The 122,059-nt window shown below is 41.8% G+C and overlaps 4 protein-coding genes across 8 annotated transcripts; 2 read left to right on the top strand and 2 right to left on the bottom strand.

Moving 5' to 3' along the window:
* Positions 1-5,291: 5,291 nt before the first annotated feature.
* Positions 5,292-67,700, bottom strand: LOC308138628 (SH3 and PX domain-containing protein 2A-like). Of its 2 annotated transcripts, XM_080507836.1 has the most exons (14): positions 67,489-67,700; positions 60,118-60,198; positions 54,832-54,907; positions 54,035-54,111; positions 52,827-52,918; positions 45,271-45,302; positions 37,154-37,282; positions 25,336-25,449; positions 22,504-22,587; positions 19,548-19,665; positions 19,129-19,457; positions 8,844-8,893; positions 8,330-8,449; positions 5,292-8,221 (listed from the first exon to the last, which is right to left on the bottom strand). In XM_080507836.1, the coding sequence occupies exons 1-14, from the start codon at positions 67,558-67,560 to the stop codon at positions 6,299-6,301; spliced, it is 3,297 nt and encodes a 1,098-aa protein (XP_080363962.1). In that variant the 5' UTR covers positions 67,561-67,700; the 3' UTR covers positions 5,292-6,298. The 2 variants fall into 2 exon arrangements, with proteins under 2 accessions (XP_080363962.1, XP_080363963.1); XM_080507837.1 differs by lacking the exon at positions 22,504-22,587.
* Positions 64,548-65,480, top strand: LOC308138270 (N-acetyllactosaminide beta-1,3-N-acetylglucosaminyltransferase 3-like; the record flags this gene model as incomplete). The annotated part of the gene is made up of 1 exon (XM_080507352.1): positions 64,548-65,480. One exon carries the CDS (start codon positions 64,548-64,550, stop codon positions 65,478-65,480), a length of 933 nt encoding a protein of 310 aa, XP_080363478.1.
* Positions 67,701-71,462: 3,762 nt separating the features above from the next.
* Positions 71,463-91,825, top strand: slka (STE20-like kinase a). Of its 3 annotated transcripts, none has more exons than XM_080507623.1 (19): positions 71,463-72,045; positions 74,513-74,677; positions 76,866-76,914; positions 77,411-77,560; positions 78,267-78,339; positions 78,656-78,850; positions 79,022-79,103; positions 79,459-79,590; positions 79,988-81,202; positions 81,301-81,431; positions 81,915-82,038; positions 82,380-82,559; positions 84,868-84,939; positions 85,894-86,023; positions 86,818-86,942; positions 87,059-87,253; positions 87,588-87,713; positions 89,352-89,465; positions 89,586-91,825. In XM_080507623.1, the coding sequence occupies exons 1-19, from the start codon at positions 71,896-71,898 to the stop codon at positions 89,730-89,732; spliced, it is 3,555 nt and encodes a 1,184-aa protein (XP_080363749.1). In that variant the 5' UTR covers positions 71,463-71,895; the 3' UTR covers positions 89,733-91,825. The 3 variants fall into 3 exon arrangements, with proteins under 3 accessions (XP_080363749.1, XP_080363748.1, XP_080363750.1); XM_080507622.1 differs by lacking the exon at positions 84,868-84,939 and adding an exon at positions 83,845-83,937; XM_080507624.1 differs by lacking the exon at positions 84,868-84,939.
* Positions 91,826-91,938: 113 nt separating this feature from the next.
* Positions 91,939-116,833, bottom strand: col17a1b (collagen, type XVII, alpha 1b). Of its 2 annotated transcripts, XM_080507620.1 has the most exons (54): positions 116,455-116,833; positions 115,170-115,222; positions 112,353-112,403; positions 112,100-112,210; positions 109,806-110,177; positions 109,609-109,665; positions 109,463-109,498; positions 109,268-109,318; positions 109,131-109,148; positions 106,611-106,742; positions 105,054-105,527; positions 104,499-104,582; positions 104,356-104,418; positions 104,108-104,284; positions 103,491-103,583; positions 103,370-103,417; positions 102,903-103,046; positions 100,639-101,190; positions 100,465-100,515; positions 100,347-100,373; positions 100,202-100,264; positions 100,016-100,120; positions 99,859-99,912; positions 99,171-99,194; positions 98,913-98,957; positions 98,794-98,829; positions 98,658-98,693; positions 98,512-98,574; positions 98,265-98,300; positions 98,038-98,109; positions 97,898-97,924; positions 97,734-97,769; positions 96,887-96,922; positions 96,725-96,805; positions 96,600-96,635; positions 96,426-96,518; positions 96,266-96,346; positions 96,102-96,152; positions 95,818-95,877; positions 95,651-95,728; positions 95,546-95,572; positions 95,418-95,459; positions 95,203-95,328; positions 95,007-95,126; positions 94,808-94,921; positions 94,582-94,725; positions 94,385-94,504; positions 94,091-94,270; positions 93,836-93,985; positions 93,538-93,753; positions 93,225-93,389; positions 93,053-93,133; positions 92,885-92,965; positions 91,939-92,806 (listed from the first exon to the last, which is right to left on the bottom strand). In XM_080507620.1, exons 2-54 carry the CDS (start codon positions 115,210-115,212, stop codon positions 92,754-92,756), a joined length of 5,316 nt encoding a protein of 1,771 aa, XP_080363746.1. In that variant the 5' UTR covers positions 115,213-115,222; positions 116,455-116,833; the 3' UTR covers positions 91,939-92,753. The 2 variants fall into 2 exon arrangements, with proteins under 2 accessions (XP_080363746.1, XP_080363747.1); XM_080507621.1 differs by lacking the exon at positions 109,131-109,148.
* Between the last annotated feature and the right edge of the window lie 5,226 nt (positions 116,834-122,059).

Raw genomic sequence — 122,059 nt, 5'->3', positions numbered from 1 at the left:
TAAAGGAGCTGTGTTGTGTAATAAATGAAGTGCTTTGCTGAATATTTCACCACCTGCTGTGCTTCTGTGAATCTCAGGCAGGGAGAGACTGTGGAAAAGGGTAAAAAAAAAAAAAGTGTGAATACTGTCACCGTGGAAGGTCATGCTTGTGGTGAACGAGGATGTAAATCAGTGAAGAGGCAGCGACGGAGGAAGGAGCAGAGAGGATGTTGTATGTTTGGGAGAGAGACAGGAGGAGGAAGGGACGCCTTTTTGCTGTGTGTCTGTTTTGGTGTAACGAAAGTGTTTGATCCCTCAGACAGACCCGATACATCAAAAGTTTGTATGAAAGCCCGGAAAATGTGGGACTTGCATGGCCGCCCCACGCCCAACCCCACCGTCTTTGGCTGCTCGGTGAAGCCGACTCGATGCTGTAATTGCACAAAGTCGTCCAAATAGACACTGGGGGGGGCAGTGAAATATTCTTTAAATGTTGAAAAATTAGTCTGATGAATCAACTGATTTTTTCCTGCAAGAAACCTATGTACCCATACAAGTTGGAGATGGCTCCGTTTATGTCAGGTTACACACTTTTTCGTATATCAAACTGAAACACGACTATTTTCTTGTATTGGTGACGTATTTTGTCTTCAAGTGGTTAAAAAAAAAACAAAAAAACAAAAAAACGTTCACACGTGGTGCAGTCAGTGACAAGGATGTCGCTTGTTATCGTGGGATATTTAATTTGCATATCAGTTGCTGAGTGCTGCTCGCCGTCGGTAAAAGCTAACTCCAAGGACATTTTCACTTGACTAATCTACTGCATTATGTACTGCTTTGCATTGTTAGGAAATGCAATATATTTATACGTGCTATTTCAGCCTCGGTGAAGCATTACGATTATTTTTAAAGTAGTAAGTGCCGACTTGTTCTCAAGGCTTGTCATCTCGTCACTTTGGAGGCTATATTAGCGGTTGTGTCGTGTAATGTTTGAATGATGGTGAAGTTTTTCTCGTGTGCCTTTAAAAAGACAAGTCAGGACAAGCTCTGGTCTTTTAGCCTCTTAAAAGAGGTCTTTTACCCTCTTTTACCCTGAAAACCAGGAGGAACGCTCGGTTTCATGTTCACCGTAAAGTCCTTGTTGTGTCGCGCACAGGTTCAACGACAACAGTTTACCAAGACAAGCCCACCATGTTCAGCGAGAGAACAAAACAGTGTGCTAAATATCATTATGTGTATTTAATCACTCAAATATCACCTCATCCCCTCTGTCACTTCATTGCATAATACTGGAATTTTGTCGTAAGTGTTGAGAGATTTTCAGCTTTTACATTTCTACCTGATTTTTTTTTTCTTCCTTCCTGACCAAATATGACCAAGCAGAAATAAGACAACATTTCTAAAAGAGGAATATGCTATTGAGGAGTGTAATATTAAATGTACACTATGAGGTTTATTTATTTTTAAATGCTACTCTGAGGAATTATCACTGTTTGTTTCATATGTGTGGCTATATTGTCCAAAATAAATAAATTCGGTGTATATATATATATATATATATATATATATATATATATATATATATCAGCTGATCTTTACTGAAATCATTTATTTGGCATTTTGGGAAATACATAATATGTTTTGGAGAGTGAGATAAGAGAATCAATATGACAGTTAAATACATTCTCAACATGACTTTTGTAGTGTTAAGTGAGAATTTCTGATTTATATTACTTGATATTCTCCCATAAAAGCCATTGACTTGCAACTGCAGCTGCAGTTGCTGCCTAATTTGGGTAGATTGAGATTTTCTAGGAATACATATAAATATATATATTTTTTTAGATCGAGTAAATGAAATCATGCCCTCACCAATAGTTTGCTGGGATTGGCTCCAGCACAAGGATGGATGGATGGATGGATGGATGGATAGATGGATGGATGGATGGATGGATGGATGATGGAAATTATATCCCTACAATTTTAGTTATTGAGTGAATAAAACCAGTCCACTTCACTATTAGTGTGTATTTTTATAGATCGTCTCAGGGAAAGCGTCACCCAAGCTTCTTCAATTAAAAGATAACAATGACATTTAAAAAGAGTTTATGTAGTTTTCTAATTTTGCTTCATTAATGTCAACATGTTTGGAAGCTATTTCTGCCAAACATAATATTGTGCTCTAGATGGATGTTTTATTTCACTACTGTTGCTACTGTCAGGCAAGCTGGGTTTCCTTCATTTAGTCAAGTGAAGTTAAAAAAGAACATGGTATCGCTCTATGATTTCCCAAAGTGCCAAAAATAATTTGCTTCAAAAGGCATATTACTACTAGAGAACTACTAGAGAACACCATATTACTACTAGAGAACCAAAGGTGTAACGTTTGGCTATATCCGGTTGTCCATCTGGAGAGTGTTGTACTCTGTGTGTGTGTGTGTGTGTGTCTATATATATATATATATATATATATATATATATTGTTTTCCACATATTTTCAGTCCAAACAACAAAACCAGCAAGTAAGAAATGGTGGGCATTGTATATTCTGGGAAAGACATTTGTCTCATATCTACGGTTTGATGGGGACTTCTATTAGTCATTAAAACGTTCTTCGTGGTTTATGAATTTGATAATTATGTTCTGTTTATTAAATAAAACTCAAGTCTGAACCACTGGCTTCACTTTGTGTCTGTTATTGATTCTTACTTAGAACTTTTTTGTAAAAAATGAATGTTTTCAGCTCTTCTTCACATATAGTACAAAGTCAAAATTTCACTTCAATTACAATGAAATGTTAAACGTGACAATTTTCATTTCACCACTGTCGCTCTTTTATGTATTATGCACAGCGGGAAGCTGAACTCAATCCGGCCCAGATGGAGAATGAGTGAGCATTAGCGCCATTACCTCCTCCCAAAATACACATGACACAAATGGCCGATGATGGATTTGCTTCTTATGCAAGAATATTCAAATTGGACAACACTTGGAGAATAAAAAGGCAGTGGTAGTCCCAGAGGCCCAACACCAGTAGTATAGATGACTAACATCCCACCATCTACCATAAGAAATAACAAAGGCAAGGGCTTTTAGTAAACGGCCATAACTCACGGGGAAACTGTTTAGAGTGGAGGTATGTAGACCAAGCCAGAATGAACATCATCTGTTATTTACTACCCTGCAGGCCTGGCTCTAATGTCGTGCTGCTTTATGCACCTATCCGAGAGGTACAAACACAGACTGTGACGTCCGGACATGAAACAGGCAGCGGTGGTGGTCGTTCGTGGCCAAGTCTTCTCAGAGGTGAGAGGGAAATACGGCACCGGGGTCTGTGAAAGTGACATGAATACAGTACATCTCGCGGTGTCTTTGTACACGCAGACTTTCCGCTCAGACCTCTTTGTGAACCTGGATGCTGGTCTTCTGAAAGCTTTGGGGCCTTGGCAGATTTGTTTGGGTTGCGTCGTGGTCTCTCAGCTGTTTAGTCACTCACTCACTCAAACACACACACACACACACACACACACACACACACACACACACACACACACACACACACACACACACACACACACACACACACACACACACACACACACACACACACACACACACACACACACACACACACACACACACACACACACACACACACACACACACACACACACACACACACACGCACACACACACACCATCAAATACTGGTATCAAATTTGTATTCCACAGACGCACAGCACCATTGATTTTGAATTTTAACAAGACATCAGACACTTTGAGTTTGAGTTTGTTCTTCTGTTGTAGCTAAGGCTTTAAGCTTTTGGTGTTCGGTCTGATGTAAAATCTTTCTCTCAGTCAGATTTGCAGCATCAAGGGACAGACTGTGGATGCAGTGAAAGAAAAAGTACAACTTTGTTCATAGTCCAAAATATCAAGTGAGAGGCTTTCACCCTCACACACTCTCTAATTACTGAACTGAGGAAGACACAGGTGAAGGTGACTGGAGGCTGTGATCTCATGCTTTGAAGCTGATTGCTGCTGCCCTCCAGTGGCCAGAAACACAAGTAGCATGGTGAGAGTGGGCAAGAAAACCCTTCAGTCCACATGGCATGGTGTTTATAGAGATTTTTTCCCACATCCTTCAAATGTGAAATCAGCGTTGTAGTTTATTCTCTCAGTGTCTCAATTTCTTAGATTTTTGCCCATAGTTGAAGTCAGTTAATCAGTTAATAGTAACTCAAATGGAATATTTTTATTTTTCAAACATCATGCTATAATCAGATATGATGGCATCAAACTATCCATTGAGAGTTGTTGTAACTTGTCCGCCGATTGTGTTGTTTGGATTATTAAAAAATCAAACCCATCAACAACAACAAAAGTAAAAGGGCAGACTAATAAGAAGTGCTCAGAGACAGGACTTCTTTATGGCAGCAAAATGTAACTTTGTTTCTAGAAGAAAAAAAGGAACATTTTATATTTAAACTTTTGTTTAAGACCCTTTTTTGATTCTCCATTACTTAAATACATACATTTGATTGAATACTTTGTTTCTGTGGTTATAAATAATTAATAACTCAAACACTTTAGTACCTCACTCAGATGTGAAACAGTGAAATTCAAGATCATCTTTCAAATGCAGAGTAAGCACAGTAAGCACACAGTAAGCAACACATGACCTTTTAGGCCATGCTTTTTTTTTTCTTTTAGTTTTTTTGTTTGTGTCATGATAAGACCAGTAATAGTGCAATTGTTTAAAGCTTCACAGTGAGAACACCGCTGGTTCAAATCTGTCTTGGTGCTATTCTGCATGTTTTCTGTTTGCGTGTTTATGCTTTCTCTGGTTATTAAGAGCTTGTAGCCACATGATATTACCAACAATTATTGCATCTGATGAATTTTCCATATATCGTTTATTACACGCCACATTAATTTGCAATTAATTCTGATGATAATCACTCCTCTCTTTCGCGTTGTTTGCATGCACAGTAGACAAAAGTGTTTCTTAACACACTTACATAATTGAAGGAATTAGGCAAATTTAATTTTATGGCTTTTAAAATCACGACTTAATTCCAAATATGTCAGTGAAGAAGTAGGAGCAATTCTTTTATCTCTGGCTCTCACTTTTCTGCCGTGGGCTGACAATTCACTCCAAAAAGAGACCAAATCTATGAATAGATTAAAAAAAAAAAGTTTAACTATCATTTCCACACTTAACACAATCAAATTCCCCCCCAAAAATGTGAGTTTGGAAATTGATTTTAAAGAAACTTCATCAGCAATCAAAAAGGATAGTGATCTTTGTTCAAAAGTGCATTTATTAAAGTCTTCTTTTGGCTTTTCACTTATCAATGATCACACAGTTAATATAAAACAACAGTGAGCATCGCATCAGAAAAACAAAGCGTCATGTCAAATTTACTGCCCAGCAGAAATTCTAAATATTATTGTTGTTACAGAGCAGTTCAGCTTAGAAATGTTTAAGCAGTGGTGATTTTATTTTCAATAAAAACAGCAATAATAATAATAAAACCAGTATTAATATAAAATCTAAGTAATGAATAAATATCATTTTCACTGAGGGGAGTTTTCATTTTACACAATTTTTGCTATAAGTGATTGTTTTTAACATTTGGCGTCAGAAAAATACTGTGATGGTTCGAGATGCTCACAAATTGTTTCACCGAGACAATATCAAACAGTTAAATGGTTAAAATAGTTCACATACAGGTGACATACAGTATAAAGAATTATCAAAAAATCATGCAGCACCGAGATAAGACTAAAAGAAAGCAGCTTTGGCAACAACTGAGAATTTCTTCAAGGAAATGAAAAGAAAAAGAAAAAGGCTTAGTTTCAACAACTCAAGGCATCGTCAGTATAATGAATCATTTCAAACATGCAGTAAGCTTTAAAATCTTTTTTTTTTCAAAGTGTTTAAAAATTAGAATATAAACTTACATAAAAGTGTTGAAGGAGAAGAGGCAAAACGACATCTTATTTCAAGTTAAAGGCAACTGCTGGAGGATATCATTCAATCATTCTTCCACTCTCTGCTGTTCTCTTTGGCCATGCCACTAAGTCCCAATATATTGCTCCTAATATAAAGTCTCAGGCACCATATGATGTGGACTCAATTTACCAGATGAGTTGTTTCATTCCAAAGTAAAAATTTGATCTGGCTGCTTCTTTTTTTTTTTGGCAAGGGTACCAGGTACGATTTCAATCTTACGGTTTCTCACAAAATAAATGTCATTTCTTTAGAGTAGTCTTTACACGCTGTCCAGAGTTCTGCCAGCTCTACACGTGAGTGCTAGTGCTTTTTCTCGAGGTAATTTGAGGGAACCCATCCTTTTCGTGGTCGGCCATTGTCCAGAACTTTGCAGTACCACCAGCCGTTGGGGTTTCTATCGAGAACCTCCAGACTCGTCCCCTCAGGAAAACCCATGGTCTCCTCATCGCCATGGTAATCTGCTATCGAGACATACACCTCTCTGAGGTTGTTATGGATGATGTGGGGCTTGGGCTTCACTGTGGATACAGGGAGGAAGTTTTTCTGAGAGCCGAGTCCGAGGGACTCCGAGCTGCCTGTACCAGATCTGTTCCTTTTGGGGAGTGTTATGTTGTTTGGCGCCAGGCTGCGCGGCACAGTGCCAAAGGAGGCATTGCGTCTCACTGTCGGGCTCGAACGTGGGTGGTCCGTTGAGTTGAGAGACTCGTTTCTCCTGAGAGAGCCAACTGGGCTCGCACCGTCTCCGATTGGAGCTGAGATAAAGACAGATTGAGGTCTGACCACCTGCTGCTGTTTAGTGCTGTTCTGCTTTAGCGAGCCGAACAGGCTACTGGGTTTGGAGAGGCCACCTGGTGGCTTGGAAGGGATTGGTGGAGTGACCTTCTTCAGGTTTTGGTTGATGTTGTTCAATGCCCGCACTCTTTGTTCGTTCTTTTCCAGGCTGTTGGACTTGCTCAGGCTTCCAGGTTTGGTCGGGGTGCCATCAGATTCTGACCCTGCTGTGTCATCGTGTTGCCGGACCGGCTCCAGGAAGTAAGTCGGGGCCCAACCTTCGGCATCTCCCCAACGGACAAACCACCAGCCACTCTCCTGCTTCTCCAGCACTTCAACCTCCACTCCGGCAGGAAAGGTGAGCTCAGACTCCTGAACCTTCTCATAGGGATCTGTTGTGCGATACAAGCTGCAGCCTTCCATGTCCGAGTCGCCACGGCTGCCTTTAGAGTAAATGGAGGAAAGATCGGACGTACTCTGAGAGGAGAAAGAGTCCTCGGAGGAAATTACTGACGCTGTCTCTGAGTCCTCGCCTTTAGTTTTGGTGCCATTCTTCAGCTGCCCTGTTGGCCGCAGCTGTCTCCTCAAAGTGCTGATGTCCATCTTCTCTGCACTGGATGTCTTTGCAAGTTGCGGTTTGGGCCTCACCACTGGCCGGAGCTTTGAGGAGGACTTGGTGGAGGAGGAGGCCTTGTTTTCTTCTTCGTCTTTCTTTGGTCTGGATAAATCTAGCATGGACTCATTGGATGCAGATTTAGGACTAGAAGACTCCTCAGGTTTGGTTAAAAATGAGCTTCCATTCAAGTCGATCTTGAGCTTGTTGCCTGCAGGTTTCCATCCGCCTGGTGCTTGGTTTGCGGTCTTGCCCATTTCGGACAAAACATTTGTCTTGGAGGTATTTGAGTCCCTGCTGCACTGCCTGTCCGGAGTCTCCCTGAAGAGACGGAAGCCGTCGTTTTCATAAATACATTCTTCTTCTGCCTCCACTTCTGCCTCGTGGCCATCTTCAAATGACTCACCCATCTTGAAGGAGGCGCTGTGGAGCGATGATGCTGGGGAAGGCTTGGAGGACAGATGAGATCCCTTCTCAGAAGATGTGTCCTCATGCTTTACATCCACCAGAGAACCCTCTCCTCTCAGAAACTCAAATTCAGACTCCAAGTCCAGATCTCCAATGGCTGGGACATCATACTCTGGCTCTTCATACACTGGTCTCCCAGCAGAGATGGGAGATTCAGGAGCCTCAGATCCAGGACTACTGGGAGGCGCGGTCTCAACTGAGTCTTGCTTTTTCACAGGGGGAGCTGGAGGAGGAACTTTTGGACGACAGAGAGTGCTTGTCCTGCGATTGAGGTTGGGCTTCTTGCGTTTATCAATGTAGGAGCAGGGAGCCCAGCCCTCCTTCTCCCCAATCTGGACATACCACCAGCCCCCGGAGTTCTTCTCAAGGACCTAAGAAGAAGTAAAGTCATTATCAGAAAGAATGTTTGCATTGTTTGACTCTCAGGAGTCTATTTATAGAAGGTAACAGTAATGACAAAGCCAAAGAATTGAACTTACCTCTGCTTTCTGTCCTCCATTAAAACTGATGCCATCAGATATACATGACTGAAATTCTGCAATGGTGTAATACTCTGCCTCAACTGTAGGGGGCTCTGGTGGGGATGGTAACTGAAATCCCTTAACACAAAAGAGAAAGACTAACTTAATATCAAGAATGGGAGTTTTATAAAAAGCATTTACTGTGGCACTGTGTTTATACCTAGTTACAGAGGTAAATGGAATGAAAAACAAGCACAACAATATACAGGAACACACTTTATAATCTCTGAATCTGTTGCCCCTTTAAAAAAAATTGCAATAGTTAGAGAAAAGACCATAATGCACTAACAACCCTTTTTTTCTGTTCAACAGCAAATATCATCACAGTGTTACTTCCAATTAGAGGTGAATTCAATGCAGGTTTATTTTTTACTCATATTTACCAGATTCACTTTTTGTGTTCACAATAATAATCAACAAATACAACAATTAAATGAATACAGGAACAGATGGAAATAACATTCGGTCTTACCAAGGTGGCATCTCTCCGAGGAGGAGGTTTTTGCCTGAGCACAGGGGAACCTATTAAAATAAAAGCACATATATGATTGTCAGGGCACTATTAAAAATACATTAGACGGTGTTGGGGTCACTCAACATCATGGAAGGGGGAGGGGAGACCACGTTTTGAGAACAAAGGACCACATGCCTACAACTGAAAAAGTCTGCCATTGGTCACGTGATCACCCCCTGGACCCCCCCCTTCCAAGGTGCAATACTAGAGGCCAACGGCAGGGGGAGCCTGAGAGCTCCCTCACCAGCTGGAAGGTCCAGGGCGGGCCCTCCGTCAGGATTGGTCCACATGACCCAGAGCCGACCGGTAACACGAAACCACAACAAGAGGTATAAAACACCCCCGCCGTGGGATTTCTGCCTCTCCAATGTTGAAACCTGCGTAAAGACGGACGCATCCGTTTCGCACGGAGACGAAGTGCCACGTGTGCCCGCTGACCGGGCCCGGAGTTCCACACCCGGCCGGACGAGCCGAGAACCACCGTGGAACTACGTCTACTTTTCCCTTTTTCCTTTTTTCTTCTTCACCGGAGTCCGAGTGTGCAGCTGCCAGCGCACCGTCCTCCCGCCTGCAGACCTGAAGCCGCTTCTTCTTCCCCCTCCTCAAAAGAAGCGCTTGATCATCCTGGAATCATCTTGTGGACTTTTCCCTGTCCACAGACCATTTTAGCTTGTTTTACCTGGGACGCCAGAGAAAACAAACTCCAGCCGGGAAATCAACGCACTTTCCCGGCCGCCGCAGCACGTTCACCCTCGTCAAACTGAGTAAGGCTTAGAGTCTGGGCAGACAATGAGAATAACGTGACTGTAATATTGCTGTGTGTTTATTATTGTGTTGAAGTCAGGGACGCCGATCCCTGTTTCCACCAATCTGTGTCTGCGCGTTGGATTTACATCCACGCGAACCTCCTCTCTCTCTCTCTCTCGCTCGCTCGCTCTCTCAACCTGTACAGACCATTCCCAGACTGTGTAGTCCAAGACAGTGTGCAGAGCTGAACATATTCTGTCCACTGCCCTTCTCCCTCCCTCCTTTTCATTTTTCCTCTCCTCCTTATAAACGATCGCGTAAAAGCAGCCGCGCGCTGCTGCACCCGCTTCTGTGACCGTGTGTAGTTCACTGTCCCTGGGATTTCTCAGCCACGAGCCCCCAGGCGCGCTCCGAGCAGGCTCACGAGCCGTGCACGAGCACAGTGACGTCACGCTGTCCAGAAAGAGTGCACTAAGCGCCTCTGGTGGCCGCGTTGGTGATTGCAATCTCTTGAAAGACCGCCACTCGGTGGACAAGTCGAGTCATTGCATTCTCCCTCCGTGCGCCGCCGCGCCCCTAGTGGTCGTTCCGGTTACTACCTCGAACTAGACGCCTGCCGCCATCTAGTGTCCGTTCGAGGTCATTACACCCACACACACTGACCCTCCAACGCCTGCCGCCACCTGGTGGACGTTCGTGGTCATTACACCCCACTCAGGCTTCCACACACTCACTCATACACACTCTCACACACATACACACACACACACACACACACACACACCCTCTTTCTTTGTACATAGTGTTTGCTGTTTAATAGATTAGATCTTCGTGTTTGATTGTTTATTACTTAATTGTGTTGTTTTAATAAATAATTTATGAATTATTTTTGAATAAATACTTTTTGTTAATAAACGCATTTTAACTGAATTGATCGATTCTTGGTTATCATTGTGTATTTATTGTTGACAATTCACTGGTTTGTAACAGTCTGTGCTCGAATCTCACACCTTCCTTGTTATTTAATATTGTTATATTTACACAGAAATATTAACTTTACTTAAATAACCCTTTTTGACAAACGAGACTGAAATTTGGTATTAGCTATTTCCAGCTTAGCTGGTGGTGCCCCGATTTAATTATTATTTGATAAATAACCAATTTATGCAAATTAATAATTTTTATTAATAAATTATTTTTGATAATTTATTAACTTTTGAGTAATTACTCAATTACTCTAGGAGTTGCTGATGAGTAACTAACCGTTTACTTCATTAGTAATTCCAATTTTTCCTAAATTACTTTTAGTAATCCATTACTTTCAGTAATCCATTACTTACAGTAATTATTTATGCTAATTACCAACCATAAATCCCAACATAATGGTGCCCCGTGTGAGGCTGTTTTAAAACCAGTATTGTCACAATATCTGCATAATTTATCCAGAATTGTCTGTTTAGTTTTACAACCGATAACTTTGTTTTTCTCAGAACTTAGTTTTTCGAAGAACACGTTACAGCACTGCTAAGCAAAGTCAATTGTGTTTGTGAAGTGGTAAAGCCTTCTTTTTCTTGCATTTTCATGCATTCTTTTATTTCTGTCAGAGATAAATGTACACTAACCCGCTATTGCTCACCCAAGGTGCTAACTCCACCCTGTTAACTTGAGAGAGGTTACAGTTAGAGCAATTAGCAACCTTTAGAGTTGTAAGCTACAGGTGTAACCATCACCTGTGCATTAACAACATTTTGGCACTTTTCAAAACACAGCTTTCGCGTGACTCCTACCATGAGTAGTCAGAGACACTGCGTGCTCGGAGCAGAGACTCCTCGGGAGCCACATGACCCAGCCCTGCAGACTGTGGTCGCTGGTCTCCTATGCCTCTCCACACAGGAGAGAAGAAACCTCAACAGCTACAGCTTAGAGACCTGTGAAGCAGAGATCAGGCAGCTGTTAAGCTATGTGAGGAACCCGGTTGGTCAGGTAGAGCTCACCATTCCGGATGTGTTAGGCCACATTGCACTGCTCTACCAGCGCAAGGCCGAGCTGCAAGCTCTGGAAGCTCAAGAGCAGCTCTCCCAGCTGCAACTTTACAGTTGGCAGCTGAGGATTAACACTGCCCAGCTGAAGCTGGAGAACTCCCGCCTGCGACAGGAGATCCAGGCCAGGGACAATCAGGCTCCTTATACGGAACCTATTGGGTTACTAACCCGAACTTCTGCGAAAGAAGTCAAAACAAACACATCATCTGATGATTCATCAGACGATGAGTCAGGTTATGGCTCTCAGCACAATGAGCCAAACCACACTGGGGTAAAACCTGGTGCAGCTCTCAGCAGAGACGCAGCACATCTCCGCAGTCTGGAAAATGTCCAGTCAGATGGACAAATTACCCCAGTTATGCGCATTCTTGAAGCTGTCCAGTCAGGTGGACAGCCCCCTCCAGGTCTCTACAATCCTGAGGTGGTCCAGTCAGGTGGACCGACCACCACAGGTGAGTGTAGACTTGGAGCTGTCCCGTCAGGGGGACAGACTGCATCAAGCTTCCCCGCAGCCATGGCGAGGGGGGGGCTTGACACACAGCCAGGGGGGCGTGGCATAAGACACCTGCCCAGTGTTGTGGGAGTTGACTGCATCCCACTGAACCGACACCCAGTCCCCCCAGCTTTTCACTTTAAGGACCGCAGGGTCCCGGTGTGCTATGACACACATCCATCGGTGATTAGCCGCACCTCAATGCGCTCTCACAGCTCTTTCACTCCTGTCCAGGAGAATGAAAAGAGTTATTCTGCAGCACCTCACCGTGCTGTCAGCTTTGGTCCTCCACTCACTGGAGACCCTCTTGGTCATCATGACCCTCACTCTCTCCACCGGAGAGAACCAGGGGGGTCCAGCTCAGATGACTCGGACCATTCCGGTCCCCCAAGGGAACGTGGTCTTCGGACCCGCCAGCTTGAGTCCCTTGCAGAGGACATAGAGCAGTTCAACCCAAACAACCGGGAGGTTAGTATAGAGGACTACCTCCGGGAGGTTGAACGCTGCCTCCTCGACCTGCCTCATCCTTCGTCACGTGAGAAGCTGAAGCTTCTCTGGAAGACGACGTCCAGGAGCGTCCATGTTTACATGGAATCCCTCCCACCTGCCGTCAGAGATCATTACTCATCCCTCTGTCATGCACTTAGGGAAGAGTATTCTCTGTACAATGATCCTGCCTCTTCAACCTTTGGTGCACTTGCCATTACTCAGAAGGAGGCGGAGCCTCCCAGAGAGTACTATAGGCGCCTTAGGGCCGCCTACTTCCAAGGCCGCAGCGCACCGGGGTTGGATGAAGACCAGACTTTAAAGTCGCTCTTCATTAACAACCTCCACAACAGTGTGCGGTTTGATGTCGCTCTGTTCTGCAGGACTACAAACCCCACCATGAAAGACCTCCGCAAACACGCGCAGATGGTGTGGGAGCTGCGTCACAGTTCAGGTGAAAACCATGATGGTGACGCAGGCGTCCTGAGAACGCAGGCGACCGGAAACACGAACCTGTCACCTGTAGGTCACGAGGTCCCCTCCCCCACACCTGCTGTGGATGGGGGACCCATTAGATGTCCACAGCCTCGACCACGAGTTGGACAACGGCACAGAGGTAAGAGATCAGGCAGACCGAGACCTCACCACTCCCAGCGGAGAGGTAAGTCTCACGGCCGAGGTCAGACCCAAAACCACTGGGACGCAGACGTCCCACAGTGGATCAAAACCTGCCTCAAGGAGGTGATGCAGGACCTGAACCCGCCTGGTCAGAAGGAACCCGGCTCCCCTGAGGAACCGGACTCCCGGCCCCTGACCGCATGACTAGGCCGGTCGCCTCTCCCCTCCGCACACAAAGTTTGCTTTGTCAGGAGGAGGAGGGGGAGATCATGGAGGTCAAACAGGCCCTCAGAACCAACAGAGGAGCCCCCTTTGACATTCTTGGGTGATCTTGTACGCAATGGCAATGCCAACCGCGTATATACTTCAGTGATGGTAGGGGGTGTAGACACCCTCGCCCTGCTTGATTCTGGGTCAGAAATCACCCTCATGTGTTCAGCCACCTTCACACAGGTTGCTAGAACCATGCGTGCCCTAGGAAAGCCACTTCAGGTGGAAGAGTGTAGCATAACCATCAGAAGCTTCACTCAGGACGTGTCTCCCATCACTAAACGTGTCTGGGTCGACATAACTTTCCAGGACATGTCGGTGACACATCCCATCTATGTCACTGACCTGAACACAGAGGAACTTCTTATTGGTCAGGACCTCTTAAACCGACTGGCCGTGCTGATGGACTGCAACCAATGGCGCCTTTGGTCTCAAGTCACCAGCCCGACTCCCCTTGGCCCTGAACCAGGCCACCAAGCTTTCAACAGCAGAGTCGATGCCATCCAGTCTAGAGGTCCCCTACCAATCCTTGGGTCTCTCCCAGAGTTTGACCCCAGCCAATCCACTTCAGGGCTCCCTGACAGTCAGCATCCGCCGCAGGTGACGAGCCAAGACCCAGTTCAAGCACACCACTCTTTACTCTTGTCACTGAAGGACGTGAGTTCTTCTTTCTACATGAGTACTTCTTTGCACGCCCACCACACCGTGGGGGGTGCACACATGGATGGAACCTCGGTTCCGGAGGCACCTTTGGCGCGCTGGTCCGAGAGATCGGCCACCGACGCCGGCCTGCTCAAAGTTCCGAGCCACCGCTCACTTTCAGCATGGTCACTTCAGAACTTAACCAAGGTCCCTGGTTCATGTGCCTCCTTGACTCGCTGTCCAGATCCCGACCCGGTGATCTGTGACACACCTCTTCTGGAGCTGAACAATCGTCCAGCCAACCCACAGGTCCACAATCTGACACGCGGTCAGATTAAAGTGACCGCATTTCCACCGTTAGAGATGTCAACTGACAGTTCATTTCACAATCTTGAACTGATGGTGCCTCTCACTGACAACCTGCTATCGTCCCCCACCCGTGACGACACGCATGACACCGCTCTCCTCATTCCCACAACCAAAGCCATTACCAGCGCTCACCATGTTAACCTTGAACAGGTTCTCCATGGAATAAAACCGAGCACTGAAGGTGACCTGGTTGTGCAGGCTCCGATGACTCAACCAGAGAATACAGACACTTCAGGTAAACAGACCGCGTCTGAACCAGGAGAACCTTATTCAGGTTTCGAGTCAAAGACCGAGCCACACTCTGCTAAAGCTAGCGCTTTACACAGCAGAAACGAGGAGATGCATTCATTGAGGTCTTCCGCGATTATCACACGATCTGCGCGCGGGTCTCGCACGAAAGGGGGGTCACAGACCTCCCTCCGGCGTGCGTCCCCACTGACCTCGAGGCACCGCCATCTTGTGTACACCAGTACATACTCTTTCTAGCTGTATACGTGGTAAAGCGGTGCTGGACCACGAAGGTGGTCCCCGCTAACCAGTATCAGCTAGTCTCTTCCTTTGGCAACCGCCGGTCCGCCTGGAACCGGTGCCAGTTCGGCTACTTAGACCCACCATCGGTGTCTACCATCCTTCTCCACACCATGATGAGTAACATTGCTGCTCACGGCAATCTCATCTATGTGGATGACTTCCTCATGCGTCACTGTACCTGTGAGGAACATTTAGCCGAGACACGACACGTCCTTTATCAACTTTTGGTAGCGTGAACCAAACTTGCTCTCAGCATAGTTTGGGATGCCGCACCAAAGTTGAATTCATTGGGCTCATAGGTGGCGCTGATGGGACTGAACCCCCAGCAGGGAGAGTTCACGCCAGTCAAAACCTCAGAGCCCGACAAACGTGTCATAACTTGGGAGCCTCCATCTTGACACAGCCATTCCGGCTGCTGCCCTCCTTCTGAACCAAGCGTTCAGCCACTGGAGCTTCCCATCTTTGGTCGACTCAGACAGGCACACATGCCACACGCAGTGTCATGGTTGCCCTGTACGACATTTTGGTAATGGAGGCCAACCTCCATTCACCATACCACTCCTAGTCATTTTCCTCAGGTTGACAGAGTCAACCACAGCACCACACACATACTCCGGTATGGCAACAGCGGTGGTGCAGATGGAGACGTGAGCCTCCAACGGGTGTTGGTGACCAATCGGTCCACCATACACCACTCCACAGGTTCCACTCCCTCCAAAGAATGACTGGTAGAGAAATTACCTTACACTGCACCTTCTGGACCAGCCAGAAGAGGTCAGTGTTGTCACGGCCTGCACTGCAGAGCCACTCAATCAATTTACTCCCTCGGAGTAAGGTCAACTCCTCCCCTAGCGAGGGGGGGGAGAACCTCCATTCCAGGAGCATAACAGATTTTAATCAGTAGGGTTTAGTGCCAGCATGCTCAGCTCCCAGCAGGTGCATGTACTAACCCCTGACACCATCAGAAATCTAACCCTGCCTCCTTAGACAACATGAGCAGTTACAAAGCTTGAGTTGAACCATTCAGGGAAATATAGTCACTGTAAACTCATATCCAGCTCTGTTAACACCACTTAGCATGCCTTAGACCAGTCAAGTATTGTTTAGGAGAAATAACCCCTGTGTATAGTCAGAAATCTCACACGAGATCGAAGGGAGATTAGCTCCTCCGTTAGCAGCTTCAGTACAGGTAGAACCACCTTACTTAGCTCCACTAACCCGGGTTGAGCAATTTCTCAAGACTAACACCACCACGGTTATACAACCTTCACAGATACATCTGACAGTCTCGGCAGTGCTATTTTAACCTCTGTGAAACCACAGAGCCAAGAGTTGTGATTTCTTCAAAACTTAGCCATTATTAACAGAAATAATGTGTACAGTTTTAAGCCTCTGTAGTGAAAGTTGGGTTTTGGAAGGGAACACACACGTGCACCTCCACACACCACACTTCACTCTCACTCCTCACCGGAGCAGGTGCACCAAAAGCCCCAGACGGCTGGTGGCTTTTGGACACTTGCTCACTGGTGCAACCACATCCACAGTTTACAGGTCAGACTCTACTCCTTGTATCCGGTACCTCCGCTTTTGTAAACTTGTCCTCGAGCTGCCTACTAACCCATCTCCCTCCTGTTCTTCAACTTTCCTGCCCTTTCCTACCTCTTTCATTTTCACTGGTGATGCACTTGTAAGAAATGAAATGTATGAATGCTTAGATAGTTAGAACAGGAATAGTAGGTCTGCCCAGACTAGCCTTACCCTGCCCAGACTAGCCTTGCCCTGCTCGGACAATAACCTCATGTATGAACTGTTGGACAGAAAATGACCTTGTGTTCCACAGGACATTGGGACATTCACAGACTCATAGACGTTTCGGCCCAGGTTTGCTCCAAAGCCTGAGATCCGCATCCCACTCTTCGGACCAAAGGGGGGATGTTGGGGTCACTCAACATCATGGAAGGGGGAGGGGAGACCACGTTTTGAGAACAAAGGACCACATGCCTACAACTGAAAAAGTCTGCCATTGGTCACGTGATCACCCCCTGGACCCCCCCTTCCAAGGTGCAATACTAGAGGCCAACGGCAGGGGGAGCCTGAGAGCTCCCTCACCAGCTGGAAGGTCCAGGGCGGGCCCTCCGTCAGGATTGGTCCACATGACCCAGAGCCGACCGGTAACACGAAACCACAACAAGAGGTATAAAACACCCCCGCCGTGGGATTTCTGCCTCTCCAATGTTGAAACCTGCGTAAAGACGGACGCATCCGTTTCGCACGGAGACGAAGTGCCACGTGTGCCCGCTGACCGGGCCCGGAGTTCCACACCCGGCCGGACGAGCCGAGAACCACCGTGGAACTACGTCTACTTTTCCCTTTTTCCTTTTTTCTTCTTCACCGGAGTCCGAGTGTGCAGCTGCCAGCGCACCGTCCTCCCGCCTGCAGACCTGAAGCCGCTTCTTCTTCCCCCTCCTCAAAAGAAGCGCTTGATCATCCTGGAATCATCTTGTGGACTTTTCCCTGTCCACAGACCATTTTAGCTTGTTTTACCTGGGACGCCAGAGAAAACAAACTCCAGCCGGGAAATCAACGCACTTTCCCGGCCGCCGCAGCACGTTCACCCTCGTCAAACTGAGTAAGGCTTAGAGTCTGGGCAGACAATGAGAATAACGTGACTGTAATATTGCTGTGTGTTTATTATTGTGTTGAAGTCAGGGACGCCGATCCCTGTTTCCACCAATCTGTGTCTGCGCGTTGGATTTACATCCACGCGAACCTCCTCTCTCTCTCTCTCTCGCTCGCTCGCTCTCTCAACCTGTACAGACCATTCCCAGACTGTGTAGTCCAAGACAGTGTGCAGAGCTGAACATATTCTGTCCACTGCCCTTCTCCCTCCCTCCTTTTCATTTTTCCTCTCCTCCTTATAAACGATCGCGTAAAAGCAGCCGCGCGCTGCTGCACCCGCTTCTGTGACCGTGTGTAGTTCACTGTCCCTGGGATTTCTCAGCCACGAGCCCCCAGGCGCGCTCCGAGCAGGCTCACGAGCCGTGCACGAGCACAGTGACGTCACGCTGTCCAGAAAGAGTGCACTAAGCGCCTCTGGTGGCCGCGTTGGTGATTGCAATCTCTTGAAAGACCGCCACTCGGTGGACAAGTCGAGTCATTGCATTCTCCCTCCGTGCGCCGCCGCGCCCCTAGTGGTCGTTCCGGTTACTACCTCGAACTAGACGCCTGCCGCCATCTAGTGTCCGTTCGAGGTCATTACACCCACACACACTGACCCTCCAACGCCTGCCGCCACCTGGTGGACGTTCGTGGTCATTACACCCCACTCAGGCTTCCACACACTCACTCATACACACTCTCACACACATACACACACACACACACACACACACACCCTCTTTCTTTGTACATAGTGTTTGCTGTTTAATAGATTAGATCTTCGTGTTTGATTGTTTATTACTTAATTGTGTTGTTTTAATAAATAATTTATGAATTATTTTTGAATAAATACTTTTTGTTAATAAACGCATTTTAACTGAATTGATCGATTCTTGGTTATCATTGTGTATTTATTGTTGACAATTCACTGGTTTGTAACAGTCTGTGCTCGAATCTCACACCTTCCTTGTTATTTAATATTGTTATATTTACACAGAAATATTAACTTTACTTAAATAACCCTTTTTGACAAACGAGACTGAAATTTGGTATTAGCTATTTCCAGCTTAGCTGGTGGTGCCCCGATTTAATTATTATTTGATAAATAACCAATTTATGCAAATTAATAATTTTTATTAATAAATTATTTTTGATAATTTATTAACTTTTGAGTAATTACTCAATTACTCTAGGAGTTGCTGATGAGTAACTAACCGTTTACTTCATTAGTAATTCCAATTTTTCCTAAATTACTTTTAGTAATCCATTACTTTCAGTAATCCATTACTTACAGTAATTATTTATGCTAATTACCAACCATAAATCCCAACAACGGACAATAAACCTTTTTAAAACAATTGATATAAGTTAAGGAGGCTCAACGTACCAATTTCAACTCGATGGGGAGCAATTCGTGCGATAGCTGGTGAAGCAGGCTCTGCTTTGATTTTTCCATCCTGAGGAGCTTGAACAGGACTGGAATCATTGCAGGGAATTGGCAAGCTGATCTCTTTTCTGGCGACCTGGGGACTCTCTGGGACGCCTTCAGTCTGCATGTCCTTCTCACTCGAAGCTTTCTTGTTGAGCAGGTTGCTGATCTCCATGATGTTACCAATTATCTCCACCGGACCTGTGACGTTCTTCTTACGGGGAGAGAGGTCGTCCTTCGCCTTCTTGAGGTAAGAGGCCGGAGCCCAGCCCTCCTTGTCCTGGTACCTTTGCGATGAATTAAAGAAGAAACTCGTGAACTATTTGAGACAAAGCAGTGAGAAAACCTCTCTATGTGCGAGTGAGCGGAGGTGTTACCTGATGAACCACCAGCCTTCCAAGTTCTTCTGAATGACCTCCACAATGGCTCCTTTCTCAAAAGCAATTTCATCTTTGCCCTGGCTCGTGTAAGGCTGCACCGTTACGTACTTCTCCTCTGTAAAAGCACAAAATGACAACAAAGCTAAGCTATGGGGAGCTTTGAGACCTCTGTATATAAAAACATAATAGAAAAGAAAAGAAGAAAGTGATGGATGTTGTATAAATCATCTTTCCAGATTTTATATATTGTTATGATTCGCCTGCAGTGATGAGGGATACGAGAGAACAAGTACTTATGACGCTTTGCAGCAATATAAAATGTTATATCTTCTCATTACACAATATTCAATAATACACACTGTATATGCTTTCTAGAAGTTGTTCGACATGTAAATATTAGTGTAGTGTGTGTTCAAATGTCATTTCGATTAATCAGAGAGAACTATTGTAAATAACTAGTAAATAAACTAGTTAAAGTCAAGACAAAAGTCAAAAAGAATTCCTTCCAACACCACGACCCTGTACAGGATAAGAGGCGCAGAAAATGGAAGGATAGATTCCTTTAGTATTCTACTTTACAATGGTAACACAATTCGTTTTACATACATAGGATTCATTATATACAATTGTTTGTAGTGTACTATAGCCTACAAAAAAATCTCCGGTCAGATATGATCTTGTATGGTTTCCAAATGTATATATTGAGTATAATTTTTTCGAAAAAGATTAGTCTGTTTTTTTTTGTAGCAGAATATCGAGTGCAATTCAGGCTGACTAAATGAAAGACGTTTTGTTGTCACTGCTGGAGACATTTTGATTGTATGACCCGCATTATCTGGTGGTATGTTGTTTCTTCTCTCACACTGCATTGGTGTACTATTTGTATTTGCAGATACTAAGTCATGGCTGTACTCCACTGTAATTATGTCTTGGAGACAAACATATTTTCAACTGTTTCCAACCAGCCAAACCATTATCAAGAAATATTACCTAAGATGTGATTCCACATACTGTGCAATGTAGTCCATCAACTGTGGTGCCAAAAACATATTCTTCAGCCAGGTAGTAATACTGAAGTTTGAGTTAGAAAATACTGATTCGGCTTCTTTACTAAAGTGGAATTGAGAAAAGTATCAACTCTTAGGTGTACTCAGAGAATGACAGCAATAATTGCCCTTTGAGGGACTATCATTTCAGATCTCTCTTTCATTTGCCTAAGAGTTTTTCTTCTCCACCACAGACATCACATTATCTTGCATGTTCAGTTTCTACATTATTCACAAAATGAATCTTCTTGTGAATTGTATTGTCCCAACCAGCTAAGTTGATTGTAGTTTTTGATAATAATAAGAAAAAAAAAACAAACACCAATAGTCTCAAATAAGGTCAAATGGTGTGGTTTTATCAATGTGAAAAAAAGTGAAATATATTTGTGATAATTACCAGAAATAAAACATCACACAAGTATCTTAAAAACCAGTCAAGCAACACATTGTTTGTGATTTGTCACCTTGGAGTATCAATATACATAATTATAAAACTGAAAGGGTAGCAGCCAATAGAAAGCACAGCTCGTGGGTCACACCAATGTCCTCACTGTGTCCTTGGCCTTGTGCACAGAGCATCTTCTAACTCAGCACATAATGAAAACCACAGGCACCACACTGATTTATGCATTCCCATGAGGCCAAGGGGCAGAGCAAAGTCATCATTTCCTGTCATTATGGCAATTCCCGTCTAAACACAGGGAGAACAGTGAGAGGTGTTTTAAAAAAGGCAACTCGCACATGAAAAGTGCTGCTCTGTGTGCTGTCCTAAAGATTCAACACTGTGGTGGCAAATTATTCCATTTTCCTTTTCTCCACCCATTTCCATGCTTGTGTAGGCGCTGAATGGTTGTGGGATAGTGACTTCCTTCATTTTGCACAAACTCCACGGGTAAAGGGATATTTCTGATGTGCTTCCACCCCCATCTTTGCCTGCTTCTTCCGGTCTCTTCGTGTTGGAGCTGGTATATCGGTTTCCTTTCACCAACCTTCTTCAAATAACATCCAGCAGTGCAAAGAAGGGAAATTCTGAATTGGATGGTATGTTAAGCCACAACATGCATCGCCTGCATCAGTGTAATAAATTATTTGTGTGGCGTAAGCAGAATCTCTATGTTTCTTTCCTTGCTCTCTCCCCACTCCTGAGAGCAGTGCAGACTGCCAAGTACAAAGTTTGGGTTGAACTCAAAAGCCTATCTTCATTTCTCTGTCAGTAATCCAAATGTATCCCTCGTGAAAAACCTTTGGCCTTGAAAAAAGGAACATGTGCATGTACTGTGAAAGTAATTTTCTTAAAAAAAAAAAAAAGAAATAGAGATTAGCTCTTTGTTTATCTCAATACTGGTTGCCAACTTCACCACAGCAGAAAACATGTCTATAAACTCGACATTCATTGGTGATCTGCATATGTGCTTCACTTGCTCATAAAAAGCAAAATATGGTTCCAAAATGCATCATAAGATATGCCAGAGTGCATTATGCAACTAATTTGAGATGAGTGGGTAGTTTTTTGTTAGGTTTTTTTTTTTGTTTGTTTGTTTTTTTATGATTCTGAGAAAATTGGATTTGGCACACACTGTATAATTAGAACCAAAACGCTTGCATGCAGCAATTTTCTGACATAATTTGAGCTTCGCATCAATAATTGCTATATATAAAGCTGCTCATTTCACATTTGCTTATTTCATATTAAACAACGGTTAGTGGTTAGTTGTGGAAGATTATGACTCATGATAAATTGATTTTTCTGGAGGACAACACAAAACACAAGACTGAACAAATATATGCACATGAAGAGGGATGAGTCAGGTCAAGTGATACAAAGGAGGTTGAGGACAATCAAAACAAAGGGAGCAAGAGATGGGAGGAGGAGAGGGGACGTGATGCAGCATCTATCTTGAGTTCACCTCGGCTCTGCTGCCGGCTGATGACACCCCCCAACGTCCATCTCCGGTCCAGCCTCTTCAGATGAGCCTTTTGTCGCTTAGTAACTGACACACACACACACACACACACACACACACACACACACACACACACACACACACACACACACACACACACACACACACACACACACACACACACACACACACACACACACACACACACACACACACACACACAACCATAAGATGACCACACGACAACAGATAAACACGGGGACATAAAGACTAAGCACGAAATGTTACACAAACACACAGCAGACAAGTGGCATGAATCCAACAGGGTGAGGCCCATCATGAGCTACAGGAAGGAACATATAACAAAACCACAAAGCAAAACACGGTGGATGGTTACGAGTGAATGGAAGGATGTGACAAAGGATTAGTTCAACAGAGACATCTTCTCCGTGGCTTGTAATTAGCATGTTGTTAGCATGGTTTTCGTATCCTGTTGTGTCAGAGCATCTGGGACGCACATTGCAGACGCCATCGGGTTAATAGAGCAGCTGAGAACACCGCTGGTTGGAGATGGGTGTCACACATGGTCTATACTTATTATTTAGTTGGTAAAACAGCAAGCATTTATTGCCAGATTTTGTGTGGATTGCTGAACTGAACACAAATCGCTTTCATCACTTTGTATTTTGTAATTTCCAGGGATGGAAACACCAGACAGAATCTGACAGACATTTTAAAAAGAAAGCACCCAAGGGGACAATAATCCCACCATACGCAACTCTGACAAAGCTCAGGAAAGGTAAAAGAATCATTTGACATTCGGAAAATAGCATTTTGGAGAGAGAAGATCTCAAGCCTTCACATTGAATATGATGAGCAACTTGTTAATTCAGCAAGATACATAGTGATTTACCATCTTATTAAATAAACACAATTTACAACATTTGCCTCATCGGTACAAAAACAAAGGGTAAAAACAACTGATAGCTGATTTGCAGAGGGATATGTGCTGATCTCTCTGCCAGTTGCCTGGCAACCGGTCGGAGACAGGAAGTAGTCTAACCCACAATCCCTCAAGAGGTGACAAATTGTCATTTTACACTTCAATTTTTGTGCAGATCAAACGAATGAGATGTGAGGGGTTTGAGAATGCAGCCTGATTTGTTGGAGACTCAGGCTAGATGTTTCCACGCTCCTTCCAGTCTTATGTGCTGAGCTAACAAGCTCATCGCAATGACATCAGATTCATCACGCAGGCATTATGCGCCAATATGCGTTGCCTCATCCTGATTCCCTGCCAGTCGGCAAACAATCACATTTTCAAGCAACACATGTTGTATAAAATATGACTGGAGCACAAAGGAGGAGAAAGTATGGAGTTTAGAGGCTTTCTGAGCTTTCAATATGACTAACAGATTTCAGCTTTCAGGAAAAATATGTGCTCTCATTGTGTGACAATGGGATGGCACTGAAGACCGCAGCACTGACAAAAAGGATGTTTTATGAGTTTCATGCCATTCCCATGACTGTGGAGACGCATAAAGACTAATTACACGGACAGTCTGTCCTTCTCAAAACCCCCTGGCGGCTCTCCAAGAATGTCAGTCTCGTCTGTGTGTGGCCAGTCATTTGCTGAATGATCACATGTGGGAATCTTTTGTTGATAAAAAAATGTATTCTGAGCACAAATAAGGAAATCGGTGCATTTTACGTATTGTAAAACGGTAATGATGTTTATCCACATCTACTCTTGAGCTCCCTCCATACTTAAGTCAGAAGATATACAACTCCATCGGTTCCATTGTTACAGAATTATACAGCAAAAGCTGTTTGGCCAGAGTGCTGGAAAAACTTGATGTTTGTTTGGAAGTGTAATATGCAACTTAATTATTTCCGTGCCTCCAGTTTCTTGGCTTTTCACTGTCACATTGTTGCATACAGCTTTATAAAATGCAGTAGTCATGGCACAACCTGACACTCAAAGTCAGAGTATATGAAATGAATTGAAGTCTATTGGTTTGATATTTAAACGTTTTCTCCACTGATACTGAAACGATCGAGACGACCCCGAGCTTCTTGTAGAAGGCTTGATAACCACATTTGACAGCTCTGTTCAAATCCCTGGATGTAAGCTTTATATTTTGGCCAACCTTACACAACATAGGTGTGTTTTCGATCAGGGCTTTGGATCCAGCTCTCACTTCAGCAGTCCTACAAAATTTAACATCAAGTCCAATTAGCAATCTTCACTGATAAGCGGGAGTTGGAACACTGTGAGTCATGTCAGAGCTCACTTTCTTTGAACGATAACTATGATTTGAAGAGCAGGACACATGAAGTATTCTGTTTTATTCAGTGCTGCTGCGAACACATGCCTCTTTCATGAGCTCATTCCATGTGGTGGTCATATCAGTTAATGCCGCACTGTTTCTGTCTTGTACAGTGCATTACTGTACAGGACGTCACTTGAGAGCTTGTGGTCTGGTTTCTCATAGCGACTCGGCCTGCTATTTGCCCAGGTCTGAATCTACACTCTGTCAAAGCCTGCTTATGATGGCAGGCAGACACAGAGAGGTGTTCACGGCAAAGTGGTCTCAGCCGTATGCGTAGGCCGGCAGCGGCGAGGCAGGGCCGAGTTTTCCAGTCTGTGTCACAGATCAAAGACTGACGACTGACGGCATTGGAGGTGTGTGTGTGTGTGTGTGTATGTGCGTGTGTGCGTGTGTGCAGGCATGCGTGCATGTGTCTGGGTACATAAGAGAGTGTGTGAGGCTGCATTTGTGTGCGGTCACGGAGTGTGGGTGGGCAGAGACAGGAACATTTGCAGTGACTTACCTTCTCCAGCTTTCGAGGCGCCCACCTCAGAGTCATCCCTCGTGCCACTGTTGGAGTTGAGGTAAGTAGCGGGGACCCAGCCCTGTTCCTCTGAGGTGCTGACAAACCACCAACCTATGGAAACATACAGAGGATGAACATCACACTCAGTACAGCAAATGTTTTGCACAATGTACCACATAGCAAAGTGTACCATAAATTCTGGGTCTGTGAAAAGTCAAACATGCGGATCATGCATGAAAGATATTCATTTGTGTAAAGGTGCTTTGGAGGTCTAAAGGTTAGTTCTGTTACCAGAGGTTTCCAAATCTGACTACTTAATATCTTTGCCACCTTCAGCTGTTCAAATTGCATCAGGAAGGAACTTTTACCAAATCAAACAAATGGCAACCCCAGAAGGGAGCAACCAAAATATACAATTCACTGTTAAATACCTGGATCATCAAGACATCTATTAACACAACTCAAAAGTGGAGCAGTGTGCTTGTTTGCACAAGGGGTGTCACTGCATAATTTTTTTATTATTGAATTATTCAAACATGACGACATGACGTGTTGAGATTTACAAGCTGATGATACTTAGTAACAACTGTCTTTCGTCCTGAACCCCATTACAACTTCCTTTTCTTTGTGCACAAGTACATTTCTTTTGCGGATCAGTTTGTTTGACTGGTTAACATATCTGTCCTCAATATTGACAACACACAAATGTGCCAATTCTGAAAGTGAAGAGGACATGGCGCTCTGATTGGTCCAAATTTCCCAAAAACAAGTCTTTGATTGATTTTCAGGATGAGCATGAGCACAGTGAATCATAAAGTGTTCATGGGAAACAAATGATTCAGAGTTTTCAACTTTGTTCTTTCAAAAATGGCCTAAGATGACTTCAGAGATATGTAGTATTTGCTGAAATTTTGCAGATGAAAACAGGCCCGTGATAAGACTCCCAGCCCAAAACACACATAGAATAAATCTCATTGAAGACAGAAAAAAAACAGACAAATAACATCCAACGATGTGACCTCCCTCCATCAAATCAGTTAATTTTGTTTCACTGAGCCGTTGTTTGATGAAACATCTGAAATCGTGAAGAACCTCATTGTGCTGCCAAGAGAAATCTATAACCGTGGTCAGAGCCAAACACATCAGAGGAAACACCGCCTGGCTGTGATTTCACTCGTGACGAGATCTTCTTTGACCTGCATTTCATCAAGATCAGCCATCATGTCAGTGAGCTGAGCTGCTGCTACTTGCCAAAATATCACTTTGCAGCATTGACGCTGGCTTCACTCCACTGTTCTGGGAGTGACACCATTAATTCAACAACAGAGGTACAGTATGCCTCAGCAGGAAAGGAGCATGTGTAAGGTCAGGTTTCATCATAAAATTGCAATAAGCTGTAAAACTCAGAAAAGTCAGCTTTTTTTTTTTAATCTTTTGAATACCTTCTCTTAAAACCTTGTTACAAAGGCAGAATGAACAAGAAGCTAAATGAGGTGGCAATTGATATGTTGAGTACATTTTGTCTTCATGTCAACTTTGACAGAGAAGTCACTTCACTGGTTTAGCTTGTTTTTACTCTTTGTGAGAAGTCACACAAGTAACATTCAGAGGATCTAACTAAATCTAATATTTAGGTGTTATAAACATTTCTTAGCATTGCCTCTTTATATCAAGGCAGTGATATAGTATAAATGTTTGATTTTTTCCTATACGAAATCAGTCTCTCTCTCTTAAAACACTGAGAAAGCAAATTGTCTGTGTCCTGACATGAGGGACAAAGCTGGTTGAAACACTATCCTATTTGTGGTATGACACACACACACACACACACACACACACACACACACACACACACACACACACACACACACACACGCACACGCACACGCACACGCACACGCACACGCACACGCACACGCTATTTGTTGTGGTAACGTTTACACAGTATGGCTGACAGCTGTCCGAAGAACCTATAAAGAGGATAGGAGCGTTCCATGACACCTTCACAGCTGGCCCAAACCTCCAGAGAACATCTTTCTATAAAAATGGAGTGTCATCCGGTAGTTTAGAAGACAATTAATAAAAAGAAGCAGGGTACTTTGTGATAGGAACAGAAGGAGGTTGTACAGTCAATTACCGATATGGCAGAGGATAAGACATAATTATAAGAAGGGTAATGTGGTATTACACATGAGAATATTTATTGATTGTTCCTTTGACATGTATAGTCAAGTGTCACAATTAGACGAGAAGCAATCATAGGCCTCTAAAGGCTATCATTTCAAACCTAACACGACAATACATAAGGATATTATTAAATTCTTGAAAGGCATTGATTATTATGTGAGGTCTGAGTAATATTGTATGAAAAATAGACCTGCTGGATCATTGCTGCAACTAATCTCCAATCAAAACAAACCCCAGATACAAGTCTCTGTCAGTGCTGAGTCACTCCTCAGCCAGCTGCTATGGTCAAAAACATCATGGCTTTCACAATAGTTTACTTACTTCTGCAGAGCTGACGACAGGAGTTGGAGTGCAGTCATTTTTGTTCGACAGAATCATCTTTTGCTTGTAAAAACTGATTAATTGTTTTCAGGTCTAAATTCCAGTGACCAACCAAACTGTCGCCAGTGGATTTCCTGGCAATGTGACTATCTGGACATCAAATTGATGCATAATAATCGGGGAGACCTAAAGATGTCCTGCTGACAGTTTAATGCGTGACATTTTTAGTGGAAACAACCACAAAGAAAACTGTTCAAGATCTTCTTCTGTGCCTCACATGCAAAGTCTGTGATTCATGTAAAAGAATGATTTGTTCATTTGACCAACTTCCTGAGCCGTACAATGAAACACATAATCATTCGCAGTCAGGGCAGGTTCAGATAAGAGGATGTTGTTTGGTTTCGGCGCTGGCTGGCTGCTTTCTCTTTGCACCAAAGCTCTGGCTTGAGCCCGACACCAATGAATCAGATAGAGACAGCAAAGCCACAAAAAACACTAAACAACATCAACAACATTCAGAAGGAAAAGAAGACTGATTTTCATTTTCATTCCTCAGTGGCCATGATTGCTTGTGAGAAATCTCAAGTGTAAAACTTCATTTAATTTGATTTTAATTAAAACGACATCCTCATTTCAAATTCAGTTTGGGCTGATGGTTGCGCGGCGCTGGAGATAATCCCAGCTGACGAAGGGTGAAGGCAGAGTAACGCCTCAACAGGGTGCCGGTGCATCACGGTGAGACAGTCTCACACACGCACCCTCACGTTCACATATTCAAAGCTATATTAAATTTAATCAGCCATTATATAGAGAATTCGACTCGAGTCAAGAGTCTGAAGCCTCTCCAGCCCCATCAAAAACTTTTACATTTGCAACTCGCTGTTTTTACACGGACTTTGTAGCTCAGTAAATATGTCATATTCACCTTAGCAAAGTGACACGTTATAAAAGCGAATGCAACTATAAAAATAAAGTGTGTTTTAATTGTGCGCACTTGGCTGTCGGTCAGAAAACACATGACGCAAAGCCGCGGTGCACAAATATATGCTGTAAGTGATGTCAGGGCCGACTTTGCCTGTATTTTTCAACTATTCTCCCCATATGGCAGGTGCTTAGGCTGAGAGCACTGAACCTCAAAAGAAGCAATAAAAGTGCCAGAAAAAATGCACACACATCACGCAAGTGCTGATTTCCTGGCCACTGCAGGTTTTATATCAGACAGGTTGCAATTATATGGAACGCGGGAAACGAAAGTGCTGCCTTACATCTTTCACCGCCTGCTTTCATTCATTCTTTCAATCACAGACTGACAGCTCCGTTCCTGATATATAAAGACAACAATGAAAAAAGAAAATACAGATTTCAGAAACAAGCATTTCCTTGGAATCATTGCATCTCACGCCTCGCATTATGACAATCCTTCTGGGTTATTTCTCCACGAGGGCTGGGACTGGGAGGGGAACGTGAATCTTAACTTTTGGATAAAGTCAACTCTATATGCATTGGGGTTATATGAATTCTTCACAATGATACAAATCTCCAACTGAGGTCATTACAAAAGAAACAGCTGTTTTGTGAGTCTCCTGCTGCCAGGGCAGCAATTTTGTAGAGTTACATAATGCCTAACATTTCGATGAAATCATGGGTCTCTAAAATTTGCTAACCTACAGTTAACTGCTGTATGACTTAGAGGGCTTCAACATTGCCCTGTTGGGTATTAAAATCTCCGTCACTACAGATTTGTTAATACCTAACATGTGTTTAGTCCGTAGGATTGCATGTAAAATCATAAATATGGAATACATTACCAAAGCTCAAAGTAAAACTCCTGAAGATGAGGTGCTGCTGAAAAGTGATATAGCAGATAATGGAAATGAGATTAAGAGAGTATCATGCTCTCTCGTTCTTGCTGTCAATTATCTGTAGAATTAAATTATGTCTGTACAAGTATATTCACAATTGCTTTTGTCGAATCTGATTTGAAGACGTACAGTACATTACAAAGCTAAACCTCCATCTTTAACTGTGTTTGTGTGTCGTCTCTTGTTTTTGATCAGTTCATGTTGCAACCTGTGTTTCTTTGTGTCTCACTGCCACGTTACAAAAAGCCCTAAAAAATCTGCTGCAGCATTTAAACCACAGAGGAAAAAGAAGAACACGGCCAACTGCTGACTGGCAGTACACTTTTCCTAAATGATATTAGCCATTACGATTATAGCTACTTAGTCGACATCCCAAGTAAATCAAAAAAGATTTTAAAGCATTTGAGCAGAGTGTAGTTTTGTAAGCCCCCGACATTTTTGGGGTCAGTGTTTGCACAAGACAAAAAGCAAAACCCACAACCCTCTAGTGGAGATCTCGTATAACACCATCACACTGAAGGATCAAAACCACAGACGTCAGCTTTAAATGTGACAGCCTTGGAAAGGAGGAAACCAAACAGTTTTGTCTTGACAAGAGTGCTGCTGCACAAGGACAACTTTGAAAAAGTGGATTTTTTTTTTCAGCGGAAATCATAATGCAACCCCAATTTACAGTTTACACTGATATGTCTCAAGTGTTCACTTGTTTACTTTTACTAACACCTATGAGTTTAATATTGAGTACATCTCTTTTGTTCCCCCATATGCAACAACCTGTGATTAAATGTGTATTCTGATACGTTCAAACCAGCATTCACCTTTGTAGCAGTTTGAGTTACAAGTAGCCAGTCTGTTGCATCCATATTTCACTCTCCATGTGCATCAATGAGCCCTGACAGCCCTTGACCCTGTCACCAGTTCACCACTTTTCCTTCCTTGTACCACCGTTGAAAGACACTCAGCAATGCAGACTGGGAAAATACCTCAGACGAGATGCAGTTCTGGAGATGCTCTCGTCTGTCCGTGATAATTTGCCCTTCATCAAATCTATAAAAAAATCTTCCTGCCAATTGCTTCGAACACATGATCCAGAGGACATAATGTTCATTTGATGCCTAATAGATACCACAAATTAACAAGTGTTTAAGAAAGATATATTATACAAATTGTATCATGCAGCATTTTTCTCAACATATTGACTGATTCTCAAAAAAGAAATGGATCCATGAGTGTCTTTCAAGTCTGACAGATGTAATAAGATAAAAAGAAAAAAACAGACACAGAATGTAACAGACACATGAGGTCTGAGGACAGATGAAAGGCACCTCCTGAATGTGATGCTCCAGTGATCAGATATTACAATGATCAGATGTGACTGTGATCACATTGAGGAGCAGAACTGAATAATAGAAAAGTTTCACAAGTATCTGCATTTCTACTTCAGTAAAGATTGTGAGTGTTTTTCCACCTCTTCTGCATAATCAGGTTTTTACCCCAGAGGCCGGGCTATGAGGTGAGTGATCATATAAAATGAAATTAAGGACTGTGGAGCGTAGTACTCTTTTGCTGGCATATATCTTTACTGAAGAAACAGATCAATGAAAGCAGCATCAGATATGTAATTTTAACCTTCAGCCATTTCCACATTAAAAAATAACACATTTTAATTAACTCTGATCAAACTACATAATTCGACTGATTGTAGGATAAAAATGTGAAATGTTATCTCCATTGCTCTATTTTCTAAACGGTTCCTGATTCAGGACATTTATGGGGCCATCCTCATAGTCCCACTTAGTCTACTGTATATTTTAACAATTGTGCGTGCTGATGCATCCAGCAGACAGACATATAGTCACAGGAGGCAGTATTTCTGAGCTGTATTTGTCCCTCATACAGCATATGCCATCTGGAATCTCTTTCGGTTTCAAGACCCATGCTTCATTTTTACTGTAATCAACAACAGATTCCCAGCTGCAACAAAGTCACTCGATTTATGCAACTTTACTCACTTCCTATTGCTAGAGGGGAAAATCTGTAAAACAAAATTGTAATCTATGGATGCACTCAATCAAGTCTGACACCTCGGAAAATGGCATACAAGTTTGACTCTGTAATCCACCTTTGGATCCAACTCATAAAATCACCACTGACATTTAAGCTTTAGATTGTCATTTTCTTTTTTAAGTCATCAGTAATTTGCTTTGGAGGAACTTCTCACAAAATATTTCTAGATAGAGTACATAGCATGAATATGAGAAACACAGATTCAGCAGCAGGAGGAAGTTTTTTTTTTTTTTTTTACAACCTGAGATGATGAGGAATGCAGGAGCTCAGCAGTCCTGGAGACATCTGACACCACTGTTGAGCAGAGCAGGAGAGAACCCCATTCATTTCCAGCTTCTGTATTTATTAACAGTAGATCCTGTATCAAAGCACAAGGGGGAAGGTCTCCTGCCCAATACACACATTTCCAGTTTTCACAAAACACTGGGTTTCAATTACCTGGGTGGTACTAGCAGGAGTGGGGGGCGGTAAATACGGCACAAAACGACTTTCAAGAGCTAATGTTGACCTAAGGAATAACCTTCACTCCCTCCCAGTCTCTGAAAGAAACCCCTCATGGGCTAAACGCCACTGTAGCCCACGGCTTGTGTGCTCTCCAGGCTCCACTGATTCAGAGACACAGCAGTCCTTGAGCGTCTGAAAGCCCACCCCCTTCAAATCCTGCTTTAACTCAATGGTCAATTCTTGACTGAGAGAAAGAAAGGACCCTTTTTGGCTCCACAGACTGACGTCTGTACACTATTATTACCACCATTACTGCTGCTTAATTACTGTTATCACTCATCTTTTTCATCTTCGCCTTTGACAGGATGCAAGAAAGTAAAGCAGTAGAAGATGACATTGAAGTATTGAAAACCTCCCATTTGAGTTTCCATATCAGAAAATAAAAAATATGATTTAATTGCTCGAGATGGTGATTAGTACCTTCTTATGCTAGGTTCAAAGAATGTAAGGGATGGGGATTTCTCGGAGTGGATAATGGCTCTTCCATCTGCTGCTGCAAGTTCTGCTTAAAAAAAAAAGAGACATTTAACCTTGGCAGGTTTTCTTGCATGGTGTCTTTGGTGGTTCATTGACAAGAATTATAGGGTTTTTCCTCTATTATACAAGCAAACACAGTCTTGCTGATGCTGCACATACTAAACTGGGAAAATTAAGGTTTGAGGATTCACAGCATTTAAAAGCTCAACATAGACCTTAAATTCTCCAGCATAGCAGAGATAGAAAAAAATGTAAAGATAATGCGCTTGCAGTTAAACGAACCGCGGCTGCAAAGTAATGCAAAGTATTAGCAGTTCTTTCAATGAATTATTTACTTAACAGAAGCAAATCATCTTCAGTCTGCACAGGATGAATATGACATCAAATAAGACGATCCAAGAGCAAAACAATAAACAGTGTAAGATTACTGGGTTGAAATACATTTATCCCCTATACAAATGTCATGTTCACATTGTTTGTTTTTTTTGTATGTATTATATATTTACAGCAGAATTTTTTTTTTCTTGTCTCGCAATTTGAGTCCATGAATTTCTGTTTTAAGGGTCCTTAAACATTAAGTACTTTTTATATTTTTTTAATTTTATTCTTGCCAAGTTGGAATGATTGCAATTGAAATGCTTGGTCATGAGACTTTACACTGAAATCACATGACAATGACACATATTTTCTCAATAAATGAAAATGGAAACATTCACCAAACCAAGCAATACATCTTTACACAAACAAGCAGAAAAAAATTGGGTCAAACTGATGGACTCACCAACAGACCAGTGTTGCCATATTTTGAACCCCCCCAACAGTTTGACTCAAAGTCATTACAGAGACGCTGATAAACCTTTTAAAAGTAACATGAAGCATGTGTTCTTGCTGTGACCTCCAGGAAAAGAAGAAAAGGCTTCTCTGAACATCAAGCTCCTGCTGAGCTGAAGGCTGAGATCATCTTGCTTCCAGCGTGAAAAGAGAGGGCAACACACATTATTCTATAACTACATTTTTCCATGTGAAAATAAAACGGACATCCTGCCCATCCATCATGCCATGCTGAGGGCCAAACTTGTTTAATCTGCCAGCAGTGAGTCTTCGCTGGCTTTCAGCCCAGCAGTTGAACATTACCTGCAGGAATACCCCTGCTAAACTTCTCCACAAATAATTGCATTGAGTCCAAAAAGGATAACTTTATAAAGACTCACTGGCATAGCAGGAAAGGATTCCTGCAATTTCACTGACTCTAGTCTGTTTTTCTCAGCTGCTTGAATAAGGGATGTAAGACATACTACAGATACATCATGGCTTGCATAATGGCCAAGGGAAATTAGAGGGGGCAGTGTTCATGCGAGTTTGTGCATCATTTGACAAACAGTGTTTCATAGATGTGGTCGCGAAGTGGACATATTGAACTGATTCCATAAAAAGACATTTTCATCTGTGAGCAAAGCACATGATGCCTAACACTGCCCTTGAGGTGGAGGCGAGCTGTCTGCAATAAATACAATATTTCCAGGAGTGCCTGAACTTTTTTTTTTTCCTTCCCTACATACAACATTGATGGGGAAAGTTTAAACCACTGAGTACAGAGCATCTATACTGACCAACAAGGATGCTAGCTTAGCTTCGGTTAACATCTCTCCAATAGAGTGTAAACTGAGGAGGCATCCTGGAGGATCCATTAAGCCATTATAATGAACCAACCTCCCTGAACCACTAACTTTGGCAGGAAATTGCTTTTTCCATTTTTTTCCCCCCTGAGTTTCTCCATGCACTTCTTTCTCCTCTTGAGCCAGCATCGAACCCCCCCACCACCACCACCACGACAAACGCTCGTAAAATAGACAAATAAAATAGCTGCAGAAGAAGTGAAGCCAAAGTTAGTAATTAAAAAAAATAAATACATTTTCCAAGGTTTTCATAATGCTCTGTAAAAAAATTTTTTTTTAAAAGAATCGTATTTTGGGGGATTGCGGTGAACTTAACTAACTTCCGTCTTGTAGAACTGAAAGCTACCACAGAACAAGAAGGCACACAGAAAGTGGTATAAACTACTGTACCCGCTGAAACAAAGACCGCGACACACAACTGGCCAGTGCAATGGAAAATACTTGCTTGGCTTGGGAGAGCCGGCTGGAAAAGTGGAGAAAGCTGAGCCTGCTTATAGGTCTGACCTAGATTCATTGCCCTGTCATAGGCATATATTATCTAATCCAAGGTAAGGAAAAGTCGATAACAGCACTGGGAGGCAGCCACAGTCGACATCAATGGTACAGTAACTTTAACAGCAGGAATTATGTGGAAGACTTCTGGAGAATAGCAAGAAGTATATAGTGTTGTGGTTTTCCATTTCGAGATCTGCTACACTTTTTCAAAGTTTTATGCAAAACTCTCACACAAACTGGTCCCACACACAACATCGTAATATGAACTTTGATGACAGTATGATAAAATGCTAATATTTTCCACTCTGTGCATCCCGAGACACTACAGTGGGACACATGGTGGTTTAAATCTACACTGCTTGAAAATCCATACTGCCCTTCTATCATAACAAATGCAGCAGACACTTTTAGTAGCTCTAACTCAGCACATTTGCTGCGTAGCTCTGTAATACACAGATCAATCTGTCAGAGGCCATTAAAGAGTTTGTACTTATCCCGCAAGAGAATGGATGCTAAATTAAATGAGGGCTGAAATCGTCTTTACTCACACCTGGTGTTGTTAGTATTGGCAGAGGGATATTGAGTGATGTCACCGACTCAAATGGAGCAGTTTTAGCTGACTTCCATCGCAGGAGGTGTTGAGATGTCGGCTAAATGCAGGCCGGGCCGCAAGAAACAGTCGCCATAGCAAAATGCAAGAAGGAGAGGGGATATTTACTGTAAAAGTATCGGTGTATATAATAAAAGTGTCAAACAGCCTTAGGTTGCATTTTAAATAGTGTGTAGTCCGCTGCCTTGCTTTTGGATACCAAGGAGGAGCCAATGCAGGACTGAATGAATCAGCTGCAGGATGATTGGTGAAAGCAGTTCAAAAGGAGAATACATCAAAGCAACAACAACATTCAGAAACATGAATGTCATAAGTCTGCAATGAGGCAGGCGTAAGTTCCTCATACATCTCACACATCAACATCTTGAACTTTGCACAGTGGTCAGCTAAAACACCAGGAGAGGAAAGGGGCCTCTACTTAAAAGCACAGGGACGGTGCAGCTAAAATTCATGGAGGAGAAAGCTCATATAAGGCCCCTGATAAAAGGACTTCAAGGTGTTGGAATATCCACCCCACCGTGACTCCCCATCAGGCCGAAATCCTACTGGAGCAGGGAGAGAAAACAAATACACCGACCCAAAGGCAGGACACATGACACTTCAAAGCGATCCTACTCCGCAGACCTTCCTCGAGGCGAGTATGGCACTCACGCCCATCGTGAAACCCAAGTCCCTACTGCCTTCCTGGTCACCGTTTCCTCCTCCATCTCCCTCTGCCCGTCTTCCCTCTAAAGAACACATGAGTCCCATTACTGTTTTACTGTCTCAGCACACCATTAAAGCTGAACGTCAGGCTTTATTAATGGGCCTTTACCTTCTTGGGCACTCATGTGCGTCATATGATGAATTTCCTAGAAGAGAAGTGAATCAGGCCGATGCTCACACCAGAGTGTCAGTGATATGTGTCTTATTAATCTAGGTAGATACTTCTTTTTTGTTTCATTGTTGTTGCCTATCTGTAAAACCAATTGTTATTTGTGACTTTTTCTAAACATTATGGAAACGGGACCCTGAAATCGGTTATATCAGTTTCCTTGAATTTCCTGAAGTTGTGCTTTACATCACTCAATAAATGGTCACTGTTGTTAAACAGAATCACATACACACCAAACACAATCTTGGCCCTGTCTGCGAGCTCTTTCCAGAGGTTAAACAGCTGACTAAGGACTCTCTGCAGCTGGCATTTGTAAATCCGGCATGTCTTGCTGGCTTTCCATTAAAGTGAGGTGGAATAATTAATACGAGTCTGGAAGACATTCCTCTTGCTCGAGGCAACATTCTGGCCTGAAGCCTAAACCAACAGTGAGAAAAAAACAAATCTGACTGCAGGCCAAAGTGAGCCTCCAGATGGGGCTGAGCAACAACCAGAAAGCTTTGGACAATGGAGTTGAAAGGGTTGAGTTAAGGAAAAGGGAAGAGAGTTTGAGGAGCCTTTTTAGGGACACACACACACACACACACACACACACACACACACACACACACACACACACACACACACACACACACACACACACACACACACACACACACACACACACACACACACACACAACATGCAGGCCACTGATTCTAACTTTGCACGTCTTTGTTCTGGATTTGTTTTAGTTACTCACCGCTTTCACTCTTTTCAATGACGTCCACCACTTCTCCCGCTTGAAGACTTATTTCTGCCGGCTCTTGTTTCTCATAACTGGCCACAACCACATACTGCTCCAGGAGCATTGGGTCCGAAGCATCCAGACCTGGAGTTGATGGAAAAAAACACGCTGTCAGCCAGCTGCCGGCCATAGGTCCACGAGGACGACTGGTGGGCACTCGCTGTGCCATCGGTCTGGAGAGCTCAGCCAATCGCAATATTCACAGGGTTCAGTGCATCTTCCCCGGAGTCTAGCCATAGATCTGCATCCCCCTCCAGCCCAACATCAGGGGCGACGGAGATGCTGACAGTCTAGGAAATGAACCTCCCTCCAAACAGTGAAGGCTCAAGCAGTCATATGCAGAAAATCCATTCTGTGTCACAGAAGTGACCTCATCGTCCGACACAGCTGAATCCAGGTCAATACAGGCAAGTAGACACATGAACACAGTTCAAAGGTGGAGCAGCAAATGCAAAAGAACGGAAACTGAGGAGTGACAGAAAAGTGAGCTAAAGCCAGCTGAGGACAGGACACTAGAGTGGGAGAAAGAAATGGTTTCCCTTGGAAAATAAACCATCTGCTAAAAAGCCTCCCTCTCCTCAGTTGGGGCTGGAGCTGGAGGAAGAGTAGGGGGTTGTGTACGCCAATCATAAGAGTCGGCACTAGGGGCCTTAAATAGAACCAGATGAAGGGGCTGGAGCAGCGCTCAGAGGGATGGCCCTCTGTCTCCATGAAACACTAGAGCTCTGACTGCAGCATGCAGAACAGCCAATGGAAATCTTTCTTTTTCTACTTTACTGAGTTTAACTGTTTGAGCACCAGCAGTGGCTAAGTTTTCACACTTTATTTGTACTTGGTTTTTTTTTTTACAGATTCATCACCCGGTTTTAACAGATTTCAGTTGATTAGGTAATTCCATGAATGTGAAAACAGATGTTTTTAATTGTGAAGGTCATTGTTGTCCCACCAACAACCACACACATTTTTCCACTCCGCTAAAGTATCGCTGCATAAACCGAAGCCGACTGAAGTCGTAATCATGAAAAACTCTCTAAACAAGCATAGCTGAAGGAAGTAAAGCAGATCTAACAAGTGTCAGCTGGAAACCAGACAAATACCAGCCCGCATGTAGTTCACACATTAAAAAGAGCTTCTGCTGACCGTCGAGTTCAAAGCAGCAAATAGGACTTCTGTCTGCACACTTCAGATTGTATCAGTTTAAGTATGCACTTTTATGGAGTGTTTGGACAACAAGGAATGATCTGCAAACGCGGTTGAGTTTCCAAGTCTCTATTCATGATAGGAACCCATGCTGCTTTATGTTTACTGCAGGCTGAAGTTATATGTGTGAACTTTTGAATCTCAGTCAGCAAATAGTTGCATTGCAATACTGAAGTTCTTTTTATGAATATCTGGCAAAAACAGTTTATGGAAAGAACAACTCTGTTTCATCTTACAGATGGAAAATGAGAATAATCTTGTCCAATAAATTGTAGGGTTGAGGCTTAGATAAGGAATATTTGTGACGCTTCGGATTAAACTGCCATTTCTGAAAAAGCTAAACTGGCAACCCGTCGTGAGACTAAAGATTCCTATTAGTCCAAAACCGGGAAAAGAAATTGTTTAGAACTCAAGTCGGTAACTCCATTTCAAATGTCAAGGAGCTAATAACTCACAAACATGAACTCAGCACCATTAGCATAAACTGCCAAAGAGTCTGACACCAGATTAGTGTGGTCAGGCTGCGGTTCATGAAACATCACGTTATTCGTGTAAAATGTTTCAACTGACCACAAAGTTGAGTGTTGTAACAATTGAAATTGAATCTGAATCTGAAGGACATCATTCAGATATTGACCTCTTGTTCTTTAATGTAGAACATGACAGTGAGATTCTTTGCTGCAAACCAAATCATTACTTTTGCAATGTGTTGATTTAGTAACTTATGTCATTTGTAAAGTCAAATATCAACAATAAATCTGGTATTTTTTCACTTTTCTGCAGTTTTTATATCAAATACCATGGGTTTTGTAGGTAGTGGAGTCGGTTATGTCAGAAAAACACAGAATCCTTTGTTTCCAGCCATAACTGTCCACATTTGACAGATTTATTTATTACGTCTTAACTTTATTAAGAGTAATTTAAATGTACCTCTCTCAGTATTAACCCATATCCTCAGCATTTATTCTACTGCTTTGCCAACAAAAATCTCATGTTGAGGACACGGTTTAGATAAATAAAATGGTTTATCAGGATAGAAAAAAGAACACACGTACACACCCATGCACATCATTAATATATTATCAAGACTGCGGATATATAACTCAGCAGATCATGATCATAAAAACCCATAATCCATTTTGAATGATGCAAACGTGCCTTTATAAAAAACACAATTAACTACTGCTGTGAGAGAGCAGTAAATCTGAGCACTGAGGTGAGTAAAGACTTTGTCAGCAGAGTCAATAGGCCTGAAAAACAAAAGCTAATATTTCAGCCGCCTTCAGGAAATGAAATGTTTTGCAACAGCAGGAAGACACGACCTGAACAAGGAGAACATGTGTGAGAAATATGAGGTGAAACAGCCATGGATGGGTGTAATTTCAAAAAGACTGTGTACTGACAGATGACTTTAGAGTGTGCCATAAATAACTGTGTTCTAATCAAAGTTTGTGCTTCAGTGAAGTTCCAGTCCTTAATTCAGTCTAAAAACAAAAGTGAGTTTACATGGGATATGTGGTATTTTTATTTAGACGTGAGGAGAGTTAGCGTAACCGACATTCAATAGCTTGCATATTAAAAAGAAAGATCACTAAAATATTAAATGCATGCAACATCCAGCGTGTGTCATGTTAAATCAACAGGCACTTTTGTTTTTTAAAGGTGTAATGGAAACAAATTAATATCATAACATGCAAAAACATTTGCACACGTAGCAGTCACAGGCTGTATATCAATGCCGCTGAGATTTGTAATATAAAAGTTGTAACTGGTATGAGACAATTTATACACTTTTCTGCCCTTGGATCCCAGCTGCCATTGAGAGTTCCGTGGCTCCTCTCAAAGTTTGAGAAGTTCTATGGTAAAAGATTGTTTCCTGAATGCAAACAAGACAATATTGCCTTTGAAAATTGCCACTTTGGTTACCCTTTAAAAAAAGCTCAACATTTCACACATGATATCAAATACATAAAATGAGCTTGCGTGTAATTTTTGTTTGTATCTGAAAGGCCATGCCAGAGAGCATTTATCAGCTTAGAAAAGTATTTTCTTCTTGGCTCCCGTCAGACAGTGCTATTAGCCACTTTCTCTGTTTACCTCTCCTCAACTCAGATTTATACACGTGCTTCCTGCTCCCACCCTTTGCACTCCCAAACGACCTAACTCATCCACCCCCCCCCCCCCCCCACCCCACACTCACCCATCAACGGCTCCATCCAAAGACGATGACAGGAGGGGAACTGTGCAATAATTCATGACCAGGAGGAGAAAGTAAAAGCACGGACTTGAGGTCTACCAGTTTATACCAAATATGTTTTTCAGGATGAAACCTTGCTTTTTGTCCTTTTTTATTTTGTAGATAGCGTTGTTGGCACCGGCCGTTGTGTTTCAGTGCCACATTTTGAACCCCGGGGTAACTTTATGAGAGCAGAACTGCATCACAAGGAGTAGAATTTGGCAAAATGCAATGCCTTTGTTTGGCTCACCAGCAGCAGATGTGCAGTTGGATTAGAAAGGGACACAGAAGTGCTGTTCAATGTAGTACAGATGTACTCATGTCACTGAATCAGTATGTGGCCCTCAGGGAGAAGGGGCAGACCACAAATAAATAGTACAGAAACATTCCCTCAAATTACCTTACAGCTAGGGAACCTTAACACTGCAGTAAAAATAAAAAATAAAAAACTGCTGAATATCTTCATCATCTTTTCATGTACTGTGTATCCCAGAGTAATAAAGAACTACAAAAACAAGTTTATGTCCTTTGAAAAAGTTCCAATAAAGTTGCTTAAAACATATAAAGGTCCAAAATCGACAAATAAAACTTTTGTCAAGATGACCTGTTTCTTACTAAAATGGGTGTTTTCTTCCTAAAAGCATTTGAAGAGCTGGCATCTAAAAGGTTTTTTTTTTTGTTTTTTTTTACATTATTTACATACAGTACCATTGCTTTCTGGGATTGAAGCATTTCTTGATCATCATTTGATCACTGGGAAACATGAAACCTTCTGTAACCTGTATCTTTGTGTGCATGTGGCCAATGATGTGTGACCCACTGAGAGACTCCGCAGGGGTCAGTCACTCGACACAGTACCTTTAACATCAGCAGATACCAAATCAGCTTCTGATATAGCCGGCTTCCGAAAAAAGACTGGAATCAGATTCAAGCCACTAATTCAATGAGTGGGACTTCAAAACAATCCTCCACTTCATCAGGTTTTCCAGCAGAAACTCTGATGCCTTCACTGCTCTATAATTTATAGAGAAGGGAACATAAGTTGCCTGGACTCACTTTTACAAAATCCCAAATAAAAAGATCAATGATATTTATTTGTTGCCTCTTTCCTATACTGAACTATTCGGGCATGAACATTTGTCGTGTTATGGGGGCGAAACCTCGGCTTTGCCTCCAGGGTGGGAGTCCACTGTGACAAATGGTCACTTATGAGAAACAGAGCAGCTTGTATTGGATCTGCTCTGGGCTGGAGGGGGTGGAGCATCAACACAGCCAGCATTCAGTGGCAACTAAGAGGGGGGAAAAAAACCTCTATACTGATGTTAGTGCCCTGTACACGAAGTCCTGTAAAAAAGAAAAGGTAAATGCAATATCTGATTTAAGCTTGGGCTAATCTATTATGTAAATCTTTAGGGAACAGTGAGACTCATCACTGTGCAGCACTCTGGAGGGAGAAGGAGTGTGAAAAGGCTCAATAGCAGTTCATTGAGAAAGAAGCCCCTCAAACAGCGTACGGTTGTTGGAGTGATTTGGCAGAGCTCATTTGCTCTAATGATTTCCGATGCCGGTTTAAAATCGTATACATCTGCAAATGCAAACAAACACAAAGACATCTTGACCCACCCACCAGCAGAGCTCATTAGCAGTTTAACCCCTTGCCTTCCAACGAGTGCGCGCACATGCAGCATGCAAACACCAGCATAGACTCGCGCTTCCTTCTCCGCATGCACGCAAGCACACACCCTTTCGGCCCCCAGAGACCTGCAGCTCAAGCGAAGACAGCAAGTCTGTGCATATAAACACACACACACCCACACACACACACACACACACTCCCTCGGCCTGCACACAACACTGACATGGTTTCCACTTGCCACGTAAACCTCTTCTCTCCAGCTGCTTTTCACATGCATTACACCCCCGAGCGCTCCATTACTTCCTCTCTCCTACTCAATTTCTGACTTCATCTAAGTTTCTTTCTTCTTTTTTTTTTAATGCATACTATTACAGCACTAATGCTTTGAAGACAATCTGGTGATCCTGAACTTTAGCATCCAAAATCATGAGCAACAGTTGATCCTGTTTCCTTTCGGGTTCACTTATGACACATGTCCCTTTGCCAACCACAGCCACCTGACAGAGATTTACCCTGACAAATCAAATATCAGCTTGATTAGATATTAGACAGACAACTCTATTTGAACCATATGCACAGAGCAGCCCGGCTATAATGCTGACTCAATCATGTAAACTGTTTCAACCTCACAGGGCTCTCAAAGTATTAAGAACTAAATGGCATATGGTTCTGTGTCTTACTAAAAACATATAACAGATTAAATCCCCCACTTTATATCAAGCACATTATTTCTATTTTTCACACAAAGGCGAAATAACCAGTCAGCCCAGTCGCAAAGACTGCAAAAACATGATAATAATAAAACAAAAAATGAATGTTCATCTGTGAGAGTGCAGATGTAAAAATGTTGCCAGGTAAACAGAGCTCCTAATCGAACCCCTAACTGCCTGTAGTTTTGTGGTTAGAAAAGCCACATTCTCCTATTTGAGGGCCGGGGCTCAGTAAACTCTTATGGGAGACCCACACCATGTAATTATAGAGCCTATAAGCTGCAACTACAGCACAAATTTACCACAGAATCACTGCACTTTTTTTTCTTTCTTTCTTTTTAAATAGGAAGATTAATCTTTAACCACTAATGTCCAGCATAAGGGGACGGTGATTCGCTAAGAACTGGCATAAAGCATGCTGGATTGCATTCGTTTTAATTTTGCAGGGTGATTTACTAAGAATAACATCACATTCAAACATAAATATTCGTATCGTTAGGCCTTGTTTACATGATCACAATCTGCTGGAAACACTTATATTTGTCTGTTTGAGTTCACTCTGCAGTGATCAGACCCCCACAAGCGCAACAGGAAATGTGACAGAATAGACTGTGCCATGTTGGTGGAGGAAGTTATCAAACATATCAGAGAGTTGCAGCAAATATATTTGGATTTAAGATGAAAAGAAAAAAAGAATCTGAAAAAGATAATGATGATAAAACATAATAATGTCTGCAAATAGAATTTGTGCTGAGCCGGGTGAGGAGATGCCTCTCACCACATTCACAGCAGCAGTTCTAGTACTGAGCCAGTTTACACAAACTTTTCCAAATAATAATTTTAAAAAAGGAGAAAAAAAACCTCATAATCAATGTAAGAATATTCAGATTTGGTATATCCCATTGGATGTTGTACATTAATCTCTTCGCATAAACTCCCCCCAGCGATTTGTGCTATCTGGAGTGTGTTTGGTGCGCCTGACAGATGTGATCCTCAATGCGCCCCGTTAGTAGAATAGCTTTCACGCGATGCATGCAATATCAATTTTGCACAAATCTTCAGTAGATCAGGCCCCGTGAATAGTAACATTATAGTAACACTCATGACACATGAGTGAAAGTGAAGTGTGTGTAATATTATGGTTTTCATTTAAGGCTAAGTGCGGGCACATTGTCGGAGCTTCAGAGTTGATAGCTTATTCAATACCAAATGTAATCATGAAGAAAAGCTAAGGAGAGGCTCCATATACAACTGAATCTTAGCAACCAAAATCAATAAAACTGGGAGAAAATCTAATATCTTACAACGACTGAATAAGGCCACTCAACACACACACAGCTGAAATAATAGAAAATTTTCCATTTCACTATGTCACAGGAATTCCCTCTTACATAAAGCCTCAATACCGTGGAACATATAATGAAATTAGGTTGGACTCTTATTTCGTTTGGTGGCAGCTCCAGCGCAGCATTTACTCCGAGCAGATCGCCCACAGCAAGATTTAACTTTCAGGTCACTAACAGAGACTTCCATAACCCAGCTAATGTCACACGTCACTGCTTCAGGTCGCAGGAGCAACGTGTAATTCAGTAATGTGTGTATTCCGAGAGCGCACGCACAACAGCACAGCTGTTTGCTAAATCCCTCTCATACTTTTCCCGCTGCCTCCTACGCTCTTATCCCCATGCTCAGCTGAGTCACTCGATCACAGACACTCCAACACTGATCCTCCAGCCAACGTTGGCCCATAAGAAAGGCATAAACAGGTGGTCAGTTCCACCTAACATTGTTTTCCAAACCAAACCATAATACATGAGTGTTAGGTCAGGATGTGAGTCTGAAAAACATGTGCTCTTGGAAAGGTATACAACTTTAGTTTAAAACATCATTCGCAAAAAAAAAAAAGTAAAAAATCATAATGGAAGGAAAAAGAAAAAAAGACTAAATCAGTGGATTCTTTTTAGTACTGGATCCCCAGTGAACATCTTTCTTCGTTATTTAATTTGCTGAGGATTTCCTCCAATTAATTACAATTTCTTTAATACAGTCAATCAAAATGTTTGGCAATTCCGCTGTGAAAAAGTGAAATGTAAGAACTGTTCCATTATTTAAAAAAAAAGGCGCAATTTTCAGCCGTGTTCTTAGAGGCTATAAGCCTCCCCAAAAACAGAGTATGATGAGAAAACTGTTGAAAAAAAAATCACATTTTTACCAAAGTAAACATGAAAACACAGATATATTAACAGACTTACTGCATCAAACAGTAACAGAGGTTGAAAGATTTCCTTACCTGACTTACGTTTGCCCGGACCGCCACAGTCTCTGCAAAGGAAACAACACCAGAGCAACATGGTCAGAAATCACAGCATCGATACGACTCTAATGTGACTCGATCAGTCCCCTAACTATAGCTGAATCTCTGCTTGCGACCATCCAGAAGCAGTTGGCACACGAGTACCAGCCAAGCCCTCATGGAGAATGTATCCAGAACTTGACCCACTACCAGAGGGAGGGAGACGAGTGGGACACATATGGGTGAGTCCCACTGTAACTATGTCAAGGACAGTTACACAGCAAACCACCAGCTCTTTTTCTCACTAATATACCACTATGTGTGTGTAAGTAAGTGCGTGTGTGTGTGCGTGTGTGTGTGTGTGTGTGTGTGTGTGTGTGCGTGCGTGCGTGCGTGTGTGTGTCCCTTCCAATGGTAGACATAGTGTGTTTAATGCAGCTGCCTCGATTTAACAGAACTGCATTTATTTACTTAACAGTATCATATCTCCCCACTGAGTCCCATTCATGTTGAGACCTGAAAGAGTTTTTTTGTTCCTCCATTGAAAAGACTGAAAGGGAGAGAGTAAAAGTGTGAATGAACCCGCTCTGTGCTCCGACGCTCATCACGGTCACAGAGCGGCAACCCGCGTTCCACTGACCACGTCGCCTACCTCCATCAGCAGGGAAAAGACATTCTAGGTTTGTTTCTCACCAGGAGAAAGACTCTTAGAATATTATTAGATATTTTTGGGTTAAACCATAATAATGCAGTGGCCTCGGGGGACCAACACACTCAAACCTGAGAAAACACAAGAGAGTCCAAAAAAATTACTCAGAACACAAAAACATCACGTAATACTGAAATGAGATGTCTTAAAGGTTGTCCTGCAAAAATAATGAGCAGAATAGTGGCTGTGACACAAAGCTACAATCTACGATTGAAAATCCATCTCTGCTGTTTATTAGGTGTCATTCATATAAAATAGATGTTGTCAGTCGTCACACATCTGTTTTGTTTTTTTTTTTTCATAAATGCTGCCACTGTTTTGCCAGATTCGTTTGGATGTTTTCTTATTTGCTTGTGATTTGTCTTTCATTTTCTGTGTTTTGATAGAGAATCTGCCATAATTTATACCGGATCATGGATTTGGTTATAGAGGTGGTATCGCACTTAGCAAGAAGATCATCAGTTTGATTGGGCTTTCGGGGACTTTTCTGTGTGCAGTTTACAGGCATGGAATTTCTCTAGATGCCCGGGTTTCTTCTCACAGTCACAAAATCAGGCATTTGAAGTTAATTTGTGATTTTAGGTTTGAGCCTGTGTGAGTTAGACTGTTATGTTGTGTTTGCCCTGTTTGTCCTGCTTTCATCTCAGCTGAATTATTTATTTCTTTTTTTTAACAAATTGTCCTTCATTTAATGAAAGGCAAACTCATTCATGGTGACATCTCAATTCTCAATCAAGTTTGACGGTAGCCTGTTTTAAAGTCATTAGCTATTGAAAGTCGACTGTTTAAGGAGGTGTGTGCAAGCTGTATATCCTCGTTGACTTCGCCGAGCTGTGGAGTCGACGCTGAGAAGAAACTGAAGTTTGACACAGATGCAAACAGACACCTGGCTCTCTGGAGAGGCCGGCAGCAGGACTGGAGCCACGGCTAGTTATGGATATGAGCACATGTTTGGATAAACCTTGTCCAACATTTGCCAGGTTACAGTCTGTTCATGAGCTCTCCGCCTCTCACTGACTCCAACTAACAAGAAGCATTTTATACCCGTATTGCAATATCCCCGAGTAGAGCTGACATTTGGTTTTGCTTTTTTTTGAGGGTAGTACCAAAAAGTTGAAATTCCATTGCAACTGCAAAAATGAGGCAAGTCACTCACTGACGATACATCAGTTTAACCCTTCAAATGGATGGTTTAGTGTTGTATTAGTTCCTTTCAAGCAACCGATGTTAACTTTATGATGGCCACAAAATACATGAGAACGTCATGCATCAGTGTGCTTGCACCATTCTTACACATCAAAAGCAGTGTATATAATGATACATCACATTTTTTGTAATATTCACCAACTATTTTAGCAATTTATATTGCAGAATGACAGTACTCAACACTTGATAGATTAATTTTACAACATAATATATATTGTTCAAAATATTTTGCTGTCAGAAAATGGGAAATTAATATGTTTATAAAGTCCTTACAAGGGTTACCTTGAAAAAACACCTTGATTTGAACATTTCCTTTTACTGAGAACCATGTCCTTTTGTAACATTAGTGTTGGCACAAGGCTTCACTGTTTCCACATGCATGAGCACATAAGAGACAGATCACTTGTAAGACAATTCTAATTATGCATGTGATTAGCCCCACACTAAATAGCTTTGTTAATACTATAGATTAATGAGCTGTCAAACTGGACTGTGACAATGCGTGAACCGTATTTATATTGGATCTACAAGCAACTTTGATATTGTGCACAATCAAAAATATGGCTGCAGTGTCAGAACTCTCCATGTAATAGGAAGAGCTAGAAACGCCACTAAAACCTTCATGAGGCCAACCAACATAGTACGGTTGTAAATTTCTATTAGAAAAACACAACAGACATCTTTGAAAGCATAACGTCACGGAGGAGATCCAAATGTATGCGATGGGTTTTCTTATCAAAACAACACACATGACATAAATGATGGTAATAGATCTTCTCGAGATGGGAAGCCCATTTTAAGGTGGCTGGTAATGTAGCAGAAACCTGAAGTATATGGACTATGTTAAGGTAATGGTCTCTGAAGCTGCTTGACATTGAAAATATGCGAGATTGGATTTAGAAAAAAAAAAATACAATGCGTTTTGTGGTTATTTTTTCCCCCAAAAAATTCTGGTAGGTTGGAGCTGAAAGTGAGGGAAGCAATAAAGAGGGTTGGGGAGGAAAGACGGGGATAGAGTAGATGCTTGACCTGCCCTGCTTGAGCATGACCCTGAGCACAGAGGTGGAGTAAAATTCCTCCCAGGAGGAGACTCAGCACACAGCTCTCGTGATGCACACTAATCGATCACTAACGTAAACGTAAAAAATACTTTTTTTCTGGACGAATTTTCTTTCAATCAACCTTAGAAAGGCAGCCTTTACATTTCTTACTGTTTAGGTTTCATCATGTGGACGCCCATGCCAGGACCCGCACATACTGTACATATGCACAACAACTCAACACATCATTAACAATGCAAACTCCTGAGAATTCATCCTGAGCTTGAGTTGAGAGTAACCATCTGTTTGCTGATAGCTGCAGCACTCTCTTTGTAGGTGGGCCTATTTGAGTGAAAATGTGTGAGATGTTAGTGCTTTTCTCACATTTTCTTTCAGCCCGGCCAACAGACTTAAGACGTATCAGCCCTGCTCTTTGTATACATTGTACAGACACTCCTGCATAACCTCAGATTAACCTCTGCAGGAGTAACTTTCAGCTCCGGCGTCAACAGTTTGACGTCAATAAACAGCAAATCCCCGTGATAAGAGCAAAAACCCAATATGCGCAAAGAGAGCGTGCAGTAGAAAGTAGCTTTTTTGGCTCAGAGTGATGCTGTACTTTCATATCTGCACAAAAGTGCACACACAACAACAGTAAACTCATGCACACCGCCCCAAAGCTCCTGCTAAGCTTGGCTGTGATTACACTCTGATGTCAGGTTAAAAGAATGTTAGTTCGACCACATATCAAGCACTAATAGCTTCCCTTGTGGTGAAGCACTGATGTCAAATTAGGCTTCAGGCTGCAAAAAAAGAAAAAGACATGCATACAAATACTGCAGCATGCACACATAAAAAAAATTAATGAGTAGTAGGTTCATTGATTTGTGTTCTCACATTCACAACACGGGCCCTCACCTTCTATTTGAAGATGAAAAGGTTTTAGAATGAAACTGCAAGGCTTTACACATAACATAATGTACGTTTTGGTTGGACATTAATCAGAAGAAAGTTTCTTCGGGTACACAAGAGACAAAAAATCACAAGGTCATAAATGTCAACAGCTAAATTACATAAATCCATCCGATGAAACACATTTAGCATCAAACAACATGAACAACTGTTCAAAAGAAGCATGCCACAATGAAAATTCAACTTTCAGAAATATCATCATGTGCTTGTGATAAAATCTTCTTTTACAAGATGTTGCTTGAGCTCTTATATAATAACGTGTATTGTTTTTCTGTGTTTGAAGTTCCTGGTTTCTAGCCGTCAACACCATGGCATTGTCTTAAGATTCTTGTTTATCAATTCATGCACAGTTTACACTTTTAGAGGAAAAACCACTTCTAACATCATACAACCAGAAAGAATACGCAGCAGGGTGTTGCAGTGGTGAGCTCTCTTTTCGCATAATGAAGATTTCACCAGTTCAAATCTGGATTTTGTGCCTTTCTGTGTCATGTTTGGATGTATTTTGCAGGCGTTTCCTCTGGAAACTTTAGATTTCTCCCACAGTACTAAAAATACCTACATTTGAGGCTAACTGGAATAACTGAGTTTGTCCTGTGATGATCCGGCTACCTGTCCTGGGTGTGCCCAGCATTCTCCCCAGAAATCAGCTTAGGTGTCTTGCGACCCTGACTGGACAAGAACTGATGAATAAACTTGGTAAAGAAATTGATTAAAGAAACAGCATAGAATTCCCTCTTATTGCCAATTCACTGAAATACTTTTTTTTTTTTTTTATAAATTTGGCATCTTTCAGTATAGACACTCATAAAGTTTAGTGTTTAGTGGTGTAACATCCTTGCTGCAGGCTATAATCTTGTCCGATAGTCCTATAACTTTTAGAATATTCAACATCAGTCAAGGATAACTTCACTTTAGAAGGAACATTTATAGTTTCCAGCATCATTTTGAACTTGCTTGTTGACGTCCTCTCTTTCCCAGTAGTTGTTGTTGTTTCCTCTCCGTCCTCTCTCTCCTTCCTGCAGGTATATTTGCAAGTGTTTGATCTGCAGTTAATGGCCCCATCAACCTGCTCAGTGTTTATTATTTGTTGCTTCTGGATGCTGTAAGTTTCTCCCTCCACCATCCTTCCACCCCACATAAAGATAAATGTAAATGACTCCTGGCCACAAAAAGAGAAGAGCGAGTAGGTCGGTATATATCTTCTGCTGACTGAAGTCTTAACGAGTGACTTTCTGCCAAGTGACGTGGGCTTATTAAATGCCCAAATCTAAATATAGATATATATTAATAATATATACAATATAGCTCAAGTGTGCAGTTATGACAGCAAATTACCAAAACAAACTATTTCAAAGTGATGAGGAGAAATTCACATATAGACTCATTAGCAAAATGTAAACACAAAAACGTTTAGACATCTAAATGAAAAAAAAAAAAGCAACAGAAGAAGATACTGTATACATGTGTATGATAAATAAAATTATCCATGCTATTTGAAGACGCGTGCTGTCAAATATGAAGGCGTCAGTTGTGGAGATTGTCTGCAAAATGTCTCGAATCATTTGAATGGATCACATGCGGAGGACACATTTTCCCTGTGGGGATTAATAAGGTGTGACTTCCAGTATTGTCACCACTCTAAAAATAAAGCACAAAGCAAAGTCACATTGCAGATATGGCAGAAAAAGATACTTTACTTTAGGCAAGCATAACTGTGCATTGAGAGCAGATACTGCATTATCACTGGAAAAACACCTTGAAGCTAAAACACAAACCCTACATGCATGCTATACTTGCTACTGAAACACTTCATTTTATATTGAGCCTCTGGTATTCATCGGTATAAAGAAAATTGATATTTTAATGTCTGAATGTAAACATAAAACTATTTGGAAAGTCTGAATTTCGATGTGAAATACTTAGATATTAGACGTCTGAAACTAATCTGATCTGTGATGTTGTCAGTTTATCATGTTTCAATAAGAAAACCACTCCTTGCAGTGATGGCCTTCAGATCATTCAGATCTGTGGAATCAAAGAAATACTAACATATTATTGCATTTAAAATCCATGTTACTAAACTTGAGACATCAAAGAGAAGCTGTTTTTGAGTCTGCAGCTCTGAATGCGCAATTAAAAATATGTCTGTTTTCATTGAACAGACATGAGCAGCAGGTGGCCCGGGGCTCACATGTTACCATATTCTTTTTAGTGGTCCTCACAATGCTCAAAACTGATCCATCCCCTGCTTTAGTAGGAAGATTTTTCACTTCCAAGACTATTTCATGGCTCCCTCTTCTGACAGAGCAACATTACAGCCATTAGTGTTTTATTTCGTGCAGTGACATCTGTTGGCCTTTAGATGGCAGCATCAGATGAGGACTCGAAAACAGGGCAGCAACGCTCTCATGTGGATATTAGTAGCAACTGGAGAGTGAAATATGTCTGAGCTGTGATTTATTGCAAAGACGAACAGTCTTGGTTTCATTTCTAGGGGGAGCAGTAAACAAAAATATATCTTCAAGACAATTTTGATGGGTCACAAAAAGCGTGGCAGGAAAAACTGAATTATATGTATACACGCTGGATGTTGGTGTAGTTGTAAGAACTCTTTCCTAACAGAAGGAATAGTCTAGTTTCCTGGGCAGAGTTTTAATGTTCTCCCTGTGGGTAACCTGGCTTCGTCTAAAGTTTAAAAAAAATGTATGCAAGGTTAATTAGAGACTAGAAATTGGCTGTTTTCGTGTGACTGTCTCTGTTTCCACAGTAACCTGTAAATGGCCTGGACATATGGGTTAAAATACATAAATAAATAAAAGTCATTTTTACCTTAAAGTAGCATACACAACAATGCCTGTTTCTCTGTTATAACGCCTATATTTAGAGCTTGTGAAAATAAAAGAGTGCTTTAAGTCACTTTTGAAATGGTGCAGAGACCCTTACTTTGAAGATAGCACTTGGGTGGTATTGTATTCAGATCCCCCACCATCTCAGTTTAAGCTGGTCTGGACTGTCTCTGAGATTTCACTTTGAAGTGGGGTTAACATGGATGGACACTGGGGGGGTGCTAGTAGTGTGGAGACCAATTACAAGGTTGTTCTTTAAAGAAATAACAAAGGATGAAAATGCCATGTTTGAGACATCTAGTAAGGATGATACAAACAGAAAGAATAGATTTAAACAGAAAGTCCTCTTACAGCTGCCCTGCGATCACTCTGCTTATACTGTGATGCGAGTATGACGAATAACTCGCCTGAGAGCTTTATCTGCCCTGATACTTGAACTCAGCCGTACTCTCATGACACCGCTCATCCTCCTCCATTTGTTCTGGCATCAGGTGTCATCTCCCAGAAATCATTATTAATAAAACACTGCGCCTCTTAGCCAGCATCAATCAATCATCTGCAACGCAGCAAAGCCCCAGGACCAAGATGGGTCAGCGGGGATAAAAGGCATGGGTACCCACTGCTGAACCACAAACACGCTCACTGGCAGTCTGCTGCTGTATCAAGTGTTTACAACCCACCAGAGGGCAATGTTTAGTATTGAAGAGTTGTGTAACAGACAGGATGTAAACGCTCAATAGCAGCGTATGATTTCCAGTGCATAGTGAAGTTACTCACTCTGTGGGAGGGTTGAGGTCCTCCGCATTTGTCTCAAAGAACTTGAGGACCTCCTCACTTTGGGAAATGTGGGAGGGAAGCTTCATCAGCGCCTGTGAGATGGAAGGTGGGAGAGAGGGTGGTTACTGGTTTCAGAGAAAAGACACATACATAAGTTGCACATATGTTACAAAATGCATCAGTCTGAGTAACGATGTGTAACCAGATTACACCACTGAGTCACTGTAGTGGGATGTGAAGACCATGGCAGTGACGTGAAGGGCGTGGAGGGGAAGGAAAAAGGCCTCAAAGGGAAACGCACAGGGGTGATAAAAGTGTCAGCTTGATTGACATTCAGCTCCAGCCAGCTGTAGCTGAGTCAGAAAAGGCACGAACGCTATTAGACAAGGAGCTTCATAACTGCACACAACAACTCATGTGTGCCCCACTCTTTGAAACCTGCTGCCACACTTGGCAGCACACCCGACCCACATTTCCGAGGGTCAGGTGGTGTTCTGTTCCATTCAGGTCTGCTGATTCACTCTCAGTCCCTGTGTTACCCCTGTGTGCACCCGTTTCCCTCGTTTCCTCCACATGCTGCCTATTTACATTGGTGACAGGAAATGACCAGTCCGGATTGACCAGTTGCTTTCCTGTTCAGGGTGGTGGGTGGAGATAAATGCTGAGGCCTGTCGTGAGAATAACGTCAGAATTGGTATGAGCAGCTATTATGAACACAAGTAAATCCCAATAAAGTATCAGAACACAAGGAGTTGATCATTTTAATATTTTGAGTTCTCTCTACACCACTGCTCAGCCAATTCTCCCTAATAATTGTAGTATAGTTACTTCTATTTTATTCCGTTATTACATGTGTGTATGCATGTGCTGTCAAATACATGTGTAAAAAAATGTTTTCTTTTCTTTTCTTTTCTTTTTACCGTTTTGTCACCAATTTGTGAAGCAACGAGTTTCATATTATTGTCTGAAACATGATGTTTAATTGTTCACATTGATCAAAATTATGAGATCTTTCAAGTTCATTAAAGTTGTAATGGTAAACGCCTGAACTTCAGCTTCAATCCCAAATTACAAACAATCAATCTCTTGATTCTCTCACTGCACACATTGTTTCTGATACCAAAGTCTGACAGTGTTGCAACAGCAAAATTAACACAGCACATATGGATTTTTAAGTGTCAGTGATTTGTTTAAATCCTGCGTCTTACTTTGCAGTAATTATCCAGATGCTTCAACCTTCTGACGGCCACATCTCTTATGTGACTGCGGCGAAACAAGACTTTACCTAAAAAAAAAAAAAAGGAGCATTGTTAATTTACATTAGAAATCATTTCAATTTAAAGCAAATAAAATCCTATTTGATTGCTTTTATTAGAAAATTGGTTCAACATTTTTAAAACCACCAACCACATCCATTTCCTGCCGGGTGGAGTCATTACTACCGAGGATGGGATGTAATCTTAATACCAATGTATGGAAACTTATCTTCAGTTGGTTTGTCACTGGGGCCCATTAATGAGAACCAAATGGACCAGCACGCCCACTTTCCCCTCATTTTAATCCCCACTTTTAAATTCCTAGGAGACTGACTCTTAATATCAAAGTCTCATAACATGAATCCCACCAAACAAGCTGAGCAAGTTGTTTAATGTGTGTGTGAGAATGAAATACAGCTCGCAGCATGTTGGGCTTACTAAAAGATCAAAACAGCCCTGACTACAGAAGAGCAGCGCAGCTTCTCTAACAAAGGATCTCTTCACTGCTCTCCTCTGCTCTGGCCCACAATGAGTTTATCAGATTAGACAAATCCCTCTCTGGTTGCCTCCTACTGACATGGCTGACCACAAATTGATTTGGCTCGGATGGACTGAGGAGCTTCACCAAATAATGCAAAGAGGTAGGCCCTGCTATGGAGTGCGTAGGAGCAGCAACAAACAGCAGCTGTGTGAAAATGTCTTCCAGCTTCTGATTGTGCGACCAGAATGTTGTGCATCAAGTTCATCACCTGGCAAAAAAGGAATAATCCTCTTTTTCGGGTCCTTCTGCCCTCCATCAATTGGGAATTTGTCAAGGATTCGCATCTGCAAACATTGGAGAGAGTGACACAAAGATAAGTTGAAGTCACACACATCCTTGTTTCATTACCACAAAAAAAAAAACGCATGGAACAGCGAGCACTCATTACATCGTAAAGATTTACACCAAAAAAAGTGTAATGGCAATACCACATCAAGAGTCTTATCTGCCACAGTTTTATCAGTTTGAGTTTTAAGTGGGGTAATCTTCCATGAGAGGAGGAAAAGACATAAAGTCACAAAAAAAACTCTCCACTGACTGGCGACCTCTTTGTAAGAGTGTATGAGTTCAACACGGGGCGTAATTATATATCTTCTGAAGAGCTACTGTGTCATGCAGCTAAAGACGGTTTGACTTTGATCGTCGGGGCAGCAGACAGGGTTACATCACCCACACTCGTCTGGGAAAAATAAAGCCTTGAAAAGCAAGCCACTTAAGGAGCCTTAAAAGCCATATGGGTAAGATGATTATCACTTTGATGTTAACACTTGATACATCGGTCCATTTACAGGATCGATCCCTAGAGAGATTAGGTCTAAGGATAAATAGGGGCGGAAAAAACAGATGCAAAGTGTGCTGTGTCAAACGTTTTACAATGTCAACAGGTTTCGCTTCGACTGTCGCGGCCTGCAGACTTTTCGGTGGGTCAGCTCAGACATGAGACCATCTGCCCTGTGTAGATGAGAAACACATGCTGCCTGTTTTGCATGATGTATGAGGGATGCTTTGCTGAGTGCCAGAAAAAAAAAAAAAAACATGCATTGCAAATGTGATAAGTATGTGTCAGTATCATTGACAAGGATTTCTGGTTTCCTCTTTTCATAAATTACGCCCATACCACGAATGCACACGAGAGCATCCATAGCCCCGCCTTTCTTCATTTTGACATGCCTCATTCCAGATGTGCTCCGTTAAGACTGTTAGCCTCGAGCTGGAGCACTCTCAATTGGGAGGAGCAGACCAGGAGACCACTCGCTGTCTAAATTAAGCCAAAAAGAACCAGGTGGACAAACAGAATCGGGCTCGGATGGTGAAGCTGGATCCAGGATGTCTGCGACCGTAGGAGTTGTTTGGAGAACTTCTCCTGTAAGGGGTGGTTTGGTTTCCCATGTTGTGGTTCTCCATTCTCCACTCTTTGCTAAAGCTGAAACTGTTTCACAGGGCGTAGAGTTTACCCCCCCTCCTCCTCACTATGCACAGCCAACAATAAATGGTTTCCTTTGAAGGGGACAGTCATCATTATTGTGTGTTCGGGGTGAAGCAAAGGGCTGAGTTTGAGGAACACTGCTGGTTAACCACACCTGCACACACGACACAATGACATTCCACATCTCAGTCAGATTACATTTTTATGCTCCTAAAACTGAGAAGGCAAGACATCAAAAATGCATATAAACTAGACTGGTTTTTTGTTTTTTTTAAGAGTACTATAGCAATAACACGATTTCACAGGCGACGCTGTAATTTCCAAAAGTCTCAGTTGTTCTAAAAGTGCTTTGGCAACTGCACTGTTTGTCTGACACACAAAGCTGCACCCTCACCATGTTATCAGCCTCACTGCTGGATGTGGCTGCTCACTCCTTTTATGACTGGAGCGAAACCGCCTCTGCTGACACAACGGCTTCTCCTCCAGGAGTGAGGGTGATCTCATTCTGGTGACCTGCCTGCGTACGCTCACCACTCCAGCAGGTGCGAAAGCTGCTCCTGTGGCAACAGCTGCACAACTTGGAGGAACATTTTGGAAAATATATTTATATATTCAGAGATAATATAAATGCCTTTCTTAAATCCTGTCCACAATTTCAGTTTGCTAACCTGCAGTGCTCCATTCATCTTCTATACCTGCTGACTGTTGTGAGGTGCTGGACCTGATCATCGGGCAAATATATAAGACACCCTACGCATGTCGCCACTACAATTAACCCTGGAAGCATGTCAGGCAACTCAGAGAAAACCCACTCACACAGAGAACATGCAAATCCCACCCAGGACGGCTTGAGAGTCCTGAATGGAACTGGTGGATTTTCCACTTGAGTTCCATTGTTCTCACTGGGAAAACCTGTATGTCTACACATCAACAGGAGCTATGATCTCATCAAATTTCCGTTTGACTATAAATGCCATAGGAAGGAGTAGCAGTAAACAGTCAGTCATCACACTGCTCTGTAATTCACCACAAATATATCCTGGTCATCAGTTATAATGACAGCAGATGCTGAACCGGCATCTGCAAACTGTCCTTCGAAACATTTGGACTTCACTACTTTTGGGAGAAACTCACAAAATGAAACTGGGCTGTGGAAGAGCACACAGAGAAGCTGCTTTGAGAGGAATCTCAGACAGTGGGAGTTAGGATGAATGTTGGACATTATTCAAACTCGTACTTGTGTTTTGGCATCTGGTTAATAGTTGTTTACTGGACAAATACTGTGGTGCAACCGTCCTCCGGAAAATGTCTCAGATTTACTCGAAGAGACTGAAATCTTATTATACAAGTTACAAAAGCTTCAATGTCATCATAAATAAGTGATACAAATGGCATTTAATGCTTGAGGTCCTTTCAGTTCATCTGTAGTGAGACGCAAAATGTCTTTGTGTCAATGTTTGGGATAGCGTAAACCCGACAATTACCAGAAAATACTACACGGACAACATTTCACATGCAATGTTGTATAAACACTTGTTTAGTTTGGTTTATTTGCTTGTCTGTCAGGGACCATGTACAAAATACATTAATCGTAAAGAAAAGATGTTTTGTACCAGATTTATGTACCAGACCGAGCTGTTGTCAGTTTCCATCAGCAGTCCCCGAGCAGGAACACAGCATTACAATAAACATTAAAAATACAGCCTACAGTAGTATTAGTAAGACTAGTATTGCATTATTAACATTAGCATTGTATTAATAGTGCTACTAATGCTACTTAAGAACCACCCACTGGATCATCCATCCAATGTCTATACTTGATTTATTTGACATAGATCAATTGATAAATGAAGAATTAGTTTATAAACCTAAAACATAAACTGGAGGAGATGATTTATAGAAATGTTTTAAAAAAAGAAGAGAAATGACCAGCAGACTGTATTTTACTCATTTTTTGTATTTATTTGGTCTTTACAATGGTATTCATGACTTTCAGTGTTTTTCTAAGTATCTGTATTTCTACTAATCGAAAGCATCTTTTTGCTGGGGGAAAAAAAAACTGTTTAAGGTCCCAACTGTCAAGAATGTAGGCCAGCCAAATCATAATGCAGACGGAGCAGAACTGACCCCAATCCAACTTCACGATCCAAGAATAATGACGACTAAGGGATTTTTGGAAACGTCTCTTTCTAGAAGAAAACCAGGCGAGGTTGCACACTCCACAATCTCACTGAGGAATGCTGTGACCCGTGGAGTAACTCCACTGTGGTCGAAAGGTGTGTAGCAGAATGGCTTGACACAATGACCAAATCTGCTCACGTCAAACATGTGCGGGTCAAAAACATTTCCCTTTGACACCAGAACTGGAGCTTGATGAAAATTCAGGCTCAGCACTATTTTAAAATAAGAACAACTGTTTCTAAACCAAGAAATCAATGTGCTTAACTCTGCACATACATTACAAAGAGGACGTTTCACTGCAGGTCAGCAGAAAGAGTAGGGGAAAAAAAAAAAAAAAGAGATGTGTTCTTGGTAATTTATGGTAATTGCTTCCCAGAGGAGCCATTATGAATTATGTTTAGTGCACTGAAGAGGCTTTAAACATTTGCAGTGAGTGCATTTTTGGATGTCCATTTGGTGATAAAAAAAATACTCCAACTTTGAAAGTCAAACAGCAAAGCCTGTTGACGAGGATTTCTTTTCATTTTTATTTTCAAGGACGTTGATTAAAAAAAAAAAGAAAGCTCTTTGTTCTGTGACCTTACTTAGCCTTTCATGCTGAATTAATGATTATCAGATGAGCTCATGGTCACACTTGTTGGGCCAGTGGCATAAAAATGCATTTTTTTTTTATTACATTTCAATCCAATTCTTGAGAAGATAAAACATGCAATTGTGCTCCAAAGTTTGGGGAAAAAAACCCGTAGGAGTCCGGAGGCACAAACACACAAAGAACTGCTCAGTCGTGGTCTGGACTGAAGGCAAACATTTGCATACTGGCATACTTGCAGATATTCCTCCATATTCCGAACATTAAAATATGTCATGGTACAGTAAATACAGTATCTGCTTGCTTGAAACTTTCAAGAGAAGAATGTTTCTATCTGGAAATGAAAAGCTGCAGAACAGCTCATTGCCCATATCCCAAACTGTTTTTGTAAGCTCTTTTACCAGATTGACTTCACCTGCATTGTGTTTGTGCTGGAGACTTTTAAAGAAGTGCAAGCTATCGAATTCCTTAGATTTTTTGATAACGTGCTTTAATCTAATCACCTATATACCCATATTCATGTAGGAATAAATAAAACACACTATTCCCGACTAGTTTGTGTGGACAGCTGCAGACTGTTGTTCTTCACGGATTAGCGTGGCCAGACAAACACACCCAGCAGCAGGGACCTATGGACAAGACGAATGTTTACAGAGGCGGGAGAGAACCTCTGTTTCGATCAAGCCGAGCAGGACAGAATTTTCCTGACTATTAACAGGAGACCAGAGAACAAAGGGTTTCCTATAGCAAGTCCACCAGAGCCACAGCCCTGCAGAGTGCAGTCAGACTGAGAGGTTATCAAAGAGGGGCCACAGACAGCCTTTTACAAGAAAAGTGCTCGATAAGGTATTCACCCATTTAGAATTAAACCCTTTTACTGCACTGTTTAAGCTACTTAGACGGTTGGCCTCTTTCTCCGCTGAACAAACAAGGCTCAGTCGGTCAAACAGTCGCAAAGTAAACAGACTAGAGAACTGCAGGTATTTCACTGGACTCCACTGGATCAAATATCCTGAAGACTTTGCTCCAGGCTGCATTGAGGTCATGTTTTTTCCTGCATCTGCTGACTGGATTTCCCTCATTTCCCCATTTCTAAGCAGGCGTCCTAAATGAGACCTTTCACTCAGCACGCCACAGTGCAACAGCTGGACAGAAAGACGTGACCTAAAGGTCAAATTTTCCACAATGAGTTTGAGAAGGCAACGCAGTAAAACCACAATAACGCTATTTTGAAAGAGAGAATGTAATGTTGAATTAAAGCTGTAAAAGTACGTCATTATTCTTCTCAAGTGACATACCTGCAGGTCGAAGAATTTGCTGTATCTCCTGTAGATGACGTGGGAAGTGGAATCTGAGTAAGTGACGTTGATGAGGTACACCTATTAAGAGAAGCACAAACAAAAGAGGCCCATTAAGAACAAAGTAACTTTGTCAAAGACATGACGGCACCACTTTAACCATACTGACTTAACTTTAAGAGGCCTTCAAAGGTTAAAGGTCAAACATACTCATGATGCTCCTCAGGCAGCATCAGTCACACATCAGAAAACCCTCAGGGCAACATTGGACAAATGCCAATAGATTTCCAGTCATATGTCATTGAAGTCAATACATTTTTCCTGCATTTCAACACGTTGCTTCCAACAGTGTCAGATTTTTGTATTTTACTTTCAGTGTTTATCTGTGTTCACCATTAAACGAAAAAAGAACTGATGCTCCCACCATGTCGACAAGTTCAAGCGGCTCTCTAACCCCAATAATAACAGAGAACTCGTGCTGCTTAGTTCTACTGGAGCTCGCATCATTTACTTGGCAGACACAGTCATTAATGGAACAAATGCTGTCAGTGGAAGTTTTCCAAAATAAACCCCCTACTTACCTTGAAAATATAGATCTCATAAACAACTGTGTACACCCTCTGGCTGTGGAAATAGATAGCTGTAGCGACCGTGTGTCGCTCTTAGGCATGGCACGCTTTGCATTCCAAAGTGCCAGTCACTAGTTTAAAATGCAGCCTTGCTTGTGCAAACATTTTATTAAAGAAAACATGTGCAGAGAGGCTGAACGAGCCATGATTAGGCAGAGATGGCCTGTCCAAACACTGAAATGACGGTATTTGAGGTCAAGATACAGGCCAAAAGAACCATACATGGTATTCAGAGTTTGAACATGACAATATCCCCTCCATTCATCAATATTTTATGACTTCGTCCGACCTAAGGTCACCGAGGGAGGCACAAGTAAACTCCAGCAAACAATGTGCGAAACAGAGTACCACCTGAACAAGTATCTAATTCTTCATATAAAGACAAACAGCCACGCCCATTCACACCTTTGGCCAAAACACACCTCCGAAGAACTCTTTCAATTGTGGAAGGAAGATGGTGTAGTATTGAATACGGAATATTGACACCAAAGCCAAACTCTTATTTTCATTTGAGGATATATCCCTTGGACAAGTGAGCCAGGGAATAACAAGTACAGGTGACAAGTGTCTAATGTAGAATAATGCTGGCGGCAGGAAAGAAAGCCATCACGAAGAAGTGGCTAAAACACCCACACACCCACACACCCACACACCCACACACACACACACACACACACACACACACACACACACACACACACACACACACACACACACACACACACACACACACACACACACACACACACACACACACACACACACACACACACAGCCACACAGCCACACACACACACACACACACACACACACACACACACACACACACACACATATATCCTCTATTAGCTAAACATGGGACAATCAGGTTCCACCTATGTACTTCTCTTCTGTTAATTTATTTATTTTTTTCACAGTGGGGGAAAAAAAACAAAAACATTTCCAATTATGTCCAATATAAACTTTTCCTTTTAATATGAAATTAAATGTTCTTAAACTCTATATATTGGCAAAAACCCTCTCATGCACAGAGAGAACCTCACCTAAAAAAAACCACAAAGCTCATAATCAAAACAGGGTCTTCTTATTGTGAGGCGAGGTTTCCAACCAATACCCCACCATGCATCCCTCAATAAAGCCTAAACAACAACAAAAATATTGTGAAATTAAGAAATTATCACAAATATTTGAATGTGTGAGCTTGACATGCACATAATTAAGTATTTGTGAACTAAACTAATGGACTTCCCTTAAATCCTACTTATGCAGAAGCATTCCCTGTCAGGCAATGTTTGTTAAAGCCGTCCCAAATACTTTCTGACTGCAGAGCTATAAGTTTCTGGAATGAAGTCACACTTGAACGATAGGGACCAAAGACAAAGGGCTGCTTCTTTCCTCTCTCCAACCGGACAAGCATTTCCACTTGCTTAGCTCATAGATAATGAGATTTTTTTTCCCCCTTCCACGTTCTTCCCTTGTGGGGATTTCCCAGTCAAAGCTCACCTCCGGCTCGAGTCCCAAGAGGGAAAGCGTATGCCCTATGTCGAGTGGCCCCTAAGCAGGAGATGGATGAGGCAATTGATCCTGGTGCTCTCTTTAATTAATCCAATGGAAGCTGATGGTCTAATTGATTTTTGCTCTCCCACTGAGACATACATGTTTCAAGGCTCATCAGATTGGTTACACAAGTCAGTTTACTGCAAACTATTAATATATCAGTGAGTTGTTGTTGTTTTTTTGGAGTTTCTCATCAAAAAATTGTTCATTGTTTTTGGACTTTGTGTTACTTTTTCACATGTTAATTTATTGGAGTCAAACATATTACCAACACTGCAAAGTGGACTAACACTAAGAGCCTTAGTTCCTTTGAGAGTGAAAAAGATGAGATCACCTGGTGGAGCATGACCAAGACCATCCGTCATGAAACAGGCGATGTTGAAAATACCATAGAAACCATTGTAGAAAGCCACAGCAAAGCCACCACAAGTTGTGGAACCGGTAGAAAACTGTTTTACGTTACAAAGCAAGAGCCTCACCTGCAACCAAAATTCAATCATAGGAGCTGTGTGTAGCTGTCAGACACATAACGAACATCTGCCAGGCTCTGATCTGTGAACAGGCAACTGACCATGCACACAAGTCAACGTATCAAGATGTTCAGGTAAATATTGCTTATTTAAGAATTAGTCGACATCATATTCACTTAACTCGCATGTCTAGTACAAAGAGTTCAGAGGAACACTTGTTAATTGATGTTTATTGGCTTATGTTAATGTGTTTTAAAAATTTGGGTGGTTAAATATAAACAAAAAGCATCAATGGGTTTTGACAAGGGACGTACAAAGACAGTCATGCCTGTAAAATTTTCACTAAAATATTTTCCTTCCAGAACTATGGCTGTATGCTTTCTCGCATTATTGAAACAGTTTTGGTCTCATCTATACCATGAAGTCTGGAAATAAAAAAAAATAAAAAAGAAAGTTATATTTAAAATAGTTTAAATGTTTTCCTTTAAATGTCACCTGATGACAGGAAACCTTCACCATTATTTCTCTTGCAAAAGTGGATGAGATCTCTTAAAGGTGAACAAATTCACTACATCAAGTAGTTTAAAAATAAGGTATGTGTAATTTTAATGCAAAAAAAGTAGTAAAACCAAGAAAACGTATGCCCCTCCGACTGTGAAGGGCATTATAATGATGTCAGATTAAGTCGAAGAGGAGAAAACAGCTATGACTTGTTTGGACATGTCACCTATTGTTCAGTCTCCATGGGATTTCTCTCTTTGTTCATGATTTTACTTGCTGAACTGACATGGTCACACAATAAAGAAACTACGTTCATAGCCCTCATTCACACATGCTAAAGAGCTTACTTCAACAATCTATAACTTGCATTTGTCAGTGTTTCAAACCCCTTAAAAATTGCATCTTTACATAATATGTTGTTATGGTTACCAGAAATTAAGTATATATATATATATATATATATATATATATATATATATATATATATATATATATATATATATATATTGAAGACCCATGTTAAGATTACAATGAAAATGAAGAAATGGTTTATCAAATGAGTTCACAAACATTAATGACCACTATATACACTTGCAGTTATGCAGTTATGCAGTTATACGTTACGCTAATTCAGCTGCTGGAGTAGTGCAAAAGGGCTTTACGGGATCAGTCATGTTCAAACACCAAGATATTGCAAGACAAGGTCAGACAGTCGCTTTATTCAGCATAACAGAAGATCCATCTTTGAATAAAGGTGATAAAATCACTCTGGTATGAAATGTTCATTGCAAAGGCAACACTTATTATTTATTTTAACGAAATTTCAAAAAGCCTCTTGACCTGCTAGCTTTTACACCAAGCCCTGTGAGCCCTTATATCCATCGGTTTCAAACTTGTCCCCAAAATCTTGGAATTAATTCAATTACGGTTCTGAATTCAGAACTAAATTATATAAAGTCTTGTGGCATGATTCAAGCCACCTTGTTCTAATCAGCATAATGCATTTAAAACAAATCACTCAGTTTGCTTCAAAGATATTTTTTCTCATTTACGTCATCAATATTCCAGATGTTTGTTAAAAGAAATGTTCTTTTCCCACAGAGTTTCAAGGAAAGGACACTTTGCAGCTTGTACTTTCATACTGTTGGGAGGCCTTCTCATGATTGCATATCTCTACCCAGACCTTAATGAAGAAGAAACTACCGATCTCACAAGAGTGGTTGGGATGAAAAACAGATCCTCCATTATCTCATATCCAAGATGTCAACAAAACATGTCTGCTGCTGAAATTCCACACTTCGGCTTTCTTTCTCAACAAATTCAAAACTTTCTGTACTATCGTCACTGTCGCCACTTCCCCATGATACTGGATCTTCCTGACAAGTGTGGAGGAGATAACCCTGAAGACGTCTTCCTTCTGCTCGTCATTAAAAGCTCGCTGGCAAACTATGAACGCAGAGAGGTGCTACGGAAGACCTGGGCTAAAGAGAAGTTACACAAGGGCATGTGGATCCGCAGGGTGTTCCTCTCCGGGACACTGAGTGATGGTCCACACAAAGAGAGAATGAACAAACTCCTGGAAGTGGAGCACCGAGAACACAAGGACATCCTTCAATGGGACTTCCACGAATCCTTTTTCAACCTCACGTTGAAGCAGATACTTTTCCTCGAATGGATGGAAAGTAACTGCAACCGCGCTCGTTTCTTGCTGAACGGCGACGACGACGTCCTGGCCAACACGGACAACATGATCGAATATCTGGAAGGCCTCGGCAACTACGAAGGAAGGAAGCACCTCTTTACAGGCCACCTGATCAGTAATGCCAGCCCCATCAGATGGTCAATGAGCAAGTATTACATTCCTGTTCAGGTGTACCAGCCTAACTTTTACCCTCCCTACTGTGGAGGTGCAGGCTACCTCCTATCTGGTTATACTGCCTTAGCCATCTATCGCACATCTAAATTGATTCCTCTTCTTCCCATTGATGATGTGTACATGGCAATGTGCTTAGCCGAAGCAAACCTTAAACCCGCCTCTCATAGCGCTGTTAAAACACTAGGTTTCAGCAATAAGGATGCAAATGATCCTTGTATAATGAGAGAACTCCTCTTGGTACACAATTTCGCTCCAGCTGATATTTATTTGATGTGGAATCAATTGCATGAACCCAGTCTGACGTGTGGTCATCACACAGAGATGTATTAGAAAAGTCAAACAGGAACAAAAAAAATGTGCTTTATGGCTTTTAGATCTTTTTGGATTTTTTTTACATAAACGTTGAACTACCCCATGTGCATTTTATGCAAGGATCATTTTTTATATCTGTATGATATTTTAGTGTTCACCACTCAGGTATGCTCCCTTTAAAGCAAACCCCTTAGGGCGTGCAGCCTATTTGTCAAAGTGTAACATCCATTATAAAAGCAGGGCTGCATTCACTCCCAAATTGGATTTCAAATTAAATCTGTAAGCAGCGCAGACAAAGACGTCTGAATGGACCAAACATGGATTAACACCAGCTTTCGACACCACATTTCTCCTACAAATTGTAAATTATATGAACAACTGAGGTGATACAACAATGTATGTGAAGCAGCATGTCGCTGTTATGACTTTTGTCACATTTTGCACTTCCATTTTGTTTAATAATGCTTAATGATGAGGGAAGTGTTTTTTCTTATGTTTTTTTCTTGAAGAAAAAGGTCAGTTAAACAGACAATGTTAGGTGTCAGAAACCTCGACCAAGGGTCTGCAACCTTAATGACTAAAAGGGCCATTTTCTTGATTTTGCACCAAATAAGGTTTTTGTCTGGAGCCACAAAACATGCTAATTATCAGAAATTAAGAAAAAAACAGACAAACAATTGCTATAAAAAGTAAGGTTCAGTTCAGAGGTTTCATGGCTGCAATCTAGAGATAATTTACTGTATTTTTAGCTTTTATAGTCAATTTTAGATATCCTTTTATTCTTTAACTTTTCTGGCTATTTTAGTTTGCGTGTTTCCTAAAGTGCAGTTTTAGGGTAGCAGGCAATTTTGTAGTTTTTCCCCCTCCTTTTTTTCCCTTCATTTTTGCCCTCGTTTTCTACTTTCTTTTTTCCCTTTCTTTCTTTTCCCTTTTTCTTCTTTTTTCTTTTCCTTTTTTTCAAATTTCCCCTTGTTTTGTCCTGAAAGGAAAAGCTGTAGAAGCAATTATTTGTTTGACTGTTTTTTTTCCTGTACTATTTATTATTTTTTTAGTGGTTTTGTCTATCTATATTCATTTTCAGATTTTCCAGCAGGCTGTTTTAGCTGTTTTGTCCTTGTTTGTCTGTTTACGCCATTTATTTTATTTATTTTTTTAAATCAGTGTGGTTAGCAAATAAAACTCAAATTAAATCAAAATGTTTGTCAACAAATAAGTGTCTGAGAGCTTCAGGAAGCCGCAACCTGGAGCTGAAGCGTCACAGGTTGCAGACCCCTGATGATGAATAAGACTTAGTGCTTGATGAATACACAGAATCCAGTTTTTTTAAGGTGCAAACGTGAAAGTGTATCTTGTCCTGTAGAACTTGGAGAAGCAATAGAAAAATATTTACTCCCAACAAAGCCTGTATTGACGATTTTACAACCTTTACAACAGCATGTTAATATACACATCTCACAGCCTCTGCATGCTGACATGCTGGTGTGAGCCCATGCACTTCACTTCACTGCTGCATTGCAAACTACAGCCCATACGTTTGTTTACTTTTTCTCTCTGCAACACAAAGACATGGCTTGGCTGTCTGACATGCTGACAGCTGGCTGACATGGGAGGATCACACTATTTCCCAATTCCCTACACAACCGGGTGCTGACATACTGGCATCACAAATATGATGATGACAGACAGATGTTTATGTGTAATGTGGCATCCAAACGTCTACTTCAGAGCAGTAATAGCAAAGACTGATGTCATTCGTCTGTTGGATTTGTAAGACAATGAACGACAACAAACGTTTCAGTTAGAAACGGACCAGGCGGTGGCGCCATGTGGACTTTTAAGCCCTATAAACTGTAAATTAAAGCAACGACAAATAAACAAGTGGCAGTAAAACCAAACGACTCTGCTCTGTGGCTTTAAGTCCGTCTAAACCCACAATAATGAAGAAGGAGTCTCCATATTTGAAGTTGGCTCTGCACCATTCGGGACAACAGGGGAAGGGAAAAGTGGGGGGAAAAGGAAAACTTACATAGTGTTTGGAGGGATTCCTTCTCTTCTGCACGTCCACAACATTGACGTCGAGAACTGTGCGAAACTGCATGTTGACAAATGGAAATAAATCTCTCTAAAAACAACAACACTACAAACAAAAAGTTGCGCCCATGAAAAGGAAGAACAACAACAGAAGATGATTTCCTCAAGTTGCGGGAAAGCGACTCAGGCAGCGGGAGCATCCATAAAGTGACGATAACGGGCGGTCTCGGAGCGTCTGACCTCCTTGTGAAACATGACAAGGCAGTAAAACTGTGTTTTAATCAGACTTCCCCTCCCTCCGGAGGAGCTGCGCTCTGCAGCTGGACGGAGGGGGCCGAGCCGAGTCTAACCGAGAAGAGCCGAACCGTGCCGAGCCGAGTCCAGCCGCACGGCCCTCTGCACACATCACCGACAGTTTTGGTGCTAAAAGAAACACGCATATTTTGTGTTTATAAACTGCAGGTGGAGAGACCGGATGTAATGTTGTGTGCAAATGTGCAGGGGGAAAAAATGTGTTTACTTCAAAAATCTTGTTATTTATCATCATGCACTTGCATGTGATTCAACTACTTTTGGAACAAACACATCATCATTCCAACTTTGTTTCACGTTATTTTTTCAATTCAGACAGCACTTAAACACGGTACGACTTTGGTTCCTCCTAGTGGAGGAAGACATTTGATGCATTTTGGTGTGCGTGTGTGTCATCAAAATGTTTCTTTGCTTGCTCATTTCACTGTTTTACTTTCTTTCTGAATGTATGTGCAGCTAAAAGTTTTTTAAGTACAACATTTTAAAACATTTAGCTTTAAATCAAAAAAGTGTCAAGAGGGCAGAGATCACAGAAGTGCAGCACAATGATTAAACTCTTGTCTGATAAGATGCTATTGTGAGACTTAATGTGCTTAATGTGGGAATGAGAGAATGAATGCATGATTGCTCAAGAAACTGTTGAACTAAATCTCCTTCTCTCCCTGCATTTGCCCTGACAATATATGAAACAAACATAAAGCACTTTCCCTCAGTGTTTATGGTATTTGAAAAGCTCATACACCAATCAGAGACATAACAATGTGTTCATTGGCAGATGAGGTGATTATAATTATGCTTCATCACGGAACAGCCCAGCTGTGGGTTTGGTTATAAGAACGAAGCCGCAGGCTGAGTGTCGACTATAATTACAGACATGCTGGCAATTAGTACAACAGCACAGCCTTCAGTGTGATAGTGTTTTTATTGAAGGATGAGCAATACAACATTTGGTAGCTGGAATTAAAGGTATGGCTGACCATGCATCTTCACAACCACTTACATGATCCGTCTTCCTTTTTTTCATACTAGTCCTGACGGCCAGCTGCAATATGACACAGCTGAGTGCCTTATGGCAACAGAAAACAGACTCGGTCTGCAAAGGAAGGGTCAGACATGCCCTTCCTGTTGGAATCTTTATTGATTTAGGCTATTATTGATTTGTTGGCAAGGCCACAGGACCCAAGTGAAAAGAAAGAGACAAAGAATTGCTATTATTGCAGAGAAAACAACAATAAAAAGTAAATACGTGTACTGTGGAGTGTGTGTAGGATTGTCACCCTTTGGATGGCACGGTGAACACATAACAACAGAGATGAACACCAGTCTGACCGAGAGGAGGAACCAGCAAAGGAAGCAGCCCCCAGAGGAGAGAAAATCTATAAACAGTCAGGGGACAGGAAGACCCCAGGCCAGAATCTCACCTAACAGAGATTTGCCTAGACCACCTGATATCCCTGCCCCACCCCCCTTAAAGCTCTCAATAAGAAGGTTTCCACTTTGTGCTGCCCACCCCCCTCCAGCCAAGGACAGGAGGACCATCCTCTGGGACATGGTCACTCAGTTAAAAACCCTCCATTGGGTGGTGTGTGTGGGGTACTGCCTGCAAATGCAACTCGTAACTGATTCAAAACTATGTCTCGCTTTGTCATTTTTATAACTCGTGACTATTTGTCACGAGATTTAATCCGACATCGATAGTCACAGCTCCTTCAGAGCGTCCAGCTATGTATGTTTAGGCCCTCAAAAACACGTTTTCCTATTATGAAAAAGTGTAAGAGTTAATTATAATTATCTTTACAATTTCATGATGACCTTAAAGTCAAAGTTAGTGATCGCCTAGGCTCAGAATGTTGCAATGGCGCCACCTAAAGGTGAAATAATATACTAACGTTCACTTGACATAAAATAATATAGCCGCCGAGTGTCAATATATTTAGGTATCACATTAATATCATAGAACAGTCTGGGGTTGTGTATGGTAAAGATGATTTTCATTTTCTTAATTCGTATTACTTGATTTGTATTTCAAGAAAATATCGCTCAGTTATACTCACATAATACCATGAAACCTGCAGGTCTTTTCTGTGAATTGTTAATAAAAATGTTATTTATATGTCCGTCCTCACAGCAGAGTGACTTTATTAGCTGGCCACTCAGCATCCATCCTCTCTCCCTCATTAGTGATGTGAAACAAGTATAAACTACAACTTCTACCATTTTTGGCCACATGCGCGCTGGAGATGAGCGGGCCGAGCCCGAAGTGAACGAGCCGAGCCGAACCGAGTCGGGCCGAGGAGCACGTCCTGCCGAGGAGATCCAGGAAACAGGCGATGCTCCACAACTGCGTCAAGTTCCCCGTTTACACCACGAGCGAGAGCGGAAGCAACAACGCTCACCCTCCTTTTAGAAATTATTCCAGTTCTGTGCCAGCTCCATAACGCCACCCTATAAAATGGTCTACACGCACAAATCTGGACCATAAAATGGCAATGTTGACGCATTTTTAGTCAAAGATGATGATAAAGAAAATAACAACAACAACAACAACAACAAAAAGCGGGATACAAGAAAAGATTGAAGGCACTAAAAAAATGTGAGGATGAAATCAGGTAAAATAAAAATCTTATTTAGATGATCAGCCATATTTGCATAAAATGCTACTGCATAAATAAAGCAAAATTGTTTCAATAATCTAACACTTTAAAAACGCATAAAGTATAAATAATAAAAAGTATTGAGATAGGCACAAAGTTACACAAAACAACCACATGTGTCAAAGAAGCAAAACTGACCTCAAAGGGATGAGTAAGGAATATAGAGAGATACAAAAGGATGTACGAAAACCACAACAAACAAAAAAAATCCCACGACTGGCCAAGCAGACACACAAAAACTAATAACAAAGGGAATGGAATTACCATAAATACAAGAGATCGGCCATAAAAATAAACCTTAAACTCGTGTCGGTCGTGTCACGTCGCATCGCGTCGTGTCACGTCGCATCGCGGCACGTCAACCACGGCACGTCACGCTTCTATGCGTGTCGCATCCTGTCATGTTATGTTATGTTGACATATATATTGTCTCTTCATGGTTATGGAGGTATTTACCCAAAAAGTCGCTGCCCACGCATATCCCATATCCCTATGTGAATAAATCAAATATATAATACTTTAAAAATCATCCAGAAGATAAAAATATCCGTTGTATCTACACTCATGGCATCAAACGAACACACAGAAAATATGTATTGTAAGTTAAACAAACAAACAAACAAACAAATAAATAAATAAATAAATAACCCTAACTTAAACTAACTCTAAACCTATAAATAAATGTTTTGGCATTGCATTTTTGCTACACTTTTTACACTTCAAACACAATCATACCTACAGACAGACAGATAGATAGATAGATAGATAGATAGATAGATAGATAGATAGATGATAGATAGATAGATAGATAGATAGATAGATAGATAGATAGATAGATAGATAGATAGATAGATAGATAGATAGATAGATAGATAGATAGATAGATGTGAATTTTAGGGTGGCGCGTGTTGTGTTGTAAGTTGAAGGATTTCACCGGAAGTGTACATGGCTTCGTACCAGCTAACTTGATACTAGTCCGTTAACTTCTGTGCGGTCAGCCAACCGAGGCATGAGAACCGCTGGCTGGACGACTATCCTCGGTAGCGGTGAAAATATCATCTCGATCGTGATGATCTAGAGGATATAGTCGGGTTGCTTCAACCTCGACAGTGTGGAAAGACAAAAACCCGGGCTTTAAAACTCCTGCCTCCCTCCTCCCGCTGCCCGTGAAGGCAGCTAGCTGCGATGTGATTGTGGACCATCGCCGTAGAGGGAAGTTGTAACTGACATTAGCCGCGGCCGAATGGCCACAGCACCGCCGGCCCGTCCGCCTCCGTTTACCGCCCGCATGCCTTCGCTCGTCCGGTAGCAGTCCGTCGGAGCTCCGCGTCGGGGAGGAACCGCTACGTCTTGTCGAAGGCGGAAATAACCGAAGAGAAGCCCCGCATCCACTCCCGACACCGCCGCTCCTCGTCGGAGGGGAGAAGAAGAGATCGATGTCTTTCTTCAATTTTAGGAAGATCTTCAAGTTGGGGCCTGATCGGAAGAAGAAGCAGTACGAGCACGTGCACCGAGATGTCAACCCGGAGGAGATCTGGGACATCATAGGCGAGCTCGGGGATGGTGCTTTTGGGAAAGTCTACAAGGTAAGTTGATTTGACATGTTAGATTTGATCCTTCAAACAGTCCCTGTTGTTCTCTTCTATAAAGGTGAATGAAGATGTGACAACCTTTAATCTAACCCCCCACTGCCTCTACTCGTTTTGGAGGGTTTCGCTACAGGAAATCTGACTTTGTCGTGTCATTGCATTGGTTAGAAAGAAAACAAAAACAACAACTATTAAAGGTGTGGTTCTCTCTCAGGGAGTAAACATGGCCTCGCACATGTCAAACTGTTAAGATCAGCCTTTAGTGAGAATAGGATCAGGCGTGTCAGTTTGATGTTGTGGTTTGTGTTTTTGTATCACCAGCAGCAACATGCACACAATAACCCCCAGATCCAATATAGTAAGAATACCTCCTGATGAAATGCCTTTCCTCTTTATATTGATTCATAGATTTCTTAACAGGGCGCCATAAATTCAGCAGCTTTGTTTACATGTACTCCTGTTGCAGACATTACTTCCATCAAACAATAACAAATGAAAGATCGCAGACAAAAACTGGTACAAAATTTAAGTCCGACAGTCTTATACGACCCTGTTCAGTCTTTAAGAAACTGAAAGAAGTTAACTTAAGTGTCTAATGCTGCAGTTTGTATTTTTAGGTTGCACGACAGCGTAACTGTGTCTGTTTATTTTGGGTTTAAAAGGCACAGCAGGTTTGTTTATACACAATATAGACACCAAGAAGACCGAAAAACTCAAGTCTACTTGAGATACAACCTGTTTCAAGCAGTTTTCACAGGGGAAAAAAAGGACTGAAGAATGTCCCACAATGTGAAAACAACTTTGAGAACTTGAAGTGGGCCTCCATGGAGGTTCATACAAAGCACTATTTTCTGTAATCCCCGTTAAACAGCTTTCTCTGTGTGTGCCACTTCCTTCCTGGAACTGTTGTGATCAAATAATGCAGCTAATGGCCCATAAATCTTGCTTTTGTTTCCTAGTCTTGTTAGCATTTTGGTTATCCTGCGACGGAGGCCAGAAACACACGAGATGCCTTTCATTTCCAGACCCAAGTCTTAAAGTTCGACGTGTATACACCCGGCAGTGCTGCGAGTCCCTGTTCCCACACACAGAGGGGTGGGGATGCATTTCCATGTGTCTGTTCACGTTATAATCAACACTCACTATGACAGTCGGTGGTTATTTGAAGACGGGGCGGGGTGGAAAAGCTGATACATTGATTTGTCAATCTGAAATGAGGAGTCCTCCTCGCCTGTGCAGGTTGCATTGTAAGCTTTTAATTAGCGAAGAGGTGTGTCATGGACACTGCAGCTAATAGGAATGGCTTACATAATTGTGCTTGCAACACAGTGAGTCATCTCACATGATTGTGCTCAAGTGAAAGTCTTCTACTAGTGTACACGAGTATTTATTCATCCTGAAAGAGGCTACTGTTGCTTCAGATCGCTGTCATTGCCAGAAAGCATAATCGCTCAGAGATGAGAGCCACTTGCTGGAGAACACAGATTACTTGGAGGAAACGGGGAAAACATGCAAACTTCATTCATCCTGGACTAGAGCACAGGGACTCATGAGGCCACGGTGTTAACCGCCGCACCAAAGCCCCATATCTAGAGTCTAAAAGGAATTAAATGTCATGACCAAAGGCCACAAGCTTCCCCTTGAAATCCTCGGTGACGGACAGCTCTCCAGTGTGAAGTTAATATTGAATCTACATATGTGTGTATATATGTATTAGCGATGGCCTCTGCCAAGGCAGATGTCGGCCCACACAAAGGGAAAAGAGACGAGGAACGTGTCGGGTCAGAAGTGTGTAAATATAGGATCTGACACACTCTACAGCCGTTAACACTCCCTCCCGTCTCTTTTTCCCTAACTCCCTCAGATTGTGTCTGTATCCATAAACATTAAGACTTAAAAATAACTTCCCAGCTACTTGTCTCACATTCTCTCTGGTGATTTCTTTTTTTTTTTCTTTTTTTTTTCTATTAGTCTCTCCAGCACAGACTAATCAATGAAAAAGGAAAGATTGAGCCCAGTTGCAAATATAGAAACCAATTTCAGAACCTGATGAATTCACAGATTAATTTGGCATAATCTCTCTTCACTTACAGCCCATCAGTAGGCGTAGAAAATGAAAGGAAGGAAAGTAGATAGGCGAGAGGAGGAAGAGGAAGAGGTGTGCACGAGTTGCATGATCAGCTTTTGTAAAGTAGGTTCAAAGAAGAAGGGCGGAAAGTAAAACTCTTTCCGGAGAGACCTCCGGGTGTCGCATTAAAGTTGAACCTCAGTCCAATCTCAATGCATCCCAGTGGCTTTTGTCTCAAAAGCAGTTGCTACAGGTGATGGATGTCTTCTATGAAGACTAAACCAAAAACTATTACTCAACACGCTCGTCTGATATGATCCTCAAGTTCTTTTTCTTTTTTTTTTTTTAAATGTTGTGAGATTATTCTCCATAATTGACCTTCAACATGTCTTTCAGGCCCAGAATAGACAGAATGGGACCCTCGCTGCCGCAAAGGTCATCGACACAAAGACGGAGGACGAGCTGGAGGACTACATGGTGGAGATCGACATCCTGGCCTCCTGCAACCACCATCACATCGTCAAACTGCTGGACGCCTTCTATTTCGATGGCAAACTTTGGGTAAGTGAGCTCACGTGTCGCTTTTGATTCGGAGGCGAGGAGGCGAGAAGACCAGCCGCGCTGAAAAACGCACAAATTCGTCACAAGCGACTATTTAAATAGGAACGGTTACATCGTTCATGCGTCGGAGGTTATTAGATTAAATGCTAAAAACTATCTTTGTCATCCTTTTATAAGTCAATAGGCTCTTTTATAATAACAAAATCTTTCAGAATGTGGTCCTACGTCTGCTTTTCTTTATTGTGAGCAGAGAGTGATGCGTGGTCAGTAGAGCTCATTCTGTGCGCAGTAAGAGGGCCCCAAAGCAATTAGGTCCGGGCAGGTGGTGTCATGTGACCGTCCCTTGTGGACCGGCCACAACCATGGGAAGATAATGGAGTGGTTTTGGTGGCTGGAGAAAGTGCCTGTGAATAATTCAGAGCTGCGTGCAGGTCGTCCCTCCGGCCCCCGTCTTTAAGCCGTGCGATAAACGTACAATGCTCGCTACTTTGCACGTAGGGTGTTTAGTTAATGTGTAATGTGTTTTGTGGGGGGGGGGTGTCTTTTGAGCTGCTTTTGATGTGAAACTTTTTTCCCCCTACATTCTGCACATCAGTGTAAATAAAACGTGGCGACTCCCATGGCGTGATGAATTTGTATGCAGAACAGGAACATCCACTTTGTTTCTTCCCTTTGTTTGAGGCCTTCAATAGTGGGTGGTGCTCGATCATAGCTCCCATTGATTTTTTTTTTTTTTGTGCATCATCTGAAACCCCCTAAGCTGCCAAATAAAGATGCGAACACAGTCAATACGGACACCCTGGCTGGGTACATTACATCTGCTCTTACAAGACAGGTCGGAGTTCATCCAGCCTTTCATCTCAATAACTGTATTAGAGAAGAGTTCGTGTAACGCACCCTGACCTCAGATCCTCTGGTGAAGCCATAGTCCCTTTTATTATCACTCGGTTCAAACAGAAATCAGTGCAATGCTGCTGCATCTGGGATCAGACCCTCAAATCTCCAGCTTTAGCTTTAAGAAGATTATTCAGCGGATTTTCAGTCTGTAGTTTGTAAATATGTGAGTAGTCCTGCAAAACATCGATAACAGCTAAACCAGACATATGAGGTCACAGGAGTGTTTTAGAAGTTAAGCAGGTTTTCAGTTTGTAGTTTCTAGTAATTTTCCTTCAGATCCTGTATTGATATTCCAGTAATGTTGAAGTACTGAAGTGAAATATGATCAGTTGTTATTACAGTGTAGTGCAGTAAAGCTCTATCTGATATGTTGGGATGTAGAGCATTTTTTGCATTGTCCATGAGAATATATAATTAACTGGTATGATTGAGGAAGATAAAATAACTATTAAATCAGATCATCTCCTATAATGTCTCTTCTAGTAATGAACATGTCAAAATGTTTTCCCAAGGTAATGAACCTGTGCTGCTGTGCCTTTACACTGTTAACACTGCCGTGTTAACGGGCCTCTAATGATATGTTGCACGTTTATGAGAAAAATGTGTTTCCCATAATGCATTTAATAGAGAGGCTGGCCTGCAAACATGCATGTGTACAGTTGGCAAAAGTGGTATTTTTCTTAAAGATACGTCAACAATAAAAGCCAAAGTTGCACTAATGCGTAGAAGGAAAACAAGAGTTTGCATAATTGCCAAATGATCCCTAATCTACTTGTGTCATACCAGGCTGTGGTTATTAACTTAAAAACTGCAAAGAAGAGTTGAGGAAATGGTATTTCAGCAGAATATGTTGTGAAACATCTCTGATGTGAGTGATATGTAGACATGCAGTCGCACGATGCTGCGCCGTGTCGAGAAAACGAGGTTATTACTACTAGAGTAGAAATCTGCAGTAACTGGTCCAATCCAACAATCCAATCACAGCCTGCTGTTTCCCCTCCAACATGGGCGCAATCTTAGTGGTTTTCCTGAAATGGGAAACGCAAGCTGTGTGCGAAAGACGCTCAGGGCTGCCGTTCAGTTTCCTAATCGATCGGTTTCTTGGAACGTCTCCACAGCATAATCAATTAGACAGGATGTAGATTCTCGTGTCTTTCCAATAAAAGATTGTTTTTTGTTCGCTCAGGAAAAAAAACACAGGTTCTTTGTCAAAGTCAGCAATGTGCATCTTAGAGCAGTTAAAGCGGGGCTTTATTACATTATTTTTCCACATGTTGTTTTACCCTTGCAGATCCTCATCGAGTTCTGTGCGGGTGGTGCAGTCGATGCCATCATGCTGGGTAAGTCCCTCCATTCAAGTGAAGGATACAGGGGAAAAAACGGAAAACTCTATAAAGTTCTGGAGCTCTTTCTTTGCTCCATCCTCGAGTGCCAGCTCTTTTTTATTCCATCCAGGAACCTCCACTGTGGGATTTATTTATTTTTTTTCCCTCTCCCCATTTAAAGAGGCCATTTCCAACTGTGTAATTATTGAAGCTCAGGTTTCGAGCACACACAATTTTCTCTGGCGTGTTTGGAAGCGTCAAACACCTCTCCACTCTTTTTGTTTGCATTTGAAGTACGAAAGCAAAGAAAATAGAAATTAGTTCAGTCGACTGTTAAATGTTGATGCGTCTTTGTGTCGTGACTCACCTCGATCTGTCCAGTTCTACATGTTTACCGATGAATGGGTGGAGTTTTGTGCTCCTGTTGCTATTAGATACCATTAATTTGTCCCTGTTATTGCATTAAAAAAAACAACAACAAAAAAACAACTGCTTGTATGTTTCATCACAGAACTGGAGCGACCCCTGACAGAGCCGCAAATCCGAGTGGTTTGTAAGCAGACTTTGGAGGCGTTGATTTACCTTCATGAGAACAAGGTCATCCACAGAGACTTGAAAGCCGGAAACATTCTCCTGTCACTGGATGGAGACGTGAAACTTGGTAAATATCATCAAGCTTTTTGCTCTTCGTTTCTCGAGACTGTTTACCGTGGAGTAAATAAGAGAGTAAACCTTCACTCGTGGCATAAATCAAGTGATACCATGCATATCATAGCACTGGGTTAGGGTACAATAGATCCTTTTCCAAGGAAACAAAATATACATTTTAAAAGATATGGGGATGCAATATATGAAGCCGGCATACATTTCCTCATACGTCAATTATACAACCCTTAGATAATCGAGATCACATTTAGATTGATGTCAATGCATGCATACGGCAAATATCACTGCAGTGTGTGTGTTAATGGGTGAATGTGAACTCCATTCACAATTTTTCTAAATTGACTACCTGCCTTTGTCAAAGAAGACCTAAAATTAGCCTCAAAAGCATGCTTTTGAAGTTGATGGCGCCCAAACCGAGGTCCTTCTCACAATGAGGCGTGAATGCTTGAAATGCTCTATTTTTCCTTCACAAAAAACACCACTTGTGTGCCTGAGTTGGTGATACGTCGAAATGGTTACGTAATGTTAAGAGAAGTGAAAGTCTGAAATGCTGCCGCCGAGCATCCATCGCTGCTGGCTCCCCGATGATTCATGTTCTGTAAGCTGTAGAGGGTCATGACAGAGGCTGGCAAACAATAATCATCCAGCCAGTCGCTGCATTCATTAATACAAAAACAATCCTGTTTTATTTCTAATTCCAGCCGACTTTGGTGTGTCTGCTAAAAATACCAAGACGTTGCAGAGAAGAGACTCTTTCATCGGCACGCCGTACTGGTGAGTCATCCTGCCTCAGCACAACGGGGGGATACACCCCTTTTCTTCTAACGATCGTCTGAGCGTGTCCTAGCAAGACTGATAATTTATCGCAAAAACGGCATTGAACGGATTGAACATTGCTGGAACGGAAATGAAGTCATTTATCAGTTTGAATGCTCCATGACCTTCGTGTTAAATCCTCACTTGGGTTTTCATCTTTTAAGTTCCAAGCTAAAATAGGATTTGTTTGATAATTTTTTTCCCCCCACTTGTAAATTGCTAACTCTATCGACGAGAATGTCATCTTGAATGCGCACGTTCACTTGTTTTGCAGGATGGCACCAGAGGTGGTGATGTGCGAAACGTCCAAAGACCGTCCGTACGACTACAAGGCAGACATCTGGTCCCTCGGCGTGACCCTCATCGAGCTGGCACAAGTGGAACCGCCCAACCACGAGATGAATCCCATGAGGGTGCTACTGAAAATAGCCAAGTCCGAACCGCCCACCCTCATGCATCCCTCTCGCTGGTGAGAACTAGAGAGATGCCACCGGAATAGACGCGGAGGATCTGATGAGTGTTCAGCGTGTGGCAGCATAATGAATCGTTAATGCTACTGCAGCTACAGGGGATTAATTTAATTTCACAAAGCAGGACCAGTCATGTTCACTCACAAACTGACCGTTTTCATTCTCAAAAGGTCGCCAGAATTCAGTGACTTCCTGCGGAAGGCTCTCGATAAGAACGTGGACAATAGATGGAACTCTTTACAACTTCTACAGGTGAGCGCGCCACTTTCACAATGTTATACCGTAACTTGAGATAAATCTGAATTTTTATTTCGGTAATCTTCAGGGGAAAAAAAACCCTGAACAAACAACACTCAATTATTCAACTTATCAGCTGAAACAGTGTAGGTTGAAGCAAAGGCTTATATCCATATTTCCTTTTATTATCTGCTATTAAATGCCTGGCGTAATTTAAAAGTGATGAAGCTGCATGAGAACATAAATTATACTTTGTCATTTCATTCTTTTCATAACAAAGTAAACTAAAACGCTGCCTAAAATTATCTATTTGGAAATGAACATTTTAGTTGAAACATTCTGACTTTTGATCTCTTGTCCTTCTATGCAGCACCCTTTTGTTACAAGCGTAACTGACAGTCGACCTCTCAGAGAACTCATCGCTGAGGCCAAAGCTGAAGTTACAGAAGAGCTGGAGGACAGCAAGGAAGAGGAAGAGGAAGAAGACACAGACACGCCTCACGTGCGTCTTGTTTTATTGGTTTACGTGCATCACAAGTACACGTGTTTATCGACTCCCCGCTGTGAGTGCTGTAAGCATTGGTGTGCTTGGGTGAACAAAATGTTTGAAAGTGGTGTGTATGGTGGTTTTACCTTCGCCAGAATAAGCTGTGCTGGTCAGAAGTCCCATCCTGTTTTAGTTTTCAGTGTATTTGCTCACACATCTGTTATGTAAGCCTGCACAATTCATGTGAATTGGAACATTGCTTGCTGGAGGAGGCAGACAACCCGAAGGTGTCAGTTCTTGTTTACTTCCGTAAGAACACAGTCGTTAATGTCCTCACGTGGAGTGTTGCTGTAATTAGTTTTTGCTCGCTGATGACATTTTGTGATTATTTTTCTCCTCTCTGTTGGAGCAGGCGGTTCCTGGGCACAAGCGAGCGCCATCCGACACCAGCGTGGCCAGCTCGGAGGATGATAAAGTCCCACCGACGCCCTCCACCCTGGAGTCTGTTACAGAAAAGACGGAGGTTGAGCCTGCTGAGGACCGCACCAGCGATAAGCTTTCTGATGAAGGACTCGGAACAAGTGAAGTTGACAAGACGGAGGACGAGAAACTCCACGAGGTGTCCGATGCCAGTAATGAAGACCTGGCCTCCGGACCGACGGAAGCCCGTAAGGATTCCAAACCAGAAGTGGAACAAGCCGACCATATTCCCATTGAGCCTGCTGAACCTGCAGATACAACACAACCCCAAGAACCTGTCACGAAGGATCAGGAAAGAGAAGAGGAAGTAAACGTTACAGAAGAAAAGAAATCAGAGGGTGAACCTGTCCAAGTAGCAGAAGTGGAAGAGGAGCCACAGGAAGTGAAACAAGAGGAAGAGAATGAAGCAGGGGCAGAAGAATCCATAGTACCACAGGAAGTTGAACCAGAAAAACCAGAAGCCACATCAGAAGAAGTGGCACCAGTAGGGGAGGAAGACAAAGAACCTGATGTGGACACGCCACAACATGAAGTGTCAGAGGACAGAGCAGAAGACGTGGCTGATGGCACAGAGCTCAATGGAGACACTGAACAGCTTCAACCAAACATAGTGGATGCAAATATTGATGAAGGCACGGACACAAGGTCAAGCGTGGAGGAGTCGCCTGCTGAGGTCCTGCCAGAAGACAAGGCCCAAGAAATTCAGCCAGTAGAGAAACCAAAGGATGAAACTCCTGACAAGTCAGCGCAGCCTGCACTGCAGAATCAGGCCAAAGAGGAGGCTGTACTCGACGAACAAGCACCAACTGAACATGTGAATGGAGTCTCCAACGAAGCCAAAGATGCCATTGAGGATTCAGATCAAGTGGTCCCACCTCAAGATGTTTCTGCCAAGGAAGATGAAGAAAAAGTAAAAGCACCCAGTGCAGATGAGATTACCTCCCAAGATGCCGTCTCTGTTCCAGAGAGTGAAACCGATTCGGAAACAAAAATGGATCAAGGCAGCCCCGCGTTGATCAAACCTGATGTGGAGAAGGACTCTGACTCTGGAAGCAGTTCTGCTGCAGATAGCAGCAGCCTCGACCTCAATCTGTCCATCTCCAGCTTCCTCTCCAAGAGCAAAGAAGGGGGCTCGGTATCGTTGCAGGTAAGACAACCGGTCCGTCTGGTATTAAATCAACACTCTTTTGATACATAATTCAAAAATCTCAAAATGTTCGCTGTTTTTTTTTTTTTTTTAATCAGGATTTAAAACGTCAGAAGAAAACGCTGAAGAAGACTCGGAAGTTCATGGTGGATGGTGTGGAAGTCAGCGTGACGACGTCAAAGATTGTGACGGATAACGACACGAAGAACGAAGAGATGAGGTTCCTGAGGTATGCCCGGACCCAATTTTGCTTGACATATTGTCAGTCTAAATGTGGGACGCGGCCTATTTTACACGGCCGCCTTAAATAGTTCCCCTTCTTTTCACAACTCCCACTGCTTTTTACAAATGCCAGATGGGTTATCTCCCGTGATGAATGCTGCATTATGTTACTGTCATCCCCCCACGTTGCCTTTTAAAGACATGAGACGCACGACTGTGACTGTTTGTATGCGTGCTGCCGGGTTCATAACCTCACGTCAATCACATAGACGCTGAATATGTATCTGATTAATGAAACAACCGCAGTGAGACTAGATACCACGAAGCAGGAAAACTATAGATATTTTAGACATGAATAAATCATTAAATAACCATTAATTATGCAAATTTGGAAAAAAAAACATGAATATCATACTTTTGTAAAAAGAAGACAGAAGTTGTTTGTAAATACTGTTGCATCCTGACAACGCCATTGATGTGGTTTCCTCAGACGACAGGAGCTGCGAGAGCTCCGCCTCCTTCAGAAAGAGGAGCAGAGGGCTCAGCAGCAGCTGAGCAACAAGCTCCAGCAGCAGAGGGAGCAGATCTACCGGCGCTTTGAACAGGAAACTGCTGTGAGTCAGTTTGCTCATACCACAGTAGCGTTGGTGTGTTTTTTTTTTGTTGTTTTTTTTTTTTATTGGCCAACTCCAAGAGAAACGACCCGCTTCATCTCAACGCTGATGTAAATCTAATGCAGTCGTTAACTGAAGCGCGTATCCAGACACCAGGCCTCCACACTCACTTTATCATTTAGCAATTCTGCTGTGAAAAGCACTTCTCACAAACCACAAACTTTAATTTGAGTCTGGAAAACTGAATGCAGACGGGCGTTGTAGGCAATCGGACGATACCGTATCAGCCATAAACCAAACGCCCTCAGTGATCTTGACCCAGCGTCCTCTCGTTTCTGCAGGCGAAGAAGCGCCAATATGACCAGGAGGTGGAAAACCTGGAAAAGAAGCAGAAGCAGACCATCGAGCGACTGGAACAGGATCACACGAGCAGACTCCGGGACGAGGCCAAACGCATCAAAGGCGATCAAGACAAGGAACTGTCCAAGTTCCAGAACATGTTGAAGAATCGGAAGAAAGAGGTATGCTGCTGCATGACTGCTTCACGGGGGGGGTAGCTGCATATGATGTTTAGGAATCCTTTTACGGTGCATGCGATTAGCCAGTCAGCTGGTGGCTCACTTGGCTGCGTCATACTCATCCCAATGGGGGAAAGCTCTGCTTCGCTGTTCTGCCTCATACTGAACGTGTGCAACATGATGGCAACAGACAGGCTGCGTCTGTGTCTTTGATGCTGCCTGCTCCATGTTGTTGTATCCATTATTCATTTGCCTTAAGGCTTCTAGTTGCCTCCTTTTTTGCTGCTTGAGTCTTGTTTGTTATTTTTAGGAAACTGTTAAACAGTTCACTCCCAGGTTAAGCATAATATCTTGTGATTCTGTCCAAGGCTTGTTAGATATTCTTGCTCGGTGCTTACTAGTCATTTCTAGCTATTTAGCAGACGTCAGACGCTTTGCAGGGAACTTTGGGTGGACTTGTACCCTGACTTTTGTTATATGCATTTTGTTTTTTTGTTTTTTTTTAAATTGCAGTAGAGCTTTGTTGCATTCATTGTGCAGTATGATGTCTTGGTTGGTTTCTGGGCTGCTTATTCACATATCATCAGCTGCGCACAGAGCTTGAAAAGCTTCGCTTAGATGTACAATTCCAACATGTGATGATAAAATGTGTTATGTGCTGTACTGTTTGCTTAAAATGTACTGAAACTGTTTATCTAACCATGTCTTGTATGAGTGTGTGAGGTGGGTTTTGGTCCTGAGCTGGCCGACTTGAAACGATTTTTCTCCAAGTGGTGCTGGGTTCATTTGGGTCGGATAATAAATATCAACAGCTTTGGCATCAGAGTAACTGAGTTGATGATTGAACATTTGTTGAATTGAAGCTAAAAAAAAAAAAAAAAAGTGACAAAAAAAGGGGATTTGAAAGCATAAATATAAGTAAGTAATATAATGTAATCATTCCAACTCAGTTACTCTGCTTTCTTCTATTCAAGCAGTCCAAATAATCATCTTGGTGGCTTTGGGATTCAACTGAATGCAAAATAATTTAAGGTGACCTGTTTTATAAACTAACATCCTCTTTTCCGACATGAATCTGACTTGTGGCGGTCCTCGCGGTGCTCTTGACGATCTGCTCAAATTGTTTTCAAAAGAAACGTGAAAAGCAGGCAGCAGGAACTCGGCATGCTGACGCATCCCTTCTCCCAAATCAAGCCGTGCATGTCTTCTGCGGTTGTCGGCCAGCTTTCTTACATTTTCAGAACACGCGACTTCAACCGTTTTTGTTTTTTAAACGAGCACACTTTAGGCCAAACAAGAAATCGGACAGTCACCCAAATACTTGAGAAAAGAGCTCTTGAAACGTTTAAAGGAGGACCTATCGCACCACAAGACTGTAGAGGTAAAGCATCACTTTCCAACGCCTACTCTGTGAAAGACTCGGATTTCTTTTTCAATCCATCCTATTTTTCTCTCTTTATCTCTCGCTGTCTCTGCCTATCGTGTCATTCATTCTCACATATTCGTATTTGCTCAATGAGTAGCCCGGACCTCCCTCCATTGTTAACGTAGTATTTCAGTGTATTTACTTTGTCCAAGGTTTTGGTTTAATTCATGTGTTTATATTAGAATACATCTGATGAGACTACATTTTCTCATAGCATTTCGTATGTGTTTGTTTGAATCTTCTCGAGCAGTAACAATTTTATTGTTTTAGTTGAATGTAGCATCGATACACAAGTCCATCCATCTTGGAGTTTTTTTTTTTGTGTTTGACTCAAGCGTGTGATCTTAACTGCTTTGTGAGGTTTTTGTTAATGGTGAGCCACACCCCTAATCAGTTTTTTTTTTTTTTTTTGTTATGACCTCTTGAACGAGTCCTATGGAAAGTCCTTCTAACATGTGGTGATGATCAAGCCTCACAGTGTATAAGTTCCCCCACAACGTGAAGCAAATGAATGAATCTCTTGAGATTAGAGGCAAAAACAGGCCTTCTGTCCTTTTGCATCATTTCCTTTCTCTCAGACTTTTAACACAGCCAGAAGCATGAAAAGTAACAAAACGGCGCTTTGTGACAGGCTGGATTCGAGCAAAATGCTGGAATTACGAGGCACAGATGAGCATGACAAGACAATGAGAAGTGTCTTAATAACTCATTAATTGACTTCTTCCTAACTGAGCTGTGCAAACTCAAACTGAGCAACATCCCCAAAGTAGAAAACCCATCTCTTCTGTTGAGGAGGAATCGGTGTGAGTGCGGGTGTTTTTGTGTGAGAGATGGTTGCTGTCTGTCCCTGATCAGGGCGAGTGCGTCGTGTGCTCTCCTCCGCAGGCAGTGGCCCAGGTTATGATACAGTCTTTTCAGTTGTCCTCATGTGCGCTCTTCAACGCTCAGATGCAGGATGTAAGTTGCCATACTTTGGTGTGTGTGTGTGTGCGTGTGTGTGTGGAACACATGTAAGCATGGGCGGTAAAGGGCTCGTTGTTGGTTTTGAGTGTTGTCATCGCCGTGTTTGTGCAGTGTTTATTATCCTCTCCTCCACAAGTGTTCTCTACATGGAGTCTGTGTATTTTCTATGGCGTTTCTGCTGCTCTACACTGTTTGCATTAGACGAGACTGAGCCCAGGATGTACGGCGGCGACGCCACGGCTCATCCCCTTCTGTCCCTGTGAGCTCAGGTCCAAATGGAGGCAGTCTGGATAAAAACAGTCACGTGTTTGGATATTACACTTCAAACTTTCTCTCTTTTTTTTTTTTAGTTTAATTGTACAAAATAAATTTTTTGTTTGATTTATAATGATTTTGTGAAGCCTGCATTAAGATGTGATCAGCTTTACTTAATCACAGTTGAGTAGCAGCCAAGAAACATGTGATTTTCCACCACCTCGCTATTGCACATGTACTATAAATGAAAGATAATCGCAACGTTTAAATTAGGTGAAACAAGATCACTGATTAGGTAATTGAGACCTTTTATATAAGAAGGTATTCATAAAGTAGACTGGGCTCAGGATGATGTAAATGTCTTTTGTAGATGTTGTCTTACACAAAAAATGTGTATCTCTACTGACTTCTTTCCTTTGCTCTTCACTTCCATTGTGGATCATTGCCATCCATGATCTCTGAGTGTCTCCTCTGCCGAGTCCGGTTCATGATGTGACATTTTAGTTGTTCTGCGTTGTACTGAATTTGCAGTGGATGATTAGATTATATAATCTATTGCAGGCAAACTGCTGGTTTGTTTGTGATGTGATGTTTTAGCTTGTTGTCTCTCTTTCTCTCTCTGCTGTCCCTCTTTGATCTCTTGTGTTTTGCTCTCGCTGCTCCTCACTGCTCTCGTCCTATGTGGCTCCTCAGGAGCAGGAGTTCTTGCAGAAGCAGCAGCAGGAGCTGGACGGAGCTCTGAAGAAAATCATCCAGCAGCACAAACTGGAGATCACCACTATTGAGAGAGACTGCCTCAATCACAAGCAGCAGCTCATGAGAGGTGGGAGACATTTTGCTTCATTGTTTATGTGATGTGACTTTATGAAAAAGCAAAAAACTTCCCCTTCATTTCAATTTTTTGATAAAACAAGTCACTTTTTCTCATTTATTTTATTAGCTTTTAGTGAGGCTAGTGGACACGACACAGGACTGAGAGATGAGTGCTTAGTGAAGTTAATGGATTTAATCTGAAGGCAAATAAAGCCCAAAGTCACTTGTTGCATTCTTTGGAAGTAAACAATTCTAATAAAATAGAGATGCAAGCTTTTTAGACATTTCTTTGTATTTTATTTGTATTTACAGTCCCATTCAACTGAGGGAATATCACTGTTTATGTTTGTATTTTCTCATAACTGTTGTTCTTCCATTGTGAATCTCTCCCCCCTCCCAAAAAATCTGAGAAACATTAACATTTTATAGACCGCTTAAGGTGCTGCATATTTCATGAATATTTCTTTTACTTTGTCTTCAAGTGAACCAAAATCCAAACCGCTCAGCTCAAGCGTTGTTTTTCAAGGTTGAGTTTATCTGGCAGACAGACGTGAAACAAACATCAGCCTGGCAGATCTCGGCTCCTCGTTCACCGTCGACATGTGAAGGGAGTGTGTAGCAGCGGGGCCGAACCCGGCTGTGACGCGCGGCCGCTCTGTTTGAGCAGACGTGTCGCAGCCCGCTCAGCCCCTCCGCTTTGTTTACATGCTGACACTCCTTTGCCAGCGAAAACGTGCACGCACATGTTTGCAAAGTCACAATTACACCCCCAGGCCCTCATCTGACGCCTTTGTGTGTGTGCAGCCCGAGAGGCGGCCATGTGGGAGCTGGAGGAGCGCCACCTGCAGGAGAAGCACCAGCAGCTCAAACAGCAGCTGAAAGACCAATACTTCATGCAGAGGCACCAGCTGCTGAAGAGGCACGAGAAAGTAGGAGCTTAAGAGGGAAATGTCCCCAGAGAAAGCACGGAGATTTAAAAAAAGCTCCCTGCTGGACTGTAAAATGTGTACGCGTGTGTTTTTTGTTGGGTTTTTTTTCCCCCTAGGAAATGGAGCAGATGCACCGCTACAACCAGCGCTTGATAGAAGAGATGAAGAACAAACAGACTCAAGAAAGGGTTCGTCTGCCCAAGATTCAGCGCAGCGACGCAAAGACTCGCATGGCCATGTACAAGAAGAGTCTCCGCATCACCTCCATGGCGGCCATCACCCCGGATCAGGAGCGAGAGCGGATCAAGCAGGTGCGGGCGCCGCGGCCTCAAGCTCGGCGAGACGTGACTCCAACGTTCTGTTTTAGCAGCACGTTGTACAGTCACACATAAAATCTGCCCAAAACAAACACCGCTTTTAATTATTCCCAGTCTGTCTAGACCTCACCAGCAGTTTTACAAGCCGCACTGGCCCCGATGACCTCGGCGTGTTTCACTTGGGTTTTATTCAGAGGAGGACAGTAATGTCTCCACAAAACGCGCCCGCAGTTCTTCAGGACGGGATTTTTTAATTATCCTTGTCTGGTGTTGTGTTTTGAGTTTTACAAGAGTTGCCGTTAAAGCTTGTTGTGTTTGTGCTTTTCAGTTTGGTCTGCAGGAAGAGAAGAGGCAGAAGAACGAGAGACTCCATCAGCACCAGAAACACGAGAACCAGATGAGAGATCTGCAGCTGCAGTGCGATTCCAACATCAGGGAACTGCAGCAGCTGCAGGTAACATGCACACACACACGCACGCACACACACACACACACACACACACACACACACACACACACACACACACACACACACACACACACACACACACACACACACACACAGTATAAGAAAACAGTATTTAGGAATGAAAGTTCAACAAATATGTCACATAGTCAATATTTGCCACAATGACATTAGTTAATATTGTTCTTTGATTGAATAACATTATTTCCGTATGGCATTGCAATAGCAGGGACTCTTGGGCTTTCATATTTACACAATGAGGTTTTTCTTACAAAAACACTGCTAATAGCGGAAGAAGTCAAGATAACAAAACAGACCAGAAACTGACATAATTTTAATCGAATGTAGCTTAAAGATAAAGAGAAAAAAAAAACCTTTCTGCCACACACACACACACACATATATATACATGTGTGTGTGTGTGTGGCAGAAAGGGTTTTTTTTCTTTTCTTTATATATATATATATATATATATGTGTGTGTGTGTTACTGTGGTATATATATTGTTATAGGGTAGATAAAACTGAAACGACATGCTTAGTACACTGTGAGCTGCATTGTGTCTCATTCATACTGGTGATGTAACCGTGTATGACAGCCTCTTATTGTCTCAGTCTATTCTTGTCTTATTGATCCAGTTGTGCTCTGCTGAGGCTCGTGTTAACATGCCACTTTTGATAAGAATTTCCTACAACCCAATGCAGTGACGTAACAAAGGTTTTCACATTTCCCAGCTAAGATTCTAATATGAAGGAAATCCGCTCCCCAGCTGGCTGTGCTGGACTGGTAACCTCGATACGCCACAGCTTAAATTAGCAGTGTGAAACTTGTATCTATGCTAAAAGCATAATAATACACAGATGGAACTAGGTTTGAGTGTCAACAGACCACATACAGCTATCAATTGATTTGTATTTTTAGATCCGCTATAAGCTCTTTTTATTGAAAACAACCTCACCGCTATCTTCAAGTAAGACCTTGTTTTTTTTTCTTTCTCTTGAATGTTTGTTTGGTGAGTAATATTAAGTTGTTTTCCACCTCACAATACTTCTGGATCTCACGCTGCACTTTTCAGGGAAAAAGATTATATGTGTGTGCGGTTTCACTGCCAGCTAACAGGAAACAATGAATTCGAGTGAGTGGCAGTAGACGTAGTGGCACAGCTTTCATTTAATAACACTAAATGTGTCCATGTCGTTGTGAGAAATGATGAACAAGACAACCTGTTCTCCAGTTATATTCATTAGTGGTTTCACACATTGTTTTGTGATTGCATAAATTTTTTTTAATTCATGCATTATAAATAATTTTCTATTTCTGTGCAAACTGTACAGGTATTTGGAATTAGATCATAAAGAGAGGATTTAAAATTTAAGTGGTATCTAAGAAAAGCTTTACTTTTAAAAACAATTGTCACTGGACACAAAGATCTTTTGTTGGGTCTCTACCCGGAGAAACATTAGTGCAGTCAACATGCTCTTATAGACCGACAAACTGTTGAATGTGTTGCTCGCTTCGTCACGTCTGACATTAATTGTTAGTGAAAGAAAAACAGCGAAGCCTCTCTGTGTGTAGAAAGTGACTGATTCATCCTGGCTTCTCTGTGTTTATCGTATTTCTCTTCAGAATGAGAAATGCCACCTCCTGATCGAACACGAGACCCAGAAACTGAAGGAGCTGGACGAGGAGCACAGCCAGGAGATAAAGGAGTGGAGGGAGAAGCTGAGACCCAGGAAGAAGGTAATATTCAGGCTATTTATTTCTCCTCCAGTGTCAGACTCTCCTGCAGATTATCTGATGTCATTTGATACAAACCAGGACTGCCTTACCTCAGCTGTTTGCCTGTGCTGCCCCCTGCAGGCACTAGAGGAGGAGTTCACGAGGAAGCTGCAGGAGCAGGAGGTCTTCTTCAAGATGAGCGGCGAGTCAGAATGCCTTAACCCCACCACGCAGAGTCGGGTGTCCAAGTTCTACCCCATCCCGAACCTGCACAACTCCGGCTCATAGCCTGGCGTGTGCGTCCGGGACGCGGGACGCACGCCCTCGTCCTGGCGGAGCGGCGTCACTCCTCTGATCGCGATCCAGTTTAAAATAAGACGTTTCAACTGCTTTGACTCCACCGTTAATGAGCATGACGTGCCTACACACCGCTCCCTCACTTAATGAAAAGCTCCCGGCTCGCCGGGACGCCGATAGATGGTAATGCACTTTTCTCTGAGCATGCTCAGATGTTTTGAAAGTCTGCAGTCGGTAGCTAAGGTCAGTCATGCTTACCAAGCAGCCTGCTACACTCCGAATGATCTCCAGTGCCTCATTTGTTCCTTCTTTCGCCGCATTTATGCCCTTTTGTGGTGCTTTTCCTGCGCTTGCAGTAAATACAGTGCCCCCCCCCCCCCCCCCCGCAGCGTTTTGCACTTCGATAACTTCTCGTCGTTTCTGCTCATAATCACCAGATGTTGACAGATTATTTCAGTCATTTCACACAAGCTGGTGAGTCATTTCCGCTCTGAGGTTTTAGTCCGCTGCTCGTAGAGTCGATCTCGTTGAGAGTGAGATTCATGGGCGAGTAAAAAGTGATCCGCCTCGAAAGTCTTTGTTGTCATGGGAGTCGAACACAGCGCCCTGGTTGGGGAGGGCTTTACGTGTGCTCACCATGAACAAACCAATGTGTTATTTTTATTTTTTTTTTGCTGGTTCGGTGATAAGCACCAAGTTGATCTGTCACTGGGATTTTTTTATATTACGTGAGATAAATCACTTCACCTGTGGGTGTTTTCATCACAAATGATTTGCTGTAAACTACGAATGCTGAAGGAATGTAAGGCTGTTAATTTGCACTGTTTTGGAACAAATGATAGAAATATGCAGTTTTCAAACTTTTCAAACCCATTCAAACTCCAAACTGATGTTTCATTTCATTTCAACAGTTTATCATTTTACCCTTTTAAAACACTGTTCTGATCCGCTGATGCTGCGTCTGTTCGCTCTGCTGGCCTGTTGCTTTCGTTCACACCTCTGTCGTAAAATGTATGAATGAAACCTGCAAACATGGAGGGAAGTGGACACGTTAAATAAACAAAATACAAGGAGGAAGTTGGGTTTTTTTTAATCAAAATGTCAAGAATAAAGATGACGTACATTTTTGGGGATTAAAATAAATTGTTCAGAATAAAAAGTGCTCATGTATGTCTAGTAGTTGTTCCTTATTGTAGACTTTTAAAGTATAATCTCTCTTTATTGTCCCAACAAGCAGGTTTAATCTTGCTGGGGGGAAAAAAAAAGACTCTTGAACGTTTAGTCATCGACAAACTGACTGGACTAAATCTTACAGTTTTTAAATAAATCAAAATGTTGAGCGTTGCGAGTTTAATAACATTAAAATATTTTGTCCTTACAGATTTCTTGGAAATTTCCGTTTGAAATTTTGACTTTGAGTCGTTCATGCAGCTGAGAAAATTACCACTTGGGAAAGTCTGGATTATTTACATTCCAGCAAGTTGTATCTTTCACTTAATCTCAAGTAAAATGAATAATTATACAATTTAAGTTCCTTACATTTGTAAGGTCAATATCAATCATGCACCCCACTATTTGTTTGGTATTACAAAATGACAGCTTTCACAGTTTTCCCACTATTAGTCACCAAACCTTGCTTTTGAATCTCAACACTTCTACATTTAAGTAAACAATCTGTCTTGTATTTTTGTTCTTTGAAGTGTCCGTGATCTGCTGCTGTATCTTAGAGGCAAAGTATTGATGATTCACGAAAAGCTTTATTTCGCCACTCCGTACCATTGGTGCATTGTGTGATCTGTTTGCTCACATTTCCATGGACTGATGTTCCTGTCATGAATGCTGGATTTGTTTTGGGGGTAATGGGAGAGAGTGTATCGTGTGAATTATACACCAATCGACCCACAGATTTCAGATATTTTTTTATTTTAAGTTACAGCATTTTTGATGTGTCATCCTACCACAATGAATATTCTTCATATATGCATTTTTGTGATGTCAAGATCAAATGTATTTAATGTCTTTATAAATTGACTTATTTTTCTTTCTTTCTTTCTTTATTGTAAATAAAAATCCTGACACCTGGAGTGAAACTCAGTCATCAAGACGCACAAATCGAAAAATAGATTTATTTTTTTTGTGTCTTTCAGATATATATTGATGAAATGTCAATAGGTTCAATCATGTCAAACAACTTGGGAACACTTTATAATTTATTCTTCCAACATGTAAAGGTATAAAGAAAATATATCAAATTCAGTGCGCTTTTACACAAAAATATACAATCCAATCAATAGCGATCATTTGAGTCGCTGCAGTTCAGTCGTACAAATATGATCCGTGTCTCTTCTTTTACCAACAAACCTTTCAAGTAAACCATGGACGTTATAGCGTAATCCCCCCTCACGTCCTGAAATGATCTGACAGACTGAGTCGACATGATGCAGTGATTTATGTATTTATGGAGCAAATGATTTCAGTAATTTCTTGATTGTGGGAACAGATCATGGTAGCGCCTACATAATCCTCAATACAAATATAATCCTCAAAAGGCAACAATTACAAAAAGAAAATACACCAGACACTCAGTGGAAAACAAAAGATGCAAAGTGCAATTTGAAATATCAGCAACTGCTCATTATTGCTTAAAAATATATATTCTTAGACGAGGATGCCCCCGAAGGGGAAAGAAAATGTGACTGCAAGCATCTGGCAAAGCAAAGTAAACATTATACACCCATATGTGGAAAAAAGAAAGAGGTCTTGTGTCACAAAAACACCGACCAGCAGCGGAATCCAAACCTCTACTGAAGCTTTAAAGACACTGATGCATTGCATGGCTGCTTTTATTTACTCAAACTGACTTTTTCTACAAATGAAAACAACAAAAACCAGCTTCTTTGGCGATTTGCATTGGTACAGTTAATTGACCGACAAAAAAAATTAAATTTGAAAAAAAAAAAAAAGTTGAGCTGAAATGAAATGCGACTTGCTCCAGTAGTTTTGTCCGACCATTTAGGCGCTGCCGGCGTGGCGGCGCTGCCGGCGTCGACTGACCACCTTATCGCCTGCAGCAGAGAGGGAAACGACAGTGTCACTCGGTTTGAAAGTTGATTTCCAAAGCGCTATGATCTGACGTTTGTTACCTATATCCCTCCTCTGCCTGTGTGGAATCTGGACCGTGTACGCTCCCGGCAATCCGGGTAAACCCGGGGGTCCGGCATCGCCTGTGAACGCACAGAAACACTCAGCTGTGTTTTTCTTCGCTAAAACTCTGGGAGACATGCAGCACACTCAGAATAAGTTCAGAGTACCCTTCTCTCCTCTGGGTCCTGGGTACCCTCTGTCTCCCTGTGATCCGGGGGTCCCAGGAGGACCGGGAATGGTGCCGTAGACTGAGCAACAGGGAGACGGAACAAAATGTTAATCGAGAGGAAGGAACCGTTTCCAGTCGGAATGGTTTCACAATATGCATAAATCTGTCACCTCTGAAGAAGTCCACCAGGTCGGCGGTGATGTTGCCGTATGACGCGAAGACGCGGCTGTGACCGGGCACTCCGGGTGGGCCGGGTGGACCGGGGGGGCCTTGAATGGCTCGTACGTTGGACCTCGAAGAGCTGTCGCCCACGTAGTCGTGCAGCAGACCTTGTCCTGCACCGGGATGTTCAGAAAACATGATCATGTAAAAGGAATGAGGGAGTCGGTAGTCATTGGACAGTGTTGGTAATTTGACACCAGCCTCATTGCCCATGAAAAGCAGAAAACGTCAAGAGTGTCATAGTTTCTTTTCCCCACTCACTCTTGATGTAGTCTGAAACTTTCAAGGCGACGTTGGAGTAGTCCAGTGCGTTGGTGTCGATCCCACTGCGCGAGGAGCCGTAGCGAGAATCACCCTGAGCATGGCTTTGGCTCTGGCTGTAGCTCTGGATCACACCTGCTTCCCCTTGGTCTCCCTTCGGGCCCCTCGGACCGGGAGGACCCGGAGGTCCGATGATGGTTCGACGAACGCTGTCGCCTGAAACACAGAGGTTGTCAGGTGTCTCGTTGTTGTGGAGATTCTGCAGTTTGGTCAGTGATCTGGTGTCGGGGAAGCTTACTGGTCAGATATCGCTCCATCTCAGCACGGAAACTCTCGTGAGGGAAGTTTCCACTGTAGGAAACTGTTCCAGAGTAACTGCCTGGTGGACCCTGGGGGCCTTGAGGACCTTGAGGACCAGGAGGACCTTGGAGACCTCTGAACCCAGAGCCTGAGAGCAAGCGGAGCAAATTTGAGCAACTTCATTCATTCCTGTGTGGAACGACTAAAGTATATGACATTTTTTTTCGTTGCGGTGAGTCATATTGTGACTCACTCTGCAGGTAACGCTGGATGTCCTCCAAACTGTAACCACGACCTCCTGACCCGTACACGGTAGAGGTGGAAAGTCCCGGTGGTCCCTGAGGACCAGGAGGACCCTGGTGACCCGGGGTACCCGGAGGACCGGGAGGACCTTGTTGCACAGCTGCACTTAGCCATGAGCGGAAGTCTGAATCTGAGTGGATGAAGATAAGAGGAAGATGATGACGTCAGAGGGAGAGATTTTTAATTTTATTTGCATTTTCTTTACTGGCGACTCAAAGTGAGTTTAGCATGGTTTTCATCTTACTTCTCATCAGAGCGGAGTAATCAATTGTAGCAGTAGCAAAGCCAGACCCTCCTGAGACAGCAGGTCCTGGAGGACCTGGAAGACCCCGTGGTCCTTGAGGCCCTCTGGCGATTCCTCTGTCTGTGGGGAGAAGAAGTGATGTGAGTCCAGGGTGCAGTCTCCAGGCGGTTTGCTCTCCGTGCCGGCTCAACGCCCACCGTTCATGATGTTGAAGACGTAGGTGGCGATCTCCTCCACCGTGTAACTGCCAGAGTAGCCCGAAAGTCCTCCTGATGCCCCCGGTGGTCCCGGTGGTCCTTGTGGACCCGGTGGGCCAGTCAAATACCTCCTCACATCATCTCCTGCGCAGACGGCGGCAAAGCAACAGTCAGTCTTTGAAGGACCCTCCTGTGAATTACTTTAAACCACGTGTCTTTTACTCACTCTGAAGCATCGCGATGAGGCTGCTCACTGAGAAGGACCCTCCAGAAACCGGGCCAGGAGGACCAGGTGGTCCTGGAGGTCCCTGGCCACCTAAACTGAGACTTGAGCCAGAACCTGAGGAGAGAAATCACAGTTCTATTAGGTCCAATCTACTACAAACGCATATTAATACAAATTCCCATAATTGTTAAATCCTCACGTTGAATGTAAGCGATGATCCGAGTCGAGATGTCGTCGATGGAGCCTGTGAAGCCTCCGGGGATCCCTGGAGGCCCAGGTGGACCCGGGGGTCCTTGAACACTACCACTTGTGGCTCGACCTGCAGACAACCAAGGTCGAACATTAGTTCTCTGATAGCGACAGACGAGTGACTGGACTTCAGACAAAACTCCTACCGATGTATTCCGTGATGTACTGCCGCATTTCAGTTGAAGAGGAGAAGGAGCCCGGCTGGCCTGGAGGCCCAGGAGGACCCGGCGGACCCTGAGGGCCTGGTCCACCAGAACCAGTCCAAGTCGAGACTGAAACAACAAATACAGTCGATCAGCGTCAAAGTTGCTTCTTCTACATCATTCATCTTTTTGATATGAGACGTAAACAAAGGCCTCACCTCTGTCCGAGCTTCCTGGCCGTCCCGGAGTTCCTGGTTCACCTGAGGCACCAAAGACAGGTACGATTTGTTCAAAAAGATGTTTGTTATCATGCGTGGTGTCATTTTGTTAAACACAAGACTCTTACCTTGGTATCCTCTTGGTCCAGGAGAGCCTGAATTAATTAAGACACTGTTAGTGACAAGCTGACAAACCTAAACCAAAGAGTAGTAAAGCAGGTAGAGCTGATCACCTGCTGATCCTTTAGACCCAGACGGCCCAACAGGCCCAGGTGGCCCGGCTGGTCCTGGTGGTCCAGGATAGTAGGATCCTATAAGAAAAACAACAGGAGCGTCAGAGAGTTTGATGACACGTGAAAATCAAAGCAGGTTGACTCTGTAGTTCAGGTTTAGATCGTACCAGAGCCAGATGAAAAGCCAGCGTCTCCCTTGTCTCCTTTGGGTCCCGGTCTGCCGTAACCTGGAATGCCAGCGAAACGATTAAATGATCCTCGACCTCATCGTGAGTCAAAAATACTGTACAGCAGCAACATAATAATGCATGAAGATGAAGATCAGAGTGGGTGAAACCCCACCAAGAACTTTAAAAACTCTACATGCTGAAGTTAATGCTTTGCAAAAAAAAAAAACACAAAAAAAACACAAACACATGGTGTCGTCTGATGGTCCCAAACCCCAACTCACCTGTCGGTCCTGCAGGTCCAGGTGGTCCTGGAGGTCCTTGTCTTGAATCCCCTAAAAGGGAACAGATTTACCGCAGTGAGTGACACCAACAGAAGGAAAAAGTCTGACATTCAAGTCATCAAATAAGGAGGCGGTGAAATGTAAAGGTGTGCTGGTTTATGTACCTGGATGTCCGGGTGGTCCCGGTGGGCCGGGTGGGCCAGGCAGCAACGTGACACCAGATCCTCCGGAGGCTCCAAACTGACCTGAGGTGGAAATGAAAATGAAGTATTAAGATAAGTCTCCCTGATTTTGATTTCACATGTGTTAATGGAATCTACTGACTCTGTGTCCTGGTGGAGGAAACGCTCTCGCTCGTCCTCACTGACACTCCTGCATCTCCTTGCTCTCCCTTGTAGCCTCGGTCGCCTTTAGGACCTTTTGAACACACAACAATCACTATGAGGTGGCCGTCTGAACATTAAAGCACATAAAGCAAGTGAGAGAACGACGACATACCAGGTTGGCCAGGCAGACCAGCAGGGCCAATTGGACCTGAGGGGGGGGGGGGGGTGAAGTCAGTGAAGTCAGATTCAGATCATTACATCTGTTTTGATGCTAAATACCAAAGACATTTTCCAGACCTGATAATCCTGGTGGTCCTGCGGGTCCGGGAGGTCCGGCCGGCCCAGGCGGTCCGGGGATCCCCACAGCGGTGGAGCCAGCTGGAAAACAAAGGTGAAGGTCAGAGGTCAAACTCATCCGCATTGGCGTTCGTTAAAAGACGTTATGTGGCGGTTTCATACCTGCATTGATGATTCTTCCAGCTTGACCAGGTTCACCTGAAACCAGTGGAGGTTTGACTTTTATTAAGTGCTACTTCAGACGTGGAGAATTAAAGGGTTAAAAAATTATTTAAGATTATTACAAAGAAAAATTTTGTATTTCGTTCGGACTTTCACAGACCATAAAGAGTAATGGCTACTCAAAAAACTATCTCAATGGAGTTTTTCCTTCTAATAATATAGTTCAAACAGTGAAACCCTAATATATTTTAGATTTAGAGACAAACTGAATAATTTTAAGCCTTTATGTTTCATGCTTTATCATTTTATTTGACAACACCCATAATTTAAAAAAAAAACAATCTCTTGTTTGAACACTCTGTTTAAATCACATTCAAACTGTAAATGCAATTTAATTGTGCAGTTTCTTAGTAACAAATATCCCAAAACTCTAACAAATAAGTTGTAAACGATGTTATTCCATTGATGTCTATAAATATATTCAGTATATGATACTGAAGTTAGTAAATTAATCAGCTACTCTCAGAATGTCAGATCATCTAAAAAGTACTCAAACCTATCAGGAAAATATAAAATGTATATTATATATATATATATAAAAACTAAAAAGACTTTTAAAATTACCAACTAAAATAACTAAGAAAACTGACTCCATTAAACTGACAAATTCCTAAAAGTTGGACCGAAGGTGCCATACTGAGTCACTACTGCCATCTAACGCACAAAGGTGGAATTGCATAATTGTAACTGCTTGTTCATTAGGAAACTAATCTGATTTGGACTTTATTTCTATTTCAGTTTTTCACAACACTGAAATGTCATAGTCTAGATGAAGAAAGCATCATACCTTTGGCACCAGGTCTTCCTGGATTTCCTGCAATCCCTAAAATGAAAAAGCCAATACATCATCAGAGCGTTACACAATAAAAGATATTGAGATAGAAAGTTACACATTTTAACATTTAACAACGTTTTTTTTTTTAAATATATATATCATGGCTTCAATCATACCTGGTGGTCCCTGAAGCCCAGGAGTTCCTACACATACAAATACATTGTGAATACATAATATGCATATAATAATAATATGCATATACATAATCAAATTATTTCTTGAAGGTAAAAATCATGTGTCATGAAAGAAATGATACCTGGAATCCCACCATCTCCAGGAGGCCCAATAGGACCTCGGAGTCCAGGAGGTCCAGCAGCACCGGAGTCACCTGACGGCCCACAAAATAAAACATCATCTGATGTGTCCAGAAAAGTCCATTTCCATCTCAAGTTTGTGATTCAGCTTGACCAAAAACCTATGAATTCTCTTATTATACACAATCGATTAAATATTATCTTCTGGTGTATGGAATTTATTATTCACCTCTTGATCCTTTAAGTCCATCTTGTCCAGAAAGTCCTGATGGCAAAAGAGGAAAAAAAAATTACCTTCATTAAAAACATTTGCTAAAATCCCGTAAAGCAAATTTGTCTTATCAAGATTTAAATCAATAACTAGATTATAAACTGAATTACTGCAAAATATTTTTATCAGTCATACTCGAGCTCGAAAAGTTGTTATTACTCCATCAATGGTCATATTATCTATTCTTTAAAGGCCAGTGACTCACCGATTGATCCCTTCTGTCCTTTCTCTCCGGCTGAACCCTGCAGACCAGGTAACCCGGCTTCACCTGAGAGGAGGCACAACTGGATTAATAACCTGTATTAAAAGCTGATGTGACATTTACAAATGCAGTCAAAAAGCTGTGCTGACCTTGTAGACCTCTGATACCTCTCTCACCAGCGTCACCTAAGATACACAAATGAATAAAAAAAACACCCAACAACATACAGTTAAAAAGGTTCACTGACTCCAGATGTTCGTAGAAACCTCAAGAGTCCGGACAAACCTTTCCTTCCAGGTGTTCCGTCATGTCCACGGTCACCTGCAGGGTGACAGGGGTGTTGGTGAGTCGACCCGATATAGAAATGAAATAAAATGGGTAAGTAATGGGTGAATGAAGCTCACCTTTAAGCCCAGGCACTCCTGCCTCACCACGGAAACCCTGAGGACCTAAAAAGCAGTCACAAAGGATCTAAATGAAAACACAGCTCACAGTTTTTGTGTTTTATTTTTTTAAAAGTATGTATATATATATATATATATATATATATATATATATATATATATATATATATATATATATATATACATATATATATATATATATATATATTCATGTGAATTATTCAACATGAAGAATTTGCTTGTATGAGACAAACAAACCTGGTGGTCCAACTCCTGATTCACCTGCAGCAAAAAAAAAACCCACACAATAATAATAATAATTACCCATCACAATAGAACTGGAAAATATTCATATTAAGAATAAGTAATAAATAAAACAGAAACCAGCTGGATCATCAAGCTAAAACCAGTGAGGTGACATCAATTTAAGATGGACAATAAACACTGCTTCTTTCTACTTTAAAATGTTCATTCAGGCATAAAAGTCTTTTGTTATGCAGAAAATGAACAATATGTATAAGACATATTTATAAACTATGACAGAACTGAATAACTGCAGCAGTTAAATACGGACTTTACTCCATGCATTAAAGTTGTTTAATTAGTGTAATTTGGGGCTATTTGTCTGTTTTTCACTGAGACCCGTTGAATATAAATCAAGTCTATGCTGCCACCTCATGGTAGTTTTTGGTCATGCACCACGAGGATGTGAATTCACAAGTTTATTTACATGATAAAGAAGTAGCGGTGTGTATTTTTATTTGGTAATTTTGTCAAACAAACTTCAGATAGCGTGAGGCAATTCACGATAAGAAAAAAAATCCACAATGTGAATGAAAACACAACAGAAAAGATATATAGAGTATGCACGAAGAGTGCATAATAAAAATAAGGGATGGGTCTTGTGTTGAAGGGTTTGGCTGCTCATCAAGATTTGTGTTTTCACCTTTAGATCCGGCGCTGCCGACAGACCCAGGAAGACCAGGATCTCCAGGAGCACCTGAACATGACACACACAAAACATGAAGCAAACTCTTTCTGAGGCGTTTTATTTTTTGTTTTGTTTTTAAACACTGTGATGATGCTATGAGTCTGAGCCGAACCTCTGTCACCCTTCATTCCAAATCCTGGAAGCCCTGGCTCGCCTCTGGGGCCGGTCGGACCCTCGCGACCCCTCATACCTTGTTGCCCCTCCAATCCGTGATCACCTGTTTTAGATGTTGTACATACTCAAGTTACTCGAAAGCATCTGAGCAGGTGAATGACTTGAGACGAGGCACTGGCCGTACCCGTGGTTCCTTTCTGTCCTTTGGGCCCCTCGGGACCAGCGTGTCCAATCACACCAGGAGGACCTGTGAACAAACTTCACTGTGAGTGGAGCCAGTCCACACAGCTGAGATGCATGAAGATAATTTGTCTGCTTTTAATCCTCACCTGGAGGTCCAGGGTAACCAGAATCTCCTAGAAAACATGAAAAGGATGTTTGATTATGAAGACGATAATAGATGATACTAATGTTTACCACAGTAAATTCAATGATTTTGAACTTCACCTTTAGGTCCAGGTTGTCCCCTCTCATACTGCACGGTTGATGTCAGCAGAGCTAGAGATTGAAAACAGCTGTTAGTGTGTGTGTGTGTGTGTGTGTGTGTGTGTGTGTGTGTGTGTGTGTGTGTGTGTGTGTGTGTGTGTGTGTGTGTGTGTGTGTGTGTGTGTGTGTATATACCTTTGAACGCCTGTGACTGCATTTCAGATCTCATCATGTTCTGCATGGCCATTTGGAGATAAGCTGCATCTATATGTCCTCCTCCGCCCACGCCCGACCCGACGAAGGTGCCGCTGCTTCCACCACCACTCACTCCACCGCCTCTGGCTCCGGCTCCGGCTCCGGCTCCGGCTCCTAAACTAGTGCCAGCTCCAGCTCGAGCAGCAGTACCAGCTCCAGCCGCACCACCAGCCACTGCACCACTGCCTCCTCCAGCAGATCCGGCACCACCGCTCATTCCAACATCAACATGATTGGCTCCGGCGGCGCCGCCGCCGCCAGAACCTGCAGCGACGCCGATTCGTGTGCTGGTCCCTCCGCCGCCGCCGCTGGCACCTCCACCACCCAGAAGTATTGTGTTGTCAACGCCACCTGCTCCACCAGCGCCGGCAGCGCCACCGTTCACGTAGATGTCATTCCTCGTACCGGAGAATTTACTGGTTCTGGCAGATGCCACAGAGGACTCGGCTTCTAGAGCCGCGACACGATTCTTCAGCTTCCTCACATCCTCAGCTGGGAAACACCAAAACACAAGTTAGGATTTAGATACTGAAACTGACAAGATTACATTAGCTGGAACTATTAATCAGTATAACTGACTGTGAACCCGAGTGCTTCATCAAAGTGTATTACTTTAATGCTCAAGTCAGTGTCAGCATCAGGGATTGTCAATTATTATATTTTACATAAAACAGTAATGTGATGTATTCATTCATTAAAAAAAAAAAAAAAAAAAAACAGATTACACTGGAATGGATCAAAAGTAATAACTGTATGTACATATTTGAATGAGGAATTGGTTTGTTTCAGTTCATGAAAATTACTGCACATTAATATGAATTGAAAAATCAGTTCAAAAAAACAATTTACCTTAAAATTACAGAAAATTTATACGGGGAAAAAAGAACAAAGAAATATTGTTCACAGCAAACCCAGGAAATCAACTGACTGTAGAACATTTATTTGAAGGTAGCCTCAATATTAACGAAGTGATACACAATGCTGCATGTATTTCTAAAGTAAAAAAAAAAAGAATATCTATGAGTTTAGTCAACTTTTTTTTTGTCCACGAGTGTTGAAAGTAAAAATCAACTATATCACTATGAAAAAAAGAAATCAAATAAAATGAGGATTTGTTTTATTGATAGTAAAACCTGCATTTTGTCAGTTGAATGACACACAGCCTCGGTCTGTCTGTTGTCTCACTGATTGTTACTAAAGCAGAGCGTTCCTAACATCTGGGCATTGAACTGGAAACCCTGCCTTCTTTAGTCTTGTTTTGAAACGTGAGGCCCCTCTGCAGGTCATTTCAACTCGCCTTTCACCACAACTAAAGTAACACAACCGCTTGAAATTACTACAAAGTATAAAAGCAGCCGCCTGCTGTTTGTGCTTTCGCTTCGACGTGGTTCAACAGACATTTATTAAACTATAAGTTTAATATCAACACAAGCTGATATTAAAAGATATATGTTCTTGGTAATGCAGCTATCAGCTGAAAAAATATGTGAATGTTTAGTCAGTAAATATCCCCCACATCCTCACAGCTTCCCTGTGGTTCAAAGTCTGAAAACATTAGGACCCACACAGTCACAAACCGGCTCATAAAACACATATGCTTTTTTTCTGGTCTTATCTATGGATTTATAAATGCATATACTGCATTTATTGCACAAATAAATTAGGATCTTGTCTCAAATGTCACGCAAAGATGTTTAATACAAACCATAGCCAGCTAAACTCTGTGAACTTTCTCTCCTTGCTGATAAAGAAAATGATATACTCATTATGTCCTCCAGGCTCATATTCAGCTAAAAATAGACTTTGTACAGACTGTTAATGTTTTTGTTTTTCTTCACCCTCTTATCATCACACCTTTACTAAGATAAATCCACATCACCGACTTTCCTGCTGCAGGCAAAAACCAACCGAGTCTGATCTCACCCAGTAACAATTTCCAAAGCTGCTCTGTGGACAATGAATGCCAGATTTTATGAGAGCGGGGGAGTAACCAAGAGATCAGATTTCCAGGGAGAAGAGTGCGTTTACTGTCTCACAATGCTGTGAAATAACACTCACTTGCCTGTAAAAACTGGGGCGAGAAAAAGTGCTTTAATGGGTCGAAAACAAACTCAGGCAGAGTCGATGTACTGACTCATAAGCCCTGCTTTAAAAAAAAAAAATGGTCTGTATCAGTGTGGAGCTTCAGGTGCCGTCAGTCTCACCCAGCGCGATGAGGCCGAACAGGAGTCCGAGCAGGAGCAGGGAGAGGAGCAGCAGCCCCAGCAGCCACTTCCACCAGGAGCAACATGAGTCCGAGCAGCAACACAGTCCTCCACCTCCGAAGATGCCGCTGTCTCTGTGGATCTCTGAAAACATCCAGATGGATTCAGATCCTCCTCTTTTTTTAACGGGAAAGACATTTAACGTCGTGAAGATATTCTGTTATTATCAGCATCTGTGGATCTGCACCAAAATCAGACGACAGTTCACAGTTTTTCTATATTTTTCCAAGTAAAAGTAGCACAAAATTAAACCTGAAGCAGAGAAGTAAAAAAAAAAAGGTTTTTGGAGGAATTTTTGTAGTTTTATAGAGAAACTAAAGTCAAGACTGTGTTGTTATTAACAAAAAGTAAAAAAAAAAAAAACAACAACAATAAATCAAAAAACACACAAATAAGAAATGAACTACCTGCATAAGTGGCTTTGTCTTTCATTATAACACCAGGTCCAGACGCGTCTGTAAAAGAAAGACGTGGACGTCACTGATGATATTCAGAGTCATTATGAGGACGTCTCTGAGGGACGCTCACATTGAAAGTTGCCCGTCTCCGACTTCAGCGGAACCGTCTCGCTGTAGCTCGAAATCAGCTTCTCCTTCTTGATCGAATCTCCCGAAAGCGACCCTGGAAGAACAATATTAAACACAAATAATACTGTAAGCTAGTGGTTCTCAAGCTTTTGCACGACTCTGAACCCCCTCAACGGATCTGTGATTTGAAATAGAGTACAGATAATGCAGGATGACACACCCACCATCACCAATATACAAAAGCAGGAACATTTGAAATGAAGTATGAGTGGTTTTCTAGGTCTTTCTAGATTATTCAGTGTTGTTTTTTTTACAGTTTTTTTTTTTTTACATCTTGGACACACCGTGTGACCCACAGACCTCAGGTTGGAAATCCCTGCTTTAAATAGTTATAGCTACACAGCTTCAATAGAATATAAAGGAACGTAAGTCATGCTGATGTCAATGAATGAAAATAAAGTAAAAGAAAGCAGGTACAAGAAGAACTATTGAAACAACTGTATTAAGGGTGGTGGGTGGTGATTTTTCATCTATTGATGATAACGCTGAAAACAATCAATATACATTTTTATGATAATTGTATTTAAAAAAAAAACACAAGAAGCCTCACTGCCTCACCTCCTCCTCCTCCTCCAAACTGGGCGCTGCTGCTGCTGCTGGTGAACTGCTTCCCGCTGTCTTTGGCCAGAATGAGCATTTCCGTTTCTTGGCCCTTCCTGGTTAAAACGTTCTCCTTGTCACACGGGGAGAATTTGTAGTCTCTCTTGAAGGAATCGACTGACTGAGTCCTTGTGGCTGAAATCAAAAGTCAGTCAGTGGTGATTTCGGTTGACTCGTTCGAAGAACGTTTGGATTGAAAGACTCACCTGTGGAGACCCCGGTGCCGACGACCCCGCCACCGTTTGACACGTTCTTCTGGACGCCATATCCTGCATTGAAGCGAAACTCTTGAATGCAGTTGCAATGTGAAAACATTTGATATTGTGGAGGTGTCGACATGCTGCCGTACCCGCGAGGTTGGCGCTGACGTTGGCCCCACTGGTGGTCAGCACGCTGACAGTTGCGGGCGCCAGATTATTCTGGAAGCCATAGACTGGAAGCAGACACAGGCAAACGCATGTTGGAATTTTGGATAAATAACATGTGCATGATGAAAACTTAAACAAATAAAACAGGAAAGAATCCCAGAATGGAGAAATAAAGTATTTTGTTTGCTTTCATGCTCCGTGTCCAATGTACGGAATACTTCAAAAGTAAATATACTGTCAATAAAGATGAGTTTTCATAAGTTCATGTGATAATGACAAGGCAATAAACTGCAGGTCAACCATAGATTCAATAACATTAAATAACTCTGAATTTACTGACGTGTGTGTAAGACCTGATTTGATTTTCTTTAAGTAATATGTTTTATTAAAGATATATGTGTTTGGATAATGATGGATTCTTGTTGTAAATTGCCTGTACATTCGTGTGTGTGTGTGTGTGTGTGTGTGTGTGTGTGTGTGTGTGTGTGTTTCACCTCATGAACTCAGTGACATATTACATGTATGTTTGGTCTCACCTGACAGAGAGGACGGTGAGGTGGGGGTGAGCGGCAGGGTGCCTCCGGACATGTTGTTGGTGCCCACCTGGCTGGCCTGGTATGTGTAGGTGTTGGTGTTGCCACCGGCCAGCGCGGTGGTGGAGCCGGCGGGCAGCGTGGTGGTGGACCAGGAGAAGGTTGGAAGCGTGGAGTCCAGCGTGTCGTACTGGCGCGATCGCACGGTGGTCGTCTCATAGTGGCCCGATTTCATACCCGTGTCATACTGCCCCGGTTTAACGCCAAGATCGTACTGTCCTGACTTGAGGCCCGTGTCGTACTGGCTGGATTTGACACCAGAATCATAATGGCCTGACTTCACCGTGATATCATATTGGCCAGATTTCACCCCAGTATCCAGCTGCCCGCTGGTCAGAGCCGTGTCATACAGGCCTGATAGATCGATGGTGTTGAACCCCCCCGCTCTCGCACCAGAACCATATGCAGATGACACTTCTGTAAAGAAAAGAATAGATAAAAACAAGCATTATGTGTGTTTGTTAAATTTTGTTTAGATTGACATTTCTGAGGGAATAATTATTGTGGAAGCTTAACCAAAAGTAAGCATATGTTTATGTGAATATCAACGTGAATCTAGTAAATAGAACTGAAACAGGTCTTAAACTGTGAATAATTTACCCCTTTAATATTTGTTTTAAAGGGGTCATATTATACAGCTTTTCAACACTTTCACATGGGTCTCACTGATCCCAAAGCATTGTGTTAAAAGTTTATTGCCCCAAATTCAACTTTTCTTTGATTCTCAGACATTTAAATATTGAATCATAGGAGCTGCATTCAGAATCTGCTGTGTCTGTGTGAGCTGGACTGGCTCCGCCCACACATTCATGATGCTATATTTCCCTCTTTGCTAATCATACATTTTGTCCAATAGGATTGTATTGTTGATCATTTCTTCTTCCCTTTAATAATTTTTACTCTAAAATTGTAATTTTTATATTATCTAATTTTGATTCTTTGGCATGTGTTAGTCTCTAAATGCATGATGAAGTATATATGAATGCCATTACGGTATTCCGCTGTTTTCTTTGTCTAGGAGGCTGTGAAAACATGCCTGATTGTTCATATTGTAACAAGACTCTGGTATATAATGTCCTTTTAGATCTTTTTCTACTTTCTGAAATAATTGCTACATTTAAAAAAATAAAAAATAAAAGATTCACACCTTGCTATCATTTATCCTGTGAAGGATACCAGATGTCTGTTATTTATAACAATGAATTCACAAACACTTTAAGAACCAACACACAGGTTCCCTTGGCGTTTTCTTGATAATGAGCTGAGGTCATTTTCCCCTGCAGATTGTAAGTATATTGTGGCTGACATTCTCAGAATAGCGTTGCCCTCTCCCCAAGTTCCTGAAAGCTCCTCTATTATTAGACCGCCTCTGTTTGAAGAACTTCAGACACCCAGATGCTCAGCGGCAGCAGCTGTACATGAAGAGGTCGCCTCAAATCACCGGGGACCAGACAGACTATCCATAGTATGTGCATATATGTAGTCCTGGTAATGGTATACCTGACTGAGAAGCCACAGAGACCGTTCTGGTCTCGGCTTTTTTAGGGACGGGCAGAGTGGTGGAGGAGCGAGTGGGGCTGACGCTGTTGGAGCGTCCCTTCAGCAGCTTCTTCACATCGTCCAGCTCCGTCCCTGCAGAGCCACAGTCAAACCAATATCCGGTCATTATTAATTACAGCAGTTAATTACAGCAAAGTCAGAAATGTTTGCACTTCTGAAAGTGAAACAGACTTTGTGCAATCGCTTTTGAGAGGAATCAATGAAAATTACATTTGAAAAAAAAAAATAAAAATCTCCACAGAAAGCCAGATTTAACACATGCACTGCTTAGGCATTTTAATTAATTAATAATTAGTAGTTTAATTTAATGTTCAAAAAAACAAATAACAAGAAGAGTCAGTAAATGCATCCATGACAAGCCAGTCAGATGAATGTATCTATGCTTAGTCTATTGTTTAGTCAGTTGAAATCACTAATTAAATGTATACAATTCATAAAGACACAGATTTAATACATCAAAATGGCAATTTAAATGTAATTAGCCTGACTGTATGACAAACTATTGGAAAGGTAATATGCGAATAATTGAAATCTGCTGTTAATTAGCTTTAGAAAAGTTTTTGTTTTGTTTTGTTCGTTACAGATATATATACATACATACATACATACATACATACATACATACATACATACATACATACATACATACATACATACATACATACATACATACATACATACATACATACGTACGTACGTACGTACGTACATACATATGTACATATATACAATAACAATTCTGAACATTTAGCCTCGTTTCGCTGAGGCTAACTGAGGCTTTCTGTCAATATTCAAGAGAAAGGAATTAATTCACACAATGTTACAATCTTCTAATTAATAGCCTAAATTATAATAAAGCCCGATTCTGGCTCATCATATTTGTCAAACACTTCTCGTCTTGCACTCTCCTCTATGGTGCACCCACAGGGTCAATCCTGTGCCTGATATTATTCACTATGATCATGCCACCCCCATTGCATATTCTTTGTAACTATAGCATGAATTCCCATGGCTATGCAGATGACATGAGGCTGTACGTCCCAGTGAAGCCTGTGTGCAATGTTTGATGCTGAGGTTGTACAGTCTTGTTTTATTCAGCTGAGTCTTCAAAGCATCATCTCACAGTCCTGCTGAGTTCGAAAAGGTAGTTCATGCTTTCATATCCTCCAGATTAGACCACTGCTATTCCCTTTTACTCCGGTATCAGTAAACATTCAAAGATCTTTTAACTCCTTATGAGCCTGTTCAAGATCCTCTGGTTGCTTCATTTTAGCGATTGAGTTGGGGGATTTTTTTCTGTCGTGGGACTCATTAACCGAGAATTTCAGTCTGGTAAAGTCGGCTTCCTCTTTTAAAACCTGTTTCTTAAAACTTATCACATGGCTTTAATTTATTAAAAGACCTTGATATTCATGGTATTTCAATCCATGTTTTATAGGATTCCTGACACCATTGTTTTATTGTTTTAAAGTCTTTTTGTTCTTTGCTGTTGTTTTTATTGCAATGAACATTATAACTATTGTTTGTCTCAATCATTATGATCTATGTTATTGAATGTTAACGTCTGAAACGTAATTATGTGTATGTTTACTTTGATAGTGTTTTTTTCTATGGTTCTATCAGCCATATATCTTTTAATTTGTCTTTCTTTATCACATTAGGGGAGGGATGGTGGGTTGGTTGTTGGACAGTAGGACAGGACATTGTAGGACCGAATGTCTGTGGGGAAAAGGGCATCTGTTTTTGACACGTGAAGCATTTTGTGGTACATTATATTGTATGACAAGTACTCTTCAATAACTGTCGATTGATTGCTAAACTGCGTGACGTATTTGACTTGTGCATCAGTACAAAATTATATAGATATAGATATAATTGAATCTGATAAATAGTTGAAAAGTCATTAAAAAGTAGAAGAAAGAAGAAAGTAATGACAAAGAGCCAACATTTCTTTTCATAACAATGGTCTTCCTTCCACCTTGATAAACAGTACAGCATGGTAATCCGACACCAGGCTGAGGGCATTTAAGGTTTCTCTTTGGAAAAAAAAAAGTCCATTGTATAACAGCAGTGAAAGACTTTAATCAGTAGGGGGAGTTTTGAGCATCTGCCCTCCTCTGGATTTCCTCTGTTTTGCTCCAAAACTGCAAAACAGTGACTCATGTGTGCCACTGCTGCTGCTGCCACAGAATTCTGCTCCCTAACTTCTTCCCCACATGGCTGCAATGCCAACAAATGCAATGTTTAATCCTAACCAACCCCCCCCACCCACCCATCTTCTTTTTGCTGATGTGAGTCTTCTGTTAGGGGAACTAACTGCACATGTGTTCATAATCGAAATTTCACGGACATAAATAAACCTGGACGCGAGAAGTGGAATGTGAATTCGTGAGGAACACAGAAAGCCAAGTCATCTGACAGCAGAACTCACACCAGGCAGTTAAAAAAAACAAAACCTACCACTATCCACGTGTGGATCTTCAAGTGAACACAATTCAAAGTGGAAAAAAGTAATAAAGGTTTGGTGAATTTATGAGCAATTGCATAACTCCAGCAAATGGATCAGTGTGTCTAAAGTGTGTCTAAAGTGGTCTTACATCTGCAGGCAGTTGGGGAGGCACTTTGTAATCTGGCTCTGATCTCGCTCTCTGAGGAAAAAAAATCACAAGACACAAGAGACACAGGAATCCTGATTTAATAATAATAATAAAAAGGCCAAACATGACGATAATTCATAGTCAGATGATACGGAAATAATGAAGCAAGTAGGGGGAGAAAGTACTATTGAATACCTCTGCTTTCGCTCCTCCCTCTTGTGGCACCGGAGCCTGAGAGGAAAGCAGAGAAAAGGGGAAAAGGAAGACATAAATACACAAAGGCATGAAGCTACAGTGCAAAGAGGAAAGTGTCATCCTGCTCAGCTGTCACTCTCACTTACAATAGTTTCCATAATCTTTGCGGGTGAATTCGGGAGAAGAGTTTGCACTGGAGCTTCCTGCAAGACAACATTGGAGCAAAGCACATGTATAAACAGCACCGCCAGTTGTGCCAGTTTCCTTCACATTTTTTTTTTTTTTTTTCAAACGTCTGGCACGGCTCAAGTCAACTGTGCTCATCATATTAATAGGGCCGCACCGTCATAGCCTCCTGAGCGACTGGATACGATGATCTTCCTCTCTCGGAAACCTGGCGACAGGCCCCCCGATGAGCTGGCAGTCGGCACTCTCCTGGCGCCACCAGACGAGCTGGTCCTGACCTTTGACACCGAGCTCACCATGTAGCTCCCACCTCCTCCTCCTCCTCCTCCACCTCCTCCTCCTCCTCCTCCTCCTGCCATTCCTCCTGCACGCCCTCCTCCTCCTCCTCCTCCTCCACGTACTCCACCTCCACTGCCATACCCTTCGACATCCAGGAAGCTCCCCCCTCCGTCACCTCCACCTGAGGAGTCTCCTCCAAGGTAGATCCCCGACGAGGAGCTGTAGCTTCCAGTGTTCTGCCCCACTGAGGCTGCGGGGACGAGACCAGCAAGTTATTTTAGAACCTCTGAAACCAAATCGTCTCCGGGATCATGTCACATGAAAGTGATCTCAAAACCGTAAATGAAAACTTTTACTCAGTGCATCCATGTTTCCTGCTTTATACGTGAACTGGTAAATCATTTCAGATGGGAATAGCAGCGAATATCGAACATCTGATATCACGTGCTGTCTTTAAATTGTATCATACATATATGATTTTACATTACAGATTGGTATTCTATATTGTACTGTTTTATATTGTTTATACACATGATCATAACTTGGTAATCGTTTGCTTGCGATCTCCCCTTCATGCAATGTAATCGAAACTAAATATGCTTCGATTTGCACAAAATACTTTTATTTTGTAGTCACATAGTGACTCACAGGTTTTGGTAGAAATGCTCACACTTTGAGACCACTATGTTTATTTAATGAGTTTGTTATCAAAAATCTATTTATTTGAAGGGGAAAAGCCACAATAAACACAAATAGGAGATGTTTTCATTAGTGTATAACCACCTGAACTTAATATGGATATTTTGGATCTTATAACTCTATATCGTACTTCTAAGAGCGGACAGCGTAGGTAAGTCCTCCTAACACATTTTGTAGCATTAATTATTTCAAATAGACCTTTGGAAATTATATAGTCTCATCATTTCTCTCAGGCTTTTCATTTGTTTCATTGGCGTGTGTGTTGCATTTGGAGCTGCAAATATGGCTTATATACATTTATGTAGCCAAAGTTCTCCTGTTTTATTTGACATGCTTACACTATTAGTGCAAAGCTTTATGTTTGTTTGTGGTAGATCATTGCTTCCGCCTCCCCTATTGGGGGTTATAGTTTTTTCAAGGATTTCAATGCCGCTGTAGAGGCAACTGAAGGCCAAAAAAATCATTCGTCCTTCAAGTTAAAGTCAATTTGTTTTGGGTTACTGAAACCATGCTGTGTACTGATTACCGTCATTTCTAAACTTCAAACACAGAGCAGAAGATCACAATTGAATCCAAACCGATGAAACCTTTTAACTTTAACTTATTACACAAACTTACTTTTTAGATAATCTGTAGTTTTAGCATTAATCTGTCAAGGGGTTAGTTATAAAGAAGAAGTAAGTACAAAAAGTCCCCTTTTCTCTTAGTTTTCAGAATATGTGTTCATGAAAGTCTGGACCATGTGAGTCATTCTCTTAAAGGACGTCTGGTCAGATTAGAAAAAGTCAATGACCTTGGTTCCACTTCATTCTTACAAAACAGACTGTTTATGTGTTTCTTGTTGCTACTTTTGTCCGTTGTTCTCCGTCAAATCTACTTGGAATTACTTTTGCAGGCACGTTTTGCAAAAACTGTTAAAAGCTGCTAACTTTTGCTTTTCCCATCTGTTTTACTTATTTCCTGATTTTATTTGTAGTTATTGAAAAAAGAATATATGTGGATGTTGGTAAATTAACTGCAGTTCTGTAGTCAATTTTTCTGCCCCAATATAAAGAATAAAAACATGTTATGTGGAAAGAGTGGGAAGAAAAACTACCTCATTACAGTAAAATGAAAGTACTTCATGTTTATATTAAAGATCAACTCTTTTTTTCTCTCAGGAGTGAAATGCATAAAAGACATGACTCTTAAAGTGATGATTATAGAGCGTGTGATAACTTGTGATAACTACTCTTCCTCTAAAAGTTCTTATTAATGCAGGAATTTAACATGTCTTGGAGTGTTTGCATTGTACTTCTGCATTCAAGCTGAAGCCTTTCTCCAAAAAAAAAAAAAAAAAAACAACAGCTATGCATAAAAACTGATTTCTGACTTCCAAATGACAGATAAAAATATCACATTTCAAAACTCTGTCCTCAGACAGACGCACAACTTCCTAAATTTCTGGCGGAGGAGCGGAAAAGCTGCGCTCACATGAAGAGAAGTAGGTAGTTCCACTGCTGTTCTGGGTTAAGACATTCTTCTCCAAGCCCAGCCCTCCAGCACTGCTGGACATATTCCTGTGATTTGATCCTCCGGTTCCCTCTAGCAACGAGAAGACACACGGCAAAACACAGAGAAGTTGTTACTCATCGAGTACCTCCATTGGTCGGCTATAATTACTGCATTATGCTCCCAGTTTATAGACAATGATTGAGGCGAGCATGACTGGCAGAAGGAGACTCACTGGGTGGGAGAGAAGCCAGTCTGGTGGTGGAGCTGAAACTTTCAGTCACGACTGATGAGAAGAAAGATGATTAGTATGCCGTGTACACTGCACTCAAGTTCATTCACGCATCAACCTGTGTTATTACAACAAACTTCCACTTATCTAATCCTCCCCATCCAGACGAGACTGATATTCAACATGCCCAGATTTGAGTTTTTTTCATGGAGTCAGCATCTCCTTTGTGGAAGGGATTGTCTGCATTAACGTCATGTTTATTAGAGCAAAATATATTAATAAATGACTAATGTTTTGTATCTCACTTAAATATAATCATCAGGAACTGTGTGTGGGTTGACCAATGTGTATAAAGTATATATCTTTATCTGATCACACAGTTGTTGTTTTTTTGTATTTATATACTTAACTTAAATGTTGTTGTTTTTTTACACTGTCAACTTTGAGGGAAAAAGTCAACGTTTTAAAGACTTTTCACATTCAAATAAATAAATACAATTTGTATTTGCCTTCCGCGTTATATATTACACATTCACAAATTATCACTAATTACACCATTTATGACTCAGCACACCTAATAAAGGCAATAAAAGTGAGAATATAAAATAAATGATCTGCTACTATCAGGTATATCTAACAAGTCGGTCTTTTCTGGGGGATATCACACTTTGAATTTTTAATTGCATAAACTTCCTGTGTTAGATTTTTCAAAGATTTTAAAGATTCTTCATGTTCAGAAAGATTTCCAGAGGCTGTTATCACCAAGTAAATGATTCATAAAATTAACATATTCACATTTTTTTATACGTGCTCACTCTTAATGTTCAATTCAGTCATTAAAATGTGAATCACAATCACTTTCCTCAAGTTAGTTTCTTCCCTTTTTGCTAAATAAACCTGGAAACTGCTCACATGGAGTTTGTGTACATGACAGGTTTATATCATTATTACCAATGTGCTTCTACCACTCGAAGGCCCTTTGCTTTCCAGCTGCAGCCTTTCATGTTTTACTGGCTTCAGCTTCAGATTTTTTTTTTCCAAATTCATGCTCCCTGTTCTCTTGTGTCTTCTTCTTCTTCCTCCTCCTCCTCAAGCCAAAATACTTAACCTATCACACTTTCACCGCGGTTAGTTCAGTGACTGAGAAAAACATCCTTCAAAGTGTCAGAAAAAGCCTCTGAACTCCTAAAAGTCCCTCTTTTGAGACCCTCCTTACTCGTCTGCTTGAAAAGTGCAACATAAATAAATTCCACTTCTGTTGTAGGGGACAAATAAAACAAGAGGACAGAGTGGTGGATTACATGTTTAACTTAGTCAGCATCAAACATATAATCAGCCGTTGCTCGGCTTCTCCATCCTGTGTCTTGAGCCGTTAAGCAAAGATGAGCTGTGCTTTGGCGTTCAGCTGTGCCTATATGAGGAAAACCCCCGAGGATGACTTACACCCTGAGAAATGGAAAGTGAGACAGTGAAGGTATGCCATGCGTGATAATAAGCCCCCAGAAAAGACAGACAAAACCACCACCGAGGTAAAGTCTCCAAAGGAACCTATTTAAAGCTGTACTGGCAAAGTGAGTCTTTAAATACTTAACACCAATCTGTCATGAAAGCTCGCCAGTGAAGCAATCATATTTTTTGCGGCTGTCGCCACGTTCAAGTCTGTGGCAAAGAGACATCAAGTGTGTCTGCTGAGATCTTTTGAGTGGCTCTGCGTAAATAAAGGTAAATTCACCGGAGATGCAAGTGTCATTCAAATAAAACTCAAACTGTCTGCAAATGTAAGCAAGCGCAAAATCTAATGCTTTACTGGATAGTTATGTGTACAATCTAAGAAGAGCTCGTCCTCATACTGAAAACAGCAGCAGCGGTTGATTGTTGACGGGTTTCAAAACCATCGACGTTTACCTTTACTGTGACCTCTAGTGGCCATACCGGTTACGAAAAGTAAAGCTAAGACATGTTTTTCACGGAGCGTTGAGAGTGGCATAGCCAGTGCAGGAAGGTTGGACAAGATTCAAACCAAAACCCAAGAGACAGCTGATGAAGGTGAAATAATATAGTTAACAATTTAATTTATGTGATGTGCATGAAATCCACAACCTTTTGCTCAGCATGACATCTTTAACTTCCAACACCTACACAAATGTTTTGTTTTGTTTAAATATTAGTATGTCATAAGCCTAAATAAGTAGTTTCTTAAGTTTTAAATATGTTTTCCGAAAGGCACAATATGTTATAAATCCTAATAAAATCATTTTAAATATGTCCTGTCTATTTGTCTAATCAACAAAGATCATAGTGTTTCTCAGACATCAGTGTGAGGCAATACAGCGGATTATCCTCGAGTTGCCCCTCCTGGTAATTCCACTTTGTACCAATAGATGGTGTGGCGAGCCACCAGTTTCATTCAAATTCCACCCTGTCGTGATTCAGTAAGACCAAATAGATCAACAGTCTTTGAGCAGGATTGAGGACAGTTTGGAAAGAGTGACTGGAGTCACGTAAATCTTCTAAACTAACTTAACTTAAGTAAACCTTTACAAAATTCGAAGCGAGAAGTTCTTGGTGCTGAAACCTGACCAACCATTTCTGCACTTACCATGTGTTTATGATTGTAATACGACGACAAAGGATCCCGCACGGCTGTCTCTGGTACTCACAGACAGTCACATGGTGGATTTTGTCATTTAGAGGACATGGTTTACATGAGGTCCACAGACTTTTAGATACGTTGTTTTTGGAAGCAATAATCAACCTCTTGTGTCTCTTCGGTATGAGGACGGCTTGACAAAACTTTAGGAATACAGTCAGAAATCTCACCCTTTTCCTCTGAGAAGTCCATGAGCCTTGTTAACTCGTCCATCCCATCTTATCTGGTGAGACGATGATAAAATATTGACCACAGTCATTCACATTCGGGGATGTTTATCTATTAATTATGGTAAAATGGGGATTTTAGCAAACAGTTTATGGGAGATGGGCAATAAGATATGGAAAGAATGATTTGGGTTGAAGGTCAAACCTCTTGTTTACTTCATTACTTAAAATTACATCCCTCTGAAGACAGGAAAAAATGTCCTCACATCAGTCTCGTGATCACTTTTTTTAAAACCACAACTGAATGCTTTAAAGGGAAACAGTTTTCTGTTTGGACAGCCTGCATCTGATGGCCCGAATCGGCAACAGACCCCAGGCCAATCGCGTAAACACAACACATTCAAGGAACTTTCCAGGCAGGTTTGGTTCTCATGTGACGGGTGGACGCCTCAAAGAAAAAGAAAAAAACCCTCCAGCTTGGTCTATAGTCTTCAGCAGACTTTGCATGTACTTTTTTGTGCCTTTCAAGACCAAACTAACAAAAGAACAAAAGGTGGGCAGTGGATCATTGCACGGTTCTGAAAGACCATCCTCTCGCCACACCCTGCCACTGGAGGACATTTACATTTACCTGTGCATGTGCTTCTTCTGCAGCACGCTCACATTGAACTCAGTCGGCCATATCACAACTTCTATAACGTCAAGTGTGCAAAGCTCAAATTATTTCACTTCTTTACCTTAGGATGCATTGGAAAACAATACTTCCGAGTGCATCCTTTCCTTCTTAACACCTCGTTAGAGGTATAAAACGTTAATGTGCATGTTAAAGTCTCTAACTGATCTGAACTCCAAACATTAAAGGCTGATGTCAAAAAAGAAAAAAGAAAAACCTTGAAGCTAGTGCAAGGCCACTGTAGTATATTTAGACGGGTGTAAATAGCGCAGCAAAAGTGGATGTAAAACTATCCTGAGGTGACTATACCAGAAAAATGATCCCAAATCCTCCCCCACGCACTTTACAAGCCCACTGACGAGACTTGTAGGAATATAAGTGGACTTAAAAGAAACTCCAATATAAAGGGGAAGCTTGACAGCCCATCACCAAAATCCAAGAGTGCAGCAGTTATTGCAGAGATGCAGCAGCCAGACGGGAATAAACTCCCAGCACATCCAGCATAAACAACTTGTTGGGGTTTTTTTTTAAAGGAAAGAAAAAAAGGAAGTCTCCAGGTGATCCCAGTATAGTGTGTGTTGTTTTAAAAAAAAACACACAAAAAAAAATCCATACCTTCAGCCAACAGAGAGTCCTCTCGGGATGATCCAAGTTATAAAAAGTGAGGCTGGCGCTCCGTGCGGGGATGTTCTTAAAGTCCCTGCGTCCTTTTGTGCGTTTTTTACCCAACTTCAGCAGACAAGTCCAAACAGAGAGGTCCGGGCACCGCTCCCAGCCGCGCCCATCAGAGCCTTTGCAAGTTTGGCATGCAGGCAGGTGTAGCGAAGGGCACGAAACACTGGATTTGAAGAAAGAAAACAGCGCCCGAGGGATCCAATTAAGTTGTCGGTCCGCGGACGCAGATAGTCGAGAGCGCAAAATGAAAAGTGATGCGCTCCTGCCGCCCGCCGCCTCCACTCCGCTCGCCGCTCTCAGCCACCGCTTCTTTCTTTCAAAAAAAAAAAAAAAAAGTTGCAGGGAGGAGGTGGGAAAGGAGTGTTTAAGGAGGTGGGATTTCTTCCTCTTTTCTCTGCTCCGTTCTTTCTTTATTTCCTACAGGGGGTTGCAACCATTTCAGGCTCTGTTGCTCAATTGTGCGAAGCAGTCCATTCGTCCACAGCTGGAATACATCTGGAGCGCACATTGACATTAAAAAAACCCCATAAACTATTGGTCCAGCTCCCAGCCGTTTTTTTTTTCCCTCAACATGCACGATTTGTATTTAAAGGGAAAAGTTACAGGAAAGATTTTGACTATAAGCTGACAATTCAATCCAGAAATGTGGGTTTTGCAGCCCCTTTAACCAACAGGATTCTTCAAGTTTATTTTGAAGGTAAAAGGAAAGGCTTAACACACGTGTGAAACAATATTGTAACCCAAAGACTTAATCTTATAAATGTTAGCTTCACAGTGTAAAACCCACTTGTAAAGGGGGAAAAAGCAACAGGGAAGTCACAGTCTTCGTTTCTGATTCTATTCTGAAAATTTAAACCTTCAATTTGGGCTTCAAAGCCACTAACCAATAGTATTTTCCAACATGCACAGTCTGAATACACTGTAATCTGGTCATTTAATCTATAAATGTTGGCTTTTCTCACAACGGACTGTATTTCCATCGTACACCGTGTATGTTTATAAACCAAAAATGCTTCTTTTTAATGTGACTTTGATTCAAAGAATTAATTTATAAACTGGCTTCACAGCCAGAGAGTGGTTTTCAATGTCTATCATCCATCTATCCATCCATTCATCCATCCATCCATCAAGTTCCTCTACAGTATAAACATTGGCTTTAGCCAAAACAAACTATATTTGCAATATACTTGTGTGTATATTAGAAGACAAAGAACAACAGTATTTCCCAAAATGCAACTTTTACTTTACAGAAAAATAACTATGAGGAAGTCTCAATATACTTGTGAAAATGAAGATTTCATCTGAAATGTAACCTTAATAGCCATTAGTCCACTGTAGTTTTAACATATAAGATGAATTTAAAGGAAAATAGCAACAGAAAGTTGTTGTTTTTCCCACAGTCCAAAAATATGCATTTGAGGCCAACTGGTTTCTCTAAATTGTCCGTATGTATAAATGTGGTTGTGTGTTTGTCTGTGTTTGCCCTGGCGACCTGTCCAGCCTGCACCCTGCCTTCACTCACAGTCATCTGGAATCAAGTTGCGCGTGACACGGCAAGAAATTTGCAGTATACGTGTAAAAAAATATATATATACTGTAATCTGAGGAGGACATCCCAAACCTTGACAGTTGGTGACAAACTTCATTTCCAGCATGTGCTTGTGTATTCAAACGGAAATCATTGAAGAGAGCCTCTGAATTCTTGAGGAAGTAATTTGACTGTAATCTGTGAAATTGTTTTCAGGTTTGTGGTGGTGATGCTCAGCAATGTCTATAAAGCCTTGTGTAAAACTGATTTGTCCACTTTACAACGTGCATTGTGTATTTTTACAGGGGGAAAAAAAAAAACTGCAGGAAAGTGTCAAAACTCCTGCCAAAGTAACTTTAACTTGCTGCAATCTGTGCATCAAAGACCCCATCCGCATGTTTGTGCAGCTGCTGCAGGATCAGTTTATGTTTTTCCTGTTTCCGATTCACATTAGGAATCGTGATAGTTTGTCATGCGACACTGCTGACAGTCTTCATGCACAAATGAGAGGACATGAGAGCTGTTTTTAGCTGCATGATAATCTTTTCTTTTTTTTCAAACTTCCATTTTATGCAGTTTGGAGTGAAATTAGATGCTTTATTTCTCCTCTGTCGGCCACAAGCGCCAGTAGGCTCCCTCACCCACCACACCCTGCAAAGACATCCACCCACTCTGCATGACTCACTCTCAGTGTGACTCTAATCTGCTCAAAAGATGGAAAGCAAATGGCCCCTAGGAGAGTGTAACAGAGGAGGGGCTGTTCCACTCTCATCTCTGTGTGGACTTGAATAATGCCAGATCTAAGCGGAAAGCAACGGATTCCAGGGTGGCAGAGATATTTAAAAAAAAATAATAATAATTTAATTCAAGGAGGAACCGAGTGAATTGTGTAGCCTGTTGAGATGACGCACACACTCAGAAAATGTCTCATTATATCTAGATGGGTGCATTAAGCTTCAAAGGTATTTTACTGTTGAGTTCAGGAGTGCTTAACGTGGAAGTAAAAGTGTTAATCAGTCAATGTGGCATGTAAAGATGAGTGATTCATAGCCAGGCGTTGAGAAGAAAACTCTCATTGCTCAACATTGGCAGTGCAGATTGTGAAGGTGATTACTTATATCACTCTCACTTGTTTACCATTAATCATACACTTTAATTAATTGGAAACTGTAACTGACTGCCCGAACTTTCATATGTTGGACATGTTGATCTATTGAGGACGATGAACCTGGTGTTCATTTCATGGGAACGTCTCCCTCTGTTCTGAGTTATAAGCCAGTAAAGCTCAAATAAATCCCAGAAGAAAGAACGGCTGTGGATGCTAAACTCAGAGAAAGCAAAATTTGACAGTGTGTTCTTAGGCTTCTCTTTTTGTTCTCACTTATAACAAGTTGAGCTGAAAAAGTCCAATAAACTGCAATCCATCTATTTCCAATGATGTCACTTTATTCTAAGATTACAGTCAAATTAATGCAGTTCTTGCTTCTAAATGTTGGATATTTGTGCTTTTGTTTGTCTTTGAGACATGAACATATTTTGTTCATGAGATCCATTTTCACCCCAAAAAAGCTCAACTTGAGGCTGTTGGCAACTGTGACAAGTTGTTCTCTGACATCTAAAAAAAAAAAAAGAATAAGCCCATTAATTGAATGTTGAATGTGAAGAATCATCAAACGTGATCTTGTAGAGATAAAACCTTCAATGCAACATTAACACATCAAGCTTCAGCACACAGAGAAGAGATTGTCCTGTGTGCCATCATGTGAAACTTGATTTTCAAAATTAAAAAAAGACCATTATTTCTGAGGAGCAATGCAAGCTTTTATATTTGTGGTTCACATAATCACTTTCACACTCTTTGAATGTGAAAGCAGACATGTCTCTCATCATCTGTAGAAAGATCTGCAATAATCACCTCGCTGACACGACATCCACCAGACTGAGGGATCAAATTGCTGCTTCTAAGGCACTTTAATTTGTGCTCTGGGTTACAGATCCTATTCACAGAAGTTTACAGGTGTGCATTTTCTTCTGAGAAAGATATGAATCACATCAGGCCCCAAGTGGAATGAAAAGCCGCAGATTTACTGCTCGACCCTGTAGGTATGTTTGCAGATGAAACACGGAGAAAGAGAAATTTCCCATAAGGTGAGAGAAGGTGAGGACAACCTGCTAACCCCAAAATACACAGCACAGTTTAAGATAAACGAAACAAAGTTAAATTGTCATAGTCTGCGCACATCACACTTCCAAAGTACGGAGTGCAAAAAAAGCTCATGCTATTCATCTAAGCCACACAATTCAAGCAACTTCTGCCACTAATTTAAGAATTGAAATCCTTTATTGAATCCAATTACAAATTACTGAATAGTGTAACAGAACATACAGTATGTAATGTTTTATTGTAAGCTGTCTGCACCTTATCCATATATGTCACACACGTGCTTTATTTTCCTCTTTTGTATAATAAAACATAATGCACATGTAAATAGTTTCAGCAGACATTACCTGTCAAGTTCCATTACTGAATTAATGAAAACTGGATTCTGTTTTCTTGTTGATTGGTCTGACAATACTGATTCATGCAACATTGGTTTCACCAATAACAAATTAACTAACGCAAACAGGGGGCCACACAATTTTTTTTCTACAAGTTAGATACTTTATTGGATGTAAATTGTGGCCTAAAGTCCAACTTTGACATGTTGGTCATTTGGATAATCTGGAATTTTTTTTAAAAGTAAATCTGACTTTGTTTTTGTTCGTTTTTTGTTTCCAGTGGTATGCAGGGATATAAAGTGGGCAATATTCTCATACTGCTGGACAGGAAATACCATCCTGTACAAATATGACATGAGATTGAATTCATGAGTTCAGGGCTTACATGTCTGATCAAAGACCTGCTCTGATTGTCTCATATGGCCTCTAGATTCTGTAAACCCATAACACTGCAGTGTTGCATTTATACACCACAGAAGAACAAAGCAATATTTTATGTCAACCATTCGGAGTAAAAAAAAAAAAAGAAATATAAGGCAAAAGAGAGGAATCTTGACTCACACATGGTAATTACCTTCAACCCTCAACCTCAACAAGATTCATCCACATAAAATGTTAAAAATCCCCAGCTCCATGGGGTGACTGAGTAATATAAAACTTCTAAGTATCGATGTGCAAGTCCGGGCAGAAACGGCTTTGAATTCACACCTTTCTCCTTACGGCTACAGAAATTAGAAGAAAATAAGGCCTCAGCATAATTTGGAAAACAGCGTTTAAACAATGAGCCTAAAAAGCATGCCTTGAAGGAGATGAATCAACTTGTGAGAAGAAGTGACTCACAACATGAGTCGATCCATAGCAACAAGGGCAACAACACGAGACTTCGCTACCCAACATGAAAACATCACTTGGACTGTCTGCTTCCTCTCAGCACAATAGTGTCACAATTGAGTCCCCCACCAGAACAGGACAATGGGAGGCAGACATCCTTCTACAAGGAATCCAGACAGTTTCACAGGATCCTCCAGTAAAAACTAAGACATCAGTCATCAAAAAGAGATCACATACTCCCAAATATGTAATTTGGTTAAGCAAACAGATTGTTTACTTTTTTCTTTCATTGTCAAAGTAAAAACTAATAAGTTCTTAAGCAGTTAAGATTCATTCTTTTCTATTTTCTGCAGTTTTGAAGTCTTAAAGTTATGTAAACAGCAATATATGGTTTTGTAGGCTCACTGTTGGATTAGGTAACGTAATTATGATACCATGGGCTTCCAATAATTGAGCAAAGCCAAGCAAGTGAAACAAAGATGGAATCATATTTCCGAGAACTGTTCTCTTCAGGAAATGCATTTCTTTAAAAAAAAAAATGTATTCATTCATTTTTCAGTTCTTTTATCTGGGATTTTTTAACTTCATAAAGTTTTTTTTTTCCATTTAATTCAAAGCTTTTTTAATGGCTGCAACTTCGATAACAAGTGAATAAGTGAAATAAGTGAAATAGACTTTTTGGGTCGC

The sequence above is a fragment of the Blennius ocellaris genome (genome assembly GCF_963422515.1).
Source record: "Blennius ocellaris genome assembly, chromosome: 13".
Taxonomy (NCBI): Eukaryota; Metazoa; Chordata; class Actinopteri; order Blenniiformes; family Blenniidae; genus Blennius; species Blennius ocellaris.
Note: the sequence above shows the minus strand (reverse complement) of the source record. Positions and strands in the feature narration are given on the sequence as shown.

Bases quoted from the DNA above. Each gene is read 5' to 3' on its own strand.
- LOC308138628 (XM_080507836.1), bottom strand. From the start codon at position 67,560: ATGCAGTTTCGCACAGTTCTCGACGTCAATGTTGTGGACGTGCAGAAG. The intron at 54,112-54,831 runs GTGATGAACTTG...TTTTTTTTTTAG, and splicing joins GATTATTCCTTTTTTGCCAG to GTAAAGTCTTGTTTCGCCGC. The intron at 19,458-19,547 runs GTAACACCTCCG...TTCATCGCAAAG, and splicing joins GAAGGCTGGTGGTTCATCAG to GTACCAGGACAAGGAGGGCT.
- slka (XM_080507622.1), top strand. From the start codon at position 71,896: ATGTCTTTCTTCAATTTTAGGAAGATCTTCAAGTTGGGGCCTGATCGG. The intron at 78,340-78,655 runs GTGAGTCATCCT...CTTGTTTTGCAG, and splicing joins TTCATCGGCACGCCGTACTG to GATGGCACCAGAGGTGGTGA. The intron at 89,466-89,585 runs GTAATATTCAGG...TGCCCCCTGCAG, and splicing joins AGCTGAGACCCAGGAAGAAG to GCACTAGAGGAGGAGTTCAC.
- col17a1b (XM_080507620.1), bottom strand. From the start codon at position 115,212: ATGGACGAGTTAACAAGGCTCATGGACTTCTCAGAGGAAAAGG. The intron at 98,575-98,657 runs GTCAGCACAGCT...GCCTCCTCTCAG, and splicing joins AGGTATCAGAGGTCTACAAG to GTGAAGCCGGGTTACCTGGT. The intron at 93,986-94,090 runs GTGAGTCACAAT...GCTTGCTCTCAG, and splicing joins CATCCAGCGTTACCTGCAGA to GCTCTGGGTTCAGAGGTCTC.